Below are 114,275 nucleotides of genomic sequence, written 5' to 3' on the forward strand. Positions count from 1 at the left end.
ATGTGAAGATTTTTGAGACATCCACAAAGGATTTGGAATATTACATAAACTTACCATCACCAAAGCAGAAGAGAGGACTTCTTCCTTTGAGAGGAAGTATGCGAGGACTGACTCCAATTTTGAAAGAAGTTCTACTGTGGGTAAAATGCTATCAAACAGCATTGCTTGCTGCAGAGAAATAGTCCGTGAAAGGAAGAGTCAACTGATGAGGCTGACTTCACTGTTATCTTATGTTAAGAAACAGCCTCCCACGCCTTCGGCAACCACCACTCTGATAAGTCTGCAGCCATCAACACTGACGCAAGACCCTCCACCAGCAAAACAACGGACTTTCTGAAAGCTCCGATGATGGTTACCAGTTTTTAGCAGGAAATATCTCGTAACCAAAGTCTGTACATTGTTTTTTTCAGACACTGTGCCATTGCACATTTAATAGATAGCACTATAGTGTAAACATGACTTTTGGATCCCCTGGGAAACCAGAAAAACTCACTGGATTCACTTTAATGCAATAGTCACTGTATCACAGTGGTCCAGAATGGAACCCACAATATCTCTGAGGACTGCCTACGTTTCATTATGGCAGCCCAGGCAGACTGAAGCACAGATAAATGTCAAGTAGTGTCAACCACCGTTTTCTGAGAATCCGTTCTGTGCTGGCCCCTGGTCTGGGCGCTGGGATACAGAGACAAGGCTTCATCTGTGCACTTAAGTGACTCAAGAGGAACCAAGTCATCAGCGTGGTAAAAATACACGAAGTATTGTGTGGGGGGAAGAGGAGGGGCTGAGAAATTGTACGTTTCCTCAGGCAGCAATGACACATTTACTCCTCTTTTCTAACTTTAAAGCGCTCCTCTGTCTTGTGCTCCATCTGGAGCGGTGACCTCCTGAACTTCCCGAAACCAGAGTGGGCTGCTTTTCATGATCTGGAGGACCAGCCAAAACTGGGATGGCAAAACCCGTCCGCTCCAGAGTGGAACAAAGACCGGGGTTGTGTTTCCACACTCAGCGGGTTCTGCATCGTCAGGAGGACATAGAATGCACTTGTGCTCAGAAAAGAAACTGCTGGAAAAGGAGAAAATATCCTTCCCTCCCACCCTCCCCAGTTCTGCAGGGATTTGGTCTCAATGCCTCAGCGGTTTCTGAGTCTTTTTATATTTTACCGTCTCTGGGGATTTCTGAACACTGCAGCATTTGCTTGGGTTAGGGTGGTTTTCTCGTCTTTGGCAAATGTTCCAGACTCATCTTGGGACGCTTTAAGTTGCCCCCAAAGAAAAGGGTTTTTAAAGAGTAGACTTAACCCCCCACCACCACCCTGTATTCTCAAAAGGCATTATCACGTGAAGAGAGTATCACTGGGAGATTTTAGTGATACTTTTTATACTTTGTTTTTTCTTTTCCTTCTTGCTTCTTGGTTAGCATCAACAATGGGAGCAGCTTTTAGCAGGTTTTCCAGCTTCCTGATGCCGTAGTCCTTTGTCCTCTTGGAAGGTTGGCATCAGCATGGATCTTCAGTTTTTCTTCCCTTGTACTTTCTTTTCTCTTCTCTTTTCTTTTTTTTTTTAAAGATTTTATTTACTTATTTGACAGACAGAGATCACAAGTAGGCAGAGAGGCAGGCTGAGAGAGAGGAAGGGAAGCAGGCTCCCTGCTGAGCAGAGAGCCTGATGCAGGGCTCGATCCCAGGACCCTGAGATCATGACCTGAGCCAAAGGCAGAGGCTTTAACCCACTGAGCCACCCAGGCGCCCCTTGTACTTTCTTTTTTAAGAAAACAGTTTTACCGAGATACAACTCACATACCATACAATTCACCCACCTACCCATGTACAATTGATAGAGCTGTGCCACCATCCCCACAGTCAATTTTAGAACACTTTCATCACCCCAGAAATAAACGCTGCGTCCCTTAGCTGCCACACACACACACACACACACACACACACACACACACCAACTTTCCTCTTCTCTCCCAGCCCTAATCTGCTGGATTTGCCCGTTCTGGACATTTTCTGTAAATGGAACCACACAGGATATGGTTTTATGAATTGGGCTTCTTTCACTTAGTGTGATGTTTCCAAGGTCCACCCATGTTGTGACGTGGGTTGGCACTGCATTCTTTTTTATAGCTGAGTAATACTCCATTATATGGATATGTCACATTTTGCTCATCTTCTGAACAACTGATAGACATTTGGGTTGTTTTCCCTTTTGGGCTATTATGAATAATGCTGCTGGATTATTCATGGATAAAATTTTATGTGGACATATATTTTCTTTTTTTTTAAGATTTTATTTATTTAATTGACAAGCAGAGATCACAAGCAGGCAGAGATGCAGGCAGAGAGTGTGTGGGGGTGGGGGAAGCAGGCTCCCTGCTGAGTAGAGAGCCCTATGTGGGGCTCGATGTGGGGCTTGATCCCAGGACCCTGAGATCATGACCAGAGCCAAAGGCAGAGGCTTAACCCACTGAGACACCCAGGCGCCCCTGGACATATGTTTTCATTTCTTGTGTATACCTAGGAATGGAATTGATGGGTCATATGGTACCTGTATGTTTAACCACTGGAGGAACTGCCAGGCTGTTTCCCAAAGCTCTCTTCTTTGTATGATCAATAAGCCAAGGAAATATCTTATTGCTCTTTCATTCGTAGGATTTTGCCAACTTTGTTACTGACCATCTTAGCTGTGTGTCTGTTAAAATGCTTCCATAAGAAAGCTGAAGTTGGGATCACCATGCTAACACTCCTTCTCTCTACATGTTTCTCATCCTCCACAGGTCTGACGGAAACAAGCCTTAGTCTTCTAACACCTTTAGGAACAGAGGCATGTCCTACCACAGTCATTATTTATGGATCAAACAGCTTTTCAGATACTTCTGGTTACAAGGGCAATTTATTTTGCCAATATTTACCTGAAATCCCACTTACACGTTGAGAGTTTGGGTAGAATGTCACACACAAGCTTTGGTTGCTTGAGCTGATGACTCTGTGATCACGCTCATGTCATGACTGTTTTGGCCACAAACTGGTGTACAAATCAGAAACAAGGGAAAAGCCCTTGGACTTCCAGCATCACCCTTTTTGATACACACAAAGGCTTTTTAATGTTTTCAGAGGCCCTCACCACCAGCCTCCACCTTCTATGGAGTGCAAGGCTGTTGCCAGCAAATACACTATTATGGGATAAATTGACCCTCTAAAATTCATATGTTGAAGTCCTAACCACCTCAGAATGTGACTATATTTGGAAATAAGGCCTTTTTAGAGGTATTTAAGACTAAATGAGTTCATTGAGGGTGGGCCCTAATCCAATAAGACAAATGTATGTAGATTGAGTAACGACTGTCATGACAATACAGAATATTTTCATCACCCTCCAAAGAACCCTGCTCCACCTTTGCCTGGCCATGGCTTCTGAGCAGAGGACGTTACACAGTTGAGTTGATATCCTAGATCTGGGAAGGTTGAATCAGAAGCAATGTTCAGGAAGGACTGGAAGGAAAAGAGGGTGTAGAAGGAAAAGAAACTGGTAATTTTTTAAGGTTAAAAAAAAAACAGAAACAAATGCCACTGGTGAATGGAAAGATGGGCAGTCATGGGCAACACCTTCCTGAAGGCCCAAAGGAGGACAAGTTGTCAGAACCAGGACAGAGGATCATTTTTAGAAAATCCCTATCTCACTAGAAGCATCTGATGCTGCCCTTACTTAGATAAGCACAGAATTAGAATATTATTTTGGCCATGGTACAAAAATTACAAACCATGGGCGCCTGGGTGTCTCAGTGGGTTAAGCTGCTGCCTTCGGCTCAGGTCATGATCTCAGGGTCCTGGGATCGAGTCCCACATCGGGCTCTCTGCTCAGCAGGGAGCCTGCTTCCCTCTCTCTCTCTCTCTGCCTGCCTCTCTGCCTACTTGTGATCTCTCTCTGTCAAATAAATAAAATCTTTAAAAAAAAAATTACAAACCATAAATCCTTTACTTAATATGGTTATTTCATGTACCTCTAAGTCCTTTTCTCTTTCTAATCCATGATTTCTCCCAAGATGTGTTGTCCTCTGCTTACCTGACATTAGTGCACATGTACTTTTCCCTGCATGGATAATTTATATATCTATTTATCCTTTCTTGTGGTAAAATACACATAGCATAAAATTTGCCATTTAATCACTTTAAAATTGAGGGGCATTTAGTAAATTCAGTGTTGTGCAACCATCAGCACTGTCGAGTTCCAGAATGTCTTCATCATCCGAAAAGGAGACCTTGTACCCATCAAGCAGCTACTCCCCCTTACTCTCCCCCCCACTTCCCCTTACACCCCAGCATCCTGCTCCTGGCAACCACTAATCTACTTTCCCTATGGATTTGCCTATTCTGGGCATTTCATATACAGAGAATCATATGCAATATGAGTCCTTTTGTGTCCGCCTTCTTTCACTAAGCACAATGATTTTAAGGTTTATACGTTATTACAGCATGTTATCAGTGTTTCATTCTTTTTTGTGATTTGATAATACTCCATTTTATGGCTATGGTACATTTTATGTATCTGTTCGGTAGTTGATGGACACTTGCACGGTTTCCACCTTTGGCTGTGTGAATAGTGCCGCTATGACCAATTATGTACAAGGATTTGTCTGAATACCTATTTTCATTTCTTTTGGGTATGTACCTAGGAGTGGAATTGCTGGTCATACGGTAACTCTGTGTTTAACTTACTGGGGAATTGCCAGACTTTTCTCTACAGTGGCTGTACCATTTTACATTCTTACCAGTTGTAGGTGAGGTCTCCACTTTCTCTAGTCCTCACCAACACTAGTTATTGATTGAGTGATTGATTGATCGATTGCCATTCTAGTGGGTGTGAAGTGGCATCTCGTTATAGTTTTGATTTGCACTTCCCTAGTAAAGTGCCCAATGACACTGAGCATCTTTCCATGTGCTTTTTGGCCATTTGTATAGATTTTTTGGAAAATGTCCATTTAAATCTCTTATGTTTTAACTGGGCTTCGGGATGGGATTTTTTTTGCCTTTTTGTTGTTGAGTTGTACGTTTTTCATGTATTCTGGATACTAGGCCCTTCTCAGATTTGTATAATTTGCAAATATTTTGTTCCACCCTGTAGATTGTCTTTTCATTTTCTTCACCTAGCCTTTGAAGCACAAAAGTTTTAAATTCTGATGAAATCCAGAATATTTATTTTGTTGTTGTTGTTGCCTGTGCTCTTGATATCATATCTAGGAAACCATTGCCCAACCTGGAGTTGTGAAGATTTTCTCCTGTGTTTTCTTCTCAGAGTTGTATAGTTTTAATGCTACATTTAGGTTTTTTACTTTTAAAAAAGAATTTATTTATTTATTTATTTATTTATTTGAGAGAGAGTGGGGGGAGGAGTTATTTGAGTGAGTTATTTGAGTGGGGGGAGGAGTAGAGGGGAAGAGAGGGGAGAGGAAAGGTTCAGATTTCATGCTGAGCACAGAGCCCAACGTAGGGCTCGATCCCACAACCCTGAGATCATGACCTGAGCTGAAAACCAAGAGTTGGACACTCAACCAACTGAGCCACCCTGGTGCCCCTCAGTTATCCATTTATTTTGAGTTAATTATTGTGTGTGGTGTCAGGTGAGACAAGGATCTAGTGTCTTTCTTTTGCATGTGGATGTCCAGTTCTCCTAGTACCTTTTGTTGGACTCTTCTTTCTCCATCAAATGATCTTGTCATCTTTGTTGTAAATCAATTGACCATAGATGTTTGTGTTTATTTCTGGAATCTCAGTTCTAGTTCACTGATATGAACTAGTTCTAGTTTATTGATATATGACCTAGATATGATATGTCTACCCTTATGCTAATAACCACCCTGTTTTGATTACTATGCGTTTGTAGTAGGTTTAGAAATCAGGAAGTTTGAGTCTCCCGACTTTATTTTTCCTTTTCAAAATTGTTTCAAGGTCGTCTGTGATTTTATATGCATTTTGGGATCGCTTTTTCCATTTCTTTCAAAAAAAGGCCTTTGGGATTTTGACAGGGATGCGTTGATTTTGTGGACCACTTCAGGGAGTTTTACCATCTTAGTGATGTTGAGCCTTCTAATCTACAAATGCAAAATGTTTTCCATTAATTTGTGTCTTCTTTAATTTCTTTCCACAATGTTGTCATTTTTAAAGTTTAAACTTCGCTACATTTATTCCTCAGTATATTATTTGTCCATTTCATCTAGGGTGCCTAATTTGTGTAGAGCTATTCATCATATTCTCCCTTTTAATCATTTTTATTTCTAAGGTTGATAGTAATGTCTGCACTTTCATCTCTGATTTTAGTAATATGAGTTCCTCTCTTTCTTGGTCAGTCCAGTTTGGTTTGTCAACTTTGTTGGTCTTTTCAAAGAACCAATTTTGGCTTGTTGACTATCTCTATTGTTTTTTCTATTCTCTACTTCTTTTGTTTTCCTTCTGATCTTTATTTATTTTTTTAAAGATTTTATTTTTTTATTTGACAGAGAGAGATCACAAGTAGACAGAGAGGCAGGCAGAGAGAGGAGGATGCAGGCTCCCCGCCTAGCAGAGAGCCCTATGCGAGATTCAATCCCAGGACCCTGAGACCATGACCTGAGTCGAAGGCAGTGGCTTAACCCACTGAGCCACCCAGGTGCCCTTTATTTATTTTTTTTTAAGATTTTATTTATTTATTTGACACAGAGAGAGAGATCACAAGTAGGCAGAGAGGCAGGCAGAGAGAAAGGGGGAAGCAGGCTCCGTGCTGAGCAGAGAGCCCAATGCGGGGCTCCATCCTAGGACCCTGAGACCATGACCTGAGCCAAAGGCAGAGCCACCTAGGCGCTCCCACTGAGGGCCCACTGAGCCACCCCGGCGCCCCCTCCCCCCGATCTTTATTATTTCCTTCCTTCTGCAGACCTTGAGTTTGCTTTGCTTTTTCTTTTCCTTGCAGTGTAAAATTAGGTTACTGGTTTAATGTCTTTTTTAACATAGCCTCAATAATACTCCATTTTATGGCTATACCACATTTTTTAAAAGATTTTATTTATTTATTTGATGGAGAGAGACTCAGTGAGAGAGGGAACACAAGCAGGGAGAGTGGGAGCTATGCAGGGGTCGATCCCAGGACCCTGGGATCATGACCTGAGCTTAAGGCAGACACTTAACGACTGAGCCACCCAGGGGCCCCAACCACATTTTATTTATCCACTCAGTGGTTGATGGACATTTGGGAGCTATGAGTTTTCCTGGGAGAACTGCTTTCATTGTATCCTTTACATTTTGATATGTTGTTTGTTTGCACTTACCTCTAAGTATTTTTTAATTTCTCTTATGATTTGATTTCTTCCTTGATCTATTGGTTGTTTAAGATTTTGTTGTCTTATTTCTACATATTCGTGAAATTCCCAGTTTTCCTTTTTTTTTTTTTTTAATGTCTAGCTTCTATTGTGACCAGGAAAGGTACCCTTATAAAGGATTTCCATCTTCTTAAACTTATTGAGACTTGTTTTGCAGCCTAACATATGATCTATCCTGAAGAAAATTCCATGTTACTCGCAAAGAATGTATACACTGCTGTTACAGAGTGAAGGGTTCTGTAGATGCCTGTTATGTCTAGTTGGTTCATGGTGTTGTAGAAGTCTTCTGTTTTCTTTTGATCGCCTGTCTGTTTACATTATTGAAAGTAGGATAATGAATTCTTCAACTATCAGCTTATAACTGTTTCACCCTTCAACTGTTTCACCTTTCACCTGCCGAAGCTCTCTTTTTATGTGCATGTATGTTTATAATCATTATGTCTTCTTGGTGAATGAGTCTTACATCAATATATCATGGTTTTCTTTGTCCTATTGTAATTTCTTTTTTTTTAATATTTCATTTATTTATTTGACAGATCACAAGTAGGCAAAGGGGGAGGGGGAAGCAGGCCCCCTGCTGAGCAGAGAGCCGGATTTGAGGCTCAATCCCAGGACCCTGGGATCACAACCCTAGCCGAAAGCAGAGGCTTAACCCACTGAGCCACCCAGGCACCTCTGTTTGTTTTTTTGGGCTACTGTATACCATTTTTATTCCTTCTTCATTTCCTTTTCTGTGTATTTGCCAGTTATTTTATTAGTGGTTATCCTGCAGATTATAATTTATAATTTTAAATTTAATAAACTAGTTTGAATTAGCTTCAATTTAGCTTCAGTAGTATACAAAAACTCTGCTCCTATACAATTCCATCTCCCCTTTATGTTTTTATTGTCACAAATTACATCTTTGAACATTAATTGTGTGTTCTCATTAACATAGATGTATAATTTTCATTTTATGCATTTGTCTTTTAAATCACATAGGGAAAAAAGAGTTAGAAACCAAAAGTATGGTAGTGCTTGCCTGTTTTATTTACCTATAAATACTACATAGTTCACAGTCTAGTTCAGATTAATACCAATTTAATTTCAGTAAGATACAAAACTTTATACCTATATAGTTCTATTCCCACCCCGTCCTTTGTGCCGTTGTTGTCATATGAATTATATCTTTAGACGTTGTGCACCCATCAAGATAGACTTGTAATTATTGCTTTATCCAGTTGTCTTTTAAATCAGGAGAAAAAGAGTTATAAGTAAAAACAATATTTAGGGGTGCCTGGGTGCCTCAGTGGGTTAAGCCTCTGCCTTCAGCTCAGGTCATGATCTCAGGGTCTGGGGATCAAGCCCTGCATCGGGCTCTCAGCTCAGTAGGGAAACTGCTCCCCCTGCCCCGGCCTGCCTCTCTGCCTACTCGTGATCTCTCTCTGTCAAATAAATAAATAAAATATATATATATTTTTAAATAGCTATCCTTAAAAAAAAAAACAACACACATTTATACCATCTTTTATGTATACCCAGGTAGTTACCTTTATCACTGTTCTTTTTGCTTTGTATGGATTCAAGTTACTCTCTACTATCCTTTCACTTCAGCCTAAAGAATTTAGTTTAGTATTTCTAGCAGAACAAATTTGTTAGAAACAAATTTTCCCAGTCTTTGTTTATCTGGGAATACCTTATCTTCTCCTTTTTGGGAGGTTAGTTTTATTGGATACAGACTTCTTGGTCCATAGTCTTTGTGCATTTTCAATATTTCACCTCCCTGCCTGCTGATCTCCATGGTTGGTGAGAAATCACCTGTTGATCTTATTGAGAACTCCCTTGTAGGTGATGAATCACTTCTGTCTCCCTACTTTTAAGATTCTCTCATTGGTTTTTAACAGTTGGATTGTGATATATTTAGGTGTGGATCCCTTTCAGTTTAACCTACTTGGGAGTTTTCTGAGCTTCTTGGAAGTGCAGTGTTCTTTCTGTCCCCCTCCACCCCACCATCTCTATCTCCATCTCTCAACTTCTGGAACTCCTACTATGCATATGTTGATGTGCTTAATGGTGTCCCACTAGTTTCTGAGGCTCTGTTCATCTTATTCTTTTTTCATTCTGTGCCTCAGAATTGACCGTCTCAGTTAACCTCTGTAAAAGTTCACTGATTCTTCTGCTAACCTGCATCTCGTGTTGAAGACTTCTACTTAGTTTTTCATTTCAGTTTTTGTACTTTTCAAGTCCAGAAGTTCTGTCTGGCTCCTTTTTATAACTTTTAAAATCTTCATTGATAGTCTCTGTTTGGTGAGACCTCATTCTCTTCTGTTTTTTTTTTTTTTTTTCAGTTCTTTATTCACCATTTGCTTTGGTTCTTAGGCATATCTGAGACAGTTGATTTAAAGTTTTTGTCTAGTTTTTGTCTAGTATAATAAGTCCAATGCCTGGGCTTCCTCAGGAACAGTTTCTTTCATTCTTTTTTTGTCTATGAAGGGACTTTGTTGTTTCTTTGCATGCCTTGTAATTTTTGTTGAAAATTGTTCATTTTGGATATTATAATGCAGTAGGATTACCCTCCCCCCATCTGACTTTGCTGTTGCTGGTTGTTGTGAGTTGTAGTTGATTGTTTAATGACATTTCTAAACTATTTTTATGAAGACATTATCATTTTGTTGTATGACATCACTGAAATCACTGTTCCTTTAGCTTAGTGGTTAACGGGTAAGTTGTTAGAAAATTCCTTAAATGTCACCACCATCAGCACAATAAAACTCTTCTGATCTTTGCAGATTGGTTCTGTGGTGTACTCCATCAAAGCTTAGACAGACCTTAATGCAACTCCGCCTTGGCCATCCTTGACTTCTGGTTTATGTGGAGTCTAATGATCAGCCAGAGGTTAAAACTTACTGTCTTCTCAGGTCTTTTCCTAAGCATGCCTTAGCCCTGGGTGTACATGGGGACCTTCTGAACTCTAGTTTATGTGGGAGCTTTTTAAAATCTTTTTTCCTCTGTGTATCTCCTTCCTCAGCCTCTTCCTTTACAGGCCCTTCAGACTCCCTGCTGCTTGCCTCACCCGTTATCCCTTGCCCCAGGTGGTTGTGGCTGGTAGACTTGCCTTTCAGTGCTTTCAACAAAGGCTGCCCAGGAGGCCACTTCGGCCCTGGGAAAGTTCCAAGTGAGAAAAAACAGAGGTAAGATCTGAGCTGACCCCTCAGGGAGCCAGGATACAGGTCAAAACATACAACCACAGTTCTCTGAGAACAAAGTTTGTGTTGCCCCCTCTGGCCCCAGGAAGCCAAACCAGGAACACAGCCTCCACAGCTGCCTCTTAACTGGGGGGTGGGGGATGTACACCGTCTAAGTTCAAAATCCAGAATACCGTTTTCCTGAAATTTAGTAACTTCTTTCTTCATTAAGCCTTTCCCTGCTTGTTGTTACTTTCTTGCTAAATTCCAGAATTCTCGAAGTGGTAGTTCTGACAGGTTTTGTCAGCTTAATTACTGCTTTTGTGGAGGGACAGGTTTCTGGGATTCCCTACCCCCAGGTATGAACATTTTTGCAGTTATTTTTATACTGATAGAGTGCTCTCTAAAAAGAATAAGACCATTTTAGAGTACCAGCAGCAATGTATTTCCTCACAGCCTTGTCAGCATTTATTATAAATTTTTAAATTTTGAATGATTTCATTGTGATCAAAGAACATATCATAGGCATATTGATTTGAATGTCTTCCACTTTTGTTGGGTCCAAACCCTTGTTGGGTTAGTGTTTTTGGTAATTGGTTGTTTCCTAATATCATTCAGATATTAGCCTTTCGTGTACATTTCAGTTCATCTAATCCTGAGCCTGAAATGATGAGCGATGTCTGTGTATTTCTCTGTTCCTTAGCTGTAGACGGACAGTTCCTAAGGAGAAAGCTTGTTGGGCCAGCCCTGGGTATCTTTAAATCATTCACTCATTCAACAGAAATGCACCAAGTCCTACTGTGTGCCGTGTCTGTGCTGATTCTGGGAAAATGACAAGGACTAGAGAGCCCTGCCCTACCCCTCGTGAGCAAACATTCTTTCTTGGGGTGACACTGAGTAAGCAAGACATGCAGAATGTCATCTCAACACAACTTTTCTGTTGAGCTGTGCTAGTTTGCTTTTCTAAAAGTTTTTGTTTTTTTTTAATTTTTTTCCCCGAAGATTTTATTTATTTATTTGACAGAGAGAGAGAGAGATCACAAGTAGACAGAGAGAGGAGGGAAGCAGGCTCCCTGCTGAGCAGAGAGCCCGACGCGGGGCTCGATTCCAGGACCCTGAGATCATGACCTGAGCCGAAGGCAGAGGCTTAACCCACTGAGCCACCCAGGCACCCCTCTAAAAGTTTTTTTTTTTAAGTTGATGTCCAGGGCACCTGGGTGGCTCAGTGGGTTAGACCACTGCCTTCGGCTCAGGTCATGATCTCAGGGTCCTGGGATTGAGTCCCGCATCGGGCTCTCTGCTTGGCAGGGAGCCTGCTTCCCCTTCTCTCTCTCTGCCTGCTTGTGATCTCTCTCTCTGTCAAATAAATAAATAAAATCTTAAAAAAATAAAAAAAGTTGATGTCCATACACTTGCCTATCACATCCTTGAAATGAAAGGTCACTTGGAGCCCCTTTCACCCCAGCAACTTGATCTTCATGATGCATGTGCTTGGTCATTAGGGTAGAGTTGGAGGGGGATTTTCATCCTGGGCACCAGTGGGCACAGGCACTCTTCTGTAGGGAACCTAGAGCTTCCGAGCCTTTAGCTTCCTTCTGGAAGCTCACCTCACCTGACAGTTCCTTCTAGGACAGGAAGTCCAGTGGTTTGCAGATGGCCGGGCCTGAGGAGACTCCGCCAGCCCTTCCTCAGGACGAAGGTAGGTGTCTCTCACATGTACAGATAGAGCCATTCTGAAGCTTGTGGCCATGAGGGAGTGGACAACCCATGGTTGAGGGATTCCGCTCACATTCTGCCCACATCAATCCTGAGTTGCCTACTCTCCTCACCCAGCATGGCACAGTGGCCAGGATGGTGGTGGGTAAGTGGGGATACCACAGTACTCCATCTTATTCATAGGGGGCCAGGAAGCTGAAGGGATGCCCATCCTATTGCCCACCCTGAAGGGCAGCTGCTTCGACCATCCCCTGCACCAGAGGCTTCTCCATGCCACCCGGCGCTGCAGCAGTCCTACCTCAGCTCTAACGCCTAAGGTGTCAAAGAAGCCCAAGGTGCATGCGGCCAGGGACATGTTCCCCATTGACTGGAGCCCGCCACCTGTAGAGTTCCTGAACCTGAGGGTACCACCAGCAGGCAGGGGAACCCCAGGCCCGAGGTGGGTTGATGCAGTGGGGCCTCACGGCCTGAGGACATGGGCCCACCAGCTGCCTGACAAGTTAGAGCAGGAGCCCCAGGACTCGGACCCCCAGGGGAATCTGGCCTCACTGGAGGAGCCATTCTGGAACATGGCAGGCCCGAGCCAAAAGGCTGAAGTGATGGACACCCACACCTTGGTAAGCTGGTGGACTCCCCTTGATCTCCTTTCCTTGCCACTCCTCCTCAGTCACCCCCGCCACTCCCTTTTTGGCCATTCTTCCTTGGCCATACCCCAGCTTCCTTTCATTGGCCAGCTCCCTCTAACTATCCCTCATCAACTGCATACCCTCTCGACCTCTCCCCAGCCCTTGGACCCTTGTGGCTGGGGTGCATCTCTCTCCATATTTCTGCTGCTAACCTCTGCTAACAGTTGGCTTGGGGTGGTGCCAAATTTGATGCCACTTTTGTATGGCATCAAGACTTTTGTGCCTAAGGTTGAGGATATCCCCCTGGGGGAAGGGGGACCTTGGTGCCCCGGTCTAAGCTAGACCAGGCACAAAGACTCAGGCTGACTCGGGTACAGTGGATTGGAATGTCTAAATGGAAACTTTAATGATGAACTTTAACTTGGGTGGGAATAAACAGCTCTTGCTAGGTAGACTGGGAACAATTAGGGGCCCACAGATCCAGGAAATTTATTTTAAGAATAGGACTTAATTATTTGTTTTGCTTATTTTTTTCTTTTTAAATAGAGGTTATTCCTTCTTGTGGGAAGCCTTTTTTTTTAAGACCTTATTTATTTGTCAGAGAGAGAGAGAGCACAAGCAGGGGGTGCAGCAGGTGGAGGGAGAAGCCGGCTCCCCACTGAGCAAGGAGCCCAACTGAATCCCAGGACCCTGGGATCATGACCTGAGCCAAAGGCAGACATTTAACCGACTGAGCCACCCAGGTGTCCCTGGTCTTAAATATTTCAAATAGCCCAAGATTGGCAATAATCCAAATGCCCACCACTAGGGAATTAATACATTATGTCCTAGTCCTACATTAGAGTACCCCGAAAGTTTTTTTTTAACTTACTTCTTTAGTATTGATATGGAATGACCCTGAAGACATTCTATTAATTGAGCAGAGCAAAGGGTAGAATAGGGTTCATAGTTTGCTACCATATGCTTTATGGGTAGGGGGAAATCTGTGTTGTATTACTGTTTGTCTGTGGATAAAATGTCTCCAAAAGCACAAAGAGAAGTGAACACCAGTGGTCACCTGTGAAAAGGAACCTGGGTGGCTGGGGATGCTGGTGATGGGAGACATCTTACTGCATGCCTTTATGCTTCTCGAATTTTTAATCATGTAAAGATATTGCTTATTCAGACACATAAACAAGATAAATAAAGGGCTTAATTGAGATTAATTTTATTCTCCCCCCCCCTTGTCTGTCTTTCTGTCCGCTATTCTCATGTTCCACTGCTCCAGTTCACCTCTGGGGCCTCAGAGAGCTACATCAATAGCTTAGACTACTTACTGCAGGAGAAGCGGTGAGTGTGGGAGGAGGTCATTCGTGGGGTCTGCATTCTGTGGGGTGGGCATTGGTTTCAGGGGATTGTCCTCTAAGACTCCTAGCGCCTTCCCCTCAGGATTGAGCAGCCTACCACCCTCTTGCACAGCGTGTCTCCGGGAGCGCAGAGTGCCCTGTGTTCTCTGATCAATAGTAAGCACATGGAATGGTAGTCAGGTTGAAGGGGGCAGAGAACCCCAGACAAGGGGGTCGTGAACCTTGGGTTGGTGTGGAGGGGAGACAGGGGGAGTCCCTTCCTCTCTTCTGCCCAATTCATGCCCATGTGGGGCCTCTCGGCTCCTGGTTCAAGTGTTCCATGAGAGAGAAGGGGAAAAGGCATGTGCCTTTGACCAAGTAGTACAGCCTGAGTATCACCATGCCGGTGATGCAGGCAGGTAAACTCATCAGGGCACCCAGCACTGGGAGATTCTTATTCTGCTGGGTCCCACACCAGGCACTGGGTATTTGGAGGAGACGGTGCAGCCCCACTCACCTGGACATTTATCCTAATGTTTCTAGTATTTCCCGTGCTGTGAGGTTGCTATGGAGGGGCCTAGAATACTGGCACCTAGTTTAACCTGGGGGTCAGAAAGGGCTCCCCACAGGTATCCTTATCTTTGAAACTGGGAGAATTAGAAGATTTGCGGGGTGGGGGGACAGCATGGGTGACAACACATGTGAAGGTGGGTAGGACAGGTGTTCCGGTGGCTGACTAGAGCTGGAATTCCCAGTGCTGGGGCCTGGGGGTTGGGGGCCGGCAGAGCAGGCAGTGCAGCCAAGATGCGAACTGGGGCTGGGTCACGAGAGGCCTCATGAATACAGGGTCAAGTTGGGAGAATTTTAAGTGGGTAGTGTTGTGTTTCCCATTGTGTTGCAGAGATCGCTTAGGCCACATTATGGAGAATGGATGGGAGGGAGGAGAGAAGAAGTATGGTGAACGGTGATGGAGTGGGGCCCTAGGACAAGGGCAGTGGGGCTATGATGAGTCTGCTGACCTCGGTGGCTGGGACTCTGGAGCCTGTGTGGAAGAGAATTCAGACCTATACGTGTGGCTTCGGAGATGCCCAGGCACATTCAGCTGAAATCATTCATTTGTCACTGGCGAGGAAGATTCCAGCTGTAGACAGTGACCTGGGCTGGAGGTGAAATCTTTAGGAACTGAGGACTTTTGGGGCAACACCAAGGCAGGCCCTTGGAGGGGCAGGGCAAGGGCTAGGGAGGCTCTCAGGCTGTTGAGAGGCCAAGGATCCAGAAGGCAGAAGGTTGGACTCTGCCTGCTCAGGGGTTTGATGTAGTTAGGGCAAGAGGGAGGTGAGGGAGTCAGGATTCCTGCAAGATGATGGCTGGCATGCAGGGCTGTGGTGGGGACTGGCCTCTGGGGCTGGAGACCAAAGGGTACGGCTGGAAAGGCAGGCCATGTGTGAGGGACTCTAGGAGCCATGAGCCTGGGGGCCTCCCCAGGTCAGTGTGGCCAGACCCTGGGAGGAAGAGAAGGGGCTAGGCACAGACCTTGATGTGTTAAAAAGTGAGCAAATACTAAACAAGGTACACAAAGGGAGGTTTGAAGTTGTGTGGTGAAAATCCCGATTCCTAGGCCTTGCCATGTTCATGGGGTCTGCAGCTCAGTGTCCAGGTCACTTGACTGGGGACAGCACTGACCTCAGTTGTTGGCTCTCCGCTCCCTGCAGGGACCAGGCCCTGGAGCAGGAACGAGAGCAGCTGCTTCTACATGACCGTCCCCAACTCAGCTTCCTGGATCGGGATGAAGATGAAGTGCCTCTCACACCTGAGCACAGGTGGGGTATGGGCATGGGAGGGGCTAGGGCCTGGCCACTTTTGGGGGCGGAGGGGAGTCCCTGCACCTGCCTCTCAAGGCAAAGGATTGAAGTGTTGACAGGCTCTGGTTTTCAGACAGAGTTTCAGCCAGCAATTTGTATGTCTTTGTAAGTTCTCACGCTGCCTCCTTTTCTTAAACTGACACTCAAGAAAAGCCCTACATGTATTCTTCGGTTACAGAAATATTGGATCACCTACTGTGTATCAAGGTCCAGTGTGGGCCTTTGAGGGCGCAGAGATAGGAAAACACAGCCTACTTGGCCCCAATTTTCCATCCAAATTTATAGAACCGGGTCTCTTGGGGGAATAAATCTACAAAACCACAGTCTAAGATGAATCTGCCCTTAAAGGGGAGAATATGACTATGTGACATTTTTCATTTTCCCCCATCTGGGGAAAAGAAGATGATGGCTTTTATCAGTGCTGTCATTGGGTGGGTGGGGAGGTATATGCCAGCCATGATCTAACTGGGCCACTGGCTGGAGGCAGGCGGTCTCATCTGCCCTGTAGTGTCTCAGAGATGCTGAGGAGCCACAGCTGAATCCATCATCAGGGTACCCTGTTAGCCATCCGTCTATTCAGCTGGCCAGCCAGCAGACATCTACTGATTCCAACTTTGTACCAGGCTCTGTTACAGACTCTGGGGATACGGCAAAAACAAAACCAGACAGAAAGCTCTATCCTCCTGCATGAAGAGAGGTGAGGAGTGTTCAGGAGAAAGGATAAAGTGGAGGGGGGACAGGAGGAGTACGGAAGACCTATGAGACTATCCATGAGGGTCAGGGAAGACCTTGATGAGCAGGTGGCTGACTTCTAGCAAGACACTGTAAAGGAGGTGAGAGGCAGCTCTGGGACCCCATGGGGGAGCATAGCGGCAGCTGTGGAAGGGAGGGCTGGGGAGAGAAGGTCAGGGAAGCCAAGAGTGGGCTCGATGCAGGAGCTCTTCCTCCGTGTGAGCTGACCGCCACTGCTCCACAGGATCCTATGCTGCCAGTTGAGGATAAACTGGGGAGCCTGGGGCAGAGCAGAAGAAAGGAGACAGGGGCAAATGAGCCATGGTAGTCATCCTGAGAAGTAAGAGGGTGGTGGGTGGTGAGGAGTAGGCACAGTCTGGATATAATTTTAGGGTAGAACTGACAGGATTTGTTGATGAACTGGATGGAAGGTATGGGAGAAAGGGGAATCAAAGAGACCCCCCAGGATTTGGGCCTGAGCAACTGGAAGGTTGGAGTTGTCTAATTAAACTAGAGAAGACTAAGGGACAAAGGCTGCACTGGGGGCACTTGTGAGGTCAAGAGTTCATTTGGGGGATCCCAGGGGCAAGACCAAATAGACAGTCTGGATCACCTCTTCCGGAGAGAGAGGCTCAGGAGTCACCACATATAGGTGACGTTTTTTTGTTTTGTTTTGTTTTGTTTTGTTTTAAAGATTTTATTTATTTATTTGACACAGAGAGAGAGATCACAAGTAGGCAGAGAGGCAGACAGAGAGAGAGAGAGGAAGGGAAGCAGGCTCCCTGCTGAGCAGAGAGCCCAACGCAGGGCTCGATCCCAGGGCTCCGGGATCACGACCTGAGCCGAAGGCAGAGGCTTTAACCCACTGAGCCACCCAGGCGCCCCATAGGTGACGTTTGAAGCCATGAACTGGATTAGATCACCTGGGAAGCAAGTATATAGCGAGAACAGGGGCCCAAGGAGGCAAAGTAGATGTCATGGTGACCTTGACAAGAGCAGCTCTGGTGGATCACTGAGGGTGGTCCTGACTGGAACAGGCCCATAGGAGAACAGGAGGAGAGGTCAAAAGAGAAAAATGTGTGGTAGCTGAAGGGGGAATTGGAGTCAGGTTAGATCTTTCTGTATATCTCCCTTTTCTCTCTTTTAACTGGGTCCTCCCTTGCTTGCTTCCCTCCCTCCCTCAGGAACCAAGTGCGCTGGTTGGGGGTTCCTGCGGGGGATGAGGTCACCTCAGCCATGCGGCTTAGGGGAAGTCGGTCAGCTTGCCCTGAATCATCGGCCTGTCCAAGTTTCAATTTTTTTTCCTGTCAGCTTGAGTTAGGTTATTAAACATTGGTCTAAGCAATGACAGGTCATGTTTTCGTGCACATTCTTAAGTTAGCATTCTTCTAATGAAGGAAATGTAGAGTCACAACCTACAGACTTCTTTGGAGCCTCCATCTTAGGACCCCCAGAGGGTTTACGTTGTTTTTGTTGCACAGAGATGGTTGTGAACATCACCATGGCTGGCCGTTTGCTTTTTTCCCCCAAGTTTTTCTGATAATCATCTCTGGACTCAATCAGGGATCAGCAACTCTCTGTATTTGTAAACAGTAAATATTTTAGGCTTTGAGGGCCGTCCAATCTCTGTGGCAACAACCTCTCAGCTCTGCTGTTGTGACAGGGAAGCTCCCGTAGACAATATACAAGGGAATAAATATGCTTATGTTGCAATAAAACCTTGTTCACAGTAATGGGCAGGACTTGGCTGCAGACTGTAGTTTGGTGACCCCCGGCCTTGGTTAGGAGGACCCCGGCCTCCTCACTGATACTTTCCACTGTGAACCTCTGTGAGTGTTCAGATTGGAACAGCCATCCTACAGAGGATGTGGGTCTGGAAAGGGTGAGGCTGCGGCTGGGGCCAGCCACCATCTGCCAGAGCAGTTGTTCGTGACAAGGAGTCACATGCCCGCTGTGGATGCCCACCGTAGAAGAGACCCCCAAGCACCCAGAGCCCAGCGTCCCCTCACGCTCTAAGGATTGACTTGCGTCTTGAGTGGATGCCATCCTACGTTCTCTATTTCTTAAAGTTAAAAGACCTTATGTGTGCACTGGGGCAGGGGAGGGGGGAATATTTCAGCCCTCACATCATCCTTTATCCTCACTTCAGGGCTGCACAGGAAATCCCCAATTAGATATGGAAGAGTCATCTCAGAACTCTTAATAATGCATATATATTATATTTAGTGTCACAAAAGTCCCTTTGTATGATGGTTTCGGGGACCAGACTAAGACCCTCTTATCGATGAGCCCAATTCCTGTAGACTTTTAATAATTTGCAATTCTTCCTTACTATAAGAGCAACAGAAGCCATAGAGTCCCAAAAGCTGAAATGGCAAAGAGAGGAACGAAACAGAAAACTGTTCTCCTGTTTGTGTGGTGGTTCACACAAGTTGCTTGCAAAAGCCTACAGGAGCAGAAGTCCCCTGTGTTTTCATGGCGTTTCCACACCCTGCGCCATTTCACCCTCCAAATAAGCTGGTGATGTGAGCCAGTAATGAACATTGGCTTCTTTCCTCAGGTCGGGGGCCAGAGGGAGGCAGATTTCATCCAGCCAGTGGTAGGCTGCCAGCTACACAGCTCAGCCTGCAGAGGTCTTGTGTCCCAGACCCCAACAGAAGCCCTGAGCATGGTTCCCCATCCGAGTCCACCATCCCAGGGCCCAGGCTGGGGACAGGAGGGGATACCATACTTGCGGCTTATTTCATTTGGCTGTTTTTATTGTTGTCAAAGGTGTGTTCTGTTTCTATTGAATCAAGCAGAACACAGTTGTATGAAGTAAGCAGGAAAAGTCTCCTCCCTGCTCCCCCCAAATCCTATTCCCTAGGGATAACTCAAGCTCATAGCTGGCCATGTCAGTTATGTGGGGGGTGTTGCCCGTGTCTAAGAATGTGTATGTGCCTATGTCTGTGTGTATACCTACACCACACACACGCAAACACACGTACACACTTCCTATTCTGAAACTTGCTGTTTTCACCCACCACGGCACTGTGGCCAGTCCTTCATGAAGCAGAGATTTGCTGTGTTTTTAGGAACTGTCTTAAATGCCTCCCTTTTCCCTACTCCCTCCTGACAATTTTTACCCCTCCCAGTAGAGTTGGAATGTATCCCTTCTTCTCTCTGTTCCTTCCCTGTCCGTGGGACCCAGCTCTGATCTACTGATCAGATACACAAGGCAGGGCAAGGCCTGGGCATCCGGAGATCCCTGGGGAGTCCTCGTGATCTCAAGAGCTCACAGACTGGTCCCCCAGAAGAAGCATCCCGGCTCCTTCCTTGTGCTGATGCCCTCCCTGACCCGGGCCACACCCGAAGCTTCTCTCCTCCACCGCTCCTCCGTCTGGCCATGCCTGTGTAGGCAGTTTTGTGGTCCGCCCACTTGCTGAAGGCTATTGTGGTGATTTGTTTACCCTTCCCCTAGGCATGCGATGGCTGCCCACGCCTGACTCATCCTTCAGCACCTGGCACCCACGTATCGTGGGTGCCCAGTGAAAGTTTGAGCTGAACAAAGGGAATGGGCGGCACTGGGTCTGGGAGCAGGACTTCTGGCTCCTGGACTAAAAAAGCCCAGAGGAAGGGGCTGGGATGCAGGACTGAGAGTGGGATGGGGAAGAGCTCGAGTCAGCATCTTGCAGGCTCCTCCTTTACCAGCAGGTGGTGCTGTCCTCCCCAGTCTTCTCCCGACCAGGCGATGGTCACTAAGGCAGGGGGCACCATCTGGCTTTCCCTGGCTTCCTTCTGGGCTGCAGACCAGGTGCAGCTGCTGACTCTTGCCTCTCCGGCTCCTTGCTTTGCCAGGATGCTGGTGGAGAGGTTCTCCGTGTCGCCTCAGGTCATCCCGCTGGTGCACCCCGGGGAGACGGTGTTTCTACCCAGGCATCAGCCCCTGCCCTGCATCCTGGACCGTTCACAGCTCAAGCCACGGAGCCACCTGGAAGAATGGTTCCTCAGGTAAATGTTGGCATGGGATGGCCAGGCCCTGTCCTTTCTGGAGCCCAAGGATAAGGGCTGGCCCCAGTGAGGAAACTCAAGGCTGTGCTTGAGTCAGGAGGGACATGTCAGTTTTCAGGATTATAGATGAAATAATCCCACATGTCGACTTACCATATTTAATTTACCGATTTAGATGCACGTACTTTAAAAAGCCCTACATAGCAAATATTGGGTCGCTTGTGTATTTATGTATTCATAGCGCCTTTTCCTCCCCTGCACCCTGGGAGCATAGAACTCTAGTCAGACTCACCATACATGCCTCTGGGGTGATGTCTCTGCTGACACTGGAGCCACTTTCTGGGCCATCCAGCAGTTTTCCAGCACACATCATCGTCATTTCCAGCTGCTCATTGGAGACCACACCCTTCTTCTGTCCATGTGTGATGCTAGCAGTGAAAAGTTCGTCCCCAGCCCCAAGTGCACACTGTAACATTAGGACAGCTGCCCTGTCACATTCCTCCATGGAAGGAAATTTACGTTCGTTATCACACAGCCATGGGTTCTGTTGCTTTTTAAGGGGATTTTAAAAACTTGACCACAGCCACATCCAACACTTGCAGTTGGGAGTTCATCTATCTAAGAACAAGAGAGAAAGCCTGCAGGACTCGGGGCAGCTATCTATTTGTGCTTCTGAGGCCAAACCCTGCTGGGCCTTGGTGGCCAAGGGGGATGGGGAGGAGGCCGCCAGGCCCACACCAGACGGTAGGGAGCCCAGAGGCTGAGCTATCCGTGGTCTCTTGAAAGCAGGAGTCTTATCTTTTCCAGCTGTTCAGGGTTTCCTTATGTCTGTTTTACTAATTCTAAAGCCATCTGATTGTCATGGGAAGTTTCAAGTATACATAGACTAGTGTAATGATTCCCCATCAGTCATCACTCAGCTTCGGCAATCAACTCTAAGGCGATCCTCTTCCATCTCTACCCCCGCCCACTAACATTATCCCCTCAGGATTATTTTTAAGCAAATCCCAGGCACATATAATTGAATCTATAAGTACTTCACTGTGTGTCTCTAAAAGATAGGGTTCTATCTTTAGATAGAAGTTAAATGCCATTATTACACCTAAAAAATCCAAATCCTTCAGACCACTGATATCAGTCGGTGTTCAGCTTTCCTCAGCCATCTTCTAAAGGTGTCTTATATGTTGTGCAATGAAGAGCTCAACAAGGCCCTAATGTCGCCATTGGTCATGACATGAATGCTGAGAGAATATTGCCTAGCACGAGGCCTCAGCACTTTAGCCATTCTCCTCAGCATATATGTTACTTCCGACCTTCTTCCTTTATAAACGTTGTGGTAGAGAGCATCTTCATACCCAGAGCTGTGTCTGGAGCATAGCCCCAGAAGCAACACAAGGTGACTGGACCTGAGCATCTGCATATTGGTAAAGGCTGACGCCACCACGCTGAGAAGGTGTCTCATAAAGGGACGATGAAAGGGGGAAAAAGAAGCAAGAAGGGTTGAAGGGAAAAGAAGGATAGCAGCACTAAAGAGAGAGGAGGGGCGGGGAAGGAACAGGAGAGAGGAGAGAGTGCTGCCTTGCTGCCTCGGCGGGCCACGGTCTGTGTGACAGCAGGTTTCCTGTCCCAGACTGGACGGCCGGCAGGAAGTGTTTGACAGACAAGAGGGCCCATGCGGCAGTGACCCGGAGACTGAGCAGCCCTGCCAAATGGGGCCAGGTGGCTGGCCAGCTTCCCCAGAGTGAGGAATTCAGACCCTCCTCCCTCAAGTATGCTAATGAGGCACTGGAGAGGCGGCCTGGCCAGCCCTGGGAGCCCAGGGCCTTTCTGGAGGAATGCCCACCGCCTTCCACATGGTCCGGTCAGAGGGCCCCTGCTACGCAGTGGGTAAGGGCCACTTCCTGAAGGTCACCACTTAGCCTTGGGGTCACTCTTATTTCCTGTTTATGCCAAGGACCACAAACCCAGACACAAGAGAGGAAAATTGTGGTTCAATAATTACCCCGTTGTATTCAGCCGGAAGCATGAAAATGAAGGGAAAATAAAAAGTTACTTGATCTCTCAAGAGGTAGTATGGTTCAGTGTTTTGCTGTGCAAAAAGTTAACACTTGGAGGTTACAGGTAACTTTTATTTTCCTTATTATATTCTGTATTTTATGAACACATCTCATTTTTACCATTAGAAGTTTTGTGGGGGGCGCCTGGGTGGCTCAGTGGATTAAAGCCTCTGCCTTCGGCTCAGGTCATGATCTCAGGGTCCTGGGATCGAGCCCCGAATCGGGCTCTCTGCTCAGCAGGGAACCTGCTTCCTCCTCTCTCTCTCTGCCTGCCTCTCTGCCTACTTGTGATCTCTCTCTGTCAAATAAATAAATAAAATCTTAAAAAAAAAAAAAAAAAAGAAGAAGTTTACGGGGGGAAAAGTGAATGCGAGTTTTAAAAACCACCTCTTGAAAGAGATCCATGCCTCCTTACCCATCTGTGAAGAGGGGTATCATCTTCCCAGTGTACAAAGTGGGCACTCTTGGCACGGCGGGGCACAGGGCAGCTGTGGGAGGCCTCGTCCTCACCAGGCAGCACCTACATAGATTTCCATGTAAGAAGCATCTCCTGGAGCCCGGAGCCCCGGCATCGGAGATGGCCTGGCTGGTCTGCTCACATTCATCACCCAGCTGGATGTGTGACCTCTGGTCAGATCCCTGGAACCAAAGTCACGTGCCTTTACGACAGAAGTTGGTATCAGGGGCTGAACTTTTTCCTCCCTTGACAGCCATTCAAAAGGAAATCCGATTCCCCTGAGTGGAGAAGTGTTGGGACCTATGCCCACATGCAGCTCTGAGGCCAGAGCCGTCTCCCCAGGAAGGGTGGACATTGCTCGCTGAATGATTCATGGTCTTCCCTGGGCCCCCACAGAGCACGCTGGAGCGGGGTGGGGGGGTGTCCACCTCACTGTTCCAGTGAGGTGCTCCTTATGTATGCTCAGGGAGCCCTTCCTCCAGGAAACGTCTTGGCAGGAGGAGGCGGGTGGCACTGAGCTGCGTGTGTGTCTGTGTGCTTGTACACTGGGTCTCCCTGAGGCCAGCTCCCAGCTTCTGTTTTGCCAGGACCTCTTCCTCTTCCTTGTGTTGCTGGCAGGCAGGTCTGAGGACCTGGGAGGTGGGGGGAGTGGGGGGTTCCCGTGGGGCCAATCAAACGGTCTCTGCCTTCATGCGGGAAAGAAATCAAACATGAGCTAGCAGAAGGCAAAAGCAGAATTGGTGAAGATGTGTACAGAGAGACACAGACAGCGTCCGGACGAGTGGGAAAGGAAAAGAGCAGGAGCCTCGTCTTTGGGGGTCTGAGGTTTTTACTGAGGATGGTGGTCTGATGTGTATGTCCCCTCAGATATCCAAAGATGAGAGCCTGGGGGTTACTCCTTGGAATCAGGGGGTCTTGGCGTCCAGATGTCTCATCAGTGGTCTGATACATGCATGTGATGGCTTCCTCTCATCCCTCTCACCTGGTCCTTCCTTAGGTGTTATTCTAGAGAATCATTGATTCCTTGTCCCTTACAAGGAAGACGTAGCCTATTGACATTACCAGGAATGTGTAAAGTGAGGTAAGGGGTGCAGGTTCTAGCTAGAACAGAAACAGGATAAGAAGCAAAAGAAAAAAACAGCTTTTTTTTTTTTTTTTCTCATGGGGTCCCTTCTGTTTCTCTGTCTCACTGGCACAAATCCATCAGTTACAGAGTGTGGATGGACCAGAGCGCCCAGCTGGTCCAACTGCCCCCCAAAAATAAAGAGCCAGCAGAAGCACCCTGCTGGGGCATTGCTGGGATCCCTGGACTTCTGACCCGAAGGGTGCTCACTCATCTTTAAAAGAAAGAGAGAAAAAGAGGAGGAATGGGGATGGAAACTCTGACCATTATTCCATTCTGTTCTCCTTAGGCATTTTACTTAAACTTGCTCTTGAGGAACTTGGCAAAGACACAGAAACTGATACTGTATAAATAACTACACTTGGTGCTTACCCCTCTGCCATCGCTTGGGATTCCCAAGGCATTTGGATCCTTTGCCCTCCAGGACCGTTGCCCAGAAAATATATGAAGATAGAGAGCCTAGAGGAATATTGACTTGGGCATTATCAGGAACATACGGTCCAGGTAGAAGGTCCCAGCTCGGCCCAGGAGCCCAACCTGCTGACCCAAGCTGACCTGTGTTTTGTTCGATTCCCCTTTGGGGCTAATCCCCATCTCAATTTCCACCATCCCCCTCTTATTTCCTTCAGCTCCTGCAGACCTCTGTCTTTGCCACGGGATCTGGGGGCTAGCAGTATTCTTGACTGTGGCTGTCTCTCATCCCAGATGGGAACCTGTCTTGCTGGGATCCTCAGGGCTGACAGCTGGAACTTCTCATCCAGCCAGGCCTGCATGGCATCTGCTACCCAGGAGGCCCCATCCCTCCCCTTCTCACTCCGGGGTCCTCTGACATTCTCAGGATGACTGCGGACTTAGCATTGGCTTTGCAAAAGGCAGAGTCACCATTCTTGGCTTGTGGACATGCCGTGGGTTTTTGCAAACTTAACAAGTGATTCTGTAACCCAAGGGTTTTGAGTTTTCAGTACACACTCCTACTTTGCCAACCCTTTTCCTCCAGGCTTCCCCTCCCGCCATAGATCAGGACAGTGGCTGCAGTCAGCCTTGTCCCTTGCACCGAAGGGGAGAAGGCTTGTGGTTCCACTGAGGCGAAGAAGCATTCCCCTCCTGGAGCGTGCACACTGGGCTTGGGGTCCAGCAGCCTGCAGATTCCTTGCATCTCATGGAGCTCTAGGCTCAGAATTCCTTGAAAGCCATTTGCTTCAAGGCACAGCTGGGCTGCCCTTCTGCCTATCTCTTGCTCCTTGCCTTACCGGCTAACCCTCACTGGGCAGCGGTGAACTTGAAGGCAGACTGATCTTTTCTCTGGCAGAAACTGTGCTGCGAGGCTGGCATAGCCCAAAGGAGACATTGCAAACCGAAGGGTATCTCTCCCTCAGAGCAGCAGTTGGAAATGTGTTGATCCGAGCCAACAGGGGCTTGTACAATCAGTTCTCCTACTGAGAAACTAGAGGGGTGCCCCCCTGAGCAGAATGCCGGAGCCAGAGTCTCCTTAGAGTCCCTGGGGCACCAGCCTCCTTGCCACGTGGCCTCCAGCCAAGGCCTGCCAATCTGTGAGGTCTTCTAGGCATTGTCTGCTGGAGTGTTGTCTGCACTCGGGGTGCAGGGCTTGAACCGTGCATGCATTGCAGGGTCGGCCCCTGAAAGTGTCCGTGTGACAGAGCCCGTGAATTAGAGCAGAACATGCCAGCAGCCCTGGGGTGCACACGTGTTCGTATGTACAAATAAAGGTCTGTTTGAGAGTGGTCAGCTTCACAGACCTAGGAACAAAGCCGCTTTCTCCTCTGAACTTAAATAATTTGGAAAAAAAATATACAATTTGTAAATTGCCTGGACATACTCAAGGAGACAGCAACTTGGCTCAGAGGAGAATCTTTGTTTTGGAGCATTTTGTTCCTGGCAGATTAAAATGTGTCCTTTTTAAAAAGGAGAAGAAGAGGCTGGGCCAACCGAAGAAATTTCTATCTAGAGTCATGACTTTAAATGCTGTCTGAAATGTTCTTTGCGTGGATTTGGCCATGAAAAAAAGGAGGACAGACCTGAAATTCGTTTTTTCATTTCCTAGAATCCCTATTCATTGCCTTAGAGACATCATGTAGAACAAGAGAGCAGAGGAGAAGAGGCCTGCCCCAAACCCAGCCTCCCTGGGGGTCACCAGGAAGGGTGACGCAGTCCAGCCAGCCCTTCTGAAGTGACTTCTGAAACACCTTCCGCCAAAGGCCCTATGACCACATGAAATACTTCAGCTCCTTTTACAGGGCTGTGGACTCCTTTCTGCCCAGACAGTCTGTGGGGTGGCAAGAGTACTCAAAGCTAGGCTCCTCTCCACACTGGCCTTTTGAGTCTGGGAGCTCACGGGAGCAGGGAGAGGCCCAGCAGGGTCCTGCGGTGAAGGAAAGCGCAGGGTAGGAGCACAGGTGGGAGGCGAGTCTTAGTGCCACCATCTCCTCTTGACTCTGCACCTCCCGTGGTTTCTGAAGAACCCTCCATGGCACCCTTGTTTGTTCTTTCCTTCCCCGAATGGCTCTGTCTTGGGCCCCTTTTTGTTATTTTCCCATCTTCTCAGGTGTCCTTTGTTTCGGAAAAACACAAGATGGGGCAGAAATGCTCTGTGTAACCAGAGCTCAGACGCCAGCCCCACGTGGGCCCCGCGTGGGCCCCGCTGGTAATTCTGCCTTCCCCGGGGGCCACCCAGGGCCCTGGGCTAAGGGCCGTGACTCCTGGGCTCCCTCCTCACCTCCACAGGGGTCCTTTCTGCAACTTCAGTAAATACCTTCCTTTCCCCCTCCCCCACAGGGAAAAGGACAAAACGTCTCTTCCCGTCGTGTGCTTCAAACACTGAGCCCTGTTCAGCGAGATCAAATGACTCCGGTGATGGCATGGGTGTGGGTGGTTTTTCCTTCTGACAGCTCCTGGCATCGGAGCTCGAAGCGTTTGTGTCCCTAGCAGTTGCTGCCGTGATTCTGGGTCCGGTGAGGATACAATATGGGACCCCCACACCCCCCACCCCCCGTGGCTTCCTCAGACAGGCGTGTTGAGGAAAGGCTGCCAGGCCGCCTGCATGGAGGGCCTCCCACCTACCTTGACCTTACTCCTCTGCCTCTGCAGCTGCCCGCCCGCCCAGCAGCTCTCCTTCCTGCACATGGGCCTCCTGAGCAACCTCTACTTGCACACCCCCGACTGCCCAGTGGCCCTGCTCCGATGGCTCTTCCAGGTGAGGAGCACGGACCTGCCACTAGATGGCGGGAGCACGCTGGCCGAAAAGCCCCGGCAGAAGTGGGTGGGGTGGGGGGGGGATGGGCACGTCCCTCTTCTGGCCTTGGGTGCTGCCGGGTGTGTCCCAGCGGGGGCAAGAGGTGCGAGGGAGGCAGCCTGGGGATGCCCCCCGTCATCACAGAGTCCAGGGACCAGCCCATGGTCTCGCTCCACTCACCACCAGAGCCTGGGCCTCACCAGGCTGGGCCTGTAACCCCCAGAGCCCTCTGTGACGCCTGGTTACTCAACAGGAGCTTCCATTGTGTCCAGGCTGCTCCTCGCCCCTCCCAAGTCCCAGGTCGGGGCCCTGCAGCACCCTTAGAAGGGTGAGGGCCCTTGTGCGTTCACAGCTGGGTGTGTGCTCAGGTGTTTGAGCATTTGCCCCTCTCGGTGGGGTTGTAGGACGCCTGGAAAAGTCTAGAACAGCTACTCTGTGTCTTCCCCTTTCTCCTCTGTCTGCTGAAACATTTTGCCTTGGGGTAACGTGCCCAGGGCTTAAAACCTCCACCCTGAGAAAGACAGAAGCCGGCAGGAATAGCCCAGGGACAGGACCAGCTGCTGTCATCTGAATGCAACGTGTGAGGATGCTGGCCTTGGCCCCTACCCAGAGCCATCCCTGCCTGGGGACGGGCAGGTCACAAGTTCCAGCTGGTGTCTTCCTGCCAGTTGGGGCCTGGACCCCAGCTGTAAATTAGAGCCACCATGCAGGGTGGGTTGTTCTAGGAACTCCCCAGCCTGGGTGGACTGGCTGGCTGCCTTCCAGAAAAGGCCCTCCTACTCTCTCCTCTCCCTTCTGGGATCCTTCCCATCATGCCCCTCCCTGCCCCAGAGGAAAAAGACACCCTCAGCTCCTGTGGCCCAAGAGTGTGGCTGCTGCCCTCCCCAGGCCCAATGGGACAGGCAGACGGGAACAGGGAACAGTGCTGCCATTCTTCTCTGCCCCTAGTCAGTGCAGTTTCTCTCTGTTCCTTGCACAGTCTATGGCCAAATGCACAATCAGGCATTGGGAGGCACAAAGAGCCCATCTGAGATGTGGCCCACAGAGGGTCATTGTGTCACCCTGACACTGCATGAAGTGCCTTCCCTGTCAGTCCTCCCGGGGAGGAGCGGGTAAGCCCTGCCCAGCTCTTCTCCCAACTCGGTCACCTCAGCAGGGGGCCGTAGAACAGAGCACCCAGCCCCAAGGCCAGAGGCACACTAGGTGTGAGTTCCAGCTCTGCCCTGTTCTACCCTGTGACCCTGGATGAGTTATTTAATGTCCCCTCTTTGACTCAGTTTCTTACTCTGTAAACTGGGACCGACAGTCCCAGGTGACAAGTAAGTGAGGAATTCCTGTGACCTGCCTTGTCCTTATGGGTCCCACCACAGCTCTGCCCAGGGCCTGGACGTCTTCAGGAAGGGATGATGGTAGTGCCATGGCTCTGGTTCTCCGTCTTCAGGAAGGAGAAACAAAAGCTCCCCCTAACCCAATGGCTGAAGCCAGATAAGTGAAAAGGGTGCTCTTGGCCTTGGGAGCCTTCTGGGCAAGACTGCGCAACAGCTTCATCTCCGGAAGGGGAAGGAGGAGCAGGGCAGCTGAGGTCTTACAGGCTTTAGCAGGATGGACTCCGCTATTTCACTTTGGAGGTTTTGCCTGTTGGAACATATCTTCCTATAGAAACAGTAGCATTCATTCATTCATTCTCAGGCTCGGGTTGAGTTCCTGCTACTTAGTAAGCTCCATAGATAGAAAGATCTTGGAAATGGTGTCCCAGGTAAATGCACAGAATATGGCCATGGTGCTCAGCCTACTTCAGAACCTCACATTGTTACTGAGGAGTATGGCTGGGAGAAGGCAGAAATCCTCAGGGGCTCCCTGAAGCTGTTGGTGGGATTCTCCTAAAGGTGCAGGGGTAGTTCCTGGAATCCAGGGGTAGGGATATGGCTGGGCTTCAGGAAAAGCTGGAACCACAATGGGGGAAGGTTTAGGGTCCCAAGACAGGCTTCAGTTTCTCTCTATTTGCCAGGCTCCATGGCCAAGTTAATTCCCAGGAAGGAGTCTTGTTGACCCAATAAAGGTTTAGTGACAACTCCCTTCCCCAGTCCAAGCAAACGCAGCTAGGTGTGGGGCTGCTGAGGGCTCATATATGTGCCTGGGGTTGATCTGAGAGCTAGGGGATGGGTGAGCTAGGCAGATTTCTCCAACCCCACTCATTCAACTGTTTTTTGGAGAAGGACATCCTGTGTTCCCATGGAGACTAAATCCTGCTCCCCACCACCCTCCCTCCTCCTAGTGGAGTGTGTGGTGGCCACTGGGTGAATAGGCTTTGGCCTTAGTACTCACGAATTCCTAAGCTGGTCACTGAAGCCCTAGTATATACCTGGAGCAAGGTGAGCCTTGCTGGGGAAGGTGAACAGAAGCAGGTAGCATATGCTGTCAGTGAATGTATATTCTTGTTGGGAAATGGTAGATATGTAGAAGTTACAAGAAGCTATGAGAAGAAGAGGAAAGCAGAGTTCTGGTTATCATAGGCCCAGATCCTTGAGACAATGACTCTGAGATGTGGTTTCCCTGAGGTTCCCTGGGGAGGGTTCCCATAAGCCACACCTCCTGCAGAGGGAGAGCCGCTGGGAGAAGGGGAAGCCAAATGGCAGGGCAAATTCAATAGGCTACAGCCAGTTCTACAAATGCTCTGGAAATGGGGCGACTTTAGAGTTGCTCCATTTGAGGCAAGGGGTCCAGGCCTTTGGATTCCAGTACCAATGGGGCCAGATAGCAGACTAAGGCTGCACTTAGAAAGGGAGCATGACTTCGAGTGAGGCTCCCTTACTGCAAGGCCATTGCCCAGAGAGGGACTTGGCTCAGGGCTCTCATCAAGCAACAACCCAAGCCCCTGGAGATGAGAGGTTCAGGCCTGAAGAGGGGATGTGCCCAGAGTGACCCCCACAGGGCTTTGTTCTGCACTCTCAGAAGGATGGTATAATATGCAGCATGGCTGACCACGGCAGGAACAGGGCCACCAAGGCGCTGCCCCATCTCTAAGGCCTGGCCTCATTGGTGTGTCCCCAGGCTGGATGGCCTTTTGGGGGTGGGGTGCTGTCCCATTGTTCATCTCCACGTCATGTTCTCTCCACATTCCAAATCCTCACTTGATGACCCTCAGACTCAAGGAGCATTCAGATGAGTCAGATCCCAATGAGTCAGTTTGGTGACCTGCCCCCCGACACCAGGTTATTTGAGGGTTGGTACTCAGTACCAACTCCTTCCCAGAGCATGGCCTAAGATGATTATAAGTTAAGGCAGTGACCTGGAAATGATGTAAGGATCATGGACAGTAGCTGGCTTGTCATTGTCCAGCTGAGTGTACTTCCTGCTTTCTCTTCCTCACACTGGTAACTGCTGTGGAGGGCCATGGCTGTGGCCACAGGGCATGAGGGGTAGAAAGACGAAAACTCTCACACAGGGAGGTGGACAGAGTAGGAGATTTCAAGTCACAGAGGCCTGGGATTGAATCCTGGCTTTGCTCCTTACTGGCTATGTGTCCCTAGGAAGCTGCTTGAGCCCTCTGAGTGTGATTTCCTCACCTGTAATATGTCAGTAATGGCAAGATCCTTCTACCACGTGGACTTGTAAGGATTAAATGGAATTTATTTAATATAGAGTAGTAAAGGTTTACTACCATTATACCATACTGCTATTATATCAGCTAACCTAAATGGCATTTTTCTTTTTGTTTTTCTCCTAGCTGTTGACATGGCCTCCAGAAACTTCTTTGGGAGCCTTCAGTCTCCTATGGGATCTCAGCGTGGATGGGCTCTTCCAACAGTCTGGTCAGTACTAGGGAGCAGGGTGGAGACTTGAGCGCTGAGTAACCCAAGCCCGAGAGCCTGCGTAGTACACAGCTCTCAGCAGCCGTGGAGCCCAGCATGCAGGAGAGGTGCTGGTGGGGACTTTGCGTCACCACGACACGGAGACATCAGGCCATCTTTGGCTCTGGCTCCGGCATTAGTAAAAAGCTGAGCCAATAGGCTCCTTGGCACCTTGATCTGGCTTCAGATCCATGTCACTGTGGCCAAGTCCAGGCTGACCTCACAGACTCTTGGGATCCTAGAACAGTCTGGAAGTTGTGTTTTCTGGATTTAAGGGGACAGCTTGCCTCTGGGTTCTTCCTGAGAGTCCCAGTTTGCTTGCAGCTGGGGGGTGCGGGGGAGGGGTATTTCAGGAACATCTGCATCAACTCAGGGAAGCTCCTTGAGCTGGAGTCACAAAGGGGAAGGGCCTTAAAAGCTGTGCCCCCACCGGCAGTCCCCCTTGGCTCCTAGGATATCAGAGGAGCCCTTAAGTTTGGTCTGGGCGAAAATGAGAGCCTTGAGTCTATACCTTGGTCCTGGCATCGAAGGGGTGATTTAAGTCATACTTGAGGAAGTTCAGAGCTCCACAGAGCAATCAATTTTCCCTTTAGTGGCGGCACCTTCCTAGGCTGTCCTCATTTGGTACCTGAACCTAGACACTTTGGCACCAAAAAATATCATGTAGCCAGCAGAAAGGTGCTTACAGCAGACGGGGAGAGGGATTCACAGGCATCTAGACCCCACCTTTGCCCACAGCTGTAGTCTGCCCACACTCCCACTAAAACGCAAAAGTACGTACGCAGCTCGGAAGGCCAGCGTTAGAAACCTGTGATGCACCCTCAAGCTCCCCCTCAGCCCTGCCCCAACCAGCCCTTCAGATTTCTGCTTTTGTGCCTCTTGTACTTCAGGAGTTGGCTGAGCGGAGGCCCATCTGTCAAATGAGAGCATTCCAGACTCCTCCTGCTCCCCCCTCCCACACCCTTTACCCCCCGATCTGTACGCCAGGACCCTTGCAACTGAGGTCTTCTGAATAGCACCAGTCCTGGCATCCACATCCTTTTCATAACCTCTGCCCCTGCTGCCTGGGCTGCCCTTTCTTGAGCGTCTAGGGCCTCCTCTGCGGCATGCCTGCCCTTTTGGGAACAGAGGCCGTCCTTGTCTTGCTCTTCTCCTCTTTGCAGTGGTATGTGTCTCCTCCCGCAGGGGCAGAGGGGACATCCCACTCTTCTTTACTTCTTGCCACATTGTCCCTTATCTGCCTTCTGTCGGGAGGGGCCAGGAACCTGCTCTCGAGTTCCCAGCCCGTTCAGCTCTGGCTCGCATCACCTGCAAGCCCAGCCTAGGCTTCTCTTTCTCTCCCACTGGAATAGAGACTGGCCTAGAGAATTCCATCCCCAAGGTCAGGATCTTGACTGATTTGGGGAAAGTCAAAGGCCAGGTCTGCAAACGAACCGAAAGAAGGGACTTAAACATATTTGTACACCCACATTCGGAGTAGCATTAGTCACGATAGCCAAAAGGTGGAAGTAACCCAAATGTCACTGAAAGATGAGTGAATAAACAAAACATGACATACACATGCAGTGGGATACTATTTAGTGTTAAGAAGAAGGGAAATTCTAAAAAAAAAAAAAAAAAAAGGAAATTCTGACACATGTTACAACGTGGATGACCTTTGAGGACCTTACGGTAAATGAACAAACCAGACACAAAAGGACAAACACTTTCCACTTATCGGAAATACCTACGGGCGTCAAATTCATAGGAGCAGAAGGGTAGAATGGATGGAGAGTTCGTGTTTAATGGGTACAGAGGATGAGATAGTTCTGGAGATGGACGGCGGAGGTGGCCGCCCAACAGTGGGAGTGTACTTAACACAACTGAGCTGCACACTTCCAAACGGTTAACATGGAAAACTTTATGTTACGTGTTTTTTTGTTTTTTGGTTTTTTATATTTTTTTTTTACCAAAATTAAAAACAAGTTTAGAGACAAGAACTAGGTACCAGCAGAGAGTCTAGCAAAAGCTGGAACTAAAAATCAGCCACCAGTTCAAGAAGCATGTGCAAGGTGAAGTTAGAGCCAGGATTGATATAAAAGGAAGTCCTGCTACTCAGGATTTGTTAGCAACTTGAGGTGCTCCGCAGGACCCCATCCTCTGTGGGACACAGCACCCTGGGGCAGAGCCTTGAGCTGCCTTCCCTCCCATTGGGACTATGATCGCTATATGTGTTTTCAGGTTGCCTGGCCTTTCGGAGATTTGCATGTGTATACATTTCCATCCTTTCCTGGATGGGGAAGGTTTTAGAATATTACCTGTATCCCAGCATGCCTCCCAAGTAAAGGGATTGCTGAGGCAGGCCGAGGCTTCAGAGTGGACTGTTACACGTGTACTCCGGGTCACCAGGGCTGAGGGCTGAACAAAGTTCAGGTCCAGGGGTCACTGAAGTTTTGGGGTAAGGTGGATACTATTGTCCTAGTTTGAGAAGAAGCACAAGTCACTGGTTAAAAGCTCCTTGGTGAGCTTGGAGAATCGGATATTTCAGAACACTGACGTTTTTCACTGCAGGGACTTTTCTTATTTAGGAAAGATGCATTGAGTGTGTCCTGTATTCGGTATTTTGCTAGATGGCAGAGGGAGATTCAGGGATGAATAGGGTGTGGTTCCCGCCCTCAGAAGGATGATGGCCAAGTGAGAGGGGATGGAATGCACAATTACGACAGGAGACGGACACAGCCACAAAACTATGGGAATTCCAAGGAGAGGAAGATTACTTCTAGCCAGGTGGGGTTGAGGGTGCAGGGAGGCTGGAGACAGGGAGGGCTTTGTAGGAGAGAAGACAATTGATTCATCTCTCCAGAGATGTATAAGGCAGAGATTGTAAACTCATTGGCCTGTGGGGACCAAGCAAGTCTATGACTAGAAAGGTCTTACCCTGTCTAAGAGGCTAGTAAGTCTGGTCTTGCCAGATCTCTGTTTTCAAGAGAAGCCGTGTTTTAGTTAAGATGTACTTTTACTATAAACAACAATTAAGAAAATTAAATACCCAATTAAGAGAAGTTTATTATCTCACATGACAGGAAATCCAGAGGTGGGGGGGTTTTTTGGTATATTAGCAGATCTACAGTATCAGGGCTCTGGCTTAGCTTCTGTGTCTCCCTTCTCACTACTACTACTCCTCAAGGTTGCAAAATGGCTGCCATAGCTCCAAGTATCATCATGTTTTCCTGACACAGCAGTTCAAGGCAGAAAGAAGGGTAGAGGAGACGAGGTCACTCCTTCTCGTACTTTTCTCTCTTTTTACCAGGACACTCCATTTTGTCTCATTAGGCAGAAATCGGTTACAGACTTTAGAGCTAGACACTTGCCATGTTTTCTGACTGTGTGGTGCCCTTGAACACCCTGCTATGTTTGAAGAATTTTTAGCTTCATGATCCTACCCCTCTGAGGTAGAATCCTGGAGACTCACTCTTCCAGCCTCCTTTCAAATATTTGAATTTTTGGTTTTGGAATTTCCAGTTAGTTCTGTATAATTTTTTTTTTTTTACAGTTTCTATTTCTCTACTGGGATTTCTCATTTGTTCATTCAGTATGAGTATCTTTTCATTTATCACTTTGAGCATAGCTATAACAGCTGCTCTAAAATCCTGGTCTGTAATTATAACATCTGGATCATCCAGTTCATTAATATGGAAAATTAAGTATGAAAATGAACATTTGTTTAGAATGAGTAGAGAAATCATACCAAATACTGTACCTTGGAAAGTTCAGGTCCCATCTCCTGGATATCTTTAAGGTATTTTCCAGAAACGTTCACGTAGAAATGACCACTGATTGTAGCTTGGCTTCCGTTTCTAACCTAGAACATTCACAGGTGGCCGTGCAAGGGAGGGTCCCAGCACTTAAGCTACATTAACTTGATGGTCGGTTGGCTTCCGACACATAATAAACCGTTTTCTGTTCAAACAGCTAGACTTTCCTCTGTTGCCTGTGGCTCAGAGCTCTGACTGCTCAAATAGCCACCCCAGATCAGTCCCTGCAGAGGTAAGTGGGATAACATGGTTCATCCACTGAGGTGGACTGGGTTCCCTTAACAGGGAGGAAGAGGACCGTGGCCGTTGAATCAGCAGCCCGCAGAGTCTGCCTTAGCCAGAATACTGACATTCATGTGAAATCTCCTCTTGGTAACTAATTCAGTTAAAAGATCAAACACCCAAACCCCCACTGTGAACCCATCTGCAGGCTAGATTCAACTGGAGATGGAATACAGCTCCACTGGTTTGCAGCCCTGGGGGTAGGATTCAGGTGTGGAGAGATGCAAGGGAAGCAGGAATCAGTGGGAACAAAGACAAGGAGGAGGGGAGAGTAGAACTTCCTTAAAGGGGGCAGAGTTAGGGATAAAACTGGACGTTTGGGGCCAGATCTTGGAGGACAGTGGGGGCCATTGTAGGCATAGTGAAGCTTTATTAATATTTATTAAGACTGGCACAGAATTGGAGTTGTTTAGATGTAATTCACACGCCATGTAATTCACCCTTCTAAAGCAGATGATTCGATATGATTCATAGAGTTGCTTAACCATCACCACTATCTAATAATTCCCAAACATTTTCATCACCCTAGGAAAAAACTCGTACCCATCAGTGGCCGCTCCCCACCCCCAATCCTCCTAGCCCCTGGCAACCCCTAATCTACGTTCTCTATGAACTTGCTTATTCTGGACATTTCACATAAATGGAATTATACAATATGTGACCTTTTGGGGTTTTTTTCCTTAAGATTTTATTTATTTGAGAGAGAGAGAACAAGCAGGGAGTGGTAGTGCAGAGAGGCAGGGGGAAAGGGAGAAGTAGACTCCTCTCTGAGCAGGGAGCCTGATGTGGGACTCAGTCCCAGCACCCTAGGATCATGACCTGAGCCAAAGGCAGACAGACACCCAATGGACTGAGCCACCCAAGTGCCCCAGTATGCAAACTTCTGTGTCTGGCTTCTTTCACTTAGCATAATGTTTGCAAGGTTCATGAACCTTGTAGCATGTATTAGTACTCCATTCGTTTTCATGGCTGAGTAGTATTCCACTGTGTGGATATACCATATTTATCCATTCATCCATTGCCAGACACTTGGGTTGTGTCCACTTTTTGGCCATTGCAGATAATGCTACTATAAACATTTGCACCCAAGGGTTCATGGGGACGTATGTTTTCAGTTCTCTTGGGTGTACACTTAAGAGTGAAATCACTGGATTGTATGGTGACTGTATGGTTAATTTTTTGAAGGACTGCCAAACTATTTTCTGAAGTGACTGCATCCCTTTACATTCCCACCAACAATGTATAAGGCTTCCAGATTCTTCACACCCTTGTCAACATTTGTTATTGTCCATCTTTTAATAGCCAAGCTAGTGGATGTTAAATGGTATCTTGTGGTTTGGGTTTACATTTCTTGAATGACTAAGGATGTTCAGCATTTCTTCATGTACTTAGTGGTCATTTGTATATCTTCTGTGGCGAAACATCCGTTCAAGTGCTTTGCCCATTTTTTGATTAGGTTGTTGGGTTCTTCCTTTGGTGAGTTGTAAGAATTCTTCATAGACTCTGGATACTAAACCCTTACCAGATATGTGATTTGCAAATATTTTCTCCTATTCTCTGGATTCTCTTTTCACTGTCTTGATGGTGAACTTGGATGCACAAGGGGTTTTTTTGTTTGTTTTGCTGTTTCACTTTTAAATAGGCTCCACACTGGGTGCCCCTAATGCACAAGTTTTAATTTTGATGAAGTCTAATTTATCTATTTTTTTTCCTATTGTTGCTTGCGCTTTTGGTGTCAAACAAAGCACCATTTCCTAGTCCAAGGTCATGAATATTTTTCCCTTATGTTTCCTTCTGAAAGTTTTAAAGTTTTAGCTCTTGCATTTAGTTTTTTGGCCTATTTTGAGTTTGTTTTTTTTTTTTATATGGTGTGAGATAGGGGTCCAGCTTCATTCTTTTGCACGTGGCTAACCACTTGCTGAAAAGCACTATTTGTTGAGAAGACTATTCTTTCTCTGTTGAGTGGGCATTCATGTTGAAAATCAATTGACCATAGATGTATGAGTTTATTTCTAGATTCTCCGTTCCATTCCACTGATTTTTTTTTAATATTATTTATTTATTTATTTATTTGAGAAAGAGAGAGAGTGTGTACGAGCTAGGGTGAGAGGGGCAGAGGGAGTGGGAAATAGAATTTTTTTTTCTGTTTAGAATGCAACTTTCTTTTTTGTTGTTCAAATTCAATTAGCCAACGTAAAGTACATCATTAGTTTTTGATGTAGTGTTCAGTGATTCATTAGTTGCATATAACACCCAGTGCTCATCACATCACATGTGCCCCTTAATGCCCATCAGCCAATTACTCCACCCCCCTATCCAGGGAGAGAGGATCTTAAACAGGCTCCACATTCAGTATGGGGCCCAGTGTGGAGCTCTTTCTCACTACCCTGAGATCATGACCTGAGCCAAATTGAGATCAGGCACTTAATAGACAGCCACCCAGGTGCCCAGTACCCCAAATTCTTGTTCACTGCAGCTTGCAGTATTGAAATTGGAAGTGTGAGTCTTCCAGCTTTCCTCTTTTCAAAATTATTTTGGCTATTCTGGATCTCTTGTGTTTCCATATTGATTTTAGGATGGTTTATCAACCTCTGCAAAAATGACAGCTGGGGTTTTGATAGTGATTATGTTGAATCTGTAGATAACTTTGAGTATTACTGCCATCTTAATAATATTGAGTCTACTAATCCATGAATATGGGATATCTTTCTATTTACTTAGATCTTCTTTCATTTCTTCCAAAACTGTTTTGTGGTTTTCAAAATAAGTCTTATACTTATTTTGTTACATTTATTCCTAAGTATTTTATTATTTTTTTAAAGATTATTTATTTATTTATTTGAGAAATAGAGAGCACAAGCAAGGGGGAGGAGCAGAGGGAGAAGCAGACTCCCCACTAAGCAAGGAGCCCAATACAGGGCTCATTCCTAGAACCTCAAGATCATGATCTCAGCCAAAGGCAGATGCTTAACCAACTGAGCCACCCAGGCACCCCTTCTTATTTTTGATGCTATTGTAAATTGAATTATTTTCTTAATTTTTTTTTTTTTTTAGATTTTTTATTTATTTATTTGACAGAGAGAGATCACAAGTAGAGAGGCAGGCAGAGAGAGAGGAGGAAGCAGGCTCCCTGCTGAGCAGAGAGCCCGATGCGGGACTCGATCCCAGGACCCTGAGATCATGACCTGAGCCGAAGGCAGCAGCTTAACCCACTGAGCCACCCAGGCGCCCATATTTTCTTAATTTTTGTTTCAGATTGTTCCTTGCTGGTGTGTAGAAAGAGAACAGATTTTTGTATACAGCCCTTGTATTCTGCAACCTTGCTGAACTCATTTATTAGCTCTAATCATTTTTTTAATGACAGAATTTGGTTTTGAAAGCAAACATGTTCTTGTGCAACTAATTGCTTGAAAGAAATGACCTCATGTTTCTTTAACAAACATGCTTTGGCCGTGCCAATGTAGGACTGGCCAGTCAGTCTGCCAAGCACACTGAATAGGCAGCAGTGCCTGGAGAAAGGGAGCTCCATCAATGAGATCAAAACACTTTAGAGAGGGAGTAAAACATGCGTAGGTTCTGTCCTGTCAGCTTCCAAGACAGTGTTGTTCATTTTACCTACCCATTCCATTCCCTACCAGCTTCTATAATATTTGTGTGGGAGGGGAAGAATATAACAAAATAAAATGACCCTGGCCAGTACATTCTTTGGATATTTTTTAAGTGGGTGAGAAATTTAGTTCTCAGAACAAATCAGTTTCATTTTCATGAACAGTATCTTTGGACACTTTGTTCTTCCTCACTTGATCACCATGCTTTTTCCCCTTTGTTCCTGGGGTTTCAGCATTATAGACATTGGGGCCTCGGGGCTCCCTGGGACAGGCCCCTGTTCTGTGGGTCACTTTCTTTTCTTGCTTGTATTCTGTCTCCCTCCTTCTCTACCCTCCTTCCTTATTCCCTTTCAGATAATAATTATAAGATTGCTGCTTGTAAAAAGAGTTAAAACAAAACCAAGACCAATAACCTCACTAGCTAGGTAACCCCTGTTATTATCTTAAAATATTCTCTGTATCAGGTGCAGAAAATTCAAATGTTAGAGACAGGTACAAAATGAAAAGTGAAAACTTTCCTGCACACCCAGTCCCTGTGGCACTTCCTCTCCCCAGAGAGTTATTATTATTTTTTTTAAAGATTTTATTTATTTATTTGACAGAGAGAGATCACAAGTAGACGGAGAGGCAGATAGAGAGAGAGAGAGAGAGAGAGAGAGAGAAGCAGGTTCCCTGCTGAGCAGAGAGCCCAATGCAGGACTCGATCCCAGGACCCTGAGATCATGACCTGAGCCGAAGGCAGCGGCTTAACACACTGAGCCACCCAGGCACCCAGAGAGTTATTATTAAGAATCATTTCTTGTGATGATTTTCAGGAGCAAAAGCCACATAATACACATACACTCCACAATCCACATAATCCATGTTTTTGTTTTTATGGATTTACTTACACCGTATTTCTTCCGACACTTTGGTATACATCTGAAGTTACCTCCAGCCAAGGGTTAATCTAGGACTTTCCCAGCTCTCTCCCCTGGATGTCAGGAGATATCACAGCCTACATACAGGATTTTCTAGACCAGCGTCTCCAGGGTGGAGGACCTTTGAGGTGGGATGAACCATCAGATGCAGGAAGAAGCATTAACGCCTGTATTTACATTTTAGGCCATCTTTTTTTTTTTTTAAGTTTTATTGAGGTGTGTAATTGACATACATTAACCCGTACACATTTAAAGCATGCAGTTTATACACTTGACATATGTATATATCCATAAAACTGTCATCATCATCCAGATAATGATGTCCGTTGCCCTTGTTTTCTTGTGCGTCTTTGTAATTAATTTCTCTCTCGTTCCCCCTTTGTCTGTAGGAAACCGCTAATCTACTTTCTGTTTCTGCAGATCAGTTTGCATTCTCTAGAATTTTATATAAATGGAATCACACAGCAGGTACTCTTTTTTGGGGGAGGGGGTCTGGCTTCTTTAACTCAGGATAAAAATTGTTTTGAAATCCATCAATGTTTTTGTGTGTATCAGTACTTTATTCCTTTTTGTAGCTGAGCCCTATTTCACTGTATGGATATCCTATCCCTAATGACAGTTTGGGTTTGTTTTGTTTTCAGTTCGGGGACTATTAAAATCTGCTATAAACATTCTTGTGCAGGTCTTTGTGTATACATCTGCTTTCTTTCCCCTTGGGGTAAATAGCTATGAGTGGATAGGCTGGGTCATAGGGTAAATGTTTAAATTTTTTTTAAAGCTTACTTATTTTTGTTTTAAGAATCTCTGCACCCAAGTGGGGCTTGAACATATGACCCCCAAGATCAAAATTTGCCTGCTCTTCTGACTGAGCCAGTCAGGTGCCCCACTGATATTTTATAGTGGGTGCTTTTAGTGCCATATTTAAGAAGTATTTGTGAAGTGTCGCCTCGGTGGCTCAGTTGGTTAAGTGTCTGCCTTTGGCTCAGGTCATGATCCCAGGGTCCTGGGATGGAGTCCTTGTGTCAGCAGGGAGCGTGCTTCTCCCTCTGCCTGCGTCTCCACTTGCTTATATGTACTCGCTCTCTCTCTCTGACAAATAAATAAACTCTTTGTAAAACATGAATCATTTTCTTAATTTCATTTTCAAATTATTTGTTGATAGTGTCCTGAGGTATAATTGATATTTGCATATTGATCTTGTATGCTATATCCTTGATAAACCCCTACTTCACTGAGAACTTTTATCAGGGATGGATGTTAGATTTTGAAATGCTTGTATGGTTTTTCTTTTTCAGTCCCTTAATTTGGTGAATTACACTGACTGATTTTTGAATGTTTGTTTAATCATCCTTGCATTCTGGACTAAACCCTACTTGGTATTAATTTTGTATGTATTGTTGGATTCAACCTGGTAACTTTTTATTGAGAACTCTTAATGTTTATGTTCATGAAGGATATTAGTCTATAGTTTTCTCTTTCTGTTTTGGTGTCAGGGATACCGGCTTCATAGAATGTGTTTGGAAGTATTTCTTCTTCTTCAATATTCTGGAAGAGTTTATTTAGAACTGGTATTATTTCTTCCTTAAGTGTTTGGTAAAAATTAGCCAGTAAAACCATTTGGGCGTTGAGTTTTCTTTATGGGAAGATTTTAATTTACAAATCTAGTTGTTAAAAATAGATATATGGCTATTTATATTATCTTTTTCTTCTTGAGTGAGCTTTTAGTTTGGTCATTTCACCTGAGTTGTCAAATTTATCAGCATAGATTTGTTCATAATATTCCCTTACTATCTTTTTAACGTCTGTTGGATCAATGATGATGATCTCTTTCTCATTCTGATACTGGTAATAACGTGTGTTTCTTTCTTCTTCAGTCAGATCAGTTGGGTTTCAGGTTTATCAACTTTATTGATCCCAGAGAACCAGCTTTTGGTTTCACCAAGTTTTTCTGTTTTCTGTTTTATTGATTTGTGCTCTTATCTTTATTTCCTTTCAAATTCTGCTTATTTGGGGTTTGATGTGCTCAATTTTCCCTCAGTATTTTAAGGTGGAAATCATAGTAGCTCATCCTTTTTAAATTTTTTTAATTTTTTACTTTTCTTTTTATTTTTTTAAATTTTATTTATTATTTGACAGAGAGAGAGACACAGGGAGAGTGGGAACACAAGCAGGGGCAGAGGGAGAGGGAAAAGCAGGTTTCCCACTGAGCAGGGAGCCCGATGCAGGGCTCGATCCTAGGACCCTGGGATTATGACCTAAGCAGGTCAGCACCCAGGTGCCCCTCATCCTTTTCTTATTTGTGTGTCAAAAGTAGCTCATCCTCTCCTTTTTTTTTTTTTTAAGATTTTATTTTAAAGTAATCTCCACACCTAGCATAGGTCTCGAACTCACAGCCATGAGATCAAGAGTTACATGCTCCACCGATTGAGCCACCCAGGCACCCCATAGCTCATCTTTTTAAAATTCGCTTTTTAACATGTTATATCACAAACATGGCATATTAGCATCAAGGTACATTTGTAGAGCTTATAAATGTGTATTTGTTAGAGGTATACATTTAAAAAAATTTAATGATGGATATGCACCATCAAAAAAGTTTTGGAGGGGCGCCTGGGTAGCTCAGTAGTTTGAGCCTCTGCCCTTGGCTCAGGTCATGATCTCAGGGTCCTGGGATAGAGTTCCGTTTTGGGCTCTCTGCTCAGCAGGGAGCCTGCTTCCCCGACCCCTCTGCCTGTTTCTTGGCCTCCTTATGATCTCTCTCCCACTCTGTCAAAAAAATAAATAAAATCTTAAAAAAAAAAAAAAAAGATTTGGAGAGCAGCAGAAGCATTCATTGATTGGAGCTGCAGGCTGATGCCTTCCTGGGAATTTTTTTTTTTTTTTCTTCCTGGGAATTTTGACATAATGTGGGAACCTGGGGATATATGACGGGTGACAGAGCATAGGATGGGGTGGATGAAGTGGATACAGGATGTCTGACAGTCACTCCCTTGGGAAGACCCCTACAGCAGCATGCAGCAGCATCAGGACACAGAAGGAACTTGGCTGTCCGACTGACCAAGTCCTCCTTCAAATGGCCAGCACTGAGCACTCAGGATTTCAGAGTTTTCAGGGTCGGCAGCAAGAACAGAGGTGGAGCACTGGGTGTAGAATGGATACTCGAAATATGATAGCTATTAGCAGGGCAAAAATGTATTTCTACATGACTCAGAGATGGCTAGATAAACCAAAGGAGCCAAGCAGCACAAATACTCTGCTCCCTCTTCTTTTCTTTTTTTTTTTTTTTTTAAATAAAGACTTTATTTATTTATCTGACAGAGAGAGACGCAGCAAGAGAGGGAACACAAGCAAGGGGAGTGGGAGAGGGAGAAGCAGGCTTCCCGTGGAGCAGGGAGCCTGATGTGAAGCTTGATCCCAGGACCCTGGGATCATTACCAGAGCCGAAAGCAGACACTTAATGAGTGAGCCACCCAGGCACTGGCTCTTCGCTCGTCTTAGTTCCTCGAGTTCCGTTTTGGCCGTTTTTATCTCACTCTATTCTCAGATTATTGGTTTTTGTTTTTCTTTTCTCAGGTGGTTTCTAAGCAGTCAAAAATCCTTTAGTCTGTCTATTCGGTTGACCCTTTGCGCCCTTCACTGTCTCATTAGGGGTTGTCCTCACTTCCCCTGACCTGCCTCTCATGGTGCAGGGGAGAGTTTCCCTCTGGGGTGGTTGGAGCAACCCATCCAGAGCATCCGGCAGCCTCCCAGGATAGAGGCCCTGCCGAGAACAGCTGCCCCTTGGGCTCCACACAGCCTGGGATCCCATGTCCCATGGTAGCAGTGGTGGCCATCCACGTGCAAGGAGCACTCCTGTACGGGGCCCAGAGCCCAAGCCCTCCGTTCATGTGAGGGTGACCTTCACTCCTCACTTCACAGAGCAGGTACCTCTCTCCCTGGGCCAAGGAGGCAAGCTGGGATCCAGCTACACTCTTAATCCCCACACTGGTACTGCGAGAACACAGTGCAGACCCAAAGGAGTGGGCAAACCCTGTGAGGACCACCTTGGAGAGCCCGGCCCCCTCAGAGCTGTCATTTGCTGGGCCCAGCCCCTTCAAAGTCTCCAGTTGGAACGTGACAATAACAGTAATTCAACTTCAGAATTGATCCTCATTTTAAAAACATATTATTGTCTGTAGTGATCATAAAAGTTGTTTCCTTGAAAATAATAGCTCACGTTTCTAGAGAGCTTGTGCCAGACCCTGAGTGCTGGGCCCAGCCTATCTCATTTAATCACCACAGCAAAAGCCTCCAAGTAGATACTGTGATTTTCCCTTTTCCTAACCATGGGGCTGGAAAGCCCAAGCTTCACACAATTTTCATGACCCACAGACTCCTGGGGGACGCGGACCCCCTGTTCTAGCTCATTTATCACTTTATCTTTTTCTCTGTCTTGCTATCTATGCTCTAGAGTGCAGGGCCTGTGGCTTTGCTTGCCTTCGTTTTACCTTCTCTTGAGTTCCTGGTGGCTCCAGCAGCCGGGATGCAGTAGACTCGGGCTGTATTCTTTGGATGTGCAGTTGAGTGTCGGGAATGTGTGCCTTGTCCGAAGCAAGACATCAACATCTTTTCCCACCAGCCCCTCTGATCATGTGCTGTCAGGCGACTTTGAAGCTGTGTGCGCGGGCCAGACTCCAGACATGCTATCCAGCTGTCCAAGGTCAGAAAGCGGGATCTGCTGGCCCTGTGAGGAACAGGTGTGTGTGTGATACCCCAGCCCAGCCAGCATCTCCCTCGTGTCTCTGCCAGGGTCGTGCGCTGCCCCCCAGGTGGGTCAGCACCTCCAACACAGCGACGACAGTGCCTGGCATGAACTTTTTTTTTTTTTTTTTAATTTGACAGAGGGAGAGAGCTCAAGATCACAAGCAGGCAGAGAGGCAAGCAGAGAGAGGGGTAAGCAGGCTCCCTGCTGAGCAGGGAGCCCGATGTGAGGCTCCATCCCAGGACTCTGAGATCATGACCTGAGCCGAAGGCAAAGGCTTAACCCACTGAGCCACCCAGGTGCCCTCTGGCATGAATTTTTAAAGCTCCCAGGTGCTTCTCATGTGCAGTCAGGCAGAGAGAGCCAGGTTATGAGGACTTTGGCCAAGTGCATAAACCTCACGCAGTAATATGGTGAGCACTTCTTCATGTTAGTCTCTCAGACCCTGATCAAAAATCTCCATGGCTCCACTAGCACACAGCCTCTAGCCCCAGTTTTCAGCTGTATCTAAGCTTTAAAAAGGACCAAGGCTGGGGTCCTGCCCTCGGAGACTGGCCTGGAGTACAGCCCAGGGAGGGACATTTTAAAACCTCCCCCAGATGATTCCAGTAAACAGGGGGGCTGAGGACCTCTGAGCTCCTGCACCTTGAGAGCAAGGCTGAAAGCTGTAGGTGTGCGGGGGGAGCTGGGGCTGCCTTCCGTGGGCTCCTCCCCACACCCATCCCACCCCAATCATCCCCCAGAGCATGTGTGGCTGGGTCCCTTGTGTGCCGTTCTGGAGTGAGGGCCACGGATTTCATTAGCTCAGTGGTTTCCCAATGTAGCTGCATTTCAGAATCCCTTGGGATTTCTTTTTTAATTCTAGAGCCCAAGCCAGGCTAATTAAACCACAGTAGTGGGGCACTGTGGGGGACAGCTGACAATAGCTTGTGAAGCTGCTCCCAAAGAGATTCCAGAATGTGTGCACAAGTCTGAGAACCACTGCATTCGGTTCTCAGCTGAGTCCTTGACCCAGAATGCAGTGAACCCCATCTAAGATCCCTTAGATGGCGGGGAGGGGCCACCAACACTGCTGTAGTGGGAGGGAGACCTTTTCCACTGTTCCCTTTTCTCAAGAGTTCCTTATTTTTGTTGTTGTTGTTTAAAGATTTATTTATTTAGGAGAAAGTGAGCATGAGCAGGAGGTGCAGAAGGAGAGGGAGAATCCCAAGCGAACTCCAGGCTGAGCACAGAGCCCAACACGGGGTTTGATCCCACAACCCAGAGGTCAGACCCCAGCTGAAACCATGAGTCAGATGCTCAACACACTGTGCCACCTAGGTGCCCCAGTTGCTGTTGTTTTAGAACAGTTTTAGGCTTACAGAATATTTGATCAGAAAGCAGTTCCCTTATGACTCCCTCGGCCTACCAGCACCGCCCCCAGCGCACACTAGTTTCTTCTATTGACATCTTGCATTTGTACGGTGTTAGGATTGATGAGGCACTGTTGATACATTATCATTAACTGAAGGCTATTGTTGAAATTAGGGTTTACTCTGGAGCGCTTCGGTGGCTCCGGCAGTCAAGCCATCAACTTTTGATTTCGGCTCAGGTCATGATCTTAAGGTCCTGAGATCAAGTCCCACATGCGCTGGGCTCCATGCTCAGCAGAGAGCCTGCTTGTCCCTCTGCCCCTTCCCCTGCTCTCTCTCTCTCTCTCTCTCTGTCTCAAATAAGTAAATCTAAATAATATTAGTGTTCACTCTGTGTGTGTACATTCTGTGGGTTTTGGTAAATGTATGACGTGTGTCCATCATTCCTGTATCATACAGAGTAGTCTCGCTGCTCTGAACATCCTCTGTGCTCCCCCTGTTCATTCCTTCCCCTCCCCGTCCAAACCCTGGTAGCCCCGGATCTCTTGGTGGTCTCTAGAGTTTTCCTTTTCCAGAACGTCATCTAGCTGGAGTCATGCAGTATGTGGACTTTTGGGACAGGCTCCTTTCCCTTAGCAATATGTATTGGAGGTTTCTCCGTGCCTCTTCGTGGCTTCTGAGCTTATTTCTTCTTGCCACTTGGTAGTAATCCACGGCCTGAATGTACCACGGTTTGCTTAGCCATTCACCTACTGAAGGATATTTTGTAGTTTCCAGTTTTTGACAACTACGAGTAAAGCTGCCGTAAACATTCCTGTGCGGCTTTCTGTGTGGGCATACATTTTCAGTTCATTTGGGTAAATACCAAGGAGCACAATTACAGGATTGTATGGCAAGAGTGTTTTTAGTTTTGTAAGAAACCACCAGACGGTCTTCCAAAAGGGCTCTTTTGCATTCCCACCAGCAAAAAATGAGAGTTCCTGTTGCTCCACAGCCTTGTCAGCGTTTGGTATCTTTTGTTTCATTTTAGGTAGACATCAGGAATATTCTAGAAATCTCAGGTTCAGAAATCCAAAGTGAGAGAAATCCTGAAGGGCCATGCATTCAGGGACATTACTGGGAAGCTCTTGATTGACTCTAAATCCGTCTCAGATTCTTGCTTTTTAAATGTGAGAGGGTGGTTTGCTCCTGCCTTCCTGAGTCATACTGAGGGGGCCTTGTATCATTAAAAATAACCCAATAGTGCATCCTGAGGTAGGAAAGTGAGGAAGTAGTTGCCTAGAGTAGAGACACGACAGCTGGGCCTCTGGCAGCCATCCTGGACCACGAGGCGATCTTAAGGAGCGGCACATGCTGAGAAGGGCAGAACAGAAGGGCACCCAAGATCCTACAGATCAGTCAGGTCCCTGCACCAGTGTGAGCCACCTGCTTCTAGACTTTTTCAGCAGAAAGAAATAAAATTCTAGCTTATCTAAGCCCAGGTAGGTTTTTTGTTTTGTTTTTGGTCTTTTTGTTATTTTTCAGCAGAACCTAGTTCTAGCAGCTCTGGCGGTTCGGTGGTTTGGCACAATGCAAGTCTGTCATACACAGGGGGGCCAGCAATGCTCCATGGTGTTAGGTGACACCAGGCAGTGGTGTCAGTTACAGAGGGCAGGAGAGAGAAGTGGTGGCCTGGGGACGGCCTCACCTACCCTATACACACCCTCACGCCCATGAACAAAAGGACCAGGGGCTGACAAGGACCAGGGGTGGGGGTGTGGTTGAGCTGGATGGGTGCTCTGTGTGTGTGTGTGTGTGTATGGGTACTGTATGTCTGGTGTGTATGTCTGGTGTGTGTCATGATATGTGCAGTATGTGTACAGATGGGGGTGTGTGCATAGTATGGGTGTGGTATAGGTGTGCACAAGTGTGTGTGTAGATGGGTGTTGTGTGTGTCTGTAGTATATGGTGTGCATGTATAGGGGTGTGTGTGTGTGTGGTGCGGGGTGTGTGGGTTTATATGTCTGTGAGTGTGTAATGGGTGTCTATGGGGAGGTGTGCATGGTGGGTGGATTTGGGGGTGCATGTGTGTGTGAGGGTGTGTGTGTGTGTGGATATGGGATGCATATGTGTGTGTGAGGGTGTGTGTGTGGTGGGTGGATTTGGGTGCGTGTGTGTGTGTGAGGGGGTGGGGGTGGGGGTGTCGACTGGATTACAACAAGGCAGGCATGGGGTTGTAGGGGCACCAGCAGGAGGGCCTTAGCTCAGGGTGAGCAGGTAGGAAAGGGAAAGCGAAGGGGTCATTGGGATGGGTTGCATGGCAGAAAGAACAAAAGGAAGACTGGAAAGAATGTGGGTATAGCCGTCTGGAGAAGGAGCCAGTGGGGATGGGAGGCTAGAAGAGCGACTGGGTCCGAAGCTTATCCGGCCCCAGGCATGCTTCTGTCCCTGGTGAGAGGCAGCGCCAGGCCCGGGACAATGCCAGGCTCCTTCCCCTGCTTACATTGTAGTTGGGCCAATGAGATGCGCACATTTTTAAAGTACGGACTTGATGGAATTTTGTGTATTTACCACATACAGGGATTCCTTTGATCACATCGCTCCATCCTCCTGAGACCACTTGCTTCCAGGCAGGGTGGGTGTGGTGCGGGCAGGCAGGGCCCGAGGACCCAGAGGGGGTCCCACAGGGCCAGTCGAGAATGTTGTTGGCTTTGAACAGGATAGAAATCAAAGCGAGCCAGGAGGAAGTGAGAGCAGAGTTGATCCAATAGCATCAGTCATAGAGTAAACCAGATGGGTTGTGCGAGGGGCTCAGAAGGGAGAGGAGAGAGAGTCTTTCCTTTGCTTGGGTTCTGGGCTTTTCATTGAGGATGGTGCCCATGTACTCTCAGGAACCCAGGAACTGATGAGAACAAGGACAAGGGTCCAGGTGTCCTCCACAAGTCACTTATGCCCAGGAGCCATGGGATCTTAGTGTCAAGATGTCTAAGGTTGTGAGTCTGGAATAGGTACCTGAGGACCCCACCCAGTCCCTCCTTGGATGTTATCGACTACATCGGAAAACTCCAAAGAAATCATGCACACCTTGACCTTTACAGTTAGGACCTATGTTATTTGTACTCTAAGGTGTGTGCAAGGTGGGGCTGCAGTTCCTAGCAAGAACAGAAACAGAGGAGCAAGAAGTTCTTTCCCTGTCTCACGTGGGTCTGCCTCCTGCTTTCTGTCCTTAGCCTCTCACCCCTGGGCATCGCACCCCTCTGGCACCCTGGGTTCCTGGCTGGGCCCAAAAAACAAGGAATGGAGGCCTGGCCTCAGGGTGCACCCAGGGCTCTTCCTTCTGTCTCTAGCTCCCCCTGCCTCCACCCCCACAGCACCCCAACTGCCTTTTATTCCCAGCCATTTATAACACCTGGCTTCATTTGGTGTGTTTATTCTTCATGTGTTTTGTCGGTTTCCCTGCTCAACCATCAGCTCCTTGAGACCAGGACTTTGTCTCTTTTGTTCACTGCTGGGCCCCCAGCATTTAGAAGAATGCCTGGTGTCCAGTTACTGTTTACTGAGCAGTGAAAAGTTTAAATGACAGGCTGAAGCTGATTGCCTAAAGCCAGTGATATTGAGACACGTGTAAATTTAAATACAGAAGGTCAGAGGGAAGTTGAGTAACCACAATTGGGAGGACAAGAAATGGTGAGAGGGGCGCCTGGGTGGCTCAGTCGGTTAAGCGTCTGACTCTTAATCTGTTTTGCTCAGGTCCTGATCTCATGGCTCATGGGATGGAGTCCTGGCTCGGTGCTCAGGGCGGAGTCTGCTTGGATGTCCTTTCCCTCTGCCCTCCCCCACTCCATCATGTGCACTCACTCCCATTCTCTCTCTCAAAGAAACAAATAAATCTTTTTTTAAAAAATGTAAGACTTGTTAAAAAGAAAACCACAGACCCTGGATGGTGACACTTAGGCCAAGTCCCCAAACCGGGGCTTAAAACCTAACCTAACTACAGTTTCTGCCTCCCTCCCCACCCTCTGTCTGACAGGCATTTTCTGATAGATGTCAATGAGGTAATCTATCTGTATAACAAGACCCCCGGCCCTTCCTCCTAAGGGAAGGTTACCTAGCAGGGAACAATCCTCTTTTCTTTCGCTAATAACATTCTTGCCCCACCCTCCTTCCTATAAAAACCCTTCCATTCTGTTCAACTCCTTGGAGCTCCCCGCTCCCTGCTAGGTGGGGTCCTGCCTGATGGCAGAATGGCTTAATAAAGCCAATTGGGTCTTCTTAACTGGGTTTGATTATGTTCAACAGATAGTAAGCTTCCCCTCAAAGTCGTGAGGCCCACGCTCCAGTTGGGATCTGGGCTCAAGTCTGATGAGGTAGTTGCTTACTTTTCCTGAGGAATAAGCCCCTCCCTATTACGGCTGATGGGGACACCCCTCCTGGAGAATTGTAGGGTCTCTTAAGATGGCGTCAAGAATCAGGACCCAGGCAGATGGTTGGCCCTCCCAAGGCAGCCACCCTGAACATTCATTAGCCATTCGATTTGGGGTTCCGGGGAGGGGGAGAAAGAGACCAGAGTCGTGCAGACCCTGTGCCTTGTCATCGACCCTCTAAGGCCCAGAACGGGATCTGCTGTGTGGGAAGGAGTGATGGAGGCCTGTGGAGGGGAGCTGCTGGGCCAGCACGTCAAGCCGAGGGAGGTTCTTGGGATGTGTGTGTGGTTTTCCCATTCCCTGACAGTGATGCCAGGAGAGCGGAGGCGGTGGTGTTACGTGAAGTAACGCTTCTTCTGAGGCACAGATGGAAAAGTCACTTTTATTTTAGGCCCCATGCTTTTCCTCCCCTGCCTTCCCCCAGAGCATGGGTTCCATCCCAGGAGAACCACCCAGAGGGCCGCTTCCAGACTCTGAGCCTCTAAGCAGAGCCCGGGAGCTCAGGGCTGCCAGCACTGGCATTTAAAAAGGTACAGGGCCCCCGCTGCTCCCCTGGGGAATGGCCTCTAAGGACTGTGGTGTGGGTGTGGAGGAGCAGAGGGAGGGAGCTAGAGCTGGCAGCCTGGCTGAGTTCTGTTCTGTGTCAGCTCTCCGGAAAAACCCCCCTTCCGGACACTCCGTGCTTAGGAGAAGCTGAGCGCATGGCCTAGTTACAAGCAGTGTTAATTATGCGCTCTCCGGCGCCTGTCGTCATCCTCGTTGTCCTCATCACTTAACCAATTTCCAGTGCTGTTGATGGGGCCTGATACATCCCGAGGCAGCCCAGGCTCCTTGCTCTGAAACTTCTCCTCACCTGTCCTCCGGGGTCAAGCAGTGGTGCAGAGCCATTCCCAGGTAGGGGCAGGGAAGGGGACATCGTGCGGCTCCACCTTTGGAGCCGGCACCCGAAGCCTCTGCTCCCAAGGGGCTTTAAACAAGCAGCAGATGCACCTGCACGGGCTGAGGAGGGAGGTTGAGAGCAGCTGTGCACAGCACCCTTTGGGGTCCTACACTGCTGGCAGGCTGTCCCCCCTCCCCACCCCAGCTGGGTCTCCAGGACCTCACCCTAGGCCAATTCTCTTTGCACACACATCCTCCCTCCCTGGAAAGTTCGTCAGCCCTCCCACACGTGCGTGTGCGAACGTGCACAATCCCCCAAGGGGCCTGGTAAACAGCGCTCGTGCTCTCTCTCTCTCTCTCTCTCTCTCTAGTGGAATCTCATTGTGTTTTGCAGACTTCATTCTTCTCAGCTCGTTTGTGAAGCGGGCAAGGGGTATCATTACTCTTACTTGTTAAGTTGCCTGAGAGGAAAAAAAAACAAGAAAGTTTTTCCTCCTCCCAGAGTCTAATTACTTGTTGGGTGAGCCCCGACCCATATACATTTCTAAAGAGAGAGACACCGGATGCCAGCGGAAGAGAGGGCCTTGGACAGGGTTCAGAGACCCTCTGACAGCCATACCAGACTGTTGCCACAACTTCTCCAGGTGTTGAGGATGCTTTGTTTCTCACCTTGAGCTGCCATGCTCTTCCATGCTTCTCTGCCATGGATGTTTCTGTCCCTTTGCTGGCTACCTGCTTCCTTTCCTGTGACCTGTGCCATTTTCCTTCCCACCCGCACCCTCACCCCCGCCCCACCCCCCACCCCCAGCCTCCAGTGAACTGGAGTAGGCTCCTCTGAGTTGGCTCTGCACCTTTCACCTGCTTTGCTTTTGAATACACTCTCCTGTATTTATTTCTCTGCCTGGCTCCCCTCTCTCCTAGACTGTGAGCTCCCTGAGGTCAAGGTCTTCCCCGCCTAAACCCTGCCACCTTTTTATCCCGGGCTCCTGGAAGGGTTCCAGCACACGGGAGGACCCACTGAAGTGTGTCTTTCAGAGGGAACTCTTACCCCCAGAATGGTTAGGGCCAACCACCTGCTGCTAACAGCCTATTTCGCCCCATTTCCAAGCTCTTGATTCCGCCTCATCTGTCAAAGTCGACATCCTTCAACATCCCTGACATCGCCCTCTGGTCTTCAGTTTCCCTCCCCACCCTCCAGGCACTCTGCGTGCAGAGTGGGCCCTGCCCTCATGGAATTTACATTCTAATGGGGAGACAGAGAAGAGCGGCAGGCCGTATATCAATCAGTAAGATGCTGTAGAGGAAGGACTGGTGTGGAGACGTGGACTCCGCCTTTCGGTGGGGTGTGGAGAGGTCAGGAGCCTGTGGGAGGCAGACGGGATTGCAGCCATCTTTGGGAAATAGGATCCTCCACACTGGTTTTTGTTTTTCTAGTTTCCTGGTTCTGAAAAATGTCCTTAAGTAGTCTGACAGAAGAAAGCCCCGAGTCCGGAAGGTTTTCCTTCACTGTTGGTGAGGTCAGATTACCGGTCATGTTTTGTCAGACTAGTCAAGAGACAGTGCTACCTTGAGCTCAGGCTGGCTGCGGAGACACGTCCTAGGCTGTGGGGAGGGCCCTGGGCTGGAATCCTGGACCTGGCAACACCCCGCTGTTGCTGCAAGGACAGCGCCGAGTCAGCAGGAGGCCCAGAGCTGGCCTCAGCCCTTAGTGGCGAAGGGCCCGGGGCTGCTGAGACTTGTGTCTTCCGCGTCGCGCAGTTCTGAGGCCTGTGGTTTAGGTCTCTTCATCGGGCTCCGCTCTGGGCAGCTCAGCACCCCGACGGCTGCCTGATGGAGCGGGTCAGGGCACCGTCATCCCTGGGCCCTTGCACTTCAAGGTGGCCAGAGCTTAAAGACAGGAGAATGAACGACCAGGTTCCCAAAGCTCCAACGCATGTCTCAAAACCCCTGGTTGCTGGATTCCTCCAGAAAACACCTGCGGTGCCCGACAAGGCAGGAACAGGTCCTCTTGGGCTAAGCTGTCCAGGGGCTGTCACACCCTGCCCTCCCATGGGAGTAGTGTGCTGTATCCATCCGCTGTCCCTGACCCTCTGCACTCCTTGGCCTGACAGATGGAGACAAGCGATGGTGGTGCCCCTCGCTGCAAGAGGTCATGGAAACATTCCACAGCTTGGGAGCCTGCAGCCCTGCGCTGGACCCCAGTCAGCCCGGTGAGAGGTGAGTACTTCCCCTTCCTCGCTGTCCTTTCCCATTCCTTCGACACTGTGTATCTCCCCTCCAGCCCCTCAACTTGTCCACCTTAGATACATACAGGTTTTTCCCTATCAGTTACACCTCCTTCAAAATGGTAAAACAAAACAAAACGAAACATTAGCCAAGAAAGATGCATTCTTCTCAACGTGTATTCATGCTAAAAAATATTCAAGTATTTCCTATTCTAGAAAGGTAATACAGCATAACGGGCCATTCGTTGTACAAAACTATCCATCTCATTATTGTTTGTGGTCTGTATCCTCAACTCCATAAGCACTGTGAGTTAGAAAAATGGAAGATTCTCTCTGATTAGTATCTGAAATGGTGTGCATTTGGGGGGAGTAAAAAAAATTTCCCAAACTCAGGCTCTTAGCCCCCATGCTGAAGCCATCTGAGGGATTCTAGAACAACCACACACGAGTACCCGTGGATATGGGCATCACACCATGAATGGCGAACGTTCCGGTCACTGACCCTGCTCCCAGCTTCAGGAGACAGAAGAACGAGGCACGAGTGGGTCCTGCTGCTTGGGCTGACATCTGTTCCTGCCCCTCAGTGACTCAGAGCCCTCCCCGCTCCTCCTCTTCCAGGACATGTCCCAATCTCTCTGGTCTACCTCCAAGCCTCAATTTTGGCCCATTACCTAATAACAACTCATGGCCAGCAAGGCACAATCTTGCATGTAATTTCCACAATGGCCCATTTTGTTTTGTGGGTGCCCCCTTTGTGCACTGGGCTGGGTTGGGGGGTGGGTACTAATTTGCATGCCCATTGTCCCTGCCCTCTAGGAACAGAGCCATACAATATGTAAATGACTATTGTTAGGTGGACAGTGATTAGGTCTAGGTTGTAAAAGTGTTGCATATTGTAAACTTGTTCTACAAATTATATTACATTCAAACTCTCTCTTGATGATTCTTTGAGAAGATTTAACAGGGTGTTTAGAGCCCTGGACAGGCTGTTACACGGGAGCCCAGCACCCCTGTTCTGGTGACAAATCTTTGGGCCCCAGGAGGTGCAGGGACCCTTTTCCTTGCTGTGGCGGGCAGGTGGGTGTTCCTGCACAGGGAAGGCCAACACTTTCATAAGAACCTGTTCCACGACTGTGTTTAGTAATTGTCTGCCAAACCAAACCAGACCAAACCACACTTGCTCAGCTATAAATACCCCACGCATGTGCCAGCCTGCCTCGCTCCTGCCTTGCTCCTGCCCCTCTCCCTTCCCTCAGAGCTCCACATCTGGTGTAATAAGCCGCTTGCCTCTTCCCCAACACAGAGCTTCAATCACACCGCCTTCTAGAAGGAGTCAGGGGAAGAATTACACTTAGAAAAACAAGTGCAGGTGGGAGGGGGGCTGAGGAGCCTGTGGGGTTTGGAAGAGCTATTTCTAACTGTCCTGATGAGCACTTGGTGTCCACCTGGAAAGTGGGAGGTGCCACTGCAGACAGAGGCTTATAACCACCCAATTTACTCCACGCCCTGCAAAGCGCCACTTTCTCCCCCGCCCTTCTCCCTTCCCCCAGGATTCCATGGCTTCCTGCTCCTTGTGTGTCGTCCGGGACAAATCCATCCTCTCTGGAGGCCATGGTGGGGGTTGGGGGGCACAGGTGGGCATCAGAACAATGGCTGTGTAAATCTGCCACCTCAAATTCTTGGGAACACAAAGCCTGGTACGCAGACTTCCAGCTCAACCAGGCAGTTTGCCCTGTGTGAAAGGAAGGCAAACCCACGTGGTCCCAGAGTGTCGTCAGAGCTGCGTGGTCAGTCACATCACCAGATGTGCCGTTTGGACACCCTTCCTCTTCCCTTGGGCCTCATGTTGTTGGCCCCGTTTCCCCGGAGAGGCCTCAGAACTGGCCCAGAGGAGCTGGCTGATGGCTTCAGGGCTGACGTGCTTATTGTGGCCCTGTGGAGGTCTTTCTGCCTGAACACAGCCTCTTTTTGAAATGCAAACACATCCTGGAGACCCTTCTGGTGCCCTCTCCGAGATGTGAGGTAGCAGAGATGCCTTGGTGGGTTACCCGGGCTGCTCGCTGGCCTCTGCAATTGGGGAGGCTCTGGAAGTCATAGGGTTGGAAGAGAGCTCTTCTAACTGCTCAGGAAGATCTGGGAAGGTTCTGGCATTTCCTCCACCGGGGGAATGGAATCCTTCATAGACACATGGACCACAAGAGGAACATCAGGGCAGGCTTCCTTCTCCCCAGTGTCTTCCTCATCCTGTTCCTGACCAAGCTCAAGTTCATCCCATGCCAGCTGGCTCCACGTCACCCACTGCTCTGCAGACTTCCAGGGATGTCCTGATCTAGGGCTCCTTGAAGAACAGGTCCTCTGGGGCCCCTCCAGGGCACCCACAGAGCCCTCACATTGGCCAAGGTTGGAAATGAGGGGTGGAGATATCACTGCACGTGGCCCCACACCTGGGCTGTCTTTTTAGTGTCTGTGGGAAAGACTGTCTTTCTTTCACCGTTTGTTCTTAATCTCAGATTTCCTTGAAACCCATCACCATCTCATCAAATGCTTCAGGGTCTTCTTTCAAACCATGCAGTCTTTCTCCCGCTGGACCGTGCGATGTCCACCTCATTGCAAACCCAGTAGCCCTCTGCCCGGTGACGAGACTGGGGAGGGAGGAATCAGGAGGGTCTCTGGGGGCAAAATGGCAAAAGAGGGACCAGAGCTGAACACCCGACCAGGAAGCAGAGGCGAAAGCTTGAGGGGGTTGTGCCGCACAGCTACGCAGACACTCTCCATCACGGGCCCCCGTCTCACCTTGGAAGGCGGGGAAGGCCCTTGGTCACCAACAGCTGGTCTTGCAAGGCTGCTCCCAGCTTACAAAAGCCCAGCTGAAAGTCCAAGTCAGATACACAGGACTGGCCCACCAAACTGCCATAGGCAGGTGCTGGGAACCTCCATCCACTCCGTTCTCTGAAAGGGCAGCCTGGTGCAGAGGCCAAAGGGGTAACTCCATGACAGTTAATCCATTGAAAGGGTATCCTATCCAGTGTGGGGGAGGCTGGTCAGTGGCCATCTCAGGACGCTGTAATCTGACCCAGGTAAAACGTACTTCTTTCCCTTCCCATTAGCTCAGCGTCGATTCGCCTTCACTGCATTGACCTCAGCTCGTAGGGCCTGGACGGGTTCAGTCTGGTTCAGCAGTACAAGCCCAGGGGAGAGCATTGCCTGCAGGGTGGGGCCCCGACCCCTGGGTGCCTTGAGGATGGCTCACAGTTACAGAGGTGCTGTGATCATCCGCCTGTCTTACCATCCCCCTGCTGAGAATGTCAGTGTACCCTACAGACTGTAACTGAGTACGGTTTTCAACCCTTGGGGAAAACAAATCTAGAAACGGGGGTAGAGGTCAATGACATGCCCCTCTTAAGATTACTTGTGAGTGTAGAACAGTGTCATCATAACCCAACCTCCAGCTCCCGGGTGTTGGCCACAGGCTGAGCCCGAACCCAGCCAGCTGGAGGTCGGGGCTGAGGGGCAGGGCTGGGACAGAAAAAGTGCTTTGTCGATGGAGTTCAGTGGTGGGACCGTCACCTTGCTCTTAACCTGCGAAGTCCAGGAGGGGCACGGGGTGGCTAGGCTGTGAAGGCCTGCGCTCTGGGGCCTCCCGCTCGGAGTGTGGAGATGGAGGCCTGGGCATCAGCGGATGCCACATCCCAGAATAGCAGTCACAGATGCAGCTGGTCCAGTGAAGTGGTTCCTCAGAGCCTCGGAAAGGGAAGGGACATTGCCTGCTGTGCCCAAGGAGAGGTGGTGCTGGAAATGCTGGAGCACGCATTGGGAGTCTGTCGGGCCTCTCCACTTGCCACAGACACACTTCCCTCCCCAGCTCACGTTTTCCACACTCCTGCTGCCTCTGGCAGCGCCAGCCTGTCGGAAAGCCCATTCCTCTTCAGCGGAGCCACAGTCAGTTCTATGCCCGCCCCCACCCTTGGGGAAGTCTGAATGTGTTCCCACTCGGGCTTCTGGCCCCCACGCCTGCTCACAGGCTGGGGCGGACCAGAACACCCCTCCTGCATGGACACGGACCCAGCAGGTGCCCAGATGTGCACACGCAGCCTCACCCATTCCCTGGCCCTAATAAAGGCTGAACTCTGGAAGAATGGCCGAGCCCAGTCCTAACCCGCTGCCCCCTCCCTGACTTCCGTGCATGGTCACCAATTCCCCTAGTGCCTGGAGCTGGATTTCTCCTCCTTCCCCTCTGAGAAGCAGCACCAGTGTCAAGTAAAGAAGACCAGAAACTCTTCCTGGAGCCTGCTGGAACAGAGGGCTGCCCCTTTGTCAGCAGTCAGGTGGCTACCGTCAAGGCTGCCCTGGTCAGCAGGGTTGCTGTACTCCATACCTTCATTTGCGGAGAGCCTGCTGTTCTCGGGAGCTCCAAGCCAGTTGGTAAGAGTGGAGAAGTGGATGAGACGACACACAGAGCCTTGTCGCAAGCTCACCTCAACAGTGTCCAACAATCAGCAGTGTACACTGGACCAGAGAGAGAATCATTTAGTGAGACGGATGCTACTGTCTTCTGTCCAGCGAGTGGACGTCTGGGAAGTTTGTGCAAGCGTGGTGCAGCTCTGCTATCCCTGATGGCCCTCCCACCGGAAGGCCCTTGCCACTCTTGAGTGTGACTCTAGTCTTTAAAGAGGTGTTGTTGTTGTTGTTTTCCTATGACCCTAAGCTCTAACTTCCTCTGAGCTCAACCAGATTTGTCTTGCACTGGGCAAAACTAGCCGTGTTGCTAGACAGCATGTTAGTGTGAGACCTGTGGAGGGGTTCTCAAAGATCATTTCTACTTCGAATTTCCCCATATTACTGACTGACGTTGGAAACTAGCCCCCACATAAGCTACCATGTGGCGTACTTTTCCGCACATGCAAAGAGTCACTATACCGCTATGGACAGAGGCTATTCTTTTTTTCTTTTTTCTTTTTTTTTTAAAGATTTTATTTATTTGACACAGAGAGAGCGAAGGAGAGAGAGAGAGAGACAGAAAGCCAGCACAAGTAGGGAGAACAGCAGGCAGAGGCAGAAGCAGGCTCCCTGCTGAGCAGGGAGCCGGATGTGGGGCTCAATCCCAGGACCCTGGGATCATGACCTGAGCCGAAGGCACCTTCACTTCACTGACTTCAGCCCCTCACTTCACCGACTGAGCCACCCAGACGCCCAACAAAGAAATTTCTTGAGGAAGACTCTTTCGGGCAATGGAGTAGGATCTGCTGGTCTTTGAGTTCCTGAGAAGCAGATGCAGAGGCCTGGCTGGAATGGCAGTAGCTGGGAGCCGGCCCCCAGGGATCCCCACCTTCTGGCATTCCTCCCCCGTGTGGCTCCCACTCCCACACGGAGTCTGGATGGCCTGTGCAGACCGTAGAGATCAGCAGAAGTGATGGTGATGTCCCCTCCAAGACCAGCTTATAAAGGCTACGGCTTCTGTCTCTCTTTCTGCCCTCTCTCAGATCACTCACTTTGGCAGAAGCTGGCCGCGGAGTTGAGGAAGCCTGTGGAGAGCCCCCCCAACCCTGACTCCCGTGTAAGGACCGGGAAGCCTGCTGGCAGGCACATGAGTGAGCTTGGAAGCAGTTCCTCCAGCCCATTCCGTCCTGACATGACAGCAGACCCACCCCCAACATTTTGGAGGCAACATCCCAAGAAACCCTGAGCCCTGGCCTCCCAGCTAAGCCGCTCCCAGATTCCTGACTCTCAGAAGCTGCATGACATAATAAATATTTGTTGTTTTTAAGCCTCTGTGTGTTGGGGTGATTTGTTATGCTGCAGTAGAGGACCCGTGCACACAGGGCATGAGTGCCCCTGGCTGCATGGGCCATCCACAGGCTCCCTGCTCTTGAGCAGGCGCCCCCCTCCCTGCCTCAGTTCTCCCCTTGCGTCCACTTCCTCTCGTGTCCTTCCTTTTGTTTTTGTCTTACCTTAGAGTGCTTAAAAACGACATCAACCTGAGCTGGAGTCAGCCGCAGGACAGCCCCCCAGAGACTGCCTTGGACCTTAGCCTAAGCTACATCTGTAAGGTTAGTCAGACACGCACTTCTGTTCACTTTCCAGACCTGCTGGGCAGGTGCATGCGGTCAGTACCACTGAGCACATGGAGGGTGCCAGGACTGATACTATCGAAAGCCCACAGTCCCCACAACCGGGCCTGCCACCCAAGTACCCCATGGGGTGCTTAACTCTGGGCCTCGCTGCTTGTTTTTCTCAGCCACTGCACAGCCCAGCCATGGGGCTCACAGGGCTCCATCCCCTCCTGCCCTGCTGGGCCCCCCAAGGAGGCCCTCCCTGTCCTAGCTCTCTCTCCACTCCAGTTCCTGGCGCTGTGTGCCCTAGCCCAGCCAACGGCCTACACCGATGGGGAGCTCTTGGGCCTGATTGAGCTCCTGTGCCGAGCTGGCCTAGATGTGGGGCTCCGCCTGCTACCCAAGACTGATCTTCAGCAGCTTCTGCTTCTGCTCCTGGAGAACATCCATGAGTGGCCCGGGCAGGTACCATGAACCCCCAAGCCAAAGCCCAAGCCCTAGCCTCCTCTTTAATGTCCTGAGCCTCCGCCCACGGCCTCGTCACTAGGGACTGAAGTCGCACCTCAAGGGCACTCCATGGGAATAGCAGGCTTGGAGGTCACCAGGAGGCCAGGGAACATTCTCGCCAGTCCCTGGCCTCTGTGACCGCCACCCTCCTCACCCCTTAGTCTCTGGCTTCCACCCTAAGAGGGCTGGTGGGGAAATCAGGGTGAAGGCGGGCTCTCCTGCAGCCCACCTTGCTTCCTGCCATCCCCACAGCTCCAGCCGCTGTGCTGTACCCTGAGCAAGGTGTCAGATCACCACCACAACCTGCTGGCCCTCGTGCAGTTCTTCATGGATGTGACCTCTCGGAGCAGGTGGGTTGCTGCTCCACCCCTGCCTCCTCCCTCTGAAGCTCATCCCTTCCCCTGGGACACGGTGGGGTGTGGGGGTCCAGAATCCTCCCCATCAGTCCCAACAAATCTCCCCCTCCTGCCTGATCTCTAACACCCAGGAGAAGGAACTAAAAATACAACTCACTAATGAGTTCATTACGAAAGGAAAAAAGCCTAATTTTCTTAACATGGTCTTATTAGCAAAACAATTGCCTTATACAATTAGCTTCTGACTGCAGCTACGCCCCCCTCTTCCTTCCCACTGCCTGCTGCTTCCCAGCCCTTGGTAGAGGGTTCCTTCTTGTCCCTCAGACCTCAGTTGCATTGTGTCCCCTAATCCGTCCTCCCCCAGCCCTCTCCCAAACTCTCATCATTCTGCTTTGTCTTCTGCACAGCCTGGCTTGCTGCCAGAAATTTATCTTACTGTCTGTTCCTTGTTTTTGGTGCCTTTCCCCCATGTTACCTCCAGAAGAGCAGGTTCCTTAGAGGAGTCACTGCCATATCCCCCAGCGTCTAGAAAAGTACCTGACGTGCTCTTGGCACTCTGTCCATCCTTTTCAAACGAATGAACTCAGCGCTCTGCTCCCCGAAGGGTGGGACCCATTCACTGGACCTGGCTCCACCCAGTCTCCCCTCGCCTCCTTCCTTCCCCCGCTTTATAGGCCACAGCCATAGGGAATTCCTTGCCCTTCCCAGAGCAGACCATTCCTCATCTCTCCTCTCTTCTCATTTAGAATGATGGCCCTCCTCACCCTTGCAACCAGGCCCGTCCTAGGGCCTTTCAGGAAGACCCCCAGCCTCCCAGGCTTCACAGCCTCCTCCTCGGTAACCCTATCCATGGGGGCCATTCCCCTGCACTTCCCTCCCCAGAGGCAGCTTCTGGAAGCAGGCTGGGCACTCCATTCAGACCAATATCCCAGGACCCAGTGGGTGCAGTCATGCTGAGCTTCAGTCCTGAGATGGAGAATTCAGTCTCTTTGTGAATAGAGAGAGGAGGCCTCTCCACATTCCTGAAAGGGAGTTGTTGCTCTTTATTTGAAAGAACTGGGCTTCCAGAAGCTCTGTCTGAGGCCTTTAGGTGTGAACACTAAAGCAGTGCCTCAGTGGGCGCCATCTGCATTAAGCCCAGACGTGTGGGAAGTCTTGCCATAGGATCTGAAGAGGCTGACCTCTGCCTCCAGGCTCCCTGCTCAGCCCCAAACAGCTAGTTCGCTGTGTCGCAGAGTCAGAAATTGTAGGCTCAGGGCGCCTGGGTGGCTCAGTGGGTTAAAGCCTCTGCCTTCAGCTCAGGTCATGATCCCGGGGTTCTGGGATTGAGTCCCTCATCGGGTTCTCTGCCCGGCAGGGAGCCTGCTTCCTTCTCTCTCTCTCTCTCTCTCTCTCTCTCTCTGCCTGCCTCTCTGCCTACTTGTGATCTCTGTCAAATAAATAAATAAAATCTTAAAAAAAAAAAAAGAAATTGTAGGCTCAGAGGTCTCTCCCATCCCCACCCCATTATGCCTGTTCATTCCAAATCCTGTCCGTTCTGACTTCCAAATCCCAAATCCTGTTTGTGGTGGCCTGTCCATGTTAGCTCAGTGAAAACAGATCCCTGTCTGGGTCTCAGCCACCTCTGTCCCACTTGCTCCTGCTTTCATGTCCCGTCTCTCACCTGGATGGATGTTGGCAGTGGCATTCTGTCTCCCGCCTCGAAGTCTGTCTGCTCTATGGTTATATGGGATTATCGTGTCTCTGCCTTACCTCCACGCCAAGTCCAAACCTCCAGGGCCCATGTTGTCCCACCCCAATTTCCCATTTGCTCCCAACAGGCCACATTATTGATACTTGCTTATCTTCCTTTCTTTCCTTTCTTCCTTTCTTTTTCTTTTAAAGTAGGCTCCATGCCTAACATGGTGCTTGAACTCACCACCCTGAGATTAAGAATTGCATGTTCTACCGAATGAGCCAGCCAGGCGCCCGTCAGTCTCGCTTTCATGTATTTATATATACATGTATGCATATGTCTACATACATATATGTATGTGTATGATGAACCTCATTAATTTTCATAGCTGTGTAGTGTTCCCAGGTATACATACAACCAGGGTACAAGCTTTGTACATCTATGTAAATATTTCTATAGGATAAACTCTTTGAAGTGAAATTGCAATCCTAAGGTATATACATTTAAAATTTGGCCTCTAACAAAAGCTGTATTAATTAATAATACCACCAATGGACATGAAAATGTCTGTTTCTCCACTGTGCATTCTCAGTTTTGTTTTTAAGTTTTAGTCAATCTGGTAAGTGAAAAATATCCTGTGGTTCTGATTTTTATTTCTCGGACTCCCAGTGAAGTTGAGAATCTTTTTATATGTTCATTGGCCTTTTGTGTTTCTCTTATTGTAAATTATATCTTGATACTTCTTGCCCATTTTTCTGTGGGGCAATTAATCTTATTAACGTATTGGTAGTTGCTTATTCTATATGTTTCAGCACTGTATTTTCTTCTAAGTCTATATATCTTTTTTTTGCACATCCTTTTTAAATCTTCGTGTGTGATATCTTTCGTTGAACTGAGGTTTTGGGTTTTTCTAAGTTTTATTTTAGAATAGATGTAGCTTTACAGAGAAGTTATGTGGATGGTATAGAAAATTGATTCTCACTGAAGCTGTGTTGAAAAGAAAAGCCTTCCCCATCCCAAGATCACAAAAATACTATGTTCACTTTCAGTGCTTACCTTAACTTTGTTGCTTTTAGTTCTTAATCCCATCTGGAATCTATTCTTCGAAGATAAGAGATGAGGATGTAACTTTATTTTTTCCACCTCTGAAGAGCCAGCAGGTCAACACCAACCTTTTTTTTCCCTCTCTCTTCATAATCCACCTTTCCTAACAGGTTTAAGACTCCCTTCAACATATCCTAAATTTATGATGTCGTTCATCTGTTAATTGATTCCGGTAGATTTCAAGGATCCATTCTTTTCCAGGGTGTCTTTATAATTCCAGCACCCCCACTAAGTGTTCTTCAAATGCCAGGAGTGAATATAATGGAACACTCTGGTCTCACTGGTTTTTTTGTTTGTTTGTTTTTTACGATTTTATTTATCTGAAAGAGAGTGAGAGAGATCACAGAAGGAGAAGGAAAGGGAGATTCAGACTCGCCGCTGAGCAGAGAGGCTGAGGCAGGGCCCGATCTCAGGACCCTGAGATCATGACCAGAGCCCAAGGCAGATGCTTAACTGACTGAGGCCCTTAGTCAGTTTCAAACGGTCACTTCAACTAGGGTGATAATTCCTGCCACACGTCTCAATTTCACACAGACACATCACCTCACTTTCAAACAGACACATCAACTAGGGTGATAGTTCCTGCCACACGCCTTGCTAAGAAAGAGGGATGGGTATTATTTATTTATTTCTCTATCTGTCTAGAAATTTTATCTTACTTTTCTAAATAGATAAAACATTCAAATAGGGGCGCCTGGGTGGCTCAGTTTAACTTTTAACTAATAAAAGTTAAAGCCTCTGCCTTCAGCTCAGGTCATAATCCCAGGGTCCTAGGATCAAGCCCCGCATCAGGCTCTCTGCTAGGCAGGGAACCTGTTTCCTTCTCTCTCTCTGCCTGCCTCTCTGCCTACTTGTGATCTCTGTCTGTCAAATAAATAAATAAAATCTTAAAAAAAAAATTCAAATAGAACAAAATTCAAAACGCACCAGGAATACTTATTGGAAATGTGCCCCTCCCCCTACCAGACACCTAGCTTGCCTCCATTTCCCCTCCGGGCTTCTTGTGCCTGTTCTCCTTGCCCTTCTTCTCACTTCAAGGTATGTTTTGGCAGTCGTTCCAAATGGGATCAGAAAGCGCTTCTAATTCTTTTTTACAGTCTCGCTGTGGTCTCTCGCCAGCCAACCCCCACTCCCCCAGCCCATGCTCCCTGTGGTGGCCATGTTGGAGGAGCTTGCTGGCAGCCTGTTCTGCCCTTGCTGGTGGCTGCCCCACTGGGCTCAGTGCCCAGACTGACCCCAGGAAGGAGGGCGTACTGTTGTACATTCTGTCACATTCTTCATCTACTGACTGGTTAAGCACAAAGCGAGAACTTCCACCAGCATTTGTGTGAGGTACCTCCCCCCCACCCCCCCTACCCCCCGGACCTTGGTGACCGAGATTTCAGGGAGGCACTGTAAATTGAAGGCACACTTGAGCTCGACCGAGAGAAATGAAAGTAAATACAAGAGCAGACCGTTTGAAATGGGGCCAATGGGAAGACTTTCCCTTGGAAGAGAGTCTCTCTGGGGACTCTGGCCCCTCTGGGGTAGCTCCAGGGAGCTGGGGGATGGGGGACAGGGAGGGGTGGGGGGGCTTGCCCTTCTAGCCCTGTGCAGGGTCTCCAGTGTGTGTTCTGAGGGAAGCCCTGCAGCCACTCCCAGGAGCCCCTTTAGGGGGAGGACAGAGTCTGAGGGCTCTCACTCCACCAAAAGCTGATGTGCACAGGCTCTAGGACCCGCCTCCTTCACCACCCGCGAATGTTTATTAAATATCCCAGGGATGCTGTTTAAACTGTGGCCTCCAAAGTAGAGGGGAAGATGAAACCAGCTTGAGCAGGCTGCCGGATCAGCCAGATTCTGGCCAGCAAGGAGCAGCTGACTCCCCATGTCCAAGTGCGAGAGCCCAGGGGAGAAGGTGGACTTCAGAGGCTTCGGGTCTTTGCACCCTGGGAATAAGGGCCATGGAATGTGCAGGCACCCCATAGTGTTCCCCAAGTCTCCCTTGTTTTCCTTTGTGTTCCAAGCTGCTGGAGTGGGGCTGCTCACTCCTCTCTGGGCGGGGCCAAGGGCTACACCTTAGCGGGGAGTCATGCCCCCAACGCTCAGCTCGGTGCAGGCCCTAAACCAGTTCATTGTCTCCCAGTCCATCTGCCCTCTGCTGCCTTCATGTCCTGGCTCCTTGTTCCACCACAGTTCCCTTGCTATGTGCCACCACACGTGGCCTGTCCCTATGTGGGCCCCTGATCCCTTCTGGCTGACCAGGACCCACTCTGAATGGCTGGCCAGCCTCCTTGTGGCCCTCAGCAGATTCCAGATGTCACCCTGTTTCCTGCTGCTGAAATCTCTACCCCAGCAAACCGCTCTGCCCCTTCTTTCTCTACTGTCTGAGTGCCAGCCACCCACACACCGAGTGGACCCACAACTCACCTCCTTGCTTTTCTCCCGGCCCCACCTCCCATACTCAGGACCCCAGCAGTCCTGCCCCTTCCAAACCTTCTGCAGACGCCCCTTATTCCTATCCCTTTCACTTTTTAGTCACTGGTGTCTCTTCCTCAGCAAATACGTGCACTCGTGTGTCTCCTACCTTAGGATAGCAGTTCTGCTGCTGACCCCCTCCTCCAGCCCCTCCTGCCCCTCTAAGCTTCCCTTCCCCTGGTCTCCCTTTACTCCATTCACCCAAAACAGGCACCCTGAACCCTGCCCACCCTGGACACATGGTGGATTCTTCAGAGCTCAGAGTGTTGGAGAGAGTTCTCACCTGAGAAAACAGACATCTCGGGCTCTAGGGGTGGGCAAGGCCAGAACATTCTAGAAGGAGGCAGCCATGGTCCAAAAACCATCGATATTTTAGAAGGTCTCAAAATCCAGAGGAACAAGAGGCAAGACGAAGATCAGGTCTAGGGGTCGAGAGGCCATGCTGGAGCTGAGAGGGCAACAGAGAAAACGTGGGTCCTGATGAAGCCAGGAGAGTGAGGGTTTTGTGGCTGAAGAGGATCTGCCTCGCCTTTGTGAGTGGGTGTGCATGTAAGGGGTGGTAGGAGTGACCTAAAGAGCTAGGAGTAGAGCAGATGCACCTCATCTGGCACTCTAGCCAAACTGCCTTATCAACCCTGACCTAACGGACTTTCCCCAGGAATAATCTTATCATTTTCTTCCTTGGCTACACAATATCATTCTCCCGCCCGACTCCCCTCCCCTTCTTTGGCCCATCCTTCTCAGTTGCCATCACCCGGTTCCTTTCTCCATAGCTCCTCAAGCCTCAGTTTGCCCAGGAATTCTGCCTCAGTCCCCCCCCTGTGGTCCCTCTGCGCAGTCTGGGGAGCTTTCCAGGCTGGGCACTGCGGTGCTCTGTCCATATGGTCCCGCTTCAGGATCTGGTGCCCCCTCCCCAGCTGTGGAGTGTCACCCTGCCAGCCTACCCCAGGAATTCCCTTTGCTGAACACCATCCCCTTATCTGACGTTAGGTGCCTTCCTTGGGAACAGCCCAGTGCTGGGGGCAGAAAGGCCTGCCCCTCTGCCTCGATCTGGGATGTCTCTGAAGGACTTTGCCAGCCCCAGAGGTCCTTGCGGGGTCAGCCAAGCGCTTTGCTGTGACTGCGTTTCAGCCGGGCTTTTCCCTTTGGCACATACCTACTTCCTTCTTCCCTATAGGAGGTCATCCCAAAAACACCTGTCTCCCTTCTCCTAGCATGCTCCCCTCTGCTTCAGAATACACCTCCTGGGGAACTCAACCTGGGAGACACTATCTCTTCCTCATCCATGGCTGCAGCTCCAAGCACATGCCAGGGGCTCCCAAGTCAATACCTTTGGCCAGATTTTTCTGCTAAGCGCCAGATCTGCATAGACAAGTATTTCTGGTTTAGCATGTGCAGAATAGAAGTCACTACTTTCCAAGGAGGGCCACCTTCTCCTGGTATCTCCAGGTATCAGCACCTGCCTACTGCCTGAAGCCTGGGAGACTGGGGTCACCTCCTGTCCCCCTCCAACTCCTCCTCCCCAACAATAGCCACGTCTCCCATCACCCTCCCACAGTTCCAGCTCTTAACACAGTGCCCTCTGGACTGCCACCTCCTCCAGGCTGTCCTCCATCTGACCCATGCCTGCAGTGTCCAGCAGTATCACCTCCTTCAGATGCACAGCTGGCCAAGTCATTCTTTTGCTCTATTAAAATCCCTCAGGCTTTGGTCCTCAGGGTGAAATTCAAACAGTGGCATACTAGGCCTCTGTGCCTTCTTTTCCAATCCTACCTTATCTCCCTGCCCAGCGTCCTTGGCAGGCTCCCCTGCTCCAGCCACCCTAACTCAGGATTTGTCTCAGAGCCTCTCAGCATCAGTTCCATCTTCCCTTATCCCTCTCCTCCTCTTTACCTGGATTTCCTCACCCTCAAGACGAGGCTCAGACCAAGGCAACTCTCCTGAGAAACCTCTTGATACAGGCACTGATTGTCGGCACCCTTGGCTCACCCCTTGGGCTGTGAGCTTCTTGAGGGAGGAGCTGTGACTTTGCTCCCTGGGGGCCTTGGAGCCCGGCACTGAGGAGGGACTCATGCAAGTGCTCGTGAAGCAATTGCTTCTAGACAGCAGATCTCAAAGAGTATAGAGTTGGGTTTTTAGTAGCCAATTCCAAACAGAAAAATGGCTCAGGCAGGCTCAGAGATGGGGTGCGGTCGCACTTTGAATGCAAAGTGCAGATGAACCCAGTAAGGCAAAAGGGGGAAGTATCTGAAGGTCACGGGGACTGCAGCCAGAGTTCAAGCATGATCTCGGATTTTGAAATCTGTGCAGAAGATGGAAAGTAGGACGCAGAAACAAGGCAGATGGACAAACGGCACAGACCAGTGTTAGAGCCAGTGGGGAACACGGAGGCCCAGAGGAGGGACTTCCGCGTAGTTGTTTATGAAGCAAGGAATGCTGTTTAAGGCTGGCAGTGAAATATTGACCCTGATGAAGATAGAACAACACTACATAATTTCTATTTTGCTTCTCTTCTCTTTGTCGAGGGGCATGATCTTTCATCAGGACTCCACTATTGATCAAAGGGAATTGAAGCCTAAGACAACGCAGGAGGAGACAGCAGGGGTGGCCTCCCGCTGTGCTGAATGGGGGGGGGTGTTTAAGTCCCCTGTGGTACAAGGGTGTCCCCTGTCAGTCCTGGGAGAGGAGCAGACAGGGTCCCTCAAGTTCACGGAGACCTCCAGAGGTGGGGAGGGAGGGTGCAGAAGGAGCATGGCGGGCTTGAGGTGCCCCCCACCTCATTCCCCAGGGTTGGTTTGCCAGCACATACACAGCAAAGGAAGCTCTGCTTTCTAGGATTCCTAAGAATAAATCATACCAGACTAGCCTCGTTTATGTTTTGACAGGCCAGCCAGCATAGTACTCTGGAGAGGGCTGTCTGGGTTTTTATAAGGCGCTTGTTACAGACTACCATCCAATCCTGAGGACAAGGTGAGAAGTGTGAGCTGAGTGATTGACGCTGAAGTAGCTGGGCTCCTTGTGGTCAGGTGCGGCTGGCCAGCAGAGTGCAGGCACCCAGAGTCTTGTCTTAACTGACAGGTTGGTCAGGGAAGACCCAGTGTCTCCACCGAGGCCATTAATGGAACAATAGTCAGACTCACACATGACCTGAATACAGCTGACAGAGAACGGAAGATCCCAGAAGATCTCAACAAACCATAATGACAGTCTGAGAGGAAACGAGAGACCTAGCTGCACAACTAACAAGAGGATCTGGGAAATGGGATTTGACAGCAAGACGTGTGAGAGAGACTTTGGGCTCAGTGCGCAAACTGCGTCACATGGCGGGGGCAGCCAGGAAAAGGAGCCTCAGGGCCAGCTTGGAGCACCTCAATGACAAGAATGTTGACAGCCCCCAGGGCCTTCAGAGGACCCAACCCACAGTGGCAAAAAGATTCTGAATGAGAGAAAAGTATGGGTGTCGCATACATAGAGAAGAGATAGTTGTGGGAAATGGCGGCCACCTCCCTCAGGTATGTGACGGGACAAATTAGACGGATAAATCTGCGGTCATGAGATGGCGTGACTTTTTTTTTTTTTTTTTTTTTAAGTAAGCTCTACCCCCACCATGGGGCTTGAACTCATGACTTACAACCCTGAAATCAAGAGTCACATGCTCTACCAACTGAGCCAGTCAGGCGCCCCCTAGATGGGGTGAGTTTGAAGATGTGTTCTAAGCCTGAGGTACTACGGGTTTCCTCATCATAACGAAAAGAAAGAAAGAGGGAAGTAGGATGGTAAAGAGGATAGGCGTTGGGTTGTAATCATCCGTCCGAACTTTATTTACTGAACAGCAGTAACCTCTTTATCTGTATAATATACTTGCAGGAAAGGACGCATCAGAGGGGGCTACTTAGTGCTCTCCGTGAAGGGGGCCGTCTGTGTAACTGCTGTATCTTAGGGCAGACTATCACCTGCTCCCCAGAAACTCCCTCGAGCCCTTCGCAGGCATTCTCTCTCCAATGAAAACCCCGTCCCTGACTCCCATCCCGTAGCTTCGTTTTGCCTGTTTTTTAAACCCGGGCATAAGCGCGGCCGTGTGCAGTGTTCTCTGTCGTGTCTGGGTTCCTTGGCACAGCGGCGACACTTTTGGCTTCATCCACGGAGAAGTGAGCTGCTGTGGACGGATCCTTCACGTTGCCATGTGGTGGTCCCCTGTAAGGATCTGTGGATGTGTCTTCCTGTCTGCACTGTGCATGCCCACACTTAAAAGGGTCCCAACATGTGTGTGGATGACAGGGCGGACTCCCAAGGGGACTGCTCTGAGCTCTGAGCCCGGGGCCCTGGTTCTTCCTGCCTGGGCACTATATGCTCACATGTGGGTAGGCTCCAAGTGAAGGACTGGGGGCATGGGGGATGTGGAAGTCAGCGTCATGATAGGGGGCCGTGACACCTGAGAGGCAGCGAGGGACTCGGGCAGATGTCCTGAGGCAGGGTTTTGGGCAGCCCTTCCACAGCGGAACAGGCCACTGTTGTTGCTTCCTGAACTGCCCTAGAGACATGGAAAAGGCAGCTCACGCCTTTGGCCAGATGCCTGATGGCCTTTTAGGGTAGTTCAGCTCTGGCAGGGCCTGGTTCCCTTCTGAACAAGTGAAGGCAAGGGGCACCAGAGGGGGCCACGCTGACCGGTAGATGTCCCAAAGCCCTAGCGGCCCACACTGGTTAGTGCCTTTGCCCTCCTCTGAGTTCTCGTGCGGTGCCCAGCGCCTGGCTGGGCTGCCCCTTGCAGGAGCTAGAGGGAAGGCTGGAGGCTGGGAAGCAGAGGGCCTGTGTTCCACTTCCCAGCTTTGCTGTGGATTTGGAAAAGTCATTTCCAGGTTTCGCAGTGCCTTAGGCTCCTCTGAGCGCTAATCCAGTGTCCTGATCTTACAGAGGCCCATGGGGGGAGGGAGGGCGGAGAAGTGGGGAGGGTGGCAGGGCTAAAGCAGAGGCCTGGCCTGGTGTGAGCCTACAGAGCTGGAGTTCGTTTCCTTATATGACAGTGGCTGGGATGGCTCCAGTCCCTTCTGCATCCTCCTTTGTCCGTCTGGTTTGAGTTCCGGGGAGGCCTTGCTGGGTGGGGTCAGGCAGCTTCTAGGAGAGGAAGAGCCCCTGGCCAACCTCGGCTGGGCCCTTAGGACCCTTTTGCTTGCCCCCTGCACAGTTTGAGTGTTATTTGGGGTGAGTCTTTGCGTTTTTCTCCTCCATAGAGTAAGGTCCCCTTCAAAATTAAAAAGCAGTCCTGTCCCCAGTCCCTGTGTCCCAGTGCAAACTGAGAGCGCAAGAGCCTGTGTTTTAAAGATGGGGGGGGGGCTGTCATAATGAAAGGCAGTGGACAGGCGGGGACAGCGAGGGGGAGCATGCCACCCTCAGATGTGGGTTCCTTTTCATCCATTCACCCGGTGCTTTTTCTGGTGCTTTTCTTCTTTTCTGGACTACAGCCCTGTCCCGACCCACCCAGCCTGCCTCTTCCCTTCTGGAACCACCCCAGCTCAGCTCCACTGGCCTGCCAGCACCCCCACCCTCAGGTTGGCCCCTCCCCACCCTGTGCAGGGTAAAGAGCTCCCACACAGGCCTGGGTTTCGGATTAATGAAGCCCAGATGCAGGACTTCTGGCTCTGGCTACAAGTTAGCTTTGGAGCAACAGCACAGAGGGGCCGTTTACCTCCCACTGTGCTCTGGAGCCAGCTGCTGCTGGGGCTCCCGGGGAACAGCTGGAGAGCAGGTCCTGGCTGCCAATGAGATGGAAGCCATGTGGGGTGTGCCCATGTGCCGAGTGGCCAGGGCTCAGGGACAAAAGGGAAGGTGGGGCTCCCCGTGAGGGGCGAGGGTCTGGCTGCGATTGCAGGGGTCTGGTGTGGGGGATGATGAGGGACTCCTGTTTTCTATGCCATGCCGCTAAAGGAGGCTGTCTCTCGGCAGCTCTCAGAAGGTCAGGTGGGGATGCTGAGGTGCTCCGCAGAAAGGGTTCAAGGCTAAAGGGAGACAGGGTCCTGGAAGGCCCCGTGCTGGTTAATGTCAGGTCTTCCTGATGAAGAATGGATCAGGGATGGTTGGCCCCTCCCTGGGTTGCCAGATAAAATACAAACATTGCATGGGGTGTGGTTGCGGGGTTGTGGGGAGGGGTCAGACATATGGTAAGAAAATGACTCTTTGTTTATCTATAAGAAATTCACATTTAACTGGGCATTCTATATGTTTCCTGGCTAAATCTGGCAATCCTGAGTTTCTTCACTGTGTAATAGTTTTATTGAACTACAGCCTACAAGCAGCACAGAACCCAGATCATAGGCACGTGGCTCAGCGGATGGCCACAGGGGGAACACGTGTGAAACCAGCACTTAGAGCAAGAAAGGCAACAGGAGCAGAACCTGCTGGTCCCCCCAGCCATTACCACTACCCAGGCTGCCAACAGCTGCTCTTTGGCCGTTTTTGTACTTTATAGGAATTGAATCGTGCGCACGTATTCTTTTGAATCAGGCTTCTTTGGCGTGACACTGTGAAGATCATCTGGGACTTTGGGTGTCATTTTAGCTCCCTGTCATTACGAGGGGGATTGAATTGTATCGATAGCGCCCAACCAGGATATGCCTTCTAACGGTGTATTTAAAGTGCACTTCCGTCTTGTGTGTGTGTGTGTGCGCGCGCACGCGTGCATGCGTAGATACCGAGGAGGAGGATTGCTAGGTCATGGGGTGAGCACAAGTTCATCTTTTGTTGATCTTGCCAAGCAGTTTCTTGAAGTGGATATATAGTTCGAATTCCCACCGGCTGGATGTGAGCGTCTCTGCGGCCCACACCACCCCTAGTGCATTGCCCCCTTTCTCATGTTCTCCTTTGTGATGTATGGTGGTACTGCCTGCTGGTGCTTTTTTTCTCTCTTTTTTTTTTTCTCTTTTTCATCTGTTGCTTTGTTGATCCCTCTGACTTTCTTGACAAAGTGCTGAGAACATCAGTAAGGCCTCTGGTTGCGGTACTAGCCTGTCCAGCCCCACAGCGACATCGAGGAGCCCTTCCTACCCCAGTTCCTAACCCCAGTTCCCCATTCCTACCCCAGTTCCCTCCGTCATGTGAGGCCTGGGCAGCAGCAGGCCCTTCTCTGGGGAAGTTGCCGTGGAGACTGGACCACCAAGCCTGGAAGTGGCCAGACTGGATCTTGCCTCCCCAAAGTACTTGTTTAGCATTTCCCAGTGCTGCCTGTAGCAGGCTGTTCCTGATGTCCAGTCTTTCAGTTCCTTGTGCCGTCATTCCAGGAACACGGGGGAGAGCGGCTGCGGGCATCGTCCCAACAGTGCTGTGACCTGAGGGCATTTCCCCTCTGAGGAGCTGGTTCCAGCCCAAGTGTCTTCCTTTAGGTTCCTTCTGTTTCCTCTGGCTTCGGGATCTCTTCTTTGCTTCTTATGATGGTGGCTCTGATTTCTGATGCAGAAACCAGGGACTATGACCACATCAAGGTCCATTCCAGGGGCTAACGTCTGCTGTCCCTGGGGAACCAGTGTATGGAGGTGCAAGAGAGACATGACCTTCTTGGTAGAGACAAGCTATGGCATGGAGCGTGGGCAAAGGAGGGGCCCTCAACCTCTCTTCCCATCACCCATCCTCCTCAATCACTGCCACCCCAGTGTCATCCTCTGGTCTCCACCCCCCCTCCTCTTTTCTCTTTCTGCTCACTCTAGTCCTCAAGGACCTGTGGAAATCAGAGCCCTGAACATGAGCATTTGAAATCCCCATCAGAGGTCTTGAGTCCCAAAGAGAAGAGATACTAGCCCCATGAGTGAATCAGTTAAGACTAGTGCTAGGGGCACCTTCCTTCAGCTCAGGTCATGATCCCAGGGTCCTGGGATTGAGCCCCACATCTGGCTCTCTGCTCAGCGGGGAGCCTGCTCCCCCCACCACCCCGCTCTCTCTCTGCCTGCCTTTCTGCCTACTTGTGATCTCTGTCTGTCAAATAAATAAATAAATAAAATCTTTAAAAAAAAAAAAAAAGCTAGTGCTAGACTCAGAAGCCCAGCCCAAACTGACTGAAGCTAAAAGCACTTTATTGGTCCACATGGCCTAATGACCTGCTGAATGGTCCAGGGGCTGGGGGCTTCAGGCACCACAGGCTCTAGGCTCTAGGTATTGTCAGAGCTCTCTCCCTGTCCTCAGTCTCTTTTTGCTTCATCATCCAGGCTCTCGGGGCTTCAGGCACCACAGGCTCTAGGCTCTAGGTATTGTCAGAGCTCTGTCCCTGTCCTCAGTCTCTATTTGCTTCATCCTCCAGGCTCTCCCACAGGTAGGCAGGATGGTCACCAGCAGGTGTAGGGTTGCCTCCTGTCAGATCAGTGGCCCTGCTGGACAGGCACACGCTCTGCTGATAATTACAACCAGGGCACTCTAAGTGGCGCAGTCACTCCGACTCTGATGGGCCATGCCTGATTCCTGGGCCCACCCTGGCTGAGCAGCTTCTCTAAAAGAAAGTTGATGCCGGGTGGGGGAAAAAAAAAAAAAAAAAAAAAAAAAAAGTTTAGCCCCACTTTCCACTACCCTACGTGGGCTGAAAGATTCTAATGCTGCAAAGGCCAGAAAAGGCCAAGATCTTGCAAAAGCAGTTGAATGTTCCTTATCTCTGTGTATCCTCAGAGAAGCATAGATACTCAGAAAGACCAACTCAGAAGAAAAACACTGCTGAGCCAGCCTCTGCAATTACCAGTGACTTTAAATTTTTTTCCCTTTTGCTTATTTTTCAACTCTACTGTCGTGTTTTATTGCTTCTAAAATACATGATAAATACTATAAACCAGAAGAACAGGGCAAAGTCCTCCAGACAGCACGCCTGTCCCATGAGGCCCCCGTGTGCGCCTCCAGCCCACTCACTCGCAGAGGGTCCCACCCTTTATCCTTCTCGCTCCTTCCCTCACAGGCAGCTTCGAAGCCAGCTCAGCCTCCTGGTCATTGCCCAGATGCTGGACCAGCAAGAGACGCTTCCTCTCTGGCAAGAGAAGGCCCAGGTGAGTCTGGAAGCCTGTGGATGAGCAGAGGGCTCCTGCCAAGGCCTGCCTGCTCTTGCGGTTTTTCCCAAAGGTTGGGAGCCTCAGGCCAAGAGAGCCAAGTTGAGGGTGATTTTTTTTTACTCATTCAGCAATTACTGATTTGTATGCCTACTGTGTGCTAGGCGCTGAGGCTAGAGCAGTAAGGGGGTAGCATGTGTTGCTTGTTTTTGCTTCTTTTTTAGTTGTGGTAAAATATGCATGATAGAACATTTACCGTTTTAACATTTTTTGCTGTTTTTTTTTAACCATCATGACAATTTTAAGTGCAAAGTTCAACCATTCGAAGTGTCCAATTCAGCGGCTCTGAGTCCATTCACAATGCTGTGTAGCCATCAACACCACCATATTTTTTTTCACCCTCCCAAGTAAAAACTCCATACCCATTCAGTGCTAATTCCCATTCTCTCCTTCCCCGTCCCTGCTTATATTACTTCTTATAGGTGGGGAAAAAAACAGTGCAGGTGAAAACAAACCCTATGCCCTTAAAATTACTCACTCCTAGTGCCTCTCCTTTTCCAGTGTTAGGCATTCTTGGGGCAGCAAGAAAAGTAGAGCTTTGTCTTCTTTCTCTCTCCAGAAAGCTCTGACCACAGCCTCTGCAGTTTGGGGCCCTGGGTGCAGCGTGGGTCCCAGCCAGCCCAAGGATGGATGATGGGGAGGCTGAGCATGCTGTCACCCTCTCCCCCTAGAAGCTCCCTGGGATCCCAGAATAGTTGCTGGGTACCACCAATCCCTCCAACTCAGCAGCACAAGGGGGACAAGGCAGTCCCTGTGGAGGGCTATGTGTCTCTGCTCGTAGAAGTATACTCGGGAAGCCTACCTCACCCCTTGCCCAGAGCGCTGAGAGATTGTTCTGGCACATCCTGGGGCAGGCTAGACAATATTGCTGAGTCTGCAGTGCTGGGATTGCAGAGCGGGAGCTCAGAGAGCTGACTGGTTGTGTTGGCTTTTCCTAGTGGGCTTGGCCTGGCTTTTGCCCCAGCTGCCCTCTTTGCCGTAAATACTTTTTCGAAGGACTTAGCCCGGCTGGAGCTTCTTGTCATTCCCGTTCCTACTGAAATGTCACCTCCACTCAGAGGCCTTTCCTAACCACCCAAGCCAAAGTCCCCAGCAAATCACCCTGTATTAAATTGTTTACCTCCTGACATTTTCTTATTTATTGGGTCAGGGTCTGTGTACACACACACACACACACACACACACACCCCGGCTGGAGCTCCTTGAGTGCAGGGACCAAATCCTTCCTATTCACCACTGCCCGTCTGCACCTAGCACAGTGCCTGACACACAGGGACTCTGGGTGTGCTTGTGGAGTGAAGGAGCCTGAGGTTGAGCCCCTGGAGTGTGCGAGAGGAAGTTCCCTCTCCCCTGGGGAGAGGTGGGGGAGGGAGACATAGCAGGCAGACAAGACCACCTGGTCCCAGAGGGCTCTGGAGGGCAGCTGGGGGTCAGTGAGCCCCAAGGAGAACAGAGCACGGGGTCAGAGCGAGGGGAAAGGCCAGAGCGTAGGTATCAGGAAAGGCAGGGCCAGCTGCGGGTGGAGGGTGGGGGCGGCTGCCCCCCTACAGTGTTTGGCGGCCACCAGAGAGGGGCTCAAGCATCAGGGCCTGGGAGCCCCCAGCTTCTGGGGCCCAGCCCTGCCCAGCTCCAAGGCTCTCCAGCCATACTAGTCACCCGCATGCCCACTGCGCCCATCTATTCAGGAGAGCCCAGCTAAGCATCGCCTGTGTGCCCGGCTCCATGCCAGGCTCTGCATCCAGGACCCGGCCTCCGAAGACAGGGTGTGAGCAAGGTGGGCTGAGGGTGCAGTGACTAACGCTGCCCGAGGGCAGTGAAGTGGCTTCCAGAGAAGGTGTCCTGAGCCAGGTCTAGGAGGCTGAGTCAGTGCCTGTGTTGCCCAGAGGAGAGTCTGCTGGGGGCCAGTGTGCGCCATGCATGGCTGCGCCAGCCTCCTGGGGCTCAGGGAGAGGAAGGACCAGCCGGGGCCTGCCTGCGGCCCTCCCTGTGTGCTTCCCCCGTCTCCACTGCGGGCTTGGGGCTGCTGCCAGCACCTCCCAGGTCTCCGGGCTGTAGGCAGTCCCCTTTCCAGTCTGGCCTGTCAGATGGATATTCGCCTTCTGAGGGCCACCACTGTGGCCCCAATAGCCACCCACGTCAAAGCCCACAACGCCCCCTCTCCCAGCTTCTCTATGCGGCCTGCCCTGCCCACGCCACCTGTTCTTCCCAGTCCTCGTTGTGGGCCAGCCCTGCTCTCCCTGCACACAGCTCTGTGCCCTGACCTCCCTGTCTGTATCACATCCCAACCGAAATGGTGGGAGCTAACACTGCCTAGCATGGGCTGTGTGCCGGGGCTGTTCTCAGAGCTTACCTCTCCTAGCAGTCCCCAGCAGTGAGGACTGTTACCATCAGACATTTTTCACAGATGGGGAAACTGAGGCAGGCGCTGTTAGGAAACTTCTCAGGGTCATGTGGCAGGAAAGCCGTGGAGCTGGGATTCAACTGCAGGGTCCTTTCCCTGCTCCTTCAGCCCCTTCCTCCGCTCTCACTGTGGTGAGCCCAGACCATGCTGGCCACTTCCTGCTGAAGGTGCCCTGCTAGTCCCTCGAGCTTTATTCCAAAGTGTCTGCTAGAAGGACAAGGGCTGCGGTTTCTACTTCCTTCATTGATGTGTAAATACTTGATAATCCTTATCAATTGATTGACTATGAAGGGGACCCCAGGGATTGAGAATTGACTCGTCTAGGAGAGGTTCTGGGGTGAGTGCCTGGGCAGAGGCCTCTCAGGACACCGCCGGGCAGGAGGAGTCCCTGATCCTTGGATGGCTTAGCTCTCTGCTTCGGGCTGCAGTCAGAGGCCCTAGCAGCAAGAGCTAAAGAACTAGAATTTAAGGAATGAGACTTCTGTAGGTGGTCAGGATGCAAGCTCCTCCCCACAAGGCCCGCATTTTCCAGGAGAGCTTTGGGTCAGGCTGCTTGCTGTTGTCCTTGGGAATCCTGGAAATATCCCAGAAACAGCAGGGTTTTAGCTTCATGCACCAGTGTGCTCTAGACCCTCCTCAGAGCACTGAAGATACAGTCCTGAACAGAAATTAGTCCCTCCCTTGAGAAATTCAGTCTAGGGGCAGACGGACAGACACAGGCGCCAAGAAAAAAGTAAATGTTTGCCATACCAGATGATGATAAGGGCTCTGGAGCAAAATAAAGCCAGATAAAGAGGAGAGGGAATGTTGGGAGATGGGGACATTTGTGCACAGAACTAAAAAAGTCAGGCAGGTTTCTCAGTAGAATAGCAAGTACAAAGGCCCTGGGGCAGATAGAGTTCTCTTAGGTTGGAGGAAAAGCAGAAGCCTCTGTGGCTGGAACAGAAGACTGAGGATGGAGTAGTAGAAGTTGAGGTCAGACAAGTAAGTGGGGACTCAATCCACCAGCATCTCCAGGCCATGATAGCGGCTTTGTGTTCATGCCAAAGTGGAGAGCCACTGGAAGGTTTTGATAAGAGAAACAGAATCTAATTTATAGAATTTTTTAAAAAGATTTTATTTATTTGGGGTGCCTGGGTGGCTTAGTCATTAAGCGTCTGCCTTTGGCTCAGGTCATGATCCCAGGGTCCTGGGATTGAGCCCCAGGGCTCCCTGCTTCTCCCTCTCCCACCCCCCCTGCTTGTGTCACCTCTCTTGCTGTCTCTCTCTCTCTCCATCAAATAATCTTAAAAAAAAATTTTAGGGGCACCTGGGTGGCTCAGTGGGTTAAAGCCTCTGCCTTTGGCTCAGGTCATGATTTCAGCGTCCTGGGATTAAGCCCCGCATCAGGCTTCTGCTCAGCAGGGAGCCTGCTTCCTTCTCTCTCTGCCTGTCTCTCTGCCTACTTGTGATCTCTGTCAAATGAATTAAAAAAAAATTTTATTTGTTTATTTGACAGAGAGAGAGGGAGTACAAGCAGGGAGAGGGGGACGGAGAGCCAGGCTCTCTACCGAGCAGGGCGCCGATGCACGACTCCACCCCAGAACCCTGTGATCATGACCTGGGCCGCAGGCAGATGCTTAATCAACTGAGCCACCAAGGTGCCCCTAATTTATAGAGTGTTTTTAAATTACTCTGGCGACTATGTTGGGCTTAGGCGATTGCAATAATTCTGGTAAGAGATGACAATTGTTTGGCCTGGGGAGATAGCGGAGAAGGTGGTGAGAAGTGGTCGGACTCTAGGTGTGTTTCCCAAGCAGCCAGTGGGACAGGAGATGTGAGAGGAGGGAGACCAGGAGGGCTCTAGGACCTATGCAGCTTGGCAGGATGGAGAAGCCCTTTACCAAGATCAGCAGGACACAGGTGGATCAGGTTTGAAGACCAGCGGGGAGTTTGCTGCTTATCCCAGGTCACCTCTTGCAACATAGCAAACCTCCTTTGTCAAGCCATGGCTTCCAGTTTGGAGTCGGGAGAGGCAATCTTGCCCTGCCCTGCATTCATTCATGGAACGAAGGCTTATGAAACATATACCATGTGCTGGGGGCTGGGTTTGACCCCCCAGGACTGCAGGGGAACAAAACTGCCCTCTTGGGCCTTACGTTCTAGTGAGGAAATGGGGACAGTAAGAAACATAGTAAACAAATAAATTATAAAACGCCTCAGGAAGTGGTAAATGTGGTGGACACAGAAGTCACTGGGGGCGAGGGGGTTAGCAGGTGTGGGTGGCGTGGGCAGCAGTGTAGACCTGGGGGCCTGGGGCTGGGGTGTGGACAGGGGCAGCTACGTGCATCTGGTCAGAAGGCCTGGTCGGGGTGCGGGCTCCAGGGGACAATGGGGTGGCCTGAGCCTCACAGACACTTAAGACGCTGGCCTTCTGGGACACCTGGGTAGCTCAGTTGGTTAGGAGTCTGCCTTCAGCTCAGGTTGTGATCCCAGGTTCCTGGGTGCGATTCCCAAATTGGGCTCCCTGCTCAGCACGGAGCCTCCTTCTCCCTCTGCCTGCTGCTCTCCCTGCTTGCACATTCGCTCTCTCTCTGACAGAAAAAAATCTTAAAAAAAAAAAAGAAGAAGAAGAAGATCCTGCCCTTCTCCACTAGGCAGATAGCAGCACTACTGGGGCCTGAGCACAGGAGTGACCAGCCCTGTGGCCCGCTGCCTGGCTGGAATGCGCCGGCCCTCTCCTGCCTGTCGGGCAGACAGGACCGGCGGAGGCCTGCCTTCTTGGGTGATCCTTTGCCTCTTGCCTGGAGGTGTCTGTCCTAATGGGCTGAGTGTTTGCAGAGACAGCTCCCCGTGGTGGGGGTGAGGTGGGGAGGTGCGCTGTCAGGCCCTGGCCCTCCCTGCTGGGATGCACGCAGTCCAAATAAGCCCTGGTCTGGTGGAGGGGGGTGGCGTGGCTGCCAGAACTGGAAACAAAGGAGGTGAGCAATCAACGCGGCAGCTTGCTGCGCTGGGCCCGCTGAAGCTGTTTTCATGGAGAGGAAAAACAGGGGAGCTAGCGGAGCCCGCCGAGCTGCTGTTGTGGCCCCGCCCAGGGCTCCCGTAGCAGGGAGGGTCTAACTGGGGCGAGGCTGCCTGCCTAAGGACAGCTTCTGGGGGCGTGGGCTGCACAGCTGTGATCCCTAAGCAGGCAGGGCCCTTTTGGAAACCATCCCCAGCATTGCAAGGCCTGAGCGAGATGGCACAGCTCTGGTCTCGGGGAAGCTCCAGATGGTGCCTCTCTTCGCCTGGAACCTTCTCTCTTTCCCTGCCTCCTCCTCTCCCCTCCTAAAGGGATCAGACGCGAGGCCAAGAAGCCCTGGCGCCCTTCCAGGAGCCGAGGCCCTAGGCCTGTCTCCTAGCCCTCAGCCCAGCTGCTCTTGTGGGCTAAGTCTGTGGCCGGCTGAGATGCTGAGCAGGTGTCGCCGGGTGAGTCAGGGAGAGGAAGCCAGGTGTGCCGGGCAAGGCTGGGCTCGAGCAGGGAGCTGGGCTCGGGGGTTGGGCCTGAGCTCTTTGGGCCAGCCTACACCTGTTACATCTAAAAAGATGGTGCTTCTGTGAACTCCGATGTCTCTGCTCCTTCCATCTGCATCCCCCATTCTCCCAGGGTGGCAGGTGGGCCCAGAGGCCCCAAGGTCCCACATACTGCCTGCCTCTGTCCTGACCACAAATTAGCTCCAGGGCCGCTAAAGGGTCCTTGTTGAGGCTGAACCCAGGCTGCTCAAACCAGGTGCAGGGGCCGGGCCAGAAGGAGTGGCTTCCTGCAGACAGCGGGACTCCCTTGGGCCCTGTTCCTGGGAGGGGTGGGGGCACTCCCATTTGTTCAGAGAAGGTCAGCGGTTTACATGGGGGGTGGGGGCGGGACAGCTAGCAGATCAAGGAACAATCACATGCAGTGTGAGGCCCTGGTGGGCAATCCCCATTCCAACAACACAACAGGTAAGGACACTTTTGAAACAATCAGAGAAACCTGAACGTGGTGTTAGAGCATATAAGGAGTTGTTGGTAATTTTGCTGGGCAGGAGAATGATACTGTGACCATGCTGGGGAAAGAAATCCTTATCCCTTTCCGTGAAAAGCTCTTTATGGGTAAAATGATACAGTGTTTGGATTTCCTTTAAAATCCCCTGGAAGGAAAAGGGCGGGGGCGGAGAAATGGGGGCAGACAGAGTGATGGGGAGCAAGCACAGCCGGCAGGAGAGGGGGCTGCTGGTTCAGAGCCTCTGCTCCTCTGTATGTCTCTCCAAGCCCACAGCAACTACAGGGGAGTGAGGGACTCGAGCAGTAGCTCAGGGTAGGAAGGGTCTGGCCCTCTCTGGGGGCCTTGATTCTTCCAGGCCTGTAAGCTCCCTCCAGGCAAGTGGATCAAATCCCCAGCCTACAGAGATCTTCTTGGTTCACTCCTTTAAAGGAAGGCTCAGCCTGTGCCAGGCCCCATGAGCATGCGTGACTCTCCTGTCCTGGGAAGAGGGTGTGCTGTTGTCTCCATTTTGCAGATAGGACCCTAAGGCTCCAAGAGGCCACACGACATACCGGTGAGGGGGGATGCAGGCCATGGAAGCTGGTGGTCTAGCTCCAGAGCCCATGCTCTGACCTACTGGTGCTGGCCAGGTCCCCCAGTGTCCCAACCACCCCTGTATGACAGCATCTCTTCTCCTTCCCAGCTGTTTTTGCTCAGCCAGCTCCTGAGTCTCATGAGGCCATCATCCCTCAGGCAGCATCTGGGCTCTGTGACCTTGCCACCCGGCCAGGAGCAACAGCCAAAGGCCAGTGCTGAGCTAGACCACAAGGTGAGCACCCAGGGCCTGCCCGCGTCGGCCAGGCTCGTGGGAAGGCAGGGCCTTCATGCTGCCCGTCCTCCTAAACCCCAGGGCCTTAAAATTCCAGCAAGCTGCCTCCCTCTGGTGAGAGGAGGTGCTCACCGTCCCTGCAGAGCCTGTAATTAGTGCCCTTCATGGAGGCATAGTGGGGCGCTGTGTGCTTGGGCGCGCATAGCCCCCTGGCCCTGCTCCGGGGTCATGCTGCATCCTTTATGGTCTGTTAGGGATGTGTTAGCGTGGGGTGCTCTGTGAGCCACACAGCACAATTTAGAGAGATGCAGGAGGTAAATGCTGAGGGAAGTGGAGCTGGGCACCTTCTCCCTGTTCCTCGCGGTTGCCGCTGAGGGTGAGCCCTTGGCCTTTCCCCCCAGTTGTTCCTTTTTTTTTTTTTTTTTTTAAGTTTATTTATTTACTTGAGAGAGAGAGAGCACAAGCTGGGGCAGAGGGGAGGAGCAGAGGGAGAGGGAGAAGCAGGTTCCCTCTGAGCAGGGATCCCAACATGGGGCTGGGGTTTGATCCCAGAACCCTGGGATCTTGACCTGAGCTGAAGTCAGCCACTTAACTGACCGAGCCACCCAGGCGCCCGTCTTCCAGCCCTCTTAACTGACTTTCCAGACATTGCCCATCTCTCCAGTAAGCCCAGCTCTGGCGGGAGTCAGGGACAAAGAGGTACCCCCAAGCCTGCAGGTCTTGTGGTTTGGAATGGGGAAGACTGTAGACCCTGGGGGTGAAGGTCAAGCAGGGACAGTGGTGTGGGATGTAGGTGCTTCAAAGTGGGAGCCCCAAGCGTGGCTCTGGGAGGTGAGGGCAGGGGGAGAGATGTGGATCTCAGTGGGCTCCCCTCTCCCTGGGGCCTCGAGGATAAGGAATGGAGATAGAGATCTTTCTAATTTAGGAAAGTAGTTATTCCAAAAGCTCACTTGGAGGTTGGATGTTGACGATCTAGAAGTCCACCCTTTGGGCATTGCTCTGCAAATCAGATAAATGAATAATTTACTTAATGAACACAAATGAACCATTAAGAAGATATGATAATCCCAGGTGTATGTGCCTCTTTTGAAAAGTGTAGGTAAGGTTATCTTTGAGTTGTGCCTAATATTAGTGCATTTACGAGACAGCCGCCTGCCTCCCAGGAGAGCCCAAGCCATGTGCATGAACCCATTCTTGTCTCCCAACGATTTCCTGAGAAATGAGCTGGTGCGGAGGCTGCGTTTGGATGTTTCAGGGCCTCTAGAAAGGAGGTGGGGTCGGTCCATGGGCGGGAAGGGTCTCTCTGAGCAGGACGCAGTGGGCAGGCCCCAGGCTGGACTGAGGGGAGGAAAAAGGAGAGAAAGAAGGGAACAAGGCTTGTAGCTGATCTGCCCAGTGAAGATTGTGCACTTTAAAACACTTTGGAGGCTACTCCTGTGACCACACCCAGCAGAGCTGTGACCACCAGGCCGCAGACCTCCACTTGGCTCCTTGCTTTTAGGAGCCCATCTGGTAGCAAATGTCTGTTCCACACCCAGGGAAGAAGAGGAGTTAAGTGGTCTGAGGGTGTCCTTTATTCTGAGCACTGTTCTCATGCATGTAAAGGAAGCTGTGTCCCCCTGGTCAGCTACCATATTGGAAATGACCTCTGTGGCCTGGAAACATGGAGGGTTCAGGGTGGCTTGACAGGGTGTCCCAGAAGCCAAGAATGGGGGCCCCCAACCAGGGCAGTGAAGGAGGCAAATGAGGCCAAGGCAGTTCTCCAAGGCCTTTGTTGCCTCTCCCGCCCATCTAGGATTGGTTCTGGCCTGACAGGGAGGTAGCCAGGAGCAGAGGAGGGCAAGGGCACTGGCCCGGAGAAGGGGAGAAGGAGGGGCTGGTGCAGGCATGGGGGTCTGCAGAGCAGTGGGAAGCGTTCTGTCCCCCTGGGCAGGTGGTGACCAGGCGGGGCCAGGTGGGGCAGGTGCCGGGCTCCCACAGCCCAACCCTGCTCCCACCTTGGCCAACTGACTCCTCATTAGGCCAGAGAACGTTTCATCTTCAAAGGAGATCAGGCTACTCACCAGCCAAAAAGAGCAGCGGCGTCACCCGCCCTATTTTACAGGGAGTGGTGGTCTGCGCTGGGCCTGAGCCTTTCATCCCTAGGGCTCAAAGTCTTTGCCTTCCTTCTCTCCAGGGGCAGTGGGGAAACTAAGGCCAGAGTGAGCTTGGCCTGAGGCAACCCAGCCTGGAGTAAATTCGGGCTTTCCCAGCCCTTGGGGCGGCTGTGCTGAGCCCCATCCGCCAGGCCCTGCTTACCCCTGTCTGGGAGATTTCCTGTGAGAGGCTGGGTGACAGCCCTCTTCCAGCCCTGCAGATAAACACTTCTGCCAGGCTCCCCTCCCCCTGCTCTCCCTAACTCTTCCTTTGCCCCAGGGTGGGGTGGGGGGGGTGGAGGGGGGCTTGGCTCAGTCTCCTCCCTTTCCTAGGAAGCTCCCAGCCTTCCTCCCCTCCCTGGCCTGCCCTCCCTGGGGGCTGGGCGAGCTGCTCTCCCTTGCCCAGAGGTTGACTCTCTCCCCACTGATCCTGTGGCTTTGCAGTTGACCCTTTACTGGTGGGTCTTCCCAGCTAGACCGTGGGCACAACAGAGGGGCCTCACACAGCCCCAGTATATTGGGCACCGGATAAGTGAATGAATGAACAAACAGATGAGCACAGTTTGAGTTCCTCTCTCCCTCTCCGAAGTCTCTCCTTCCACTCCATTAGGGCCATCCACTCTCCGTACCCTGTTTCCAGAACCCTCTCCCTCTGCATGCCCTCCAACCAGCCTCTCCGCGTCAGCCCCCTTGTCTCTGGAAGTCCTTGTTTCATGACGGCCATGAGGGTGTATAATGAAAGCATCTTGTGTTAGAGCATCTCGTGTTGACTTCAGAAGCCTTACCTGCTCAGCAGAGAACCAGTCGCAGCTCATTGTTTGCGATTACAGCTGGTGAGATTCCTGCCTGGGAACGGTCACCAACAAGAACAACAAAAGCAGTGAGCTGGTCTGGCTGCGGGATCGCAGGGGGCGCCAGGGGGTGTTGGGGGGAGGCTGTGGCGGGGTGGGGGGGCGCGTGGACTAGCTGGCTGTCCCAGCCTGGTCAGAGCACGAAGTGTCTTGGCAGATCACGGCCGCACTTGTGTAGAGTCTAAGACTGCTTCCTGGCGAGATGAGAGAAACACTTTGGGCATTTTCAAGTGCTTTTGGTGAAGAAATGGTTGCTCAGCCCTTTGGTGGTTGCTGGGGGCCTTGTGCTCGCCGGATTTGAGCAGGGCTGTCCTGGGGGAGAATAAACGTCTAAGTCACAGTGAGACGGACCCTCGAGAGTTCAGCTGAGAGAGGTGGAGAGGATGTTTTAATGCGGGAGGCGACTGCAGAGTGGGCGTCCCAGGGCTTCCCTTGGGTCCTTGGATCCTGCTCTGTAAGAGACCGGCGCGGCCGCTGGCACTGGGTGGGAGCCTGTCCTTTTGACGGCCCTGCAGACAAACGTGTTACTGGACATACTTTGCTACCGTCTCCTCAAAGTGCCCCTCTCAGCCTCCCAACCCAAACACCAGGAGTTGTGGCTTGCATGAACTGCCTTGGGCCAGATTTTGTCTAGTTGCATTCTGCCCAATCTCAGAGTCTCAGCCTATTCCCTTTTATTGCGATTCTTGATGTTTTGTCTTATTGGACCCGCCATTGTATATTCTATTCACCACACTTTCCTGTTGTTACTTGCTTTTCCTCAGGCCGTTTGCTATAATGAAGGAACTTTTTTTGTCCTGTGTTTCCCCCCCTGGGGATTCGGAAGGTCTACAGAACCAGGATCTTTATTTACAGTGGGATGGAAGTTTTCCCCCAGTTTGGTGAAATCTGGGACGTTTGAGGAAGTTAAGCGTCATCTGGGAAGAAAACGTAGGTCCAAAAAGGGGCATACCCAGAGTTGGGGCTGCACTGAGGCACCAGGAGCTGGGTTCCTGTCTCCCTGTCTTCTGGGGCATGTCCTCCACACAACCTGCTGAGTGTCCTCATGGGACCCACAGCGTGGGACTCACTGGGGACTCTGTATCTGTGATGGTCTGTCCCCACCCCCAGGGGGGCCAGTGGTGGGACTGAGCCTGGGGACCTCAGGTGGCTCCCATCAGCTTCCTCACCGTGCACACCGCATGCTGTCTGGCTCTGTGCTTCCAAGGCTTGGGGATGGCTTGTGTGTTGGAGAAGTGCGTGTGTAAGGAGTTGGTTTTTATGCGGGGGTGGGTGAGTACGCTATGCTTGAGTGATGCTCTGGGGTAAACAGACTCTGTCCTGCTGCGCGAACTCCTTTGCACCTCACCCCTGGGTCTCTGCACATCTTCTACAGAGGCTGTGGGCCTGCCACGCACGCACGCACACACACACGTGTGTGTGTGTGCGCGCACATGCGTGAGCACACATGTGTGTCTGGATGCGAGCATGTATGTCTGTGTACATATGTGTTGTGTGTATCTCCGTATATCTTTGTGGTCTGCCCTTGTGTTAATAGAGCTGACAAACACGTCTGACTGCTTTTGCTCCTGCTGGCCTGCTCCTGCGTCTGGTGACCGTGCCAAGAGCCACTGGAGCGACTGGGGTGTGGTTTGGGAGGTTGTGGGGAGTGGGCAGGGAGGGTGCCCTGAGGCCCTGGCAGCTCTGTGCCTGGCTCTGCCTCTCCTGCAGACACTCAGCACACAGGCCCCTTGCCCTGTATTAGCCAGAAGCCCAGGGGGAGCAGGGGCCTCTCCCTCTTCCGGTACTCTCTGCTGTCTCACCTACAAGTGTCTGTCCTCATTTCTTGCCCCTTTCCTTGCGGTGTCGGGAGAAACCTGCCCACAGGGCTGGAGACCTTGGTCAGGGCATGATTAGGTGGGTTGGGAAGAAAGGAACTGGCTTGAAGAAACAGAAAATAGATATTCAGGAATCCTGAGTCCCTCCTCGCCTGTGTTGGGTTCCTCCTTCCTTCCTCCAAATTGAGTAACATCAAACATCTTTCGAAATAAATCTCAAAGAGATGGCCTCTGGGAAGCTGACCCCGAGGGGAGATCCACGCACCAGCCCTGGGTCACACCCACCTCGGAGGTCCCCAAGCCTCTTCGGAATGGGTACTTGTGAGCAGCTGAAGGCCACTTATGGCCTAGGCCCAGACCAGCTTTGTTTGGGTCCCAGGAGCTCTGGTTTCTTTGCAAATGTGCAAGGAGGGCTTGAAGTGACAGAGTGAAGCTGGGGAGGGCAGGCTTGGGTTCGTTAGACAGCTTCTGAGCCTGTTCTCAGCCCCAGGCCCAGTGGTCCTGGGACTCTTGGGGTACCTCCCCCAGGCACAGCCCTTGCTGTGACTCACCTAACACTGACACTGGCTGGCCTGACAGTCCATCTCTTCCACCTTTTGAGTCCTTCTAGACAACCCTGTGATTGTCTTCTTCCCAGTCTTACTTAGGGAAAGGCAATCCTAAGTGCCCAACTCATCACAACCATCACAACAATCACATTCAGCCCCTCTGTCAGTGGGCCCTACTTCATCCCCACAGCTTTTCTCCCACACGTCAAACCACAGTACTTGATTCCAATGCCTGGCTTCTCTCCCCTGTCCTTGGATTCCCGTGGTCATTACAGTCTGTTCACCTGACCCATGGCCTGTCCATATGCTGCTTTATACACCTAAACAGTCACCTTTGAGGATCGGGTCCAGAGTCTAGCTCAGCAGCATCCCACTGCTCCTGCTAAATGGGCGCCCTGGCAGGTACAGCCTTTGGGAGGGACCCTTGCCATCTCCCCTGCACCCAGCCCCGCCCAACTTGACTCTTCTCCCAGGCTATACCTTTTCAGGGACGGCACCTTCTAAGTGCTGCGTCTAAGCAGCCTGGGCTCAGCTTCCACCACGCACCTAAGGAGGACGAGGAAAGGTGTGTGAGGTCCCTTACTTATTTCCCCAGTTGGAGGAGCAGTTGCCAGGCAAGCTATGGCCTTCTCAATTACTCTTCTGTTCACTGCCTTTTTGGTCCCTTCTCCCCTGTCTTTGCCAGGACTTTGTAGTAACAGAAACACAGACACACATCCTTGAAGGTTCTGGAATAGCCCATCAGCCTCAGCTGGACCAGGAGCTGAGCATCTCCCAGCTCTCTGCATCTCTTGGTTCTGCCTTTTGGTATATTCCCAGGCAGGCTTTCCCTGCTGGTCCTGAGAAACTCCAGGCTATGTCCTTCCCTTAGCAGCCCTAGCCAGGGGGAAAGAAAGAACTTCTATCCTAGAGTCCTAACCAGAATTCCAGAGTTGAGTCTCATTGGCTTGGCTCATCTGTAAGCCAGTCAAATCGGCAAGCATACAGTGGCTGGCCCAGGTCACATGTCTTTCCCCAGGGTCAGGATTGAAGTCATTGCCATGGATGGAGTATAGGGAATTGGAGGCTGCGACACTCTGACAAAGGAGGGGCCAGGATCCTGGGCATCCAAAAACCATGGTTGCCCATAGCCTGGTCTGCAGTCATGGGCAATGGTCCTACTTTCCCATATCCATGGAAGTGTAAGAACTGAGTACTTTCCAGGGTCTTCCCATGCCAGCACACCAGGAGACAGTTCAGGGAGTGAAAAAGATACAAAAGAGAAGAAGCCATTGCTTTTGAGGAAATGGCTTTTGAGGAAGCCATGACTCTCCACGGGCTCTCCAGCCTCTGGCAGATGCCCGTGTCCCATGCCCTGGCTGGTTTCAGTGGTTCCGTCCAGCACCGGCACCCACATACTGATGTGCTCGTGCATAGCCCGTCCTAAATTCTCAAACATTTGCACTGAGAATCTGGTTCTTCTCTGGGTGATCAGCAAAGCTGAGCTTCCGGTCCAGATCCCTCTGGGGTCAGGGTCTCTAGTGCCAGCTGGAGGAACAGGAAGAGCCAGCCAGTCCCTGCTTGTCATCTCCCCTAGCCCCCCCTCCCCTGAGGCCAGCAGGAAGCAGAAAGGAAGGGTGGGCTGGGTGGAAGCCCTTTAGCCAAGGTTTGCCTGCAGCCCCTTGTTCCTCCCCCCAGAAGACAGGAATGGGTCAGAAGCCCTGAGATAACCTCCCTGCAGCAGTTTCACAGAACTAAAACCCCTCAGCCTTCCTGCCTTTGTCCCAGATCCCTCTCTTCCCCACCCCTGCCCCGCTGTGCCAGGGCCTCCTTGTTCCCTCCTCGTCCTCAGTACCAAGGGCAGGGACCAGTCCCAAATTGGAGATAAAGCTTAAAAGAGAATGTCTTTGTCTGTCTGGAGTTCAGGGTCTGGGGTGTCTGCACTCACTGTCTGGGCATCTGGAAGCATCGGAGCAGGTGGGCTGGGCCTCCAAGGTCCTGCAGCAGGCCCCGTAGACGCTGCCCACCTGGCTGCCCAGCGGGGACCCCAGAGCCAGCTCTCCAGGCAGCAGCTGAGCCAGAAGTCCCACTTCTGGGCAGACTCTGCCAGCCTGTCTCCCATCCCCCTCAGCTGGCCTCATCCCTGTTCCATGTTAATGGCTTCCTCCACCCCCGGTGCCCAAATAGGCACTTCCACTTACAGAATTAAGTGTCTGGCCTTGTAAGCCGGAGGGTAAGTGTGACAGGCCCTCCCTGCCTGTGACATCTGCTCTCCGACCTCTGTGTCTTCAGGGACCCTGGGCTAAGGAGAGGTGTCCTGTCACCCTCCCATTTCCTAATTATCGGTCATGCATCCTTGTCATCTCCTTCTTATGAGCTCTCACTACCGATGACCCGTCCTGGTCCGAGTCTCTTCCAAACTCCACTTTCTTTGGGCCACAGCCCTCTGCTTGCGGCTTTCGTGCTGGCCCAAGCCAAGGTCAGGGAGTAACCTTGGAGCAAGAGCAGCTTGAGCAAGGGGAGTAGGTCAGGCAGTTTGCCTGTGGGCACAGGGAGGAAATAGCGTCCTAGAGATGATGGCAGGTGCCACACTCCAGGACCCTTCTAGACGGGGTTCCCCTAGAAAAATGCATCCCCTCTCATCTTGTGTTCTATGACCATACCAGCTGGACAAGGTTTGGCTCTCTCCACCAGACTGAGGCTCTTGGCCTGGGGCCTCTAAGTAGCCCTACCTCAGGATTACTCATTACTCATTATTGTTGTTGTTGTTTGCCCATCCTGTGGTAGAGTACTGAGACCATGCCCTCGGGGCTCAGGCTTGGGGCCCCACTCCCCGTCCTACAGGTGCAGCCTCATCCTCTCTCTGTCCTGTGGCTAACAGGCCCTTGAGCCTCTGCTGTGCAGTGCAGAGGGACTTGTTCCTTCTGAAAGAGGGTGTCTCCCGTTAAATCCCCTTTATGGGAAATACATACACACATACACACGCACGTGCACACACACACACACACACACACACACACGGAACTTGTCAGCCTTAGGGAGAGAGGACAGACATCTGCTTCAGACCTAACCCTTATTGAAGATGGTCATGCAGTCAGGGGATCTCTCCAAGCTCAGCTTCCACATCTGCTCAAAATGAGAATCATTAGGCCTCTCTGGGAGCCCTGCTGGGTCTGGGCCCTGTGAAGTGGTGTAGGTTTAAATTTGATTAAAAAAAAAAAAAGAAAGAAAGAAAAGAAAAAGAATTTGTGGAGGCCTAGCTCTACCCTTGGGTCTGAAATCTGCCTGGATAGACAGACTGGGGCTGCTCCAGGCTCTCCCAGACCAGATTGGTTCTAGAGTTGACCCTCAGCATGTGTGTGTACATCCGTGTCCAACAGAAACAAAAACCCACATGAGGCAGGGGTGGGACCTATGCAGAATTCTCCCCCCTGGGGTCCAGTGTCGGGCGCTCTGGACAGGCTGAGAGCCCCTAGCCAGACTGCGATTGAATGTAGGTTCCCCCCCACCCCCAACCCCAGCAGCCACACAGTCACACCCCCACCACCCAGGGCTTGTGAGCATGGACAGATGAAAGCAAAGGAGGCTGCTTTGGGGTCCCTGCATCCCAAGCAGGGAGCTGGCACCTGTAGGCCCTTCAGGGCCAGCATTCTGAGCAGAAGGTCCTTGGCCCCAGCAGCCAGGCTGGGAAGGCCATGTTTTTCTGGGTGAGTCTCAATTTTCCCCAGCAGGTGTTCCTGAGTCAGCCTTTGTGTCCCCCTTCCAGTCCCCCTCCTAGCAGCTGTCCCAGAGCCTGGCCGGACCTGCTCCCACAGGATGCCCACCCAGCTTAGCAGCTTCCAGGGAAAGGGCTTGGTTTGGACACTTGCCTGGGGCAAGCCTAGATTCTTGGTCATGACCTGAGGTGGGAGAAACCATCGTGTTCCGGCCAGAGGGCCAGAGCGAGTGACTTCCTGGGAGAGCCTCTGCCTCCTCCTTTCTGCCCTATTTTTGTGTAAATAACCCAGGCCAAGCCTGTTCCCTTGGCATTAGCTAGAGAGGAATTTTCTAAAGGGTGAAGTGTCTGGGAAATGTTCACCCTTTTTTTCCTTCTGTCTTATGACAAAAGTGCTGCAGATGGAGCCTTGGCTGTTGGTTCCTGGGGTGAGAACTAGTGGGGCCAGGAAAAGGAGACTCTGACCTTCCCCTCCTCCTCCCTGCCTCAGAGGGTGACAAGGCCTATCTCTCATCCTTGTCATCCTTCCTCACGGGGAGGGCAGGGCTTTTTAAGGCTCTAGAGCCAGGAAGAAGGCATCATGCACAGAAATTCCCAGAAAAGTTGGCCTGTTGCACTGTGGGGAAAGACCCAGAAAATGAAAGCTACAGGCCTCGCTGGCGGGGGATCGTCTCATCTTGTCAGCACTGGGTCTAGGCACGTCCCACTTCTCACCCTTACCCTTGGACTCTGCCTTTCCCCGAGTTGCTGACTGAGGTTTCCCTGGCTCTCTTTTCCATGGGGGCTTCCCAAGCCTTCGCTGACCCCCAGTGGGGGAAGAGCTGGGCAGCCTGCACTGCTGGGGGCCCATTTCTCAGACAAGATTCTGAAGGCCTGAGAAGCATAGCACCTCCCTCCCCAACCCCAAGGAATGTCTCTGCACTATCCTTTAACTCTGAACCCACACTGACTACTACATCCCCTCCAACACATGACCCTAGGGACTTGGAAGTTGCCTCAGGTGAGGAAAGGGCCACCTTGTCTTTCCAGCTGTGGAGGCAATGGAAGCAGGCAGAGGGAGAGGGCTTGGGCCTCTTTGTCTACCAGCCCAGCTGCTGCATGGCCTCCACCCAGATTCCCTTCCCCATCTTGAAAGGGAAGACAGAGCCCTGTGTCTCTGTGGAGCCAGCCAGGGCAGGAATGGGCTTGCTAAGTTCAGGAGCTGGCCACATTGTGACTGGAACAGGAAACGCAGCTCCCACAACCTGGCTGTTTACTTTGTGTCCCCAGGAATGGCCGCTCTCCCCACTGCTGCTGGTGCTCTGGGCCTTCCTCTCTGAGGAAGGAGGCTCAGGCACAGCCCCCTCCTTGCCAGAGCCCCAGGTTCTGCTGATGTCTGCTTCTCGGACCTTCACAAAACAGGGCCGGGGGTGGGGTTCAGAAGAAGCTTTGCGTGCACCCAGTGCCACCATCTGTCCGGCTGTCTGGATGAGATCAGATGCTCTCTGACCTTAACGCTGGGGCCGTGGGTCTAGGGGAAGGAGGAGGACCATATGGGCTGGGCACTACCCATGCCATGTGAAATCTTTTTTCCCCCCCAAAACACTACGGTAAAGACTACTGTCTTTGTAGGGAATCCTGGGCATAGGTGGAACTCTATCCCCCAAGTTGGATCAAAGTCTTCCTTAAAGGGCCTCCCCTCACTTAGGCCCAGCTCCAGGGGTCACCCTTGAGGGCAAGGAAATAAAATGCCCTCAGCCTTCCTTGCAGGTAGTGGGCAAGGTTTTTTTCCCCCTTGGGGAAATACAGCTGATAACATACGGTCCACAGGGATTAGCTTCAAAGCCACAATTTCCTTCTTGCTATTCCCGCCCCCCTCCCCAAAAACACACATTCAGAATAGTTTCCCTGGAATTTTCCCCCGGATTCAATGATGGGAATCAGCATTAAGAATGAAGTTGTGAAACCCGTCCTTGTGCACTCAAGTAGTCCCTAGTTCTGCTGCTTTTTTTCTCAGTAAATCTCCACTGCGCGAATTTTCCTCCAGGGTGTTCCTCAGATCCTGGACCCATCTTCACCATGCCTCCCACTTAGGAAGATGGATTCTGCCCTGGGCTGGGGGTGGGGGGGAAGCAGGGGGTCAGGGTAGGGGTGCCTGAGACCACCCCCCCACCCCCCACCCCAACACAGAGACTGGCCTCTGTACCAGTCCCAGGGTGGCTCCGAGGTCTCTTTTAGCCCCAGCACTGGGGCCTCTGAAATGCAAAGATCTCTCAGGCCCTCTCTGCCTCTCCTGGCCTTCCTCTGACAGAGCTTGGCTCTGTGGACCCTGGATATTTTCCTTCGTGTCTTCCGCCACCACCATTGCACCTCTCCTCTCACTAGCAGCTTGCTCAGTGTCTTCTCAAGCAGGGGCCTGGGTCCTGAGAGTGCAGTTCCTTTTCAGGGTCACACGTCTGTCTCCCTTGCCCCACACCCACCCCAAACCCAAGAGACTCGGGCAATTGTAACTGGTATTGTCTCATTTTAAATTAACTTTAATTGTATTCAGATTATAGGAGTAAAGCACACACACTGTAGGAAAATAAGCTTAGGAAAGAAATGATGAAGGCTATCCTACAGTCCTTTCTGTCAGAGACAGACACATTTTCTTGCTGGTGGTCTTCCATCTTAACTGATTCTGATGCCTCCTGTCTGGGGTCGGGGTGGGGGGCAGTCTGTCCCCCACAGAGCAGCCTCCCTGCTCAAGACCCTTGAACCACCTCCACTGCCCACTGCCCCCGCCCTCCGGGGCCAGCCCGGTCCTCAGGGGGCCCCCCTCCTTCCGCCCTGCTCCAGCCCAGCTACCTGGTGGCTGGTCCCCCAATGAGCCCTGCCTCTGTTTCTTGCATCAGCCCTAAGATCTGTCTGGTGTTGCAATCTCCGCCCTGCCCCCACCCGCACAGGGCCATCTTCACCTCCGATCCTACTGTTCCTTTGAGGCCTGGGCTAGGCTTAGTCACTTCCTCCTTGAAGCCTTCTGAGCTGCATTCCACCCCCTCCCCCACCAGAAAAATAGAAAAAAAATCCTAGAAGGACCCTTTCTCTTTTTGGTCCATGAGGAAGCGGAGAGTCAGTATTTGTTGACCAAACGACTGCCTTCCTGAAGTATCTTTTTCTAACGTCTAAGTGTTTGTGGCTCTGTCTTAGTCAAGGAACAGTGTCTGGCACACAGGCCTGTGCCTGCTTTATGGGGGCGGTGGGGGCGGCGGGAGCCTTTTGCCAGGGCTGCAGACTGAGAAGGAGTTCTGAATGTTGTGGACCTCAAGGCGAGGCCAGGCTGGGGAAGGGGAGCCTGGGGGGAAGCAGCAGCTTGCCAGCCCAGATGGGGGATGCAGGCCTAGGCAGCAGCAGGACCCCACAGGGGCAGCTGGCTCGGAACCTGGGTCTCGCCCCACCTGGGGCGGCCCTGCTTGGAGGCTCGCTGGTGGTCCCCAGGGCTTTGCACACTGTGTCTTCTCCCAGCGGTGTGTGCGGTGTTGCCCAACCTGGCCAGGCTCTGGGGTCAGGCGCCCCCGTGAGCCTCAGCTGTGGTGCTGAAGAACAGTTTGGGTCCTGGGCAAGACGGGTGCTGCCGGAGTAGAAGTGGGGTAGGGTCCCTTCTCAGGATTTTTGCATTGTGGTATTTTGAGTTCAAGAAGATAGTACTCCAGGGACAGCTGGGTGGCTTGGTGGGTTAAGGGTCTGCCTTCTGATTAGGTCCTGGGATCCAGGTGGTTAGGCTCCCTGCTCAGTGGGGAGTCTGCTTCTCCCTCTCCCTCTGCCACTCCCCCTGCTTGTGCTCTCTCTCAGTCAAATAAATAGATGGAATCTTTAAAACAAACAAACAAACGAGACAGTCCTCCAGAGTACCGTGTCTGATGCCCTCAAAAATGGTTCTGGCTTCTGCCTTCACAAGGTCTGTGCAGAGTGGTGCTGCTATTTCTGGATGAGACGGGCAGGGGAGGTAGGGGCACAGGGGAGTCTTGGGCTGGTTCTGAACTCCAGCCTTGTTGTTACCAGGCCCTGCCGGCCTTCTCTGGAGCTTGCCTTTCTCATCCCAGCTCAGCCTCAGAGCTAGTTATCTGCAATGGGCACAACAGTGGGGGTGTTTCCTGGCCCCCTCCCTGCCTTAGACATAGGAGTCTAAAGGGGACCCGGCGACAGGCACTTTTGAGTGGAGGAGTTCAGACTGCCAGGAGCAGGCTGTCTTTCATGGCAGAAGCCACGCCTGTCTTTGAGGGTGCTCCCCTCCCTGTGCCTCTCTTTGTCTGGATAGCCCCAGAAAAGAGTAGGTGCGGACGGAGTCCAGGGGCACGCTGGGATCCAACCATTCCCTGAGCCAATGGAATTGGCCTTTGTCCTGTCTGTACCCCTCAGAATGTCGAGGGGGCAAGAGCAAGAATATGAGCCAGAGGTAAGTGTACAGATGCTGAACCGAAGCCATCTCCTGTCTGTCTCTCCCCTCTTCGCTGGCCTCCTTGGGTCAACATGGTCTGACTGTCCACACAAAGGGTGTCCTGCCGTCCCAGGAGGCCATGTCCCCTCCTTAGAGAATAGTGGCACCTGCCACGGGTGCCTCAGAGAACAGAGCAGGACCACAGACCCTGTGCAGAGGGGAGAGTGGACAGGCCCTTCTCCCCAGCAGGCTTTCTCTTTGGGCCTCTGGGACAGGCCTGAGGGACAGAAGGCGTTTCTGGATGGCAGAGGTTTCTTCTTCTTCTGAATAAAGGAAGGACAATCATCCATCGGAGGGAGGGTTCTGAGCCAGGGGGTCCACAGCCCTCCATTAGGATACCTCCCCAGAGACTGTGCCTGGAAGCCCCAGCAGTGGGCTGAGTCCCCATCCCAGGCCTGCAAGCATAGAGTCTGGAGGTGACGGACTGAGAAGAGCCTATCTCTCTGTGCTCTTTCCAGGCCTGCTACCTATGCCACAGCCTGCTGACGCTGGCCGGAGTGGTGGTCAGCTGCCAGGACATTACTCCAGACCAGTGGGTGAGTCTCCCAAGAGGCCGAGATGGAGGCCAGCCCACTGTTGGGAGCTGCAAAGAGTGGGAGACTCTGAAAGAGTGGGAGGCTCTGAAAGAAGTGGGCCTAGGGGAGCCAGGCTCCCTCCTCCTCCCAGCGTCGCACAGGGCATTCCCAGGGGACCCTGACCCAACCTCCCAGGGGCTGCCCTGTTCCTCTCCCCCCTTTCCTGCCCTACTTCAGAGCAGTCATTCAAATGCATCCCTCTTTCTCTGATTTCTTACCCCCTCCTCCCGTTCTGTGGAGGGGCCTGGCCTATGTAACACCCTCCTCCATGCACTCCTCCCACCCCTGCAGGGGGAGCTGCAGCTGCTGTGCATGCAACTGGACCGTCACATCAGCACCCATATCCGGGAGAGCCCCCAGGCCATGCACCGGACCAGACTCAAGGACCTGGCAGCCCAGACCTATATTCGCTGGCAGGAGCTGCTGGCCCACTGCCAGCCCCAGGTGGCACCCCCTCCGGGCCCTAGACTTGGGAGGGGAGGGAAGTGGTCAGGCAGGCTGACCAGAGCTGGCAGCGTATCCACCCCCATGGCAGCTCCTGACTGGCAGGTGGGTAGAGATGCCTCAGAGGACCTTCACCTTGGTCACTGAGAAGCCAAGCCCCATGTAGGGATGTAGTAAGGGGAAGACAGAGAGGCCAACTCCTGGCCAAATGCAAAGAAAAACTTTGCCCTGGAGAGGAGGAGCAGTAAGCAGCGTCAGGACAGGGCACCTTAGGCACCAGCTTTTCCCCCTCTGAGCGCTTGCCTTGCGGGCCTGAGGCTGGCCTCCTGCTCCTACTCCTACTCTCAGCCTGCCCTGGCCCCTCCCAATTTCAGGAGCAACAAGCTCCATGCCCCTGATTTTTGTCAGGCTCTCTTAGGGAATAATATCCATAGCTCATACATATTGAACAAAGATCCACTTTCTCTACAAAACAAGATAACCCCCATGAGACAGGTACTATTACCATCCCATTTTATAGATGAGCAAGCTAACCAGAGTCACTGAGAAGTTAAATAGCTTGCCCCATCCTGAAGGCAGTGTGTAAATGTCAGAACCAGGGCAGAAATCCAGTCCGACTCCCAAGCCTGCAGACTTTGGGTTTTTTTTTTAAGATTTTATTTATTTGAGAGAGCATGAGCAGGTAGGGGGAGAGGGAGAAGCAGGCTCCTCGCCAAGCAGAGAGCCCAACGTGAGGCTAGATCTCAGGACCCTGGGATCATGACTGAGCCGAAGGCAGCCGCTTAACCGACTGAGCCACCCAGGTGCCCCTCAAGCCTGCAGACTTAAGCACAGTCCAAGCCCCGCTCAGATAGCATCTCTTCTGGCCTCTGTCCCTCTGACAAACAGTGTCAGCTGCCTTGGGGGCTCTTCTCTCCCCCAACCCTGAGGAAGACAGGCTGGGTCTGGTGAGCCTCTCTCCTCCCATCCTCCCTCAGCTCCCAACATCTCTATCCTCTGACTTCTCTGCTCATCCTTCCTCCTGTAACCTCTGACTTGGGGCTGACACACTGGCCACAGGCTGTGGCTTGGGTCTCAGATTTCGCAAGTCTCTGAGAAAGCTGGAGAGCAGACCTCACCCTCAATCCCCGAGGAACTAGATCACACTAGTCTCTGGTGGGAAACAGCGTGTTTGTCATGAAAAAAAAGGGAAAAGTGCTTTGTGGCCAGGGGGCAGGCCCCACCTTCTTGTCACACTGCTCTGGGCCTTCAGGCCATGAGTAGAGGGCACCCAGAAAGAGCACCCATGTGCAGTGCTCAAGTGGCCTGTTGACCTGCCATGTCCTCTCCTGGATGGGGAGCCACAGGACTTTTGTAGCTCAGCACCTGGCACAAGGAGGCCTGTAGTGGGTGTTGACGCTGGACAGTCAGCCGGCCCCAGGGCCATCACATTGTTTTCCTCCTTGCTACAGGCCCAGTACTTCAGCCCCTGGAAAGACTAAAAGAGCAGGGCACAGCTGGTCCCCAGCTCTTGGCTCTGGCTGGAAGTGAATGGGGATCAAGCAACAGGAGGAAGCGAAGAACAGAGGCCAGAGGAGGGCCAGTATGATGAAGTGAGAGCCTGCTTCCACACTGCCCCTGACCCCCACCGGGCAATGGATAGGTCTCCCTGCCTGGCCCACCCCTCAGCCCTCCTTCCCTCCCAGCTGTCTCCTCTGCCCCAAGGATTTTGTCTCCACTCTCCGGTTTCCCAGGGCCTCCTGGGCCCTCCCCACCGTCCTTCCTCCCTCTGTCACTAATGTGAGCTTTCTTTGTGCATACTAAAGTCTTATTTCAGCATCGGTGGTTTAGAAAATTTCCTTCAATCCCTGTCCTGAGGGCTCTTGCCCAGGGTCCAGTTTCCTGACATCTCTCCACTGGGACTGTGCTGAGTTCCCACCTCTGACAGTCATGTGATGTGGTCCTCTTAGGCTCCTCCCCCTGTCCCAGAAGGCTGTTTGTAAATCCTGAGGGAAGTAATTCCTGTCAGAAACACACAGGCAGGACGGCTAGGGAGCATGGGTTTGGACCTGGTCTGGGACCAAACCCCCCCCACCCCTTACTCACTGCCCTCTCCGGGGACAGTCCACAGACTGAGCTGGTGGGTCAGGAGTGTAATTACACTTAATTGAGTTTATTGTTGAGTTCTGAAATCAACTCCACAGACTTAGAAGTGGGGAATGGGGAATGGATGGTAGGGGCCAAAAGACAGTTCTGGATACTGCTGTTGCTTTCCCTCAGCCTTACCCTTGCTCTGATTCTTAAGGAAGTGCTGGATGTCTTTGACCGACCCCTCCCCCCCCCCCCCCCCCCAGAAGCAAATGGGCCCTGAACAAGCCGGCGAGATCCTTGGGTATGCCCATTCTCTGTCTACTCCTCCAACCCCAAGAATCCATTTTAGCATCAGGTTGGGAGAGGGTTTTGCAGGGTCCATAAGACATGGAAATAGCAGAGGATCACCCCTACACCCCTGACCCGTGCCCATTCATCAGCTCAAGCCGAGCATGTGCCGACAGCTTCATCATGGCTGGTGCTTACGACTTTCTCTATTTATGTGCCCCTTTCCCTTTTTCTTTTATGCCACAGGAGCAGGGCAGGCTAACTAGGAGAAAGACTCCCCCCACATAAAGGACCTTCAGGGCAAGTGGCTCAATTTGCAGACCTGAAGGGTAGGCCATCACTTCCTGGGCCTGTCTTATTTATTTGTTTGCTTGTTTTGTTTTACTTAAGTAGGCTCCACACCCAGTGTGGAGCCCAACTCAGGGCTTGAACCTGAGATCAAGACCTGAGCCAAGATCAAGAGTTGGATGCTTAACCTACCGAGCCACCCAGGTGCCCCCCTGGGGCTGTTTTAGACACAGCTGCCTCCCTCACCCAGAAGGCTGGTACCTGGGGCATCTATAATTCAGAGGGCCTGAGCACACAGCCGAACGCTGCGTGCCATACCGGTCGTCGCCCTGCCATGCTCCCTTTGCCAAGTGACAAGTGGAAGAAGTCCTTGGCCAGGGTGACTTGGATGCCCAGGTGATTTGACCGAGAGTTCTGGTTTCTGTTCCTGGCCACATCACAGGGCCCCCTGGCTGGGGCACCACGGAGGCCCGAGCGGCATCAGGTAGGCCTGAGATGGTCTGATAAAAGGGAAGGCTCTGGTGAGGCAGCCTCCTTCGTGTCCCTCCAGGCTGCCCCCGCTTCTGACACTGTACATCCTGACAGCTAATCCTCAGCTCTTCGGTTTGCTCTGGAAACCTGGAAATCACCTTTGAAATTTCCCCTCTTTGTTCTCACTGCCAAGGGTAGAGAGGGAAAGGCCTAAGAAGCTGAACTGGGGAGTTTCCAATTCTCGAAGCTGCCCCTACCTGGCTCTGAGAAAGAGATCATGCTGTCTATCAGCACAGACATCGGGGCCTTTCTCCCCAGTCCTGGTGCTTGAGCACTGAGCCCTCCTCCCCTGTTCCCCAAACACACTTGTCCCCAAGGGGGAAACAGATACCAAGGAGAAAGAAGGTGTTGGTGACTACTCAGTCCCTCCAGAGATCTAGCGGTAACCTGAGCAGAGGGGTGTGCTTCAAGGTCACCCAAGGGCATCCCATATCCCCTGGGACATGTAATGGGCCCTCACTGGAACTGGCTGGAGGCTGACCAGATCTTCTAAAACCGGTCTGGGACCAGTTAGAGACTCAGTCTCCTCCAGGCCAAGAATTCCACAGTGCTGCTGGCGACTTCACCACTTGCCCTTTCCAGATCCTTAAGCCCCTGGGAAAAGGCTGAGGGATATCCTGATTGAAAGCCCTGGAAACGCAGCCGGGGCTGTGATGACGGATGTTTTCCGGCTTCCTTTTGGTGATGGTGGCAGGGAGGGGCTGGGAAGGGAAAGGCTTCCCAGGTGGACAGCTTTGATAATTCTCTTCTAGGAGGAAGTAGAGGAAGTCCTTTTCCTATGTCCCCACTCACCTCAGTCCCCAGCCCTCCAAAAGATCCCTGAAGGGTGGCTGACCCAGGCTTTCTCATTTCCCCCTCTGTGAGCTAACAACAGCTCTCAGATCCTTTGGAAGTTGTCCAGGAAGTGCTCACTGGAGAACCCCAGTGTGAACCCTGGGCTCCACTGTGGTCTGGAAGCTGCCTTGCAAGAGCTAGTGGTAAGGAGCTCAAGTGAGGGACACCATGGCACATGACCAATGTGTGGGGGAGGGACTGGGAGGTTGACTTTCAGGCAAGACTCCTGGACCCATCTGTAGGGACTGAGCTGAGTCTGAGCTGAGCTGCCAGTGGATCCTTGGAGAAACTCAGAAGGCATTTAACATATGTGGGCTTTCCTTGACTTGGCCACAAGCAGATGAGCAAGAGGGCCTGTCAGGGCCTAAGGCTTGAAGCATGGGTACTTTAAATAGAATATGCCAGACAGGCCCTAGGGAGACATGACAGGTAGAAGAGACTTTCCTTCTTCTTCTTCTTCTTCTTTTTTTTTTTTTCTTAATTTAAACCCCAGGAATGTTCATTTTTGACCGGTTGTACTTTTATTAAAAAGTATGAATCATGAGCAAGTAGTCATGTAGGAAACTTTATCCTCTGCCCACCCACCCATGGAAAAGGCCAGTGCTGGAAATTAACAGCAGGAAATGAGTGAAGGTAGAAAAGGGGAGTGGGGTGGGGAGCTGCAGCCTTATCTTTGAGGAGCATTTGGGAGGGAAGGGCTCCCCGAGTCTGCTAGCAGGAACAGAGAAGTCTGCCATAACGTACAGAAGACTGTCCCTGCCAGTGAAACCAAACCACCTTTTGAAACTTTCCACTGGGGCCGTCTTGCAGGTGGAGCTCTGCCTGGTGGGGGTGGGAGCAGAGGTGAGGAAAAACAGCAGGAAACGAGCTGTTTCAGGCTTAAAGGTTGTCCAGATGCACTCTGACTTGGTGGAAAGACAGGACTGGGAGTCCCAAGACCTGATTTAACATCCTGACCTTGCTAAGTATCTACTTTACTTTGAGCAGGTTGCTTCATCCTTCTGAGACTAATTTTTATCTTCAAAATCAGAGACAAGGATACCTGCCATTTGAACGGTGGTCAGGGTGGATGATGTGAGGAAATGTATGTGAAGGCAGGTGGCAAAGTGTAAAGCACAGAACAGATATGAGTGCTATCTGCATATCAGTTCACCTCCACTCAAAAAAAGACTCAGGGTCTAACCTGGAGGAGGCGTCACCCCCAACTCCCTCCCAGCCAGCAGAGGCAGAGCCTTCCCTGCCCACCCCATGCTAACTGTTAAGGCTTGCCCTATATCTCCAGCATCTCCAAGACCATGGCTTTTTTTTTTTTTTTTTTTTTTTTTTTTTTGGCCTAGTGGAAAGGAGCTGGGAAATATGGCTTTGGCCAGTGCAGGAGAAGGGCCCTTTATGTGTACCAGCAAAGACCCAATTGTTACTGAATCCAAACTGGGCTGCTTTTCCCAATTATCTCCACTACTCTTCTGGTCTCCATTTTTAGATGCCAAGTTTTAACTCAGAACAAAAGCTCCTGTCGGGACTGATTTATAATGCAGATTTGCTGACTGGGCCCTCCAGTGTTCCTCTCCTCCAGGACTGCGCAGCTTGAAGTCCCCACCAAAGCCTTGGGGCTCCAGTCTCTTTACCTCTGTCCTTTGCCCCTAGCCAAGAGGAGGCATCTGTGTCTGGGTGCCGATGGGGCGGCTTCCCTGGGGTTTGTCCACCTGCCCAGCTCTGAGGACCAGCTGGCAAGGTCCACGCCAGCACCACTCCAGCGGAGCAGGCCAGAGCTACAAGTGACTTCTAGGAGCTGCTGTGGGCGGAGGCAGGCGGTTCTTAAAGGTGGTAGCTCTCCAGCGCGCCTTTCCCTCAGCTGCTTTCATCTGAACATTAGGGCTCATGTCACTTGTTACTCAGCCTTCTGGCATCAGAAGGACTCATTTCTTGGGGGCAGGCTCTGTGCAACAGGAGTCTCCCGGAGGGCTGTCTTCCCGGGGAGCTAGCTGGGCAAGGGCGCTGCTGTCCCTCTGTGTGGAGCATGAAAAACAAGGAGCAGACTCTCCGGAGATTAGTGGGTCTAACTGGTTGGTAAAACCCGTTCCAGTCTGACTGCGGGGGCCAGCTGGTGTTGGGGCCAAGAAACGAAGCAGAATTTCGGGCCAAAAGACCCATTCTGGTCTGCCCCAAAAAGGAGCCTCAATTTCCCCGGCACCCCTCCCTCGGATACTCGCCCCGAAGGGGCTTGCCCGCGTTGGTTCCAGTAACTGCTGGGAGCTCCTCGGCCGCATTCCCGAGCCCAGCCGCCCAGCCTTGGGGGACACTTCGGAAAGACCGGGTGAGTCCGATCCCCCCAAGGCAATGCCCGGAATCCCTCCCTCGCCCCACCTCCCCTCGCTTGTGGCGTAGACCGCGACTCCGAGGCGCGGGGCGGCAGGGCGCGTGGAGGGGCAGGGGTCCGAGTCCGCCGGCGGGGAGCCGGCGCGGAGCCGGGGGGGAAAGGGGGCGGGCCGGCGGGTCGCGGCGGGTCGCAGCCCCCTCCTGGGCCGGACCTCGCGTCCCGCCCCCGGCCTCTGCTCGACACCCCCCCCCCACCCCGCCTGACGTCAGGGGGGAGGGGGCGGAGAGCGGCGGCAGCGCTGGTGAAAGACCCGGCGCCCGGCGCGGTGGCGCGGGGAGCCCGAGCCCAGGGGCGCCGAGGAGAGCGGGGACCGAGGGGCGGTGGCAGAGGGGACAGCGGAGGAGGGCGGGCGGGCGCGCGCAGGCGGGCGGAGGCGCGCGGGTAGGGGCGGACCGTGATCCGAGCCGAACGCGAGGGCGGCGCCCAGGGATTCAAGCCGTAAAGAAGAGGTGAGTGAGGCCAGGGTTGCGCGGGGCCGGAGCACCAGGGCTACGGGGCCGCCGCTTTGTCCCCCGACTCGCGCAGGAGCCGCCGCATGCGCGAGGGACAGGGTCTGGGGGCGCACGGAGGGCTAGCGGCGGGGACAGCAGTCGGTCCGAGATCCTTCCTGCGCTCCCCGCGGGCTGGCCGGCGGGGGCTCGGGAGCCGGGCAAGCAGTGCCCGCAGCCATAGCGTCCCGAGGCGCGCACTGGTCTAGGAGAGCGGGGCTACGAGGAGCGGGGTTCCCCTGTGCTGTCGGGTCGGCGGCCAGGATCCTCTCCCAGGCCCCCGAACTGCCCCCGGCTCCCCCACCCCCGACGGAAAGTTTGGGGCGGGCTTGGACTGAGGCCGATGTTGTGGGATCGGATTTCCCTGCCGCGGCCCCCCGCCCGCCCGACCGCTCCGCTGGGGAGGCGGGTTGTCCTGGAAAGCCAAGCTCCCGACCCGAGCCTGGCCGCCCAGCCCCTGACGGGAGCGCCCGCCCTGCAGCCGCGGAAGCGCGGTTCGCGCCCGGCCGCTCGCGGTGGGCTAGGGTAGGGGGGCGCACCGCCTGGGCCCCGCGCTCCTCCAGCCCCCACCCCACCGGCTGCTCCTGCTTCCCCGCCCTGGGAGGAGCTGGGGGTGGGGGCATCACCGTGCTGGCCGATTCTCGGAGCGCGCCGTGGGGTCCGGCCCGAGCCTTGGGTAAGGGGCAGAGGGAGGGCTGGGGGTGTGTTGGGGGGACGGAGGAAGGAGGGGTGAACGTGTGCCTAGCCCCCCCCCCGCCCTTCCAGTGCTGGGATACTGGGCCGACAGGGGGCGTCCGCCGGCCAGGCTCGCCACGCTCCCTGCGCCTCCGCTTTGTTTGCATTCAAATCCCGGGAGCTGGGGGAGGGGAGAATCTGGGGTGAGTGGGTGACCAAGGACGAGGTCTTGGCGGGGACCCTTTGTTTTGGGGTGAGCAGGTCCCCAGCTTCTGTGTCTCTGTGCCCGGCACTGGAGGGCTGGGGCACTGGCAATTAATGTAGGTGGCTTGCCCAGGCCGGGGTCCCAGGGCGCAATCCCTGAGTTGGAAAGGTTCGTCAGACCCGGGGGGCGGGGGAGCGCAGCAGGCACCGGCCCTGCACCGGGCGTCCCCGGCGGTCGGAGAGGAACCCCTCGCGCTCCCCACCCGCCCCTCTACTCCCCCCACCACCCCCTCCTGAGAGCTTCGCCAGGAGATCCCTGATTAGACCGGAGCCGGTTCTGTTGTCCCGCCGCCCCAAAGCGTGAGGGCTAGTGTCTCCTAGGAGGCTGTGCAAGGAACAGGATGAGGCCCTGGTCATTTCCACGCCCATCCCACCCACTTCCTGCCTCCCGTCTTGGGCAACAAAGGGGCCTCGGGAAGCTGGGCCCCTTCGGCTCCCGGCCCCACTTCGGCCCTGATGATTTGGAATCAGGGTTTGGGGCTCTGCCTGGCTATTGTCTGGGGGGAGGGGAGAGGCTGGGGCTGGGACCCCCGCAGGGCTGGCTCCATCAGGTCCCCTCCCGGAGCAGGGGAGGGGTGGGGGGAAGGGGGCTTCTGCAACCGCCCACCCACTGTATACCCTTTTACCCAGCCAAGGGGTTTGCGTGCCAAAAGATCTTGGGGCTGGCTGGAGCACGAGTGGGGGCAGGTCCTGCTCCCAGAGGTTATTTTAAGAAATCCTCAAATCTGTCAGGCCTGAATGTGGGGGAAGGGGTCCCCTTTTAATTTCTTAAACAACTTCCTGTTGGGAGGGAGTGGGTGAGGGCCTGGAGGCCAGAGAAGGTTTCTTGGAGTGTCCAACCCTCCAGCTGACTCAGCTCCTCCCCTCCCCTCTGGGGTTCCCACCTCCTTTGGAATCTGTGGGGGCTGAGGCCAGGTGTTGGGGGGAACCAAGTCTCAGCTTCAAGGATTGGGTAAGGAGGGAACCCAGGAGGCTTCTGGGGAGGCTGATCAGGTCATATGTCCTGTCAGTGCCTCCCGGCTTGGGCTTGTGTGGGCCCCCTTCCGGTCTGTTTTCTCTGGCTGTGATTCTGACCCTTTCTTTTCCCCCAGCAGGGCAGCTGGCCTGGAGCTTAGAGGCATTTGCCATGGCCCCACACTGGGCTGTCTGGCTGCTGGCAGTGGGGCTGTGTGGCCTGGGCATTGGGGCTGAGATGTGGTGGAACCTGGTGCCCCGGAAGACCGTATCTTCTGGGGGTGAGTGACTAAAGTCCTGAGGAGGAAGACCAGTGTGGGGAGGGGAGGCCAGGAGGGACTGCAGCAGGGAGAGGAGCAGTTGCCTCTAGATATGCCAGCTTTATTCTGCTCTCGGGCTCAAAGCCTACAGGTGACACAGCTGTCCAAGAAATGGGAGTGAGTGGCCCCAGGGACCCAGAACTGGTAGTCCTGGGATATCTCTTCTTCAGATGATTAGGACTTGGCTGCGCCTGTTATGCAAGGAAGAGAGACCCTTCTCTTCTGTATCATTCTCCCCATACCTTAATTCTGGAACTAGCACTTGCACTGAGAGCCCACTGAGAGAAAACAGAGCCCGGATAGGCATAAGGCAAAGAGTGTCATCACCCCCCTCCCCAAAGTCCTCCTAGCTTTTTGCCCCCAGGAGCCCCCTTATCAACCATAATACACCCCCTCTGCTACCTTGACACTTGTGCCCTCTGGTGGCTCTGGATGTGTTTACGCATGTGCTCGTGGTGGGGGGACAGCAGACCTGACAGCCCTTTGATAGCCTTTTGCACACGCACACACCTGTATTAAGAGGTGATGTCAGGTGTTTGTATCATCAGTGCACTCTGGGGACCTGGGATGAGCTCACCTCCCACAGGCTCCACTCTGCTGCTAATGAAGCCCTCCCTTGCCAGCCTGTGTCTGGCTCCAAAGGCTCAGGCTGGTTTAGGGGGACCCTGAGGACAGGTCAGCAGCTATTTGGGGGCTGATGTAGGAATTCTCTGTCATAGTGTCGTAGTGTCATAGTGCCTTGCGTGGTGAATAGTAACAGGGCTTCAGTGCCTTCTCTGGTTCCCCCGACCACCCTGGCCTGGCCTTCCAGCCCCAGTTCAGTCTCCCTCATTCCCACCTGTCCCAGTGGCCAGCCGTGTTTGGATCTCTGGCAGCCTGGATTTGGGTCCCGCTGGACTGAAGAGTGTCCTCAGGCAAGCAGTGCTTACAGCTTCAACTTTAGTACTCTCTGCTGTGCCAAATCCCGGACTGGGGCCTGGCCGGAGCCTGATGTACGCAGCGGGTAGCAGGCAGCAAAGAAGGAAGCAGTAGCAGAGGAAGCAGGGAGGGGGAAGAGCCCAGTTCTGTAGCCAGAGGTGCTGTTGACCCTGAGAGTGAGGGCCATCAGTCTGATGGCTTCCTCTGGCCGGAAGCTGTGGCTGAGATATCCTTCCTTCCTCCTCACCAGCCCAGATTTGCTGCCTCCCAGGCTGGGAAAGGCCAGGGAGGCTTGGAGGGAGCTGTCAGAGCCAAAAGGCTATTAGAGAAGGCTCTTTATTGCTGGTCAGGGTGCTTAGCTGGCATCCGCTTGTGGGGTGCTAGCTGTAATGTGGGGCAGCAGGGGTGATTAGGCCCAGGAGACCACTGTACAGAGGAAGGCTGATACTGTGGGGAAGAGGATGCCTGGAGCCCCGGGAAGGCCTCTGCCCATTCACCACCCTGCTCACTCCCTCTCTTGTCTCCCCGCCCACCCCTGCTTCTTCGCCCTGCAGAGTTGGCTGCAGTAGTCCGGCGGTTCTCCCAAACGGGCATCCAGGACTTCCTGACGTTGACCCTGACTGAGCAGACCGGGCTTCTGTACGTGGGGGCCCGGGAGGCCCTGTTTGCCTTCAGCGTGGAGGCTCTGGAGCTGCAAGGAGCGGTGAGAGGTGGGGGAGTGGGAGGCACACAGGTGTGGGGAGAGTGGCAGGACCCAAAGGGGCTTAACCTGATGAAGCTGTCCCCTCAGCCCTGTTCTTCCTTGTGGAAATCTTGCCCAGTTTCCATTCCCACCCTTCTAGCAGAGCAGACATGCTGCTTTCCCTCCTCTGCAGCTTTGCGGCATTCTGGGGCTTCTGTTCTCCGTTGAAATAAACTCCCGGACAATGGGGACTGTGTACGCTCCCTTGTGGTGTCCCCATGTAGCTGCCACGAGCCATGCCTGTGGCAGATACTCAGGGCACGTGCTCAGTGGCTACTTGGGATGTTGATGTCTCCCCCCACCCCCTTCCCAGATCTCATGGGAAGCACCTGCTGAGAAGAAGGCCGAGTGCATCCAGAAAGGGAAGAGCAACCAGGTGGGTGCTCAGGATACGGCCAGGAGAGCCAGAACCACCCCCCCCATAATTCTGTTGGCCAGGCCTGCAGTTGTCCCCTACCTCCACCCTCTCCCTTTGTTCCAGACAAAGGGAGGGGTCCTTGTGTCAACCATGTCCCATGTTCTCCTAACTCTGAGTGAACCCTTCTCTCCCCAGACGGAATGTTTCAACTTCATCCGCTTCCTGCAGCCCTACAACACATCCCACCTGTACGTCTGTGGGACCTATGCCTTCCAGCCCAAGTGCACCTACATCGTGAGTGCTGCTTTCTCCCCTCAGCCGCCATCCTACTCTGGGACCCAGCCCTACTCTGGGACCCCCCCCACCCCGGGCGCTTCCGCATTGTCTCTTCCCTGCCCCTAGGACATGCTCACCTTCACTTTGGAGCGTGGAGAATTTGAGGATGGGAAGGGGAAGTGTCCCTATGACCCAGCTAAGGGCCACACTGGCCTCCTTGTGGGTGAGTGGCTGTCCCCACGGCAGGCTGGGGGAGTATCCTACCCCAACCCCCCCCCCCCCCCCCCCCCCCCCCCCATTGTGGATCTGTGTGGCCTGAACGAAGTTTTATGTCACTTCTGGCCTGCCTGATCCACTGTCTTCCGTAGACGGCGAGCTGTACTCAGCCACGCTCAACAACTTCCTGGGTACAGAGCCAGTTATCCTGCGCAACATGGGGCCTCACCACTCCATGAAGACAGAGTACCTGGCCTTCTGGCTCAACGGTGAGCCCCAAGGAGCTTGCGTGGGGCCCAGGGGGAGCCGTGGGTGAGAGGCCCTGCAGCACCCGCCCTGCTAACCCTCCTCCCCTTCCCATAGAACCTCATTTTGTAGGCTCTGCCTACATCCCAGAGAGCGTGGGCAGCTTCACAGGGGACGATGACAAGGTCTACTTCTTCTTCAGTGAGCGGGCAGTGGAGTATGACTGCTATGCAGAGCAGGTGGTGGCTCGGGTGGCCCGTGTCTGCAAGGTACGGAATCCTGTGGTGAGTGGGGAGCCCCGGGAGGCCTGGTGGCTGAGCGGGCCTGCCCAGCAGTGTCCCCTTGCTATCTGCCAGGGGGACATGGGGGGGTGCGCGGACCTTGCAGAGGAAGTGGACCACGTTCCTGAAGGCGAGGCTGGTGTGCTCGGCCCCGGACTGGCAGCTCTACTTCAATCAGCTGCAGGCCCTGCACACCCTGCGAGATGCCTCTTGGCACAACACCACCTTCTTTGGGGTTTTTCGGGCGCGATGGTGAGTCGGCTGGGAACCCTGGGGGGCCGGGGGGGAGGGGGGTTGCCCAGGAGGGATGGTTGGGGATGCAGGCCACTGGGTAAAGGCTTAAGTGGTCCACTGACCAGAAGGCAAGGAGGATGTTGGGCATCTGCCCCTCTCCGAGTTCCCCCTCCCCCCGGGGAGGTGTGCAGTGCCCTTGCCCCTGCGGTAGGTTAGAGCCAACGTGACATTGCACACAGCCACGACTGCTTTGTGTGTGGGGAGGGGGCTACCTTCCCGGTCCATGCCATGAGCTGGGGTAAAGTGGACACCACACCTCACCCTTGGGTTCCCTCCTTTGCTATGACAGGGGTGATGTGGACTTGTCAGCGGTCTGCGAGTACCAGCTGGAAGAGATCCAGAGGGTATTTGAGGGTCCCTACAAGGAGTACCGTGAGCAAGCCCAGAAGTGGGGCCGCTATACCGACCCCGTCCCCAGCCCACGGCCTGGCTCAGTGAGTCCTCCGGGATGGGGATGGGCTCCCGCCCTCAGCCGCAGTAGCTCTCCACCATGCTGACAGCTCTCCCCTCCTCCCCCCTGCCCCCGCTCCACCCCCACTCCCCAGTGCATCAACAACTGGCACCGACGCCACGGCTACACCAGTTCTCTGGAGCTGCCGGACAACACCCTCAACTTCATCAAGAAGCACCCACTGATGGAGGAGCAGGTAGGGCCCCGGTGGGGCCGGCCCCTGCTCGTGAAGAAGGACACCAACTTCACCCATCTGGTGGCTGACCGGGTTACAGGGCTTGACGCAGCCACCTATACGGTGCTGTTCATTGGCACAGGTAGGCACCTGGGGAGGCGGGTGTGGCTGCTGGAAACTGGGTAAAGGCCTGTGTGTGTCGGGGTGGGGAGATCTAGAGATGCCCCAGGGGCCCCATGCCCTCTCGTTCATGCCTGTCCTCCCCAACCACCCACAGGAGATGGCTGGCTGCTCAAGGCCGTGAGCCTGGGCCCCTGGGTCCACCTGATCGAGGAGCTGCAGGTGTTTGACCAGGAGCCTGTGGAAAGCTTGGTCCTGTCCCAGAGCAAGGTAGTAATCAGGCCCCGTCCACCACTGTCCCTACACCTTCCCGACCAGGACAGGGCTGGGGAGGCACTAGAACACACCTCGCTTAGCTTGGGGCGAATTCCAGGAAACAAGCGCGCTAACGGAATCTGCTTGGCGGCTGGCGGGCATTATATATAGCCAGGTCCCCGTGGGGCAGTGTTCCCAGAATTGGGCCTTGGCAGTGGCTCGCCACGCTTCCGTCAGACCCCTCGAGGTTGTGCTGTGCCTCTGTGACCTACAGCCTCTTCTCTATGGTGCTGTGGTAGTTGGGGCCCCTGGGGTTCATGCTGCCCTCATGCTGCTGGCTGTCTTTGCGCCCCCATCCCCCCAGGTCCAGCCCAGCCCGGTCCTGGCCCTCCGCTCCCTTTGCTGTTGGCCTGAAGTGCTGCTTGCACCCACCCTTCCTTCTGGCTGGCTTGTGACTCCCGTGAACTTTCATGTGCTCGCCCTTGACCAACTGTTCTGGCTCAGATTGTTCCCCAGAACGTGGAATAATGGCAGAAAGAAAGTCCGTAGTTGAAGAAACACACAGATTGGCAGTGAGCATTCAAACAGAGGAAAACACCTTATGCTATGCCCGTGCTATTGTGAGGACTGATGGGCCTAGCGGAAAACAGGCTTCCTGCACTATTTATACTGCACTGAAGCGTGTGTGTGTGTGTGTGTGTGTGTGTGTGTGAGATTATATTCCTCAGCCTCGCACTTCCACTGTTCCAGTCTAAGAAGGTCATGTCTCTAAGGTGCTTAGGATTGTGTCTGGCTTGTAGTAAGCCTGGGGTGCGTTCTTCAGTCCTTCGATTTCCCTCCTCAGAGTTTAGCACTGCGCCCTTCCTCCTCGGGCCCCTTTGCCCTCGTGCTCCCACGCAGCCGTTGGAGCTGCCCCCCAGGCCATGTCCCCCCCCCTGGCTGAGCCTCCTGCGCCCCGCTTCTCTTGCAGAAACTGCTCTTTGCGGGCTCCCGCTCTCAGCTGGTCCAGCTGCCCCTGGCTGACTGCGCAAAGTACCGCTCCTGTGCCGACTGCGTCCTCGCTCGGGACCCCTACTGTGCCTGGAGCGTCAACACCAGCCGCTGCGTGGCTGTGGGTGGCCCCTCGGGGTGAGTGGGGCTCGGCACGTGCTGGGACCGGGGTGGGAGCCAGGGTGGTTGGAGCCCCAGTGCCCATGGACCCTGTTTCCCCAACCAGGTCCTTGCTGATCCAGCACGTGACGGTCCTGGACACCTCAAGCATTTGCAACCGTGGCAATAAAAAAGGTGAGCTGCCTTTTTTCTCCCTCTCCCCAGTAGGACGGGCCCCGGGTTCCCTGTGCTAACTCTGCTCACTCTCTCTACTACTGCAGTCAGGCTCACACCCAAAAACATCACCGTGGTGGCGGGCACAGACCTGGTGCTGCCATGCCGCCTCTCTTCCAACTTGGCCCACGCCCGCTGGACCTTCGGGGGCCGGGACCTCCCCGCGGAACAGCCAGGCTCCTTCCTCTATGACGCCCGCCTGCAGGCCCTGGTCGTGATGGCTGCCCAGCCCCGCCACGCCGGCGCCTACCACTGCTTTTCAGAGGAGCAGGGGGCGCGGCTGGCTGCCGAAGGCTACCTGGTGGCCGTGGTGGCTGGCCCATCGGTGACCCTGGAGGCTCGGGCGCCCTTGGAAAACCTGGGGCTGGTGTGGCTGGCTGTGGTGGCCCTGGGGGCCGTGTGTCTGGTCCTGCTGCTGCTTGTTCTGTCGCTGCGCCGGCGGCTGCGGGAGGAGCTGGAGAAGGGTGCCAAGGCGGCAGAGAGGACCCTGGTGTACCCCCTGGAGCTGCCCAAGGAGCCCACCAGTCCCCCCTTCAGGCCTGGCCCGGAGACTGACGAGAAGCTCTGGGATCCCGTCGGCTACTACTACTCGGACGGCTCGCTCAAGATTGTGCCTGGACACGCGCGGTGCCAGCCCGGGGGCGGGCCCCCCTCTCCACCTCCTGGCATCCCCGGCCAGCCCCTGCCTTCTCCGACCCGGCTTCACCTGGGGGGTGGGCGGAACTCAAATGCCAATGGCTACGTGCGCTTACAGCTGGGAGGGGAGGACCGCGGTGGGCTGGGGCACCCACTGCCTGAGCTGGCCGACGAACTGAGGCGCAAGCTACAGCAGCGTCAGCCACTGCCGGACTCCAATCCCGAGGAGTCCTCCGTATGAGGGGCCCCACCGCCTCGCAGGGGCAGCGTGGGACGCGCGGCTCCTCCGTTTTTGCACAGGCACCAGCTACCTCAGGGACATGGCGCGGGCACCGGCTCGGACTGGGGCAGACCCTGCCCCGCACCTGCCCGGCCATGAGGACCTGCTCCGCTCAGCACGGGCACTGCCACTTGGTGTGGCTCACCAGGGCACCCGCCTCCCAGAAGGCATCTTCCTCCTCTCTGTGAGGGGCTGTGAATCACGGACACATGGGACCCCAGCCGCCAAAACGTTTCAGGCAGAAGTTGGAGATGTGGGTGTGTTTGTATCTAGGTGTATGTGTATGTGGGTGTGTGCATGTGTGTGTGACCTAGTCTTCTTGTTTCTCTGTGTGTATGTGTGTATGTGGGTGTGTATGAGGTAGTTTTTCTTTTTCTGTCCAGTCTTCCCTTGGCCTGGGGTCCTCCTGGTGAGTCATTGGAGCTATGAAGGGGAAGGGGTCGTATCACTTTGCCTCTCCTACCCCCGTCTGTCCCCCATGGGGGTCAGTGATGTACATAATGGGGGTGGGCTGGGCAGGGTGCTGTGCCCCTTTTGGGAAGTCCAGGGCTCTGGGGTGGGCCTGGTCCTGCTCCTAGGGCTGTGAATGTTTTCAGGGTGGGGGGAGGGAGATGGATTCTCCTGTGTGTTTGGGGCAAGGGTGGGAGGGGCCTCCCACTTGGCCCTGGGGTTCAGTGGTATTTTATACTTGTCCTCCCTTATTGGGCGGGGAAAGGTTGTGGGGGGGGGGGGGGGGGGAGGAGGAGGGGAGAGGAGAGAGGGTGGGCATGCTGTGGATATTGCATATCCTCTCCCAGCCCTAGGAGGAGGGCTCCTAACAGTGTAACTTATTGTGTCCCCGCGTATTTATTTGTTGTAAATATTTGAGTATTTTTATATTGACAAATAAAATCAAGAAAACAGTAAGTGTTACTGTGATAAGGGTAAGGCATTTGGGCCAAAACCTTCTGGGCAGGACTAGCCTCACCTCCCCATAGTTCTAGTGCAGCTGTCCCTAATGTTGTCCCTGCCTGCTTGTGCCAGAGGGAGGATAGTCCAGGCTCCAGTGTTTTCCCACAGTGGTAGCTGTGGGGCTGGGAACCAGACCAGGGCCACAGCCTCCTGGGAGTCAGCTTTGGCTTCTGGTCAGAGGGAGAAGTTAGGGCATTGGGACAAGGCGGGAGAGGAGGGGCCTGGCTTCCCAGAACTATGGGGAGAGGGAAGTGGGAGTGCGGGGCTAAAGGAAGGGGACTTCCTAGAAAGAGCTTAAGGTTGTATGGACTAGGTTGTGTAAGGATGGGGCTCCCAATTAGCCTAGGGGAGGAAAGGTAGTTACTTCCAGAAGACTTTCAGCCTTCTTCCTACCCTCCAGGAATTTAGTCTTGAATGCTCCGGCTATGTGGAACATGGAACTTTCCCCGCCACCCCACAGTGTGCACCAAGCCACCAGCCTATGCAAGGAATAGGTACAGGGAGGGCCCAGATATTTGTAAGGAAAGGAAGACCTACCCTGGATTCTGTAATTCGTGCCCACAGATGAAGGCAGTCGTGAAATGGGCTCCCTTCATTTGACTGATCTGGAGGGCCTGCGGTGGCTAAAAGGGGCTGCTGCCCTGTGTCCTTAGCTTTAGGAAAGGGCTGTGATGGGGGCGCCTGGGTGGCTCAGTGGGTTAAAACCTCTGCCTTCCGTTCAGGTCATGATCCCAGGGTCTTAGGATCGAGCCCCACATCCTGCTCTCTGCTAAGCGGGGAGCCTGCTTCCCTTCCTCTCTCTCTGCCTGCCTTTCTGCCTAATTGTGATCTCTGTCAAATAAATAAAATCTTAAAAAAAAAAAAAAAAAGGCTGTGATGGCCGACTTCTGGGTCATTAACCTCAGCCCCCAGGATGTTTTGATACATGAAGATTGATACAGTAAACTCCGCTCCCACTGGGGCTGGGTGGTTTGGCACAACCCAAGGCTCTGTTCTTGCCCTTGGGGCGTAAGT

The 114,275-nt window shown here is 51.9% G+C and overlaps 2 protein-coding genes across 5 annotated transcripts; both read left to right on the forward strand.

Moving 5' to 3' along the window:
• Positions 1–10,490: 10,490 nt before the first annotated feature.
• Positions 10,491–98,529, forward strand: FAM178B (family with sequence similarity 178 member B). Of its 4 annotated transcripts, XM_032877906.1 has the most exons (17): positions 10,491–10,520; positions 12,144–12,213; positions 12,414–12,847; positions 14,124–14,185; positions 15,894–16,001; positions 20,613–20,765; positions 27,508–27,613; positions 31,380–31,464; positions 53,594–53,699; positions 59,661–59,754; positions 60,046–60,222; positions 60,517–60,614; positions 74,774–74,861; positions 82,005–82,130; positions 96,090–96,167; positions 96,498–96,650; positions 98,102–98,529. In XM_032877906.1, exons 2-17 carry the CDS (start codon positions 12,168–12,170, stop codon positions 98,129–98,131), a joined length of 1,944 nt encoding a protein of 647 aa, XP_032733797.1. In that variant the 5' UTR covers positions 10,491–10,520; positions 12,144–12,167; the 3' UTR covers positions 98,132–98,529. The 4 variants fall into 4 exon arrangements, with proteins under 4 accessions (XP_032733797.1, XP_032733798.1, XP_032733799.1 ...); XM_032877907.1 differs by lacking the exons at positions 10,491–10,520; positions 12,144–12,213; positions 12,414–12,847 and adding an exon at positions 12,321–12,375; XM_032877908.1 differs by lacking the exons at positions 10,491–10,520; positions 12,144–12,213; positions 12,414–12,847; ... (3 more) ...; positions 27,508–27,613; positions 31,380–31,464 and adding an exon at positions 49,511–49,522 and having other exon boundaries at positions 53,593–53,699.
• Positions 98,530–102,955: 4,426 nt separating this feature from the next.
• On the forward strand, positions 102,956–112,639 carry SEMA4C (semaphorin 4C). The gene is given in 16 exon segments (XM_032877910.1): positions 102,956–102,975; positions 105,557–105,700; positions 107,212–107,360; positions 107,713–107,775; positions 107,953–108,051; positions 108,160–108,256; positions 108,402–108,518; positions 108,613–108,764; positions 108,852–108,860; positions 108,862–109,028; positions 109,360–109,504; positions 109,616–109,838; positions 109,974–110,086; positions 111,042–111,199; positions 111,288–111,355; positions 111,442–112,639. Coding segments are annotated over 15 exon segments (2,499 nt in total). The 5' UTR covers positions 102,956–102,975; positions 105,557–105,591; the 3' UTR covers positions 112,272–112,639.
• Positions 112,640–114,275: the final 1,636 nt, after the last annotated feature.

Source organism: Lontra canadensis, unplaced genomic scaffold (genome assembly GCF_010015895.1).
Source record: "Lontra canadensis isolate GAN:19392208 unplaced genomic scaffold, GSC_riverotter_1.0 scaffold61, whole genome shotgun sequence".
NCBI classification, from domain to species: Eukaryota; Metazoa; Chordata; class Mammalia; order Carnivora; family Mustelidae; genus Lontra; species Lontra canadensis.

Coding starts and splice junctions, on each gene's coding strand:
- FAM178B (XM_032877906.1), top strand. CDS start 12,168: ATGGCCGGGCCTGAGGAGACTCCGCCAGCCCTTCCTCAGGACGAAG. Junction 16,002..20,612: donor CCTCTCACACCTGAGCACAG/GTGGGGTATGGG, acceptor TTGCTTTGCCAG/GATGCTGGTGGAGAGGTTCT. Junction 27,614..31,379: donor TGCTCCGATGGCTCTTCCAG/GTGAGGAGCACG, acceptor TTTTTCTCCTAG/CTGTTGACATGGCCTCCAGA.